This window comes from Dama dama, chromosome 3 (assembly GCF_033118175.1).
Source record: "Dama dama isolate Ldn47 chromosome 3, ASM3311817v1, whole genome shotgun sequence".
Lineage (NCBI taxonomy): Eukaryota > Metazoa > Chordata > Mammalia > Artiodactyla > Cervidae > Dama > Dama dama.
Genome location: NC_083683.1, coordinates 44984811 through 45128989, shown reverse-complemented (window position 1 = coordinate 45128989; position 144179 = coordinate 44984811). Strand labels below are relative to the sequence as shown.

At 41.3% G+C, this 144179-nt stretch overlaps 4 protein-coding genes and 2 non-coding genes across 21 annotated transcripts in view; 1 reads left to right on the top strand and 5 right to left on the bottom strand.

Annotated features, from left to right (window-relative positions):
- SLC11A2 (solute carrier family 11 member 2) overlaps positions 1–32345 on the bottom strand; it is a 33257-nt gene extending 912 nt beyond the window's left edge. The window contains exons 1-18 of one of the 8 annotated variants that reach the window (XM_061127773.1): positions 30961–31028; positions 30397–30453; positions 20752–20823; positions 18860–19011; positions 18016–18141; positions 17087–17206; positions 16061–16167; positions 15454–15524; positions 15278–15345; positions 13868–14023; positions 13058–13216; positions 12145–12231; positions 11136–11255; positions 10850–10999; positions 10262–10335; positions 9285–9438; positions 7613–7666; positions 1–1196 (exon numbers count right to left, since the gene is read on the bottom strand). The exon at positions 1–1196 is cut by the window's left edge and continues 912 nt beyond it. In XM_061127773.1, coding sequence (XP_060983756.1) covers positions 1119–1196; positions 7613–7666; positions 9285–9438; positions 10262–10335; positions 10850–10999; positions 11136–11255; positions 12145–12231; positions 13058–13216; positions 13868–14023; positions 15278–15345; positions 15454–15524; positions 16061–16167; positions 17087–17206; positions 18016–18141; positions 18860–19011; positions 20752–20785 — 1710 coding nt within the window. In that variant the 5' untranslated portion in view covers positions 20786–20823; positions 30397–30453; positions 30961–31028 and the 3' untranslated portion in view covers positions 1–1118. Of the gene's footprint in view, positions 1197–7612; positions 7667–9284; positions 9439–10261; positions 10336–10849; positions 11000–11135; positions 11256–12144; positions 12232–13057; positions 13217–13867; positions 14024–15277; positions 15346–15453; positions 15525–16060; positions 16168–17086; positions 17207–18015; positions 18142–18859; positions 19012–20751; positions 20824–29778; positions 29802–30396; positions 30529–30960; positions 31106–32323 lie in introns of those variants that run through there. The other 7 variants (XM_061127764.1, XM_061127770.1, XM_061127784.1 and 4 more) reach the window with 7 other exon arrangements.
- Positions 32346–47420: 15075 nt separating this feature from the next.
- On the bottom strand, positions 47421–47492 carry TRNAG-GCC (transfer RNA glycine (anticodon GCC)). The gene has a single exon. It is a non-coding gene; the product is annotated as a tRNA-Gly (tRNA).
- A 728-nt stretch (positions 47493–48220) lies between these two features.
- TRNAE-UUC (transfer RNA glutamic acid (anticodon UUC)) lies at positions 48221–48292 on the bottom strand. Its single transcript has one exon. It is a non-coding gene; the product is annotated as a tRNA-Glu (tRNA).
- A 9864-nt stretch (positions 48293–58156) lies between these two features.
- Positions 58157–65865, top strand: LETMD1 (LETM1 domain containing 1). Of its 6 annotated transcripts, XM_061127702.1 has the most exons (9): positions 58157–58313; positions 58864–59015; positions 60614–60729; positions 61347–61429; positions 62749–62935; positions 63059–63160; positions 63261–63413; positions 63852–63948; positions 64854–65865. In XM_061127702.1, exons 1-9 carry the CDS (start codon positions 58192–58194, stop codon positions 64922–64924), a joined length of 1083 nt encoding a protein of 360 aa, XP_060983685.1. In that variant the 5' UTR covers positions 58157–58191; the 3' UTR covers positions 64925–65865. The 6 variants fall into 6 exon arrangements, with proteins under 6 accessions (XP_060983685.1, XP_060983722.1, XP_060983702.1 ...); XM_061127708.1 differs by lacking the exon at positions 58157–58313 and having other exon boundaries at positions 58884–59015; positions 60610–60729; XM_061127739.1 differs by lacking the exons at positions 60614–60729; positions 62749–62935.
- A 492-nt stretch (positions 65866–66357) lies between these two features.
- CSRNP2 (cysteine and serine rich nuclear protein 2) lies at positions 66358–82312 on the bottom strand. Of its 2 annotated transcripts, XM_061127688.1 has the most exons (6): positions 82074–82312; positions 81252–81424; positions 76404–76641; positions 74865–75124; positions 71596–71892; positions 66358–69830 (listed from the first exon to the last, which is right to left on the bottom strand). In XM_061127688.1, the coding sequence occupies exons 3-6, from the start codon at positions 76552–76554 to the stop codon at positions 68907–68909; spliced, it is 1632 nt and encodes a 543-aa protein (XP_060983671.1). In that variant the 5' UTR covers positions 76555–76641; positions 81252–81424; positions 82074–82312; the 3' UTR covers positions 66358–68906. The 2 variants fall into 2 exon arrangements, with proteins under 2 accessions (XP_060983671.1, XP_060983662.1); XM_061127679.1 differs by lacking the exon at positions 81252–81424.
- Positions 82313–88975: 6663 nt separating this feature from the next.
- On the bottom strand, positions 88976–139754 carry TFCP2 (transcription factor CP2). 3 transcript variants are annotated; one of them, XM_061127669.1, is made up of 15 exons: positions 138946–139754; positions 105442–105593; positions 104776–104852; positions 103787–103892; positions 101404–101510; positions 100253–100405; positions 99431–99541; positions 97794–97882; positions 96080–96128; positions 95628–95721; positions 94657–94747; positions 93054–93163; positions 92475–92617; positions 90754–90805; positions 88976–90345 (listed from the first exon to the last, which is right to left on the bottom strand). In XM_061127669.1, exons 1-15 carry the CDS (start codon positions 139065–139067, stop codon positions 90308–90310), a joined length of 1494 nt encoding a protein of 497 aa, XP_060983652.1. In that variant the 5' UTR covers positions 139068–139754; the 3' UTR covers positions 88976–90307. The 3 variants fall into 3 exon arrangements, with proteins under 3 accessions (XP_060983652.1, XP_060983643.1, XP_060983634.1); XM_061127660.1 differs by having other exon boundaries at positions 88976–90342; positions 93042–93163; positions 138946–139753; XM_061127651.1 differs by having other exon boundaries at positions 93042–93163; positions 138946–139752.
- Between the last annotated feature and the right edge of the window lie 4425 nt (positions 139755–144179).

Here is a 144179-nt window from a genome sequence, read left to right as displayed (position 1 = left end):
TCTGGTTAGGAAGAAGAGTCAAAAAAAATTTATAACCCATACGTGGGCAGGCAGTGTATGACACGTGGACCAATCTTCCAAGTCCCAGTGTAGGTCTAATCTCATACTACTTGGTATAAATAAACTTAAAATGCTTAGCATTCCCTAGGAGAGTCAGCGGTAGAAACATCAGCCACTCCAGGAAATAAGACTTTGGCCTAGATATGGTGTCTGGAGTATTAATGGGAAAAGCGGGAAGACAAGACATGGTAGGACTATACACACATTAGAAAGAAAACTAATACCTCCATTATCTTATGTTGGGCTTTATAAAGTTCAATGTTAGAATTCTTTTTATACCTACACTGCTAGAATGGGCTGAGTTACAATGCAGCATGGAAAACTGATTATTGATTAAAGTATGATTTCTGGATATTGTTACTAGGTAGTAAGCTCTTTGGAAAATACCATCATATCTCTAAAAAAAATTCAAGAAAAACAACAATAGAGAAAAATAATAATCACAGAGCACACCAACAACCAGGATGAAATAAGACATAAAAGAAATGTCTTCTTTTGGAAATGATGTGCTAGTACCAGCAGTTACCAAGGGTTGGTTGATTGAATCCAAGTCAAGTTTAACTGGCCACAGTCAAGTATCACTTTAAAAGTCAGTCTATTTGACCAGTTCATTCTGAAAAAGAGCAGTGCTCTTCTTCCTTTGTTACATGTGATTTAGACAAAATAAATATGATTTATCTGAACAAATTTGTTTAAAAAATACAAAATATCATTTTTATATAAAACTCTACCCAAACCAGTAAGTTCAGGTTTACATAAAAATACACACAGATATATTTTTAAAATTCCAAAAGTCCAGACACAAGCCCATAGGGGTGTGTGGCCATCATAGGCTAATCATTTAACTCTGGCAGTTGCAGGACTATTGTGAGGTGGGTGGGTCTCTGACCTACACTTAACAGCTGTCAGCTTTAATACCCTTCCCATGAGGAAATTTTTACCTTTTGTTCAAAATGTTTGAACAAAACTCACCACTGAACAAACAGATATGTTAACAGGACACTTGGCACAAAAGGGCTAAGAGAAAGTGGGTCTTATATAGTCCCTCAGGCTGTCAGTCATCTAGACACAAGTGAGTCAGCATCCATGGTGTTCAGAAGGTAGAGTTCAGGTTGAACTGTCAATCCCAGATGGTACTGAGGACAAAAAGATGGAAAAGGGTTAGACTGATTTATAAGTATTTAAAATTGACATTTAAATATATATAATCAGTATATAAAAGTAGCTTTTATTTCAGTTCTGCTATACTGATTTTCTTTCAGAAAATAAATGGCTTATAGATATATGAATGGTTTACTATATATAAAGTAATTGATAGGTGCTGAAATAGTTAAGGATTTGTTAATGCCAAATACAAAATTTGCACTTTAACTATTCTTGTGACATATTCTACCTCAGCATGGTTGTTTCTGATCAGGATATTAAGAGCAAATGTACTGCGAGTTTTTATACCTTAATACTAAGTGTGTTAGAACTCAAATTTCAGGGAATTCCCTGGCGGTCCAGTGGTTAGAACTCTGGACCTTAGTGCTTTCCCTGCAGACAGTTCAGGTTCAATTCCTGGTTAGGGAACTAAGATCCCACAAGCTGCACAGAACGGCCGAAAAAGAGAAAAGAAATCAAAGTTCAAATGGTCTAAATTCTGAGCCCTATTGTCTGGGCTCTAATTATCCTTTGGCACCTGAGCAGAGAAAAGCCTTTCATTAAACGAAAGAAAGAAACATAAAATGGCATGTGCTAAGAGAAAAGGAGACAGTCTACGGATCCCAGACATTTATCAGACTTTATAAGAATTACTTTAGCTGCCTTTAAAACACATTGCCAGGAACTTCCCTGGTGGTCCAGTGGTTAAGAATCAGCCTTGGCAGGCAGAAGGTTTGACCCCTGGTTAGGGAACTGTGATTGCACATTCCTGGAGGCAACTAAGCAAGCTCTGGCTCTGGAGCCCACAAGCAGCAACTAGAGAGAAGTCTGTGCACAGCAATGAAAGATCCTGCGAGATGCAACCAAGACCCAAGGTGGACAAAAAATAAATATGAAAACAAAGCAAAAAAATATATTGTCAGACTCACTCCAGGAGGCCTAATCCAGATGATTTGTATTGGCATTTGTGAAGTTGTAGCTTACTCTTTTTCTCTCCTTTGCATTCACTGTGGGACAATCACTGAGTCTCCTTTTAGCCCTACTGGTATCACCAGGGGTTTGAGGAATGTTGCTGCCCCTTGCTACCTACAGCCTTTTTTGGGCCCTTCAGTCATCTCATCTGAATAGAGACTGAACCTTCTGTTGTAAGAATCAAATGAGATCACATGAGTGCTCAGGATGCCAAATGCACACTACAAATTGATAGAAATATTTCTAGCAGAATATAGTGCAAAAGGCACTGGGGCTAGGATCAAGCTTCAACTCTGCCATTTCCTATGACCTTGAGCAAGTTATGTATCCTTCTTGGGCCTTATCCAACTCATTTGTAAAACAGAAATAAATGGTGTACTTTAAAATGCCAAGGACATTAACAAACTATCTCATTGTGTATGTGTGGTGGTGGGTGTGATGTCGTGTACGACTCTGTGATCCCATGGACTACAGCCCGCTAGGCTCTTCTGTCCATGGAATTTTCCAGGCAATAATACTGGAATGGGTTGCCATTTTGTAGTCCAGGGAATTTTCATGATCCAGGGAGTGCCCCACGTCTCTTGCGTCTCCTGCACTGGCAGGCCGATTCTTGACCACTACACCACCTGGGAAACCTATCTCATTTTAGTCTTCAATAATTTTTTAGACATTAAAAATGCCTATCAGAGGTTTATGATGACTGTGTGAAGATGAGACAAAATGGGGCCCATGATAAAACTATTCTCAACTAGAAGGCTAGCTAGGAACTAGAGTCACACTGGAATTAGGGCAGAATCACAGCACTTCAGATTTCAGCCTTTATACTTACTTCAGGGTTTTACGACACAGGTTTTAGTAACCAAGAGCAATTGTCAGATACACTGACAATCCACTGCAGCCTTTTCTTAAGTGAACTAAGGTGGTGGGGTGGGTGTGTAGTAAGCAAGGGCTGCATTTTTAGCCCCATGACCTCCAGGTTGTATCACTTGATGGCTTAGTAGAGAAAACTCCTTCACTGGAAAAGTTTATTGTATTGCTCAGGGATACTGGGAAATGGAACTAAATAGCTGAGGAACTGGCTAAATCTTTCAAGGGCAGAGAGGTACACAAATGAATATCAGTTCTTACTTGTTGCTGGCCCTGCCTATTTTCCACACCCACCAGAAAAAGCATTCAGGTACTTTTGAAAATTCAGCACAGACCAAACAAAATTAGTCTATTAATTGGCAACTTTTGACCTAAAACATATTCTAGCACTCATCAGACTATTAAGAGAAGTATCTTTGATACTGTTCTTAGTGCAGCTAAACACCAAAGCTTGGTGTCTAAAGTGCACTATTAAGTGTATACTACGTATTGTATAGCATGATTAGTAAAAATAACACGGGTTCTGGAATTAAGCTAGTCAGGCACAAATGCCAAATGCCTACTGATTAGTGATGTGTTATTTTAGTTTCTGGCCCTTCAGTTGCCATATATATACATATATATATTAATATATATATATATATATATATATCCTTTTGCTGTAAGAATTATATGAGATCATATGAGTGCTGACGGCTTCCCAGGGGGCTCAGAGGTAACAAATCTGCCTGTCGATGCAGGAGATCCAAGAGATGCGGGTCCAATTCCTGGGTTGGGAAGATCTCCTGGAGTAGGAAATGGCAACCCACTTCCATATTCTTGCCTGTAAAATCTTATGGACATAGGAGCCTGGTGGGATATAGTTTATAGGGTTGAAAAGAGTCAGACACGACTAAACCTGCATGCACACACACACACACACACACACACACAGAGTGCTTAGAACCCAACTACCATAATAATGTGTTATTTTTAATGTTCCAAAGCTAAGGTGTCAAAAGAAGGTAACACATCTGGATTCACTGGTCCTGTCCAAGGAAGGAACACAAAGTACTGCAGAGAGCAGCGCTAAAGAAAGTCTCAAATCAGGATCTTCAAAGTGTGATGCACCCTATTTTAGCTATGAAATTACACCCAAATAAAGAGTTGCCTGGTATCTTAGTGGTTGGAATTCTAAGCTTTTATGCCATGAGCCCAATCCCTGCCATAGGTTCAATCCCTGGGTAGAAGCTAAGATCCCAGAAGGCATATGGCAGAGCCAAAAAAAGATTTAAAAAACAAAACAAAAGCAAGGTAAGAAGGGTGAGTTAAATAAGGAAGGACAACACGGAAAATAAAATTCTCAGATAACTTCTATGGTGTTATTTACAGGATTTAGTTCCTATAAAACTTGCGACAGAGAAAGGGAAAATGAAGTTCTAGTGACAATCTTGGACAAAATAAGGGTTGACTTAGTTTTTCATGCCATGTGTTTGGTGACAAGCCTAGTAATTTACTGTGTCTGAGTTTTGTATTTATATCCGGTCTTTGTATTTATATGCTTTCCTTTCTAAGTTAAACAATTTTCCTTTCATCTTCCAAACACTCATACTTTTTACTGGCAGCATATACAGAATATAAACGCCTACCTCAATGGTGAAACAAGACTACAGACAGAAAAATGTTCAGTTTAGAGCAGAAAAAGGCAGAATGACAATTTTTTTCTCAATTTTAAATATTGTAATGATGTAACCTTTAGCAATGGCAAAACTAATTAAATTGGTGATAAAAATTAGTGCTTGGTGTCTATAATTCATCAAGTCTTCTGGGAACTAAACCTATATTAAGCGTTGAACAAATTGAATTTGAACCTCAAGAGTCTCCTCATATACATTTTTTTTCAAAGGTAAATACAACAGAAATACATGATCCCAGGCAGGATCAATCTGAGAACATGAAACCACACGTTCGGAGGAACACTGGACATGAAAGGCTGAATATAAACATGAAGAGCTGACTATAAATTACACGCAGAATTTTTATTCCGTGGAGGCTCAGCACCCCTAACACCTAGGTGTCCAGGGAAGTCAACTGTATTCCTCTATCCCTTCTAAAGAGAAAAATCACGAACAGTGTGAATCCAGTATGTCAATCCAGGTGGTAATTGATGTTTCAGTATTTCAAAGTTGTTGAGATCCCACTCATAGAGTACTTTCAAGGTTTAAAAAAAATATTCAGGAAACCAAATTGGAAAAAGGAAAAAAAACCTTTTTAATTACAAACCAAGTTTACATACTGTTAAATGGTCACTAAAAGCTCACTGTAACCACTCCTAAAACCACTAGCAGGACCGCAGAGGAGCCAAATTGCAGTTCTTCCCCATTGTTGATAATTCCCAGTACGCTATAGCAGCAGTTATTTCATGCCACATTTATAAAGAATAAGGACCAATTTACATAAAGTACAATTATACATCCTTCAACATTTCACACAAACAAAATGCACATGCTGGCACTGGAAGATGTCAGGTTCTAAACACTGTTTACTGTACCCAAAGTAGTGGCTGAACAGAAAGTACACTTTCTACCTGAAAGCATGGGAATACAGTATGGGAGTGTTTTTAACACTGTAAAGTAATACACACATAGTGACATAAACTGACATTTAACTGGGAAAAAAGTTTTCATCATTGCAAGACATATATATAACTTTGAAAAGAAAACTAGCAGCTTTTACCTGGGCTTCTAAATATTTGTGAATCTGAGACTGACTGAACCCAGCCAAACTCCAGGTAAAGGTAAATGATGTTAGTATACCATCTTTTACAAAGAATTCTGTCAACATGGCCCTCACCTACTGAGGCCAGATGAGAGCTTAAGATGTCAGTCCCCAAAATCTACAGAGTGCCCTTGTCAACAGTTTAGGGGATGATGGTAGGGGAAAGGGAGGAACGGTTGGGGAATTTGTCTCTCATGATTCTATGGTGTGTCACTGGAGGGGCTGAGGTAAAGGTATGGTCAGTGCAACACAGAAGTTTACCCTTAAAGCCATGTAAAAGACAGTCCGTTCAGTCTGTGCTTTTGACTGTGTACAAAGTATTGGAAACAATGCCTTTAGGGGCTCAGGTGAACAGAGAACATCAATCAATAGGCACTCCAGAAGGAAGACACCAAAAATGCAGTCCTTCAATTGCATTCCCATTACTGTTCTCTCCAAGTCAGTGGCTATAAAAGACCTGATTATTTATCTTCACTGGACAATGTGACTTGGTTTGAGATAATCACATGGTGTCAGGCTCCACATGTCAAAATGTCAGAAGTGGCTGAAGAGCAGCAGCTCCATGCTGAAGAGACCCATTTCCTCTGACTCCAGAGCTCCACCATCTGGTCTCTGAGTTTTTCCCTCTGAGGGAATGGCTGAAGAGAGGTAGCTCAGTGCAACCCTGCAGAGAGGACTTGGCAACCATAGTGACACCAAAGGACTCGCTGAGAGGGAGCGAGCTTTGCAACGCTCACATCCAGAGCTCCTCAGATTGCCTTGCAAGTCATCTTGGGCATGCTTCAGAAAAACATGATGATTCTGGTAGAAGGTCTTTTTTAGGAATAAAACAGATGGCTCCTCTTCTTTCAAGTTTTTTCACCTCTCCCCAAAGTCTCTTGAGAACATCAGTTCATAAATGCTACCATCTTTTTCTATCGCTACCCTCCTAGAGGAGGAAGGGGAAGGTTTCCCAACTCTAAGTGCTCAAGAAGAAACACCATATAAGAACTCTGTACTAACATGAGAGTTATTAAAATCGGGACTCCCAAGAACACTTCAGTAAGCTCTCAATCTCTGAGGGAAATCATCAGAGTGCTTTTCGGAAGAGATTAGTATTAGTCACCATGACCACAAGTGAGTTTTACCATCTGTCCATTTATCATCTTCTTTAATGCTTTCTCACCCCTCTTAACTTTCAATGAAATTAAAGTGAAAATAAGTTAAAAGAATCCTAACCTGATGGAGGTAGATTATCTCATAAATTTTATACTTAATATGAATCAAACCACCCTAATTGAGATTCTATTTTTTATAATTAATTCAAAGGGTATGCATAAGGAAAGTATTTCTCAGATTTTTAAATCCATTATTTTTTGATAAATAAAACTTGCATACCTATTCTGTAATTTGTATTACGAAAAATGTATTGCATTTTCCAAGTACATTTTTTTAACATATAGTCAGTCTTGTTAAGAATCATGCACTGAGAACTATCTCACATAAAGATAAAACAAGCTGACCCTGGGACAGTGAAAGAGTTCAGTGCCGTTTGAGAGCAGATGTCAAGCTGTCAAAGATCCTAGCTAATCCAGTTACCAGGTTAGGAATTCAAGAGAAAAAATAATGCTATCTTTCAAACAAATACGCAACAATGTCTTTCCCAACCAACAGCTGAGTCCTAAATGCAGTCTGTGCACCAGCACATACCTTTGGCTATGTTCACACAGTAAACCATAGAAACACACTGGCTCTGATGGCTACCTGTGAGCAGTGTTTACTTAGCATAGCCAGTGGTGGCTTCTTCGGTCAGCAGGACTTTAGAGATGCTTACCGTGTGCCCACAGTCCAGGAAGGACATGCCCAGTGCTATCAAACATTGCCAACCCTAGAAGAGAAAATATGGTCATGGTTTGCTGAGCCCTCTGGAGAGCCCACTTACGCCCCTCACCGCCCACAATGCACTGCTCAGATGCAAACCTCTTTGCTGTACTAATTTCAATACTCAGTTCCCTCTGCTCCTACTGCTTTGGATTTGTGGTGTTTCTTTTATCCGACTCTCTGGCGGAATTCCTTGAAAACCACTAGCCCATTTCAGTCCTACTCCACTCCTCACAATGCAGGGCAATGACTGACTGGCTAATACAACTGCCATAGTCTCCTGAACTAAACAGTAGTAATTCATCTAGAACCAGTCCTCAGCCTGGAAAACGGGTCTTCAACATGTTCTATAGCCTCAGGGTGACTAAGAATGACTCGTAACTGATCTGCATGAAGGAAGGATCCCCTTAAGTTCTACAGCACGTTTTTTTGGGGGGTGGGGGGAGGCGTTCAGGTAGGGGGCGTGCTTGCTGAGCTCAGTTCCCTGACCAGGACTGAACCTGGGATTTTGAAGTGAAAGTCAGAAATGTGAACCACTACCCCACCAAGGGTCACCCTACAGCAAATTGTTAAAACAATTTCTGTCAAGGCCATACTGAGTTACTTGGGTTTCCTGGAGGTAAGTCCTTTTATTTTAGGGTCAGCATAATCTTAGTGTGCCCATGGTTTACTGGGAAGGAAAAAAGCAGAGCTATATCTATCTAAGACATAATTTCTCAACATTCATTAAAATGATTTTCCCAATCAAGTATCTACCCTCTGGCAGACACTGACACAGGGACTAGGTAAGTGTTATGAGATGAGCAAGGGGTTTCTATCATCCAGTCTTCCCATTCTCTGTAGCAGACACGGTATAAATTCGGCTGTCCCTAATCCTCAGCACCTGTGATTTTTAGAGAAACCTGTGTAGACTAATGAGGGAGATGTGTTGTTGGCATAGCTGCTTTTCACTGATATAAGTAATGTTACAGAAGTTGAAAACAAAGAAACGAATATATCCACAATCCCACCATCCAAAGGGAACTATTATTACCATTTTACATAATTTACTCTAGACTCTTGACAATTTTTTTTATTATCTAGGTATTTATAATTCTGCATTCCTTTTCTTATTATTTATTTATTTTGCATTCCTTTTCTATGTAGCTTGTTTTATAACCATCATTCTTTAATAATTCTAGAATAATTCAATAAGAGATCATCACTATTTATTTGAGTCATCATTGGACAGCTATTAAGTAGCAGAGCTGGGCAGGGCTGTGAACTCACATGTGCTGCCCTCCAAAGATTTGAAATCACAAGACACAGCTACATTCTCCAACCCCATCTCATACCACTCTACTTTCTACATGGCTGATCTTCTTCGAGTTCTTCAAACATACTACACTCTCTTGTTAGGAATTATTAGGAATGGAAATCAGACAGAGTGACAGATTTAGAAAAATGATAGCTCTTAGGAACCAAGGGAAAATTTATGGTTAAAAATAATCTTTAGTCACAGTTGGTTTAACGATTTCACGTAAATTGTGTCAACGGCCTGAAGACAGATAACCATGTGCTCTTTTGGGTCCTTTCTGAGTGTCAGCCCCCCTTGACCACCCCTGCCCCCTCCCAACTGGACTTACCAAGTAAAACACAAAGCTCAGATAAGCTACGCTGACCACTGCAGCCACCACATACAATGCCACATGCCCTAGATCCTGCACATAAACCACGACGAAGTACATGTTGATGGAACAGACGATAAAGACCAAGATACCGCCTGCAATCCTCCAGCCTCTGTCAAAAGAATCAGCACAGTTATTGGTAGAATACTCCAACCTGTCCACAAACAGAAAAGGACACTGTGTCTTTTGGGGTCACAGGACAGGAATACGTGACATTTCAAAATATACCAAAAAGTGCTTATGTCCCAGATTAGGTTAAATGGGCCAAAGTTACAAAATGATAAGGAGAAAGAGGAAGAAGAAGAAAAAACACTATCAAGTAATCCCTATTACTTAAGCCCCTAAAAATGCAACAAGCCTTACAAGTGAAAAAGTCATGAGTCCCTGGAGATGCAACAAGTCTTTTAAATACCCCATGTACTTTAGAGATGTACACAATAGGTATTAGCTTATGCCTCCCTCATTAAGATCATTTAACATGGATTTAAGATGCTTTAACCTTCAGTGGCTGAAGTTGAAGAGTTAAAGCCCTAAAAACTAAAAAATTTCCCCCCAGAAACAAAAAATGTGCTTGCCCTCCATTGTTAAATTCATGGTCTCCATTCTCTTTAATTTTTTCTAAACTGAAGTATAGTTGATTCACAATGTTGTGTTTATTTATTTTTATTTTTGGTCACATCCTGTGGCATGTGGGACCTTAGTTCCCTGACCTGGGATTGAACCGGCACCCCCTGCACTGGAAGGCAGAGTCTCAACCACTGGACCACCAGGGAGTCCCCAACAGTCTCTATTTTCTAAGTCAGAGATTGAGGGGGCAGCTCTAACAATCGTGTCTTAAAGCACACAGTTCCCCTATGACTTAATTTCTGACTGGTCAGTTTGAGGAAGATACCCATCCCCCCCACATCTTGGGGAACTAACAGGAGTACACTCACAATCCATTGGCAAATTCACTCATCACAGGCCGCAAGCTCGTAAACGTGAGGATGGGTATGAGAGCAAAGGGAAGCTGCAAAAGAGAAAAATAAGATCAGACGGGGCTACAGGGGTTCCTATAACACCCCAGAGAGCAGCACTGTTAGCAAAAGGGAACCAGAGACCCTGCCTCACCTACTCTGTGAGAAATTATTCCTGTCACTGCAACATGCTGGAGGGTTATGTGGAAATCTGTAGCATGAACCTAGCATCAGTTATGCTCATAGGGTCTACAAAATTTGTATCTGCCTTGTCTTCTTAATCTCCATAATACTCAACAGTCTCCTTTACATTATTTAATGTTTGCTTGGGTTAATGAATAATTTTGTGTTCTATGTGTAATTACAACTTATAATTCCCATTCAACAGACTTAGAAAAAAACAAGCCACTTCTAAAAACCGTTTAGATTCAATATTTCATATGCATTCACCATAGACCAAGACTGTGCCTCTTTCTTCCCCACGCCCACACAGGGCTTGTTACCTAAGGGCAATACAGAATGCCTCCTGACTCAATGGGATGTGAGTTTCCCCAGCTCCCTCCTCACTTGTAAGCTCTGAAGAACATTCAGGAAGTCATTCATCCCTGTTAGATGCTCCACGTCCTGGAAGACAGCCACAAGCAGAGTGGGGATGATGGCAATAGAGCGGGTCAGAATCACTCGGGCAAAGCGTGACCATTTTAGGTTCAGGAATCCCTGGAAGAAAACACAGGAGGATGAATGTCTGGAAGAGGAAACAGAAAAAGGTCTGGGGAGGTTCAGGAAGGCACGGGATTAAGAAGGGACAAAAGGGCAAGGTCCTCTAGTCTACCCCGGCCACAGCAGCATGTACCTCCATGACAAACTGGCCAGAATAGGTCCCTGTCATGGTGGAGCTCTGCCCCGCAGCCAGGATCCCCACTGCCCAGATGTAGAGAGCGGCAGGCCCGAAGTAACACCCCAGCACAACACCCTGGAGAGGCAAGGGAGAAAGATCACCTGAGACAACACCCCAAACATATTCCTTCGTGTCACTCCTCCCTATTCCTGGCTACTTACCCACCTCTACCAAGCACTGTGCTGGCACTGTCCCAGAAGCTAGACTCAGGTCCTGACCTCATTCTAGAGGCTTTCAACATAAATTCTGCTGGATGGGCCCCCATTCCTCTTCAGCCTAGTCCCTTCTCTTCTCTAGGCTCCTAAAGCCGTTATCCTCAACTCACATGTTAAGTATCAAAAGGAAATATGTCTATAACACACTTCCCAAATTATATTCCTGAACACACTATTCTGGAAGATGGTAATAGGAATGGAGAGAAACCTCCAATAAATTTCGGAAATGTTAAATACTATGTACTGTGTACTGCTGGAGGTTCACAATGTAATCAGCATAAAAGGGACAGCAAGGCCCCATTAAAGACCACTTTACTGCAACTTCCCTGGCAGTCCAGTAGTTAAGACTCTGTGATCCCATGCAGGGGGCAGAAATTTCACCCCTGGTCCAGGAACTAAGATCCCGCATGCCACACAGCACAACCTAAATAAATACATAGTCTTCAGCCACACACATGCAAAAGGCCACTTTACCAGGGATACTTCTTTAGTCTCCCCAATTAACACCTAGAGAACAATATGCTATCAACATTAAGTTTGGGAATTGCTGATACAATTAAATGATCTTGTCAGCTGATCTCCTATTCCTTTCCACATAATCCAAAAAGCTTGTCCGGCATCTGGACCTCTGAAAAAAACACACTCCACAGAAGATATGCTGAGCTCTGAAGTGAACCCACTCAAAAGACCAGACACTATGCTGAGAATCTTGATTCAGGAGCAGAGATCAGAAATCCGAACACGTTTACCCCTTTGTAGATGTCCACAGCCAGTGTTGAGTTATCCTCTGGGAAAAGGTGAGTGTGGGGACTGCTGCTGTTTTTACAGACTGCAACCTGGAACCAAAGTAATTTAGGAACAACTTTTAATTTTGAGTCCAGAACTCAGATAAGAATACCTCTCCAACAGCTCACACACAGATGGATCATCTAAGAAACGAATCCTGAAGGCGAGACACTGGACACAGATTGATGACAGAAGAGACTGGTGGCAAGGTCCTTGAGGTCTTCCTCCTCACTTTTTCTACACCCCCAGGTCATCAAAAACTTTTCCTTGAGTTAGAGTGTGCATGGTAATACATGAATGCTGGGTCATTTTAAATGATAATTGGAGGTGAGGGCCCTTAAGTAGACTTCAAATATGAGATGACCCCCAGAACAGGGTGGCCTTATTCAAAGCAGAGCCAGGAGTCTGAGGTCATATAGATGGGAAACAAAGGAGTGATCAAAACTAGATTGGCAAAAAAAAAAAAAACTAGATTAGCAATCAGGAGTCAAGAGGACAGAGAATTCAGTGTGATAAAGTAGCCTATCTAGCCACAGCTTCTATTTTCTGTTGGTTGACTCCTCCCGCCTGTAATCACCAAATGGCAGGACTGGCAAGCAGCCAGTAGTTGATAAACAGGAAGCAAAAGGGGATGAAAAAGAGCAGACAAACATGAAGCCACCAACAGCAGCACGCGGCAACCTTGGTCTAAGGCTAAGAAGGAGGGTCTGGGCTTGGTCACAGCCCCAGACTGTAAACCTGAGTAGTGCCATGACTTAGGGGCAACACTGAGATCTATTTCCCCTGAGCTCGAAGTCACGGTCACGCTTTCCTGCCCCAACGCGGCCTCCTCTTTACCCTCCCATTCACTGCTACTCAGGACCCGGGCTTACTTACCACCTGCTCGTTGGTTTTCCCAAAAAAGGCTTCGGCAAACACAGAGACGACAAAGACGTTGATGATAAAGGAAACAAAGAGCGCAATGCAGGACTCAATGAAGAAGTACTTATTCGCTTCTCGAACTTCCTGCTTATTGGCTCGGTCTACCTGTCTGGACTAGAGAGACAACAGCAACAGTCACTTCTTGATTAGCTGGAACAAGTTTCCTTGTGATATTTCGTAAGTCTGCAGTCAGCTGAAAGGCCTAGCGGGCAAACAACTGCCCATATGAAATGTGAGACTCCACTTACATCCTGGTTCACTGAGTAAGAAGTCATGACCCCTTGATGACATCACACATCCCAAAGTGGAAAAAGTGAACGAGTGACTACTGAGCCCTCAGTTATGTGGCTGGAAGAACTGCTGACCTACGAGAACAATCTGATTTCAGACCTAACAGGAACACCACCTTAATCACAAAGGTCTCTGATATCTTCCAACCAATGATTGTAATGGATTAACCGGTAAAAGCCAGATTAGGCTCCTTCCTCCTGACCTCCATGAGGCCATTCAGGCTTCTGAGATTTAAACACAAGAGACATGGTGCCCCTTCAAATCTTTTAAGAAGGGCTCTAGTCCCTTCTCTATGTCATCCTGGTCCCATCTCTGGTCACCTTGGTGATGCAAGACTGTGGTGTCCAACTGTGGAAAAATGCTGTACTCCTTCAGGGCCCCAACAGTTGTGAACTAAGTGTGTGTCCCTTGCAACAAAAGGAAAAGATGCCATGAAACTACACAGGCCACTGAGATAAGAAAGGTCTTGCTCACCTTAACTAAGGCAGAATGCAGGTACATGTTGTGTGGCATGATAACAGCACCCACGATGCCTACAGCCTGCTCAATCTGTGGGGTACGACAGCCTGAACAGGATGGTAGGAACATGCCTTTGAGGACCTGGGTCTGGCTGGGTTTCACTGTAACATACTACATACAAACAGAACAGCTATTAGTCTTTTCTGAAACATGAGACTAGGGAGTAACATGGTACTAGAAAACACTGCATCTTTACTCCTTAAACTCCTTCATCAAAAACCACATAGGAAATGAGGAACATAGAACCATCCAAAAAAACCAAGCAGCACAAGGTCAGAGAATTTAGGAATGGGGTATCCAGACACTTCACACTGTATTTTAGATATACGAAATTGATGTGTAGTGCTGTTCTCAGTCATGTCCGACTCTTTGCAATCCCATGGACTGCAGCCTGCCAGGCTCCTCTGCCCATGGAATTTCACGGGCAAGAATACTGGAGAGGGATGCCATTTCCTCCTCCAAGGGATCTTCCCTACCCAAACACAGAATCGAAGTCTCCCTCTTGCATTGGCAGGCCGATTCTTTACCACCAGCACCAACTGGGAAGTCTGGATGTGTTGAGAATCTAATTAATATTCTAAAGAAATAAAACAGCTGCTAAGGGCTTTATTGATATTATTGTCACAATAACTCCTGTGAGACACACCTTAGAATAGTCAATTCTTGATTACCCACACTAATCATGTTTCCATGTTCACCTATGTATAGAAAAATCACTAATGCTTGCCCCTAGCATCTGCTGAGACTCACCCAGAAACACTTTTTCCTGGTTCAGCATTTCTCTTGGAAGCCTTGGACCAAGCTCTATCATCTACTCATAGAGTAGACACATTTTCAAAAGCTTAGCTAGGCCAATAAGCAGAAATTAGTTTATAATAACTGAACACAGACAGGGGCATTACTGAATAAAATGGTAGGGTTAGGGTTACTTTTAACCCAATGGAATGTCCGGACTGGGGCACAAACTGGGAAACATGTACTGTATCCCCTACAGTTCATTAATTGTTACAATACAGAGACAGTCCAAGCTGCAACTACTGTCAACTAGGATGAGCAAAAACAAAACCCCTCTAACGTTAACAGCCAAGAATAACCCTGTAACCCCTTTCCTAACCCTCTCCAATGCTGTTCTGTTGCTGAGAATAACTTGGGACCAGAAATTCTAGTACAGTTTAAAACTAGGAGTCCCTGCAGGTCTTCCTGGACACTAGTCTCTGCCATGTCCTTATTCCTTTAAAATTGGCCAGTGCTGAATTCAGCTTTTTGTTAGCATATACTGTCTTTCATAATAAAAGGACAAAAGCCTTGTTTTAAAAAGCTAAGAAGAAGAATAATAAAGCTAATGAATAAGCCTGTAATACTTGCCTCATAGCCAAATGTGAGGGCCATAATAGTGATGAGAAAACCAAAAAATGCTTCCAGCTTCCTCAAGCCTAAAGGAGAAAAATGCAGTAGTGAGTTCATAGAAGGCAGATTACCCCGTAAGCCACATGATGGAATGCAGTTCCTTTGAGTGACACCTCCATTCCCACTGTCCTTACCATATTTGTCCAAAAAGAGAAATACGAAAGTATCTGCAATGGTGATGAGAACTCCACCCCATAGAGGAACCCTACGTCAGAGATTAAAAATGGAGATTAAAGGAAAGAAACATTGAGAAAGACCCGTTTCCCAGCTTCCCAACAGCTCTCCAGATACATGACACTTGGAGGACTAAGGACTTGGGAAAAGCGAACAGCAGCAAGGAGGCCAGACCTTGGGTAGTTTAGGATCTCAGTACTAAGTGAAGTAATACATTCATTCAAACTTTGACTACAATTTCAGACATTCAGGACACAAACCTGAAAAGTATGGGTCTTACCTCTCGTGGGACTCACTTATAAGTGGGATAAACTGAGATACAAATTAGTTATAACACATACTGCCACACACTGGATAACAACAGGTTTGTAGAACCTGACATGAGAACATGGAAGACAGAGCGCCTACCTCTGGCAGGAGAGAAGAAGGTGGTTCCAGAAAGGTTCCACAGAAAAAATAATACTTGAGCTGAATCTTGAAAATTGAAAATGACTTGGGATTCTCTTTTTACACTTGCTTTGAAATCTGGCAAAACAAGGATTATTTGCTAGAGGAAAAACCGCTCACCTTCCTAAAGACAGGAGATTGATGGCAATAGCTGAGCCAATAACTTCCTGCATGTCTGAGCCAATGATAGCCAGTTCCACCATCAGCCACAGGATGATTCGCGGAACCTAAACATCAAACAGCAGAAAAATGTGGTTCTAATTAATCATTTCTAAGAACTTCCTCCATAGTTTGGAATTCATATTTTGGCAGTGATCCAATAACAGTCCTTTATTAAGCCTTAGGTCTAGAGATGAAGGACCAAAACTCAAGCTTTACTCGGTCCCTTCCTGGAGAGGGCCAGGTTGCTCTTTGTGGCAGAGCCTGAGTAAAGGTTAGGGCAGCAGCTGATGCCAATTTCTTTTCCTTCCATTTTACTTGACAGAAGAATGGAGTTTCCGTTCATTATTTCCACTTAATTTTTTGCCTAAAAACAATCCTGAAAGTGTTAGGGGGAAATGAGGATGCTAAGATGGTCAAAATACTGTTCAGGAGAGAATAAAATACTATAGAGGAAAATATCTATTCTGACCACAGCTGAAGAGACAAAACAAACATGAAAAGTTTGGAGTCATCCTTAATATAATAATGCACAAACAAGTAAAAAAAAGATAGATATACAAAGGGCCTTGGAGCAAAGTGTTGGAATTGGGTATTCTATAATAAAATCTGGAAACTAATCTGGTAAAATAATCAAACAGAAAGAAATTCAGTAGTGCTAGCTCACTGAGGCCAGGAAAAAAAAACCACTAAGAAACATGAAGTGTAAGAAATGTAAAGAGAAGCTAAAACAAACTACAAGTTATTAATTTTTTTTTTTGAGAGGCATATAAGAAAAAAAAGCAGGTAAGGATACTCTCTCACAGCCAGGACAGGAAATTAAACATTTAGGATGAACCAGAGATAGATGAGTACTTATCTAAAAATGAAGTCAGTTTAAAGCTATCCTCCAGACACTAGGTCTACCCATTCCTGCCTTAGGCAGCAACAAGGCCCAAATGTCTAAACACACAGTTACCTATGATATGAGTAACAAACACTGCTTACCCTGGGATACTGGCGGTGACATACTTCAGCCAGATGCAGCCCAGTGACCACTCCCAGTCTAGCTGCAAGGCGCTGGAGCAGGAGCCCCACGATGGTGGCCAACAGAAGAACCCAGAGCAACTGGAGAAGAACAAAACCCCACCATTACACTCATGAGATAACTGGTGATTTAAGTTTGGTTGTTTGGCAATGTCAATGGGAAACAGTACACTCAGGAAAGAGCTCCACTCAGGAATCCAGTGACCTGAGTTCTGTATCACATTCTGCACAGAACTTGCTAGGTCACCTTACACCTTTCTGAGCCTTAGTTTTTCCCATCTGCAGTTGCGCTTTTGTTCAAGGAAACTACCTGGGTAAAACAAAACTAAAAACCACCTACATGATAAAGTTTAAAAAACAGATGGAAAGGGCTTCCCTGGTGGCTCAGTGGTAAAAAATTCATCTGCTGATGCAGGAGAATGGGTTCAGTCTCTCGTCCAGGAAAACCCCACACGTCACGGAGCAAACTAAGCCTGTATGCCACAGCTCCTTGGCCGTCCTCTGGAGCTTGGGAAACACAGCTAATGAAGTCTGCACATCTAGAGCCTCTGCTCTGTGACAAGAGAAGCCACTGCAATGAGAAGTCCCAACTACAGTGCGTCCCAACTACAGTGCACCCCAACTAGAGAGTAGCCCCCACTCTTGCTCCAACTAGAGAAAAGCCTGAGCAAAGCAACAAAGACCCAGCACAGCCAGGGATAAATAAATAAATAAATTCTCCTTCCTAGTTGGGATTAAAAAAAAAAAGATGGAAAAGCACTTTTCATCTGAGTGTCAGAGCCAATACAGAATCAACACATAGCCCCCAAGGTTGATATCCAACAGGCAGAGCAGAGGAGAAGTATGTTGTGAATGTTTAAAAGGGAAAGGGGGGAAGACTCCATGTTCACCTTAAATCCAGCCACTGCTCCAGACTGCAAATCAGACTCAATGTTTCCTGGATCCAGGTAAGCAATGCTCATAAGAAATCCTGGTCCCGTGAAGGCCCAGAGTTTACGAAAGCTAAAACAAGAGTACTGTACAAGAGAGGAATACAGAACAAAATGATTATCACCTCCAGGGGAAGAATGGACACATGCATATGTATGGCTGACTCCCTTCACTATCCACTTGAAACTAGCACAATATTGTTAACTGGCTATACTCCAATACAGAATAAAAAATTTAAGAAATAATAATTAAAAAAATAAAATGTATCTTGGAGAAAAAAAATGATTACCACCTCCAAACTGCTTGTCTAACTTATGTTTTATTTTGTCACATAAAAAGCAACAATATCAGCTTCATAAGAACAAAGGATTTCAGAAGTTGGACATGGGTGTCTCCAAGTTTCTTTTCCATCTTATCCATTCCTTATCAGCAACCTGGTTAGCTCTCTGTCCAAATAAGAGCCCTTCTCTTACCTGCCCTTCCAACAGCCTTTCATTCTAAAACCCCAGCAATAATAACAGTACCTCTGTGCTCAAACACTACCCAAACGGGACAAAAGGCACTGTAAAAAAGGGAACATGAAAATCATGCTTTCTGGATCAAAAAACGCTCACCAGTAAAACTTGGCAATGGTTTTTCAAGGACCTTAGTTTCCTTAACAGTTTCTCTGACTACAAAAATTCAGTCTTCAGAGATTGCCTGTCAGAATTGACTCTGAGATTGCTGATCTTCAGTTGCCTAGCAGACATTGTACATAGGTTCTCCCTAGGTAATAATATTTTCCTCCAAGGACCTGTCACTAACCTCCTCCTCAGGAATGGCAATCTTCTCATCAAAGTAGGTGGTGAAGGGGTCCGCTGAGCCCGCCCCGGGGGACTGCGGAAATGAGGAGTTACTGTAGGCAGGGTTGATGGCACCAAGACTGGCAGAGTCTCCATGGTCTCCAGAAGCATCTTCTGAGTTAAAAGAATTGAGAAGAAATGAATTAAAATGAACAAAACACACTAATATTAAGGTACTCGGTCATGTCTGACTCTTTGCAACCCCATGGACTGTAGTCTGCCAGGCTCCTCTGTCCATGGAATTTTCCAGGCAAGAATACTGGAGCAGGTTGCCATTTCCTACTCCAGGTGATCTTCCTGACCCAGGGATTGAACCCACAGCTCCTGTGTCTCCTGCATTGGCAGGAAGATTCTTTAGCACTGCACCACCTGGGAAGCCCAATGCAGTTGGTAATATCAATGATCATCTTTAGAAGTACTAAAATTAAATCTTTTTAATACCTAAATAAATGCACAAGATCTACCTAACTCCATCTCAATTTCCAGTACTATATTTTTAAATTAATTTTTGAATAGGCAATACACTCAATGGCTGAAAATTTGAGAAACATAAAAATGCTTACAGTAAAAAAGCTCCCTCTCAACCCTCTTCTCTAGTCATTAAGCTCTATATCGGTTTTCAACACTAATTTCACAAATTGTCTCCCCCTAGTTTCACACTTCTATTGTCACTTGCCAATTTTTAGAATCATTTCATTTTCTTCCAAAATCACCGATGTCTTCTAGGGCTCAATATGTAACATCCCCAGACTAGCCTCACTGATAACCTAAATCTTAACTTTTAGAAGGAAATAGGCTAACGGGACACTCCTCTCTCCACCTCCCACCCATTATTTGGTAGGATTTACTCAAAGGATCATCCTTGGACATTGTATCTCCATCAGGCTTCCCCAGAAATGGCTAACTTACAAAACACTATCATATTTCAGGTTAAGATCTGTAGCTGCAAGGAAACAACCAAACAGGAACCCTTTGCCACCTGACTAAGGCCTGCAGTGTAGAGCCTGGGGAGGGGGAGGTGTCACCCTTGTGACAGGAGCGCTCACCGCAGAGCAGACTAATCACCAGTGTGATTAGTCTTCCTGCTGCATTTTGCTGCTAATTTTAAATCTGGCTGGCGGGGGGGGGGGGGCGGGGGGGGGGGGTGGTGTCCACTGAGGGTCATACAGAAAAGGGCTAACTCACCAGCAAGTTAGGAAGCCCAGTCTGCTGAGACCATCAAATGGCTCTTTTTAACCATAAAGCTCTAATCTCAGGGTTTCCAAGAACCCCTTGCAACCGCCAATTAGAAAAACAAAAGCTTTCTTTTTATAGGGAACTGACCCACTTCATCTTAAGTGACACTGAATTGAGGAGTAAACTTACAGAAAAGAAATGGAAATTCTAAAGGAGAAACTTAGAATCAGGCAGGATTAGTCAAAGCATAAAGTCCATGAAATACTCTCTAAGGTGCTAGCTCAGTATTTTCGTGTTCCACTCTTACCCGAAGTGCCTTCAGCAGTCAAAGCGCCCCAGAGGTTTTTATACCAGGTCTGCAAGTTAGACTGCCTTTACAAGCACTACTGCTATAGAAACCAGACTTGCAGCTCATCTTGGCTCATCTCAGAACTGGAAATAAAATTGAGGCAGGTCTCTGTGGTTATAAATCCATTTTCATTTACAGCCTAAGTCACCAGGTCACCTAAGTCACCTCTGAATGGAGCAGGTCTCTGTGACATTGATGGTTGAGGGACAGGAGATGGCGACAATTTTTGATGGAACAGAGGACAAGAAGCACAATATGGTAAATCTCTGTTACTGGCTTAAGCCTAATTCCAAACAAAAATGAGTCAATGACACAAAGCTGTGAATTACCATCTGGTATCTTCTGTTCAGGACCCAACACCATGGTGGATACCTGAGTGCCTGAGTTCTTAGAAAAGGATTCTGGAAAAGAGAGAAGAGAAGGAGAGGAATTAGCAAGAACAAATTAAAACAAGTTCACAACCAGTATTCTGTGACACTGTATGACTAAACCCTTACTACGCAAAAAGAATAATTGTTCTACCGAATTAGATAACCTTGAAAATAATCACAGTTTTCAGAATATGATTAAGAGATATTTAAGGGGAAAAAATGAAATACTGGCAACACTTCGAAACCAAAGTGAAACAAAAGGTATTTCAGGCAAGTGGGCAAGTAGTTTTTAATAAGTATCCACGGGAGACAGTGAAGGATAGGGAAACCTGCCATGCTGCAGTCCAAGGGGTCGCAAAGAATCGGACACGACTTAGCGTCTGAACAACACAAAAAAAGCATCCATACAGAGGCTTCCAAGCAATCATTCACCCAGTCTCCCACCCTTTACCTCCAATTAACCCAAATATTGAAAAGACTGACTTCCCACCATTTTGATGAGCTTTTAAGGACAAAGATCTATAACTCTCTCTGATCTAACTAACAATTTAAGCTCATGTTTCAAGTTTCTGGAGGGTGGGCAGGAAGGGGGAAAGACCTCACCAGCACACTGGTAGGAGAGGGCCACTATTTCCCAGTCTCACCTTTCGCTGAGAGAGACTTCAGCTTTAAGGTTTCAGGTCTCATTCCACAACACTTCAACAACTGAGAGAAGAATGAATGACCATGCTTTCCTCAAGGAGAGCTGAGGCACCAGGAGAAAAAGGCACAGACAGCAGCCTGCCTGCATCTCTCTCCATCAGCAATAAGTAACCTACGAGGAGGGGTGAGGAGTGAGGGATATCGGGGGGTGAGAGGGGGTGTGGTAGTGAGGGGGTATCCCAGATGTCCAGCCTCCTACTGGGTTAAGTTCAACTGGGGTAGAGGGCTTACGTTCAACTGGGCTAAGTTTAACAGGTGGTAGAGGGAATATTAGTAAGCCCACTGGGCCACAGATCTATGGCATATTCTCCAGTCAACTCCACCAATAAGGCCAATTGTTTAAAAATTCTGATCTACTGATTAAGGAATCTACTTCTTAGTTAATTCTAAACTTAGAAATGATGGGAAAGGTAAATAATGTTGTTAACCACTTCCCCCTGAATCCCAATAACAACTATCCTACTGAAAAACTGAGGAAGCCTCCGCTTGTCTATCCTTTACTAGTCTTTTTCTACTCTTGTACCATTATTGCTCTTATGTGAACAGTGCTCTACATTCTTTTTTAGATAATCTATCGACATATTCTAGGGCTTCCCTGGTAGCTCAGCAGTAAAAAATCCTCATGCCAATGCAGGGAACTTGGGTTTAAGCCCTAGTAGGGAAGATCCCCTGGACAGGGAAATGGCAACCCACTCCAGTATTCTTGACTAGGAAACCCCATGGACAGAGGCGCTTGATAGGCTACAGTCCACGGGGGTCACAAGAGCTGGACATGACTTAGCAACTACAACAACAACAAATCGACATATTCTTTACCTGTTTTGCCAAATTACAGAATCAAGACCTGAAAGGGGTATTAGATTTCATCTATTTTCTGGAGTATAAAACATAGCAACATCTAAATCTTGCTAATTTAGAAAATATAAACTTTCAACTCTATAGTCACCAATAAGGAGACTCTGGTTATAATCAACAGTAGCCATGTCCTTCCTATCAGTTTGAGCTACGAGATGGTTTCGCCAGCAGACCTCAATACTGCTGACTAAATCCCACCCCTCTTTCAGCCAGCACCTCAACTAAATGGGACTTACACATCTGACCGACCACTCAGCAGCGGTACCACTTGGATTCCAATCACAACACAGCTCCTAGACCCCACTCAGAGCCTTTTTACTTTTACTTAATTCTAAGAAGCCAGGATAACACACAATAAATTAGAAACCACAAATCTGATCTGGGACTACAGCTCTTACACAGGAAATCATGGGCTATTTACATGAGACAACTTCCTTATACTTCAGTCAGCTCTGAGAACATTATTATTAAAATTATTGGAAATTTCCTGGTGGTCCAGTGGTTAGGACTCCACGCTTCCCCTGCAAAGGGCAAGTTTAATCACTGGTCAGGGAACCAAGACCCCACAAGCCACACAGCACAGGTCCCTCACCCTACTCCCCCAAAAACAGTGTTATTGAGAGTTCCCTGGTGGCACAGTGGTGAGGATTCTAGCCTTTCATTGTTGTGGCCTGGGATTCAGTTCAATCCCTGGATGGGGAACTGAGATCCTGCAAGCCACAGAGCACAGCCAAAAAATAAATAAATAAAATGGAAAGAAGTGCCAAAAAGTGTTGAGTGGTTATTTTTTGAAGAATATTATTAATATTATATTACTATTATTAAGAATAACTCAAGTTTCTAATTGCTGCCCTACTTATGAAGATTCAATAAAATTCGATTAATTTTGTATGATAACTGATACTCGCTTTCAGAAGGCACAGAAGTGTTCAGTACATTTGAGGAAGATTCCTATCCAAAAGAGGCCTTTAAACCTTATGTCTTTATAAAGCACACAGTTGAGATAGTAGTGTTTTTTTTCCAAATATGAAGTGTGAAAAGGTGACAGCTAAATAATTTTAAACAGAAATATCTCAAGATAAAAAATTTTGATAATTACTATTAGTATTCTAGGTGATTACTCCCATAATTACTTACAGAACTTGTAAAACACAAGAAGTCTAATCTTCTCTGTGAAATCTCTTGCCAAGAAAGAAAATGGATTCTAGATTCCAACCTGTTTGCTGGGTTTTTTTTTTTTGCTGCACCATGCAGCTTACAGATCTTAGTTCTGGACCAGGGATCAAACCGGGCCCCAGCCGTGAAAGCACTGAGTCCTAACCAGTGGACCATCAGGAATTTCCTATTCCAAATTTCTCATCAAAACAGTCAACAAACTATAAGCGCCATTGCTTGCAGTGTCTGGAGAACATAACGAGGGCAAGGAATGGAGAGTCAGTATGCTTGGTGTGCTGCACAGAGTTTAGGTCTCCATGGAAATCCAACACCCAGAAAGAAAAAGTAAGTTAATAATAAGACCACTCTGCTCTCCAGGACCAAACCACCAGGTCATTTCAGTCATTAAATTACGTTAAGAAAAAGATCAAGTGGAGACACAAGCGACAAGAACCAACCCTGCAGGACTCTGATATTTATGATTAACAGCATGCCTTGACATTCTAGCTCACCCCAACCATTAAGTGTCACCTTTTCTTAAAGCCAGTAAGTTTCCTCCTATCAAACAACCATCAACAGCAGGGGAAAAAAAGGCACTCATGGGTCAATGTATTATAACTATTTTATCCCATTCCTTATCAAAAAAGTTGAAAGACTGTTTTATAAGATAAGAATGCTAATTACATTTTCTGTCTAAATGTCAAAAGTCTACATATCCTTTGACCCAGCAATTCCATTTCTAAAAATGCATACTAAAGAAATATTTGTACAGGAAGTATCAGTATATGCAAGAATATTTCCCACAGCACTGTAGTGTCAAAAGACTAAAACAACCTAGGACAGTCATAGAATGTAATACCATAAATAAGGCAGATCTAAACGGATTGATAGGAAACAATCTCCAAGATATACTGTGAAGTTAAAGATATAATTTATAGAACAGTATGCTATCATTTATGTAACAAAAGAGAGAGACTGAGAAAATACATGTACAGAGGAAATTCAAAGGACATGCCAAAAACTAGTAACATGGACTCCAAGAGGAAGGAGTGGAGGAGCAGAAACGAGGTCAGGCAAAAGGACCCCTCATGAATATACACTGTATGCAGTTTTGCAATTAAAAAAAGAAAAATTGGCAAGTAAATGTATCGCTTATTTTTTAAAAACATAAAGATCATGCAGATTTACTGTTTCCCAACAAACACCTCAAGGCACCTTCCGTTTCTCAATGAACACTTCAGGGGTCAATTCTCTCTGATAGAGCTTCTGCAGTGGATAACCAGAGATCTTGGACTTAGTGCACAAACAGCCATGCTCTGAAATTGAGATTTGGAAGTTTCTCCTGAATCCAAAGAAATAAAAAAATCCTCCTCAGCAAATCCTCCTCTTCACTCCCTAATATGGGTTAAATGGCCCTCTTTCATGTTCCCCAAGGTATCTGCTGCTTACTACTATCATTATCATGTTATTCCCTGATACTACTCTTGCAACTTATTCCCTGATACTACTCTTGCAACTTCTCTGCAAGTTTGAAATTACATCAAAATAAAAAGTTATATCCTCCAACACTTACTAGTTCTAATAACTTATGAAAATTTAATTCACAGTAATTCCAGGTGTTCTCTTGGCATTTACAAGAACTCTAGAAGAACAATGTGAATAGCCCAAAACTGGTTTAAAAATTGCCACCAAGGATGTATGAAATACTGAGTATTAAATACATACAACTTCAACTTTTCCCTCCATGGCTAAAAAAATGCTTGAATTTAAACTAATATTTTTCTTAGAAAACTCTCTTATAGAGAGCAAGGGTACCTAAAACCATTTCACTGATCTTAGGAGCTGTTGCAAAGGTCTCCCTAAAATTAATTTTAAGTTTTGGAGAGGAATGTTTTTTGAACAGTCCTCTAATTCTTCTCCCCTACTTTCCCCCATTATATAAATAAAATCAGAGACAGCATTAAGTAGGAAAAGAAGTTTCATAGAGGCAACCAGAAAAGTGTGCATGGAATCAGTTGATTAGATAAATATGAACAGGAATGTTTAAAGCTGACTGGTAAAGCCACCTCTTCTCCCTCTTGATGTTTCCTCAGCCAATGTTCAGTGTTCAACATGTTGGTGACAAAGTGGAAACTGCCAGAAACAGGCCTTAAAAGTCATACCCAAGTTGTTTATCAGAGAATAAAAAGGAGTTGTGATTTTTAAAAAAATTTAAAAAAGAATTCCATTTGCTTGAAGAAAACATAAAGATTTCTAGATCCTTCTAAAATTCCCTTTTCTCTAAAGGTCTACTTTAAGGCTGAAGTACTTGATAATCTTACTAAACCATTATTAATCTAATTAAAATCTAACATTTTATATAAGATGTTCTTCAGTGGTGACCCACTCCAGTACTCTTGCCTGGAAAATCCCATGGATGAAGGAGCGCGGTAGGTTACAGTCCACGGGGTCACAAAGAGTCGGACATGACTGAGCGACTTCACTTTCTTTCTTTCATGAAGGTGAGCTCCTGCCCCCGTATGACTGGGAGTCAACAAAACTAAAATATTCCATGGTTCAAACAGAGCTCACTGCTGTCTGAACCTATATATATATATTTTAAATATCTATTTATTCATTTGGCTGCTTTGAGTCTTAGTTGAGGTCAAGGGATCTTCAGTTGCGGCATGCGGCATCTAGTTCCCTGACCAGGGATCAAACCCTGCCCCCTGTATTGGGAGCAAAGAGCCTTTGCCACTGGACCACCAAGGAAGCCCCTGAACCCATGGATTTTAATAAGGAATACTACTGGTCATTTTTCAAAATGAGAAATGGTAACTTCCTCTGTTTTTCCACTCTCGGTCAATAAAACACCCATTTCTCAGTCTTTCCGTCAGGATATCCATCTAATTGATTCCAAAAATCTTCCCCCACAGTGAGTGATGGGAGAGAAAACAGCTTAGAAAAGTCATGTCAATTTCTAAATTACAATTAAGGATGTGAAGTTTGGAATTGCTTTTTAAATTTTGATAAAAAATAATCCTATTTTTCTCTCATAAAAATGAACTTGATATTAAATCGACATATTGAAAAAAAAGACAGGTTGGAAAGAGATTACATCTACTTCCTGACAGAATAATAAAGCGAAAAGCCCCTCTGGTGTTAGCTTAACAAAAAGGCCTTGAAACTCTAATCCTCTCTACCCTAGTGGGTAATATTTCAGTAAGCTGAAAGTCACAAAAGCACACCCAGTTCATAAAGTACAAACAGTGCTGCTACTGTACAAGGTACTTCACTTACATCAGAGCCTCTCTCTCTCTCTCTCTGGCACAAGGTCCACAGACTGTGTTACTTTTTTTTTTCCCATGTTACTGACTTTTTATGTCATAGTAATGATCTGAAAATTGGACACATCTCATTTAGTCTATCAGAGTACCACAATTTCAACTGACCAAGTTTGCTGTTGCCACCTGACTTAAGGCTTTTGAAAATTTGTTTTATGGTTGAAAGGAAAACCTAACATGGAGAACATCTAATGATTAAGAAAGAAGAGAAAGGTTAGGCAGCAAGAAGAGGAGAGGGGGGGTAAGATACGGGGAGGAAGAGTACAGTTGATAACAACAGCAGCTGCCTGGGTGTCAAAGACGATAACAGTGGGGAGAAATGTGGCCAGGCTAAGAAGTACGGAGCCTTTAGACAAAAATATCACTCATCAGCCAGAGACTTCAGAATTAGAAGGGCCCAATTAGTATCTGTTAAATAGCGCTCTTCACTTTCTCTGCTCAGCCCTCCGAGGCTTAGCCGGCTTCCAAACCTCCTTGCCTGCTCACACGTCAGGGCCACTAATATCTTCCTTCCAGAAACCACGGCTTGGTCTTTGCTCCTCCCAGTTCTCACTGGAAGCCTCCCCTGATTTCCTCCCCATCGACTGAAGTTTACAGCAGTATCTCCCTTTGACAGCCCAACCTGGCCTTCTGGGCCTGACACAACCATCTCAGAACACAACTCCAAGCACTGTAAAAATTTCAGAGACAGCTTTACCCTGAGGTAAGAAAGTCTGTTAAACTAATCTATACCCACTTCTTGTCTCAGGGGGAAAAAGAACGTTTTGCCCTTATACTTAAGGTAGCTTTTCTCTGGCAAATGTGAGGAATGATTACCATTAGATTACATTCAACTTATTTATTCCAATGAAAGATACAGGCTCCCTCAATGCAGACTGACCTTAACAATATTAAGTACATATTTTCCTCAAAGTTTCTTTGCTTAAAGCAAAGAAAAATTATCTGTAAAAACAGACAATGTATATAAGATTCTCCAGGCCTCCTTCTACTCTCTGGAACCTGCTGAAATTTCAATAGTTAACTTGCAACGCCCCTCCTTTCATTACCTAGGAATTTTATAGACACTCTATTATTAGTAATAAATGGAACCAAAGCAAACAAAAATACCCACACAGGATGACCTACTAGCAATAAGAACAAAGACAAGACTGAGAACCCTAATTTCCCAACCTAAGTTTTTCCTGGGAACTGATCCTTACATTAAAAAATGTAAGTTACTCTGATCTTAAATTAAAAGTGGAAGAGGAATTAGACAATAAATATATTTTTATCATTCCTGGCCAACTCTTTTACATTCCTTTCTGATATTACAGTTTATAGTTCATATTTATTATTTTACTACATCCATGATATTCCTGTTGATACCTGGAGGGCTCTTCCTGTGTCTCCAGGGGCCAAAAAAACATTAATTGTTCAATATACGTTTGTTAAACTATCAAAAGACTAAATGGCACTGGATGGCTGAGACAAGAAGGATCTCAGCCTCCTAACTCCTCATATTCTGCACATTCAAATGCTCCCTGTCCTCTTTTCCAAAATATTTATTCCAATCAGACTCACATGATAAAGATGACAACAATATTAAAGAAAAAGGCTTCCTTCTCTGCCTCAAGCACTCAACTCTTTAAAGATATCACTCCCTGTCCTCCTTACTAAAGCACAATGTTCTCTACTCGCACAAAGCCAACATCCAACTTTCAACACTATACAAATACTAAATTGTCTTAATACAAAGCTAGCATACAGGCCAGCATACTTTATGCAGTAGGCCGTGTTCTTTTTTTGTAAATCCAAAGTTTCTCATTTAGCCATTAGTTCCCAATTCGGCTACCTATGTAAACAGCAGTTTTCTTGGAAGGGGAGAACTGCAAGACAGAAATGTCTTCGATTAAAGCCTTCCAGATAGTATCAAGAGAACCTCAAAGAAACTTTTAAACTCACAGAAAGAACCTAAGTCTGTCAGCAGACATTTCTATCTACATACACAATAAGGAGACAGGGGCTAAAGATGTCTTTGATTTCACAGCACTCACCCAAGCTCTTAGAACTAAAAGTCAATTATTAATAGAAAAGATGCTGCTTTGTAAATACCGGTGTGGAACCTCTAACCACGACTTCATTGAGTCTAAACTGAACCAAGGACGTCCTGGCCCAAGGACGTCCAGTGGTTAAGAGTTCCCTCTCCAATGTAGGCAATGTGGGTTTGATCCTCGGGTTGGGTAACTAAGATCTCACGTGCAGCGGGGCAACTACTGAGCCCATGCCGCAGAGAGAACTCAGCGCATCTCAGCTGAGACCCGATGTAGCCAAATAAATAATAAACAAAATAAATAAGTGAATAAATAAATAAATAAAAGAACCAAAGCTGCTTAGTTAGCTCTGTGGCGTATTCCAAGGGATCACCGCTGATTTCCTAACAGCAGAGTTAAGACTTGCATCAAGCTTCCCCATTCACTAATAAGAAGTGCGGCCAAGCTGCCCAGAAATTCCCCACCCAAGTCCCATAGCCATCCCGGAAATTTGAGGAACCAAGTGTGCTGCAATCATGGCCTTTTTGGCACTGGGTCCAAAAAAAAAAAAAACAGTCTGGAGGCCAAGATTGTAAATGAAATATTACTCAATGAAAAACTAAACAGCCAACGTTTTCATTTACCCAACACAGCTATCATGGACAGACAGTACTGCATAGCTGGAGTTTCCAACCTTACTTAATGATAAACACCCAGCAGAGCCTATAGTCACAAGATGTGAATGGAAAACAGGCCTAAGGGTTCACTGGCAATAGGCTCAGCAGATTCTAGACAAAGAATAAGTGATAAGGTCAGAATTCTTTTAGTGTGAAATCTTTTAGGGAAAAGAAGGCACTAACAGGTAATATTAATAACAAAAGCTCCTACATGCTAGGAACTGTTCTAAGCACTTTATGTGTATTAATTCATTTAATACTCACCACCAACTCTTCAAGATACTATCAATTCCCATTTTAAGTATGTGGAAACAAAAGAAAAAAGAGCCTAAGAATCCTGCTCAAAGGTTTACAGAGCCAAGAAGTGCTGCAAACTAGTTGGGGTTCAGATTCCACAAGAGTCAAGGGAGAAACACAAAGTCCCCTAATTGCAGCAATATTCATTAGAACTACAGCCACAATAAGCTTCTGGAAACCTGTCTCCTCTTGCCTCGCATTCCATAGAATTTTTTGCTTTCGCTTTTTGCTTTAAAGAGGTGTCCCATTCCCTTAACTCCATTAACACTTCTTTTGAAAGCAGTGGACGGTATGAGAATATCTTCACTTTACACACAGGAAAACTCAAGTCCAGGTTACTCAACTTCTCCTTCAATTATGCTCTTTGAAATAGTCTGATATATGAAGAGAATTGGGGAAAACCAATTGAACAAAAAACAAAAACAGAACATCCAAAAGTAAACATAGCTGTAACAGCAGAAACCTATGAAACCGAACAGACGTCGAGCAGCCAGCCACCCTTCTCACACACGGAGCGCGACAACGCCCCTACAAAAGTTCCTGGGCCTGGAGGCTGCACAACAGCCCTGAAACCGATCTACACACCAGGACTCAGCGGTCTGTCCAGGCCCGTCACACGAAGAGGCGCTTCTTGGATGTCGCCTGGAGTAAAATGAATTCTTTAGCTTAAATGCGGCGGCGGGAGGCCCAGGGAGCGGACAGGACATCAGGGCTCCGAAGATAAGAAGGAGGCCGAGGGGACCTTGCCCCGCGTCCGTCGGCCTCTCCCGCGGCGTGAAGCGGGGTCAGCAGACCTTCGACCACGGGTCCCCGGAACGCGGCAGATCCGCCCAGGGATACAGCCATTTTCTCTTTAGGTCTCTTTAGGCCGCGGCGGGGAAGGGCCGAGGCCCCTGCGACCTCCGGCGTTCGCTTCCCGCCCCCCGCTCCCGGCGCCCTCCTCTCGCTCTTCCTTTGAAGAATGCGGCTCCATCTGGAACCCGCGTCCAGGCCCTCCCGGCCCGCGCCGCCCCTCGCAGACCCGCCCGGCGCCCCGCACGCCAAATACTGGCCGCGGCGCCTGCTCCCAGGCTGGCCCTCGAGCTGCCCGGAGCCCGGGGAAAGCGGGGCGCCCGCGTGACCCCTGACCTGGCCCGCTCCCCACCTTACCGGCTCCGCAACCACCTGACAATCGGTCCCCGCGCCAGCGGCTCCATATCCCTGGAGCCAGCGCCACGCCAGCCTACCCCCTACACGCCCCGCGATTGGCCGACAGGATCGCAGCTGCACGTTCCTATTGGCTGGATTCTCCTTGTTCGCCGTAGCGGCCAACGCGCGTGGCAGGCTGACTACGGATCCCGAGTCTCCGCCCACTCCAGGGCTGACTAGGGGCGGGGCCACGGAGGCCTGGGCGGGAGCTGTCTGCGGCTGAGCTAGTGCTGGAGCTGGTCCAACCCACACTGTGTTGTGGAGTCTCCCACCCCGCTAGCAACCTGCAGAAGAGTAAGTTTCCGGCTGTAGTTCGCCGTGACCTCACGTCCCTGGAAGACAAGATCATTTCTTCTGAGACACGGCTCTGAGAGAGTTCCAACTCCACCCTGCAAAGTATAGCCGCCTCTCGCCCCCAGAGCCACATCATAGTATCTGCGGCCCCACCAAGAGCGCCCCACACCTGGGAGGGACCGCGAAGCATCAGCTAGTGCAGCCAGTTCGGCGGCGTCAGGTGCCCTACTCCCAAGTCTCGCAATGAATTGTTTTCCTCTCTCCTACTCTGCTGCCTCGCTTCTTCTCCCAAACTTTATTTTCCACCTACCCAAAAGCAGTCCCGCTCCATTCCCAGTTTCAATCGCACATCCCAGAGTCTTTCTCTGAAGATGACGACCAGGCTAGTGGTGCTTCAGAAAGGAGAAAATAATCTGCCTAACCACCCTAATCTTCTACAATGTCGTTTACAGCTACCAGAAACATTCTTAGACTTCTCTCTCTCCCGGCCTCCACATCACCCCCATAACCGCTTTCCTTAAAGGTAACCAAGCTTATCTAACCAAGTCATAGACCTAGAGAAGAAAAGCATAAAACCCTCCAACATCTTTCTTCGTGTAAAAACTGCTAGGAGAAAGAAAAAAAAAAACTGCTAGGAGAAATTTTTATTAGTTGATAAAAGAGTCCAAGAGAAGAGGAAAGGAGAGTAAACTGCAAAAAGGAAAATCCAAATAAAGTACAAAGTACAGGCAAATTCAGGAACCCAAAAAACTGGTCTGAGAATCATCAATGATCTGATACAGGCTGGTTTCCATACAGAATTTCTCCTAGAGAGAAAAGAAAATGCACAAATTAATTTTGAGAATCTCTCTGCAACACATATGGGGTGTTTCAGAAAGGCTTGATGAAGTCCCTCCAGACCAGAACCTTTCCTTTAGGAACTTCTATTGCAACTAGAAAATAAAATGCCTGGAGCCTCCTTATCTCGTTCCAAGTCTGCTCTGGTGCGTAGACTCCCTGGACTGTTACATACTTATTGCTGGCTACTTACTTAGCTCACACTGCGGGGCTGCCTCCTTCTTACTCTGTTTCTTCATTGTGCAGGCTGGGTCTGACTTTCCCAGTGCGGCTTCTGTCTCTTGCCTCTATATATGCAGACAAGTGCGCCTCCCCTTGGTTACACAAGGCCCCTTACCCTGCTCTGGGCAACACATTGTTCAAGACACCGCAGGGAATTTCAAGAAGCAAACCACACCCTTCAAAGCATAATCAGATTTCATCTTTGACCTGCCATGAAAAGGAAAGCATTGTATATCTGCCACTCCTGGATATTAAGGAACGATTAATTGCATTTGAAAACTTCAATTCTAAGATTTCATCTCTGTCTTATTTCGCGGGGGCTCGAGGCAAGCCTGTGTGTGCCAATGGTGGAAAGGGGTGGAGTAAGAGGAATTGCTTTCCTTCCCAGATGCCACCCCCACTTGGCGTGAAGCTGGTTTGGGCACTTGAACCACGTTTGCATGTGCACTAGGACTCTGCACCCCTGAGACGTAAACTGAAACCACGTAACCCCAAGCCTGACAGTCCATGAGTGTTTTCCTCATAGGTACGTGCAGTGCCAGTGTAATTATAGGGCGTCTCAGAGTATGGGTGAAAACGCCACCCAGTCCATCCCTTGAGATCTGAAGAACCCGCTGGCATCAACCTGGTCAATCAGTGATAAACAGGTGGACAACAAAGCCGCACAAACCGGAGACTCAGTGTCTGATGTCAAAGAAAGACAAAACAAAAAACACCTGAGGTTGCTGTATGTGTGTGTGTGTGTGTGTGTGTGTGTGTGTGTGTGTGTGTGTACACATTCAGAGAATGCCAGGATTCCTCAATCTGGGGGGAAAAAAGGTGGAGGAACTTGCCTCGAGCAAATATAGATTAATCAGCCAGCCGGAGGCAAAGCTGGAAAGGAGAGGCATTGGAGGGGGGTGAGGAGAATAAGGGGGGTTACTGGAAGGAAGAACTGGCTGCCTTCAGGAAGTTTTCTGGCAGTTTTATGGGAAATCTGCTTAGTACCATAAAAAATGCAGTAAGCGTAAAAGATATAAACACCATAGAATGGAAAAGAAAGAAAAGAGCTATCAATTCATATCCATCTTACAGCAAGAAACTCTAGTTCCTACACAGAATAGCCGTAGCAACACAATATGAAGATCCCTTCATTCCAGGACTAGAAGTCATCTCATTACAATTGACCTATCTCTTTGTCCTTGTTCTACAGCAGACAAGTTTCCTAAGACAAAACTACCTTAGATTGGGTTGGGCTCAATTTATCCCCCTTCATGGGAAAATAGAAGAAAAAAAGGAGAAATATGAAATCACCCAAGAAGTAACCTGTTGTAGGAAAAGACCGTGTTTTGGTTTAAGACTTCCGAAATAGGAATGCATTTTACAAGGAGACTCTACCATAGTCCTCCTGTGGCTTTTACTCAGGAACTGCTCCCAATATACACGCTCCGGTCTTGCCTGCTAGGTCCCCAATGCACTTATAGTAACTGACAACATTATGGAATTCTTATGTCTCAAACAATATATTTGATATGCTATAAACAGGAATTAATCTTCACAATAAATTTGTGAGGCAAGAACTATATCTTTTATTTTGCATATTAGGAACCTGAGTCTGAGGGAGGTAGAGTAATTTGTTAGTTAAGGAGGTTAACTAATTAAAGTTAATTAAGCGATCAGGAGGTGGCAATAGAAGTAACACATTCCAAAACAAAGGCCAGAAGCAAAGTTTTAATAAAGGATTTGGACAGAAATTTGAAGTAGAGGATTTATTTGGCAAAAACAGAACTATGTTCAGCAACATGGAACTGAACATTATTTTTCATACAAAGTTAAAAGCACATTATATTTCCTTCCTGGCTATTTGCCAGTTCCCATCTCTTCGAGAGAGATAAGCTTCATCTAAATTATTTCATCTTATTGATGATTGTCATTTATAACTTTATTGCTACTTCTGTCTCCAGTATTCCTTTGGAAAAGGTATATGAATTCACTACATATTCTAATGTATTGTCTACAGATTATAAGATAAAGTCAAGTATGTATTTGCTGATACTTTTTAAGTTAAAGTGTCTTTATACTTAGAAATGTCTCTTAATGGTAGGCTTCCCTGGTGGCTCAGATGGTAAAGAATCTGCCTGCAATATAGGAGACCTGTGTTTGATCCCTGGGTACCAGGAAGATACCCTGGAGAAGGAAGTGGCAACCTACTCCAGTATTCTTACCTGGACAATTACATGGATAGAGGAGTGTGGCAGGCTATAGTCCATGGGGTCGCGAAGAGTCGGACACAACTGAGTGAATGTAACTCACTCAATTTAACTTTAACAGCAAGTTAGTTGGTAGAGCCAGGCTTTGAATAAAAATTTGTTAGATCCAAGAGCCAGCATCCCAACTACCATACCATAATACCTCCATCTTACACACCTAAAACAATTTCCTTCCATTCAAATCTCAAACTCAAAAATGACATCTTTTTGTAAAATCCTATTCATGTAAATTCACTGAACATTTCACATTACCACAACAGCCAACTGATTTCTGTGTAGATGTTAATCTGTATCCATATCATGTGTGCTTTTTATTTGAATAGGAGACTTTTCCTTCCATGTTCGCCTCCCATTCACTCTCCCACTATTCTTTTTCATGCTTTTGTAGTCCCTGAACAACTGCCTGATATTAACTCCTCCCGTGCATATTTGCTCAGTCGCTTAGTTGTGTCCAACTGTTTGGGACCTTATGGACTATAGCCTGCCAAACTTTTCTGTCCATGGAATTTTCCAGGCAAGAATACTGGAGTGGGTTGTCATTTCCTCCTCCAGGCGATCTTTCCGACCCAGGGATCGAACCCACATCTCCTGTGTATCCTGCATTGACAGGCAGGTTCTTTACCATTGAGCCACCAAGGAAGCCCCCTCCTAAGTGCCCCCACACCTCCCTTTTCACTGGAGGACAGAGGGAACAAAAAGCACCCATCAAACTGGGATGGCATCTTGAGACAGGAAAGCAAGACAGGGAACTCCATATAATCATGTTTCAGTTTATTATTAATATATGATACTTACTCACAGGGTGGGATTGGGTAAACAATGATCCAGAAGCCTTTAAAACTACATTCCACACCACAATGTCCATTGGGACAATTTTACTGTTAAACTAAAGTATGGGGGTAGGTGCTCAAAACAGGATTTGTATTCCTAAGGCAAGATTTATGAATGGGTAACTAGTCTCATGGGAATACCTCAGCAAAGGTTGCATTGTTTGAGGATCAACAGAGCATAGGGGCCCCCTGATCCTAACGATTATTAAAAGTACCTATTAACTACAAAACGCTTGACAACAGAGAAGTGATTCACAGCACAGTACAGTCCTGGGGGTTGGGTCAGTGAACGACAAAAGGAACTGACACCATCTTGGGCATGATGGCGTCAGTTACGTTAACAGTCATACACCTTCCTTACCTGGAAAACTCACTACTGCTGTTGTTGTTTTTATTGTTACTATTATTGTGTATGTGTTAGGTTGCTTCAGTTCTGTCCAACTCTTTGTGACCCTATAGAGTGTAGCTTGCCAGTCTCTTTTGTCCTTTTCCAGGCAAGAATACTGGAGTGGATTGCCATGCCCTCCTCCAAGGGATCTTCCTAATCCAGGGATGGAACCGATGTCTCTTTTGTCTCCTGCATTGGCAGGCAGGTTCTTTACCACTAGTGCCTCCTGGGAAGCCCATTACTATTATTCCATTAAGATAGACCCCTCTGTTGAAGCATTCCCTGGTGCCCTCCCCCAGGCAGCATTAGCCCTATAATCTGTCTGCTACCCAAACACTTCATTCTACTCTAGCACTAATTCATGCTGAATATATTTATTGAAAATCAACTATATATCAGGCAGAATATGGGTGGTACAGATACAGTACAAATAAGATAAGCACAGCTCCTTATGGATCAATGTTTTTGTGCTTTCTTCTCGCACTAAAATGTAAGCTTCTCAATAGGGGCAATTGTTTTATCTTGTACACCTGGTGCTAATAAAGGCCAGATATATAGGAGGTGTTCCATAAATGTATCATCCCATTGTTTTAATATGTTATGGCTGTCCGGCAATGAAGATGAATAATTATACTTTATCTGTTTATATTTTTGTATCTGTTTCCAAAACTGAGTTTTTGTGTGTGTGCTCAGTTGCTAAATCATGTCCAACTCTTTGAGATCCTATAGACTGTAGCCTGCCAGGTTCCTCTGTCCATGGGATTTTCCAAGCAAGAATACTAGAGCGAGTTGCCATTTCCTCCTCCAGGAGATCTTCCCAACCCAGGGATGGAGACATTGTCTCCTGCATTGGCTGGCAGATTCTTTACCACTGAGTCACCTGGGAAGAGAGATAAAATGAAGTCTTTATCCTAAAAATATTTCTCCTTGTGATGACACTGGAATGCACAGGAAGTGTCCCCTTTGAGAATGAAGGACTTAACACTTCTGTTTGGAATGAGAATGCTACTGGAGTCACATCTTACCCCTTCCTCAGGCAGCCCACATCAAATGACTGATCTGCGTGGGAAGGTGAAGATTCACCCCTCTCACCCCAACCAGGGACAGCTCTGATGATCTACTCAGCCTTCATCCTACATCACAGCTCAACTTCTCCTGTGCAGACTGCTTCGTTCCCTTCCCTTAGTGTTTATCCCAAGATCACTTCCTATTAACAGACTGCCTCTATCTCGAAGTTGGCTTCCCTTATTTTTATTTCTTTATTTTCTTCAATTAGTGATAATCGTGCCTCGGAGAGACCTCATTGATTACAATACTGCCACTGCAAAAAGCTTGGCTGTGCTTCTTAGTACTTCCTGTATCCAGAAATTAACGTATCTGCAAAAGTGGTCTGTACTCCTCTACTTCCTTAATGCTCATTTTTTTCCATCCTTTTGTAATTCCCCCCTAGAAATTACATTCTCATTAGCTAAATGAGATCATTGCCAAGTAGGGTGAGAAACCACTAACCCTACAACTCTCTCCATCTTTGAAATGTGATACCATTCCTCCTAAAACTCTTTCTTTGGCTTCCATCACACTGTGCTGTTTGTGTCGTTCTGTTTGAATTGTCTTTCTCTCCTACCTTCACTGGGACTTTTCTTCCTCCTACTTCTTACATGTAGGCATTCCTTAGGTTCACTCCTTCGTCCTCTTCTAATTCTAAGCAATCTGTCTGGAGTTTCAGTGTAATAATACTGGGGACCCACTCAGCATTAGAGACACTCATGGGACAGTGAGAGTAAGAACAGCCTCTTAAGGGTAAAACAGACCTGGATACCAGGTCAAGCCAACTGAGAAACTCTGGGTAAATCATTAAAACTTTGTTTCGTTTCTTTATCTGAACTGAGCACGATATCAGCCTCAGAAGGATGCTCCCTATATTTTTTGTTCCCCAAATGCACTGACGCTCTCTTTTACCTCCCTGCCTTTTCACATATTGTGCCTATGCTACAGCATTCTGGCTCTGCCCATGCTCTGGCTAACTCCTACTCACCATTCATGTCTCACTTTACTTTGTAAAAAAATATTTTTATTTTTCTATTTGTTTTATTTTTAGCTGTGCCGGGTCTTCATTGCTGCAGGGCCCTTTCTCTAGTTGTGGAGAGTGGGGGCTACCCTCTAGCTGTGATGCACAGGCTTATTGCTGTGGCTTCTCTTGTTGCAGAGACAGTCTCTAGGGTTTGCGGCTCCTGGGATCCAGAGCTCAATAGTTGTGGTACACGGCCTTAGTTTCTCCGTGGCATGTGGGATCATCCCAGACCAGGGATCAAACCCGTGCCTCCTGCATTGGCAGGCAGATTCTTTACCACTGAGCCACCAGGAAAGCCCATTTACTCTTTTCGTGCGTTTGTTTACATGGGTCTTCATTACTGTGTATGGGCTTTCTCTAGCTGCATTGAGCAGAGGCTACTCTTCATTGCAGTGCATGGGTTTCTCATTGTGGTAGCTTCTCTTGTTATGGAGCACAGACTCTAGGCCCGCAGTCTTCAGTAGTTACATCACATGGGCTCAGTAGTTGCGGCTCTCTGGCTCTAGAGCTCAGTCTCAGTAGTTGTGCTACATGGACTTAGTTGCTCAGCAGCATGTAGAATCTTCCTGGACCAGGGCTCAAACCTGTATCCCCTGCATTGGCAGGTGGATTATTATTCACTGCACCACTAGGGAAGTTCCTGATGTCCACTTTAGATATTCCTTCCTCCAGCGAGGATTTCCCTGGTGGTCCAGTGGCTGGGCCTCTGTGCTCCCAAGGCAGGGAACCCAGGTTCCATCTCTGGTCAGGGAACTAGTTTCCACATGCCACAGCTAAAGATCCCACATACTACAACTAAGACTTGGCACAGTCAAGTAAATAAATAGATGTTTCTTCCTCCAAAATGCCCTCTGTAATTCCAGTCTCTGTGTGAGGTGTGTCTTCTATGTCAACCTATACTGTATTCTTCCCTTTCCCATAGCATTAGCCCATGGAGTTGCTTTGGCTATTTCTTTATCTATAATCCTCTTTCAGGGCCAGGACTTTGTCCTGGGCACTCTCATTGCCTTAGGGAAACTCCAAGGCTGGCAGCATTGCTTCAAAGCCCCAGAGCATTTCACCTTCCTGAGGATGACTCCCGAGGGTTAGTCTCTGTAGCCTCCTCCCCCAAGCTACAGCCGCCTCTCTCTCTTTCCCTGGATATCCAGCTGGAAAGTCAATGTTGCTGCATACCAAGCTATCCTCCTCTCTCTTCACACTATCTTATTCCAACAATGTCCCTGTTTTTGCAGCTTCTGGAATTTTGCCAAGGAAAAGCTCTCTTGATTCCTCATCATCTCTCATCACACGATGCTCATGACTATAGCCTATCTGCCCAAGTCAGGTGTTCCTTTCTATTTCAGCTGTCACCTTCCTGCTTAGGCCTTCACTGCTCTGACCTCAACAACCTCATGTCCTCCTGGTCAATCTGATCATTTCTCTTCCCCACTTAGAAACTACCAAAGGCTCGCTACTGCCTACAGAGTAAAGGAGGAGGAAGGGGAAGGGAGCACAGACTGACTGAGTGCCATGTGGAAGACGTTTTGCCCACATTATCAAATTTAAATTCAGAATAGACTTTTCATCTGACATTCAAGGTTTCCCATGCCATGGTTCCAGCCTTCTTTCCACCCCATCTCTCACCTCTCCATTATGCAAACCTTTCATTCCAATTGAATATCATATTCTCTCCATCCCAAACACACCCTGAACTTGCCTGACCCGCCACCTTGACTCCTATTGTTACTTCCGCCTGTGCTTCTAGTACTGAAATCTTGTCCATTTTTCAAGATATAACTCAAATGCCACCCACCCTTTAAACCCTTTCCTGACTCTCATGGGATGTGAACTTTAGCTTGGATTTGACTTTACACGTATGTGACCTATAACAATGCTTTTCAAACTCAGTCTCCATACATTATTGGATTATGAAATCAATTTAGTGGGTCACAATTAGAATTTGTAAAAAAAAAAAAAATGGAATAGGAAATATCAGAGAATGTCACAAGCACTAAAGTAGGTATTATTTTGTGAAACTTTATTTTAATAATATGTGTGTGTGTACTGGGTTGATGTAAAATATTTTTCTTACTGTAGCAGTCAAAAAAGGTGGAAAAACACCACCGTGATCCATATGCATTATTTCAGTAGCCGATTACAAACTCCTTGATGAGAGAACAGACCTAACAAACTCTACCCTTGCATTCAGTGAGAGCGAACCCTCCACTCTGAGCCCCACTCATTCCAGGGAGCTACCCTAGGGATTAAAAGACTCAAGGTGAAGAGCAAGGTCCTATCTCTAAGAGAGCTTCTCTTCTGTTAAGAGAGACAAAAAAGGGGGGATGTTCCCTGGTGGTCCAGTGGTTAGGACCTGGGGCTTTCACTGCCAAAGGTGTGGGTTCAATCCTTGGTTGGGGAGCTAAGATCCCACAAGCCATGCAACGTGGTTAAAAAAAATTTTTTTTAATTTTTCAAAATAGAGAAACAAAAAAGAAATTCAGAAAGTCTACAGTTACTTAAGTAGCTGAGAAGCCATTGGATTTAGATTGGATTTAGAGCCAAAGACCTACTTAGAGTTCTTGCTCTGACATTTATTAGCTGTTTGTTATTAGGTAAATTGCTTGATTTCTCTGAGCTTCAGTCTAGCCAACCAAAAGAATAATCTATACCCAACCTCACATACTTGTGCTAAAATTAAGTGATACATATATACAAGATTATTTTGTAAGCTATAGAAATGTTCAAAAGTTTTAGGTAAAAACCTGCATGTGCCATTTAGTAAACAAGTGAAAATTGATGTCATATAAATTATACAGCTAAATGGGCATTAGATTTTAGGGGTGGGGGTGCTACACCTTGAGTTTTGCAGAAATCTCAGTGTCCTGACCAGGGATTGCACCCAGGCCTCAGTAGTGAGCACTGAGTCCTAACCATTGCACCACCAGGCAATTCCCTTGTTTTGGTTTCTGCTTACTCAAGATAGAAACCCAATTCAGACCATGCTCTAAGAGAAGTGAATCACACACATAACCCAATGGTACAGTGAGTTTGGACAGGGCTTCATCTGGGGACTCAGATAATATCAACCAAGCCACCATCCGCTAGTCTCTTTCTTTCTAACCCCCTCTCACTCTGGGCTCTGCTTCAGTCCCAGCATGGTTTATTCTCAGACAGGTTCTGCCTGCATGGTGGAAGGGCAGCCACCATCTGCTCTGGGCTGATGGAAGCCTCATCACTAGCAGATAGACTATCTTTTCCCTTATCGTTCCAGCAAAAATCTCAGGGAGGGCTCTGTCTCACACCTAACTTGGGTTATGAGCCACATCTCAAACCAAAAATAGTGGTCAGGGGTACCTAGGATATAAGCTGACCCTTGGAATTAGAGGGTGAGTCACCTGTACTAAAAAGAAGTTGGAGAGGAGTCTTCTCAAGAGGCAGGGTCAGAGGTTCAGAATGACCAAGTTTCCAAAGCTGAATAGGATTAGTTTAGAAAGACATCTCAGTCTATTTAATGTCACCAAACAACATTAGAATAAGAACACACAAACGCATGTTTGTTCCATTTCATTTCATTCATATAATACAGCATTGAGGATCTACTCTGTGCCAGATACTGTTCTGGACACTGGAAAATAGCAGTGGTTAAGACATAGAGGGACTTCCCTGGTGGTTCAGCAGTTGAGACTTCATCTTCCAATGCAGGCTGTGTGGGTTCATTCCCTGGTTGGAGAGCTAAGATCCCACATGCCGTATGGCCAAAAAACACAAAACATAAAACAGAAGCGGAAGGAAAAGAGGGCAGCAGGGGATGAAATGGTTAGATAGCATCACCGGACATGAACTTGAGCAAACTCTGGGAGATACTGGAGGACAGAGGAGCCTGGCGTGCTACCAGGCTCGCAAAGAGTGGGACAGGACTATAGCGACTGAACGACAACAACAACAAAAACAGAAGTCATACTGTAAAAAATTCAATAAAGACTTTAAAAATGGTCCACATCAAAAAAAATCTTTAAACAAACAAAAAAGACATACAAAATTCCTGCTCTGGGGGAACTTACATTCTGGGACATGGGTAAAGCTAATAAGTCAGTAAGTATATGTCAGGCAATGATAAATTCTATTTCAGAAATAAATTTAAAGAGCACGGTAAGAAGCAGTAAGAGCCAGAGGTGGGAGATAAGGACTATCTTAGAGGGACTGGCTAGGGAAGACCTCACTTTGAAGGATAAACCTGACTGAAGTGAAAAAGCAAGTCACAGGAATAACTATCTGGAGGAGAACTTCCAGGCAGAGGGAAAAAAGAGTGTGGGGACCCTGAGACAGAGTCAATGACTTCCACCTGAGCAATGCATGTACATTTAGTAACATATATATTTGCATGTATATGTGAACATATTAGTTCTTTATTTTCCTACATTAGAACATTTGACAGTGATATTATGAGAGTGATATTAAACTGTGAAATCCTTGGAGTCTTTCTAATATTGATTCAGTTACGTGAGACATTGACGAATCTTGCTGAATGTGCAGAGGTGCCTGCCCTGAGAGTACCTTGAAACAAGGGCTTCCATTTTCCCACAGAAACAAGGCAGGAGAACTCAGTGAATGGGGCAGGTGGAGTAATGAGCCATGTGCCTCAGTGAGTATCAAGGCCAATGGTAGAGATCCCGGGTGACCCTGCCAAAGCTGGGTGGGGAGTATGTCCCTCCAGGAGTGTCCTTACCTCTGTCCTTTTGCTCTAATTGCTGTGGACGTGCCAGGGAGCACAAAGTGGCTCCTGAGGGTGGTTCCTACTGATGCTGGGTAAAGGTCCCTAATTCAGAATCAAAGACTAACACAAAGTAAAACTTCCTCTGATCTTGAGCCTTGGCAAGGGTTATGTTGCCTAGAAGAGGAGAAGTTTGGGGTGGGGCATGTGTGTGATGGATAGAAGGGAGTGGAAGAAGTCAGAAGGCAAGAGACCTGCCCTCCCTAATTGTTCGGTAATAGTTTCCCTGAACATGAACCCCATCACCTACCAGGCTCTGCTCTTCTCACAGAAAGGCTCTTTCCCTTGAATTGCAGTGACTTCTGACATGCTTGATGTTAATGCTTTACTGTTCATTGGTCCACCTCTTCTTTATTGTCATATAGATATGTCCTTTGCTTATCTGCTTATATTAATTTTCATAGAGTGTGAATTCTTAGACTGTGTTCATGCACAATATGTTCTAAATTTATTTCAGTGTCTATCTTAATTGCTCCTTGCAAGGAGGCCCCAGTCAAGGCTTTTTGATGATTTTGACTGCCAAGATTACACTAGAAGTCAAAGGTTACTTCTTGTAATTTTGGGGTACTGCTCCTCTCTTACAAGCCTTCTCTCACAACTTGGTTTCAAGCTGGGCTTGCCTGAAACCTTCTAGTTTGATGATAGGAGACCTGGCTCTTCCTTAAATTCACCAAAAAGGTCTATGTGACTCTATATGCTTCACTTCACAGTCTTCTAGTCCAAGACAAAAAAATCGCACAGGGTTTGAAGGTAGAGGAGAGAGATAAAATAAGAAAGTGGATGTAGAAGGACTTCAGGACATAACTGGAGGAGAATGGATATATATAGCTGAGTCCCTTTGTTGCTCACCTAAAACTATCACAACACTGTTAATCAGCTATGTAAAAATCGCTCAATCCTGTCTGACTCTGCGACCCCATGGACTATACAGTCCATGGAATTCTCCAAGCCAGAATACTGGAGTGGGTAGCCTTTCCCTTCTCCAGGGGATCTTCCCAAACCAGAGAGGGTATCCAGGTCTCCGACATTGCAGGGAGATTCTTTACCAGCTGAGCCACAAGGAAAGCCTTAATTGGCTATATCCCAATACAAAACAAAAAGGTTTTTTAAAAAAATCATAGGACATAGGATCCTGTCTCAAGTCTACACATCCTTTCTTTCAGGGCCCTCTGAAACACTTCTTTCTCCCCACAAGCATAATTCTTCTTCCAGGAATCTTGGGTTCCTGGTCCTGGTGTGAAGGATGAAGAAGGTGTCACCCAGCGTAAGTCAGTGTATCATCTTTTGCAGAGATGTCTCTTGATGTCTCCTTTTACCTCAGCTTTGCCACTTCTTTACAGGCTTTCAAAGAGCTAGTTTTCTAAACCTGGATCCTCACTTATGTTCCAATTCTGTTGTTTCTAAGAGAAAGACTCAGAGGGAGGAGGTAAGATGCCTAGAGTGTCAGAGACTTCACACTAGAGAGAAATGTGGTGAAGAATGAAAGGGTGAGCGCTAATATTTCAGAAGACAGAAAAAGCACAGGCAAAATAAACTTTAGGTGAATGAAAGACCTAAAGTTGTAAAACAAAACCTTTAAAATTATCTGAAAAAAAAAAAAAGAATATCCTCATGATCTAATTTCTTAAATTATGAAAAATGGGCAATTTTTATAAAATTTATTATAACAATTTTAAAACCTCCTACATAAAAGACATCTTAAGGTTAAAATAGAAGTGACAGGGAAATGGGGAGAAGTTATCTGCAACATACAAGTATATTAGAAAAAGATGGATATATGTAAAGGATTCCTACAAACCAGCAACAACAATAATAAAGACAATAAACAACCCAATAGAAAAATAGTCAAAGGTATGAATAGATAATTTCCAGAAGAAGAATTCCAAATAACCAATAATATATAGAAAAACCTACTCTACCTCTCTAGTAATCGGGAAAATGCAAAATCAACAATGAGATTCATTGTTGATTCATTCTAATTTCACATCTATTGGATTCACAATAACCTAAAAGTCTGACCATTTTAAGTGTTGGTGATGATGTGAAGAAACTAGGAGTCTCATATCCTATAAAACAGACACAATCACTTTGGAGACCAACTTGACAGTACAGATTTACTGAAGTTGAAAATGCACGTATCTTTGGAACCAGAAAATCTACTGCCTTACAGCAGTATTTTTCAATCCATTAGTAGGTCATGAATAATGGATTGAAAAATACTGCTGTAAGGCAGATATATTCAGCATTTTACAAAAAAGGAATAGAACAGAAAATAGAGTGCATGTAGCAAAAGTAGGTATCATCTTATTAAACATTTATTTCATACATGAGCAGGGTCTTGATATAAAAGATGTTTCTCACTATGAGTTACAGTTAAATAGAAAAACATTCTGAAAACACTGTTTAAGAGAAACTCTCATTAATAAAAATAAGAAGACATGTTAGAGCCTGTTCCCTGTAATGTAGAGTTTGTAATAATGAAACATTGAAAATGAAGTACATGTCTATCAGCAGCAAATAAACAAATTGGAGTGTATTCATGTGATGGAACACCACACAACAGCTACAATTAATGAACTTGGTCTACGTGGATGAATTTTGAAAACAGAATCGAGGGAAACAAGACCAAAATGTCACACTAAATGAATTAAATGAATTTTACAAACATTTAAAAATACTATATAGTATATATCCACAAGTATATATATATATATATATATATATGCACATACACACACACCGCAAATAGTATATAGTACATGTATTTTTTTTAAAGCATGAGAAGTAGACTGATATAAAAGGGACACCTAAAGGGAGGAAAAGAAGTGGGAGTTGGGAGGAAAAAATAGATATGATACCATTTATTCATTTTGGGTGGTGGCTACATTGATGAATATTATAATATTCTTTGTTCTTTTCCTTCAAAAATTTTTAACACATAAGAAAAAATAAATAGAATTATGAAGTTTTTAATCTTGCTCTGAGTATCATAAAGTTCCATTAACCACTGGTTATTAAAATTCTTTCATCCTGTGATTCTTTTTCCCAGTGCCTGAAAATGAATAATCTGCCCCACATCAGCCTGTCAAACTCAATAAATTAGTATCTAGAGGCAGCAAATCACTATGTCTATTATCTGTACTAGTGTTGCCAAAATATTGTCTCCCTGTCCACTGATGCTGAATAGAAATACAGAGACAGAGTTTGGAGTTTGGAGACAGCACCCCCTTCTCTTGGTAATAGGGAGAGGTTTTTTATCCTCATGAAGGTCTTGCTTCTTTTTTTTTTTTTTTGGCAAAGTTTCAAAATGGCCACAGCTGGCATCCGGCAACTCAGCAGCTGGGGTCTGGTGTCACTAAAGCTACCAGCTCATGATCTTTTTTGAAATGTAGAATGCTACAAGAGAGTATAGGGGAGAGAAGAAAGCCAGGTGCAGAGTACAACTCATATGTAGTCAAGAGAGCAATTAGCTTTGTTCAGCTTTTTGAAGGACAAGTCCAGCTACAGCTGTTTGTTAGTAGCAATAGCTCAAAAATAACCAAGATTGTTTAACCCTTGCAGGCCTCTTGGGCTGGTATTACGGAGTCCCATACCAGAGTCACACAGGGCACAGAAGCGAAGCCCAGTACTAAAGTCCCTGGAACCGACTGAGCTCCATTGTAACCATTGCCAAAAGCCCCCTTGCTTCTTACAGGTCAGCTTCCTGATCCCAAATTAGGCAAAAATACCCACCCCTGTACTCACCCTATAGCACCCTAACCAATCACCTAATGCCACCATTCCAGCAGGAATTTTCTATCTTGAAACTATAAAAATTGGCTACTAACCCACGAAAAGCGTCGGCTCTCCCTTGAGCTGGCCTGCTGTTCTAACAGTGTCTTCCAGAAATGAACTCTGTTCTCGCTTGGGTCAGCTCTCCCTTGAGCTGACCCACTGTTTTAACAGCATGCCATCAGCTCTTCCTGGCCTGTCAGGAGGTCGGCATGCAGTGCTTGCAGCGCCCACATTATCTCTGCTCTTTGTTCTTAATAAACTCAGTCCTTTCTGCAATACTCTTTATGTCTGGAAATTCTTTTCCAACCCGAGTTTGGACTGCCACAACAGGTATGTGGTGCCAAAGGCCACTCACTCATTTCTGAGTGAGGCCACTCACTTACTCATTTTGCTGTAACACTAGCAAAAGAGATTTTTCTTTCCCTGAAGCTTCGGTCTTTGGTCTTCACATAATCTATTTCCTCTTCTCAGAAAGTCCTTCCTCCATTGTCTGCCAGTCAATCTCCAATTTATCCTCCACTATGTAGTTCAAATCTTACTCTCTTCATGGTGAGACCAGAGGACAAGACCTATCTTTGACTGTTGATGTCAGACCACACCACATACCTTCCCAGGCCTCTCCTGGAGAAGGAAATGGCAACCCATTCCAGCATTCCTCCCTGGGAAATCCCATGGACAGATGGACTCTCAGAGTCCTCCCTGCCCCCAATCCCCAATGCAGGAAAGTCTGAGTTGGGCACTGTATTGGATCTTTGTGCAACAGGAGTTAAGCACTTTGGGACATAGAGATTAACAACTAGAATGAAAGGGGTGGGTCAGAGGCTAATGGTATTCACTATATATAGTTTTCAAAACTATTCTATAAATATACATGGTGGTGGTTTAGTTGCTAAGTCATGTCTGATTCTTGTTACTCCATGGACTGTATCCTGCCAAGCTCATCTGTCCATGGGATTTCCCAGGGAGGAATGCTGGAATGGGTTGCCATTTCCTTCTCCAGGGGATCTTCCCAACCCAGGGATTGAACCTGGGTCTCCTGCTTGGCAGGCAAATTCTTTACCAACTGAGCCACCAGGGAAGTCCCATAAATACACATATACTTATAAAGTTTAGTAGATGCCCTTCTTTTCTCTCCTTCCCTTCATCAACCCCTGGGAATGAGCTACTCCTATCCCCCAAAAAAGATAGTCTTCATGGATGACCACCAGAATTTAGCAATTTACTACTCCTTCCTTTAACTTTCCTTGTACCTTGACGTTTCTCTGTTACAGCATCTATTACATGAGAACATAATTATTTTTGAATGTCAATCATCTCTACTAATCCTGAGCTTTATTAGAAAAATGTTACTTCTTCTTCTTTTTTTTTGGCTGGGTCTTTGTTGCTTTGCATGAATTTTCTCTAGTTTGCAGTGAGTGGGGGTTACTCTCTAGTTACAGTGCATGGGCTTCTCACTGAAGTGGCTTCTCTTATTGCAGAGCATGGGCTCTAGGGCACGTGGACTCAGTAGTTGTAGCTTGCAGGCTTGAGGGCTTAGTTTCCCCATGGCTTGTGGAATCTTCCCGGACCAGGGATTGGACGCATGTACTCTACATTGCCAGGCGGATTCTCAACCACTGGACCACAAGGGAAGTCCTGCTGCTTTTTATTTCTTTCTGTTGCTTTCAAAGACTTATTAGCAACAACATCTAAAACTTAAAACTGTGAGGTCCTAACCCCAGAATAATTCATTAAATCTGTGTTAAATTTTTTGGTCTTTTTTTTTTTTGGTCACACTGTCCCACTTGCAGTTTTCAGGAATCTCAGTTCCCTGATTAGGGACTGAACCTAGGCCACAGCAGTGAAAGTGCTAAGTCCTAACCACTGGACCACCAGGGAACTCCTGCTCCTATCTTTTTAAGTGATTCCACCCAATGACCTCTATAAGCTTGCAGAACTAGTACTGCCTGAGGTTGTATCAGGCTGCATCCTCCCAAGCAATATTTTGATTCAAAACAAAATATTATATATATATAAATTTGACATCATGGACCTATAATAGGACACTTTGGAAGAACAAAAAATAAAAGGAAACTTCCTTTCAGAGGAAGTATTATATTTTAAATTATTTATTTGTTTACATTTTTTACTACCCTGAGTCTGTGGACATGGAAAAACAGACTGGTTCCAAATAGGGAAAGGAGTATGTCAAGCCTGTGTATTGTCACCCTGCTTATTTAACTTTTATGCAGAGTACATCATGCAAAATGCCAAGCTGGATGAAGCACAAGCTGGAATCAAGATTGGTGGGAGAAATATCAATAACCTCAGATATGCAGATGACACCACCCTCATGGCAGAAAGTGAAGAGGAACTAAAGAGCCTCTTGATGAAAGTGAAAGAGGAGAGTGAAAAAGCTGGCCTAAAACTCAACAGTCAAAAAACGAAGATCATGGCATCTGGTCCCATCACTCCATGGAAAATAGATGGAGAAAACATGGAAACAGTGACAGATTTTATTTTCTCGTGCTCCAAAATCACTGCAGATGGTGACTGCAGCCATGAAATTAAAAGATGCTTACTCCTTGGAAGGAAAGTTATAACCAACCTAGACAGCATATTAAAAAGCAGAGACATTACTTTGCTGACAAATGTCCATCTAGTCAAAGCTATGGTTTTTCCAGTAGTCATGTGTGGATGTGCGAGTTGTACTTTAAAGAAAGCTGAGCTCCAAAGAATTGATGCTTTCAAACTGCAATGTTGGAGAAAACTCTTGAGAGTGCCTTGGACTGCAAGAAGATCCAACCAGTCCATCCTAAAGAAAGTCAGTCCTGAATATTCATTGGAAGGACTGATGCTCCAAGATTTTTCTATATGATGTGAAGAGCTGACTCATTGGAAAAGACCCTGATGCTGGGACAGACTGAAGGCAGGAGAAGGGGATGACAGAGAATGAGATGGTTGAATGGCATCATCGACTTGATGGACATGAGTTTGAGCAAGTTCTGAGACTGGTGATGGATAGGGAGGCCTGGGGTGCTGCAGTCCATGGGGTCACAGAGTTGGACATGACTGAGCGACTAAACTGATCTGGGTCTTCACTGCTTCTTGCATGTTTTCTTGAGTTGCCACAAGCGGGGGCTACTCTCTTGTTGCAGAGCATGGTCTCTAGGCATGTGGACTTCGGCAGCTGTTGCTCAAGGGCACTAGAGCGCAAGATCAGCAAGGGTTTAATTGCTCTGTGGCATGTGGGATCTGCCCAGACCAGGGATTGAACTGGTGTCCCTTGCCTTGCAAGGCAGACTCTTAACCATTGGAAGACCCCCTGAGGAATTATTCTGAGAGAAAAAATATTACTTTATACTCAGGTACTTGTTCAGTTGCTAAGTTGTATCCAGCTCTTTGCAACCCCATCGGCTGCAGCGTGCCAGGCTTCCCTGTCCTTTACTATCTCCCTGAGTTTGCTCAAACTCATGTACGTTGAATCAGTCATGTCATCCAGCCATCTCATCCTCTGTTGTCCCCTTCTCCTCTTGCCCTCAATCTTTCCCAGCATTGGGGTCATTTTCAATGAGTCAGCTCTTCCCATCAGATGGAAAAAGTATTAGAACTTCAGCTTCAGCATCAACCCTTGCAATGAATATTCAGGACTGATTTCCTTTAGGATTGACTGGTTTGATCTCCTTGCTGTCCAAGGGACTCTCAAGAGTCTTCTCCAACAGCACAGTTCAAAAGCAGCAGTTCTTCAGTGCTTTGTCTTCTTTATGATCCAACTCTCACATCCATACATGACTACTGGAAAAAACCATAGTTTTGACTACACAGCCCTTTGTTTGCAAAATAATGTCTCTGCTTTTGAATACGCTGTCTAGGTTTGTCATAGCTTTTCTTCCAAGGAGCAAACATCTTATAATTTCATGGCTTCAGTCACTGTCTGCAGTGATTTTGGATCCTAAGAAAATAAAATCTGTCACTGTTTCCACTTTTTTCTCATCTATTTCCCATGAAGTGGTAAGATAAGATGCCATGATCTTAGTTTTTTGAATGCTGAGTTTCAAGCCAGCTTTTTCACTATCCTCTTTCACCTTCATCAAGAGGCTCTTTAGTTAAGGTATCTATTCATTTAATATTTAATGAGCGCCGCTGGTGTGCAAGGCACTGTGCTAGGAGCTGGAAATATAGTGAGTTTAGAATCTCACAGGGAGGAGTCATTAAATGTATAATGCCACCACTAATTAATTATGATTATTTAAGTACTATGAAGGATAAGTTTAGTTAGCTACAAGATGAATAACTGGGGAACCTAAGTCTGTGGGGTTAAAAGTCTCCTATAATCATGCTGCTTATGTACAGAGCAGCAGTAATTCATGTGCCCAATTGGTCTGGGTTTAAATTTTAACTCAAACACTGAGTAGGTTATTTAACCTCTCTTTCCTCATTTATAAGGGGCTTCCCTGGTGGCTCAATGGTAAAGAATCTGCCTGCCAATGCAGGAGACAAGGGTTCTATCCCTGGGTTGGGAAGATCCTCCGGAGAAGGAAATGGCAACCCACTTCAGTATTCTTGCCTGGGAAATCCCACGGACAGAGGATCCTGGTGGGCTATATAGTTCATGGGGTGAGAAAAGAATCGGACACAAGTTAGCAACTAACAACAACAACAAGAGTATCTACCTTTTGAAGTTATAGTGAGGATTAAATGAGCTTATACACTAAGAACAATGATGACACACAGTACCTACCCAATAAATGATATCTATTGTTACCATTTCAGCTGAAACCTGAAAGACAAGCCAAGAGGAAAAAGGAAGGAAGAAATGTTAAGCAGAGAGCTACATTTGCAAATCCTAAATGAAATCAGTCCTGAATATTCATGGAAGGACTGATGCTGAAGCTCCAATACTTTGGCGACCTGAGGCAAAGAACTGACTCATTGGAAAAGACCCTGATGCTGGGAAAGACTGAAGGTGGTAGGAGAAGAGCATGACAGAGGATGAGATGATTGGATGGCATCACCGACTTGATGGACACAAGTTTGAGCAAGCTCCAGGAATTGGTGATGGTCAGGGAAGCCTGGCATGCTGCAGTCCTTGGGGTTGCAAAGAGTCGGACACCACTGAGGGACTGAACTGACTGAACTGACATGTGCAAAAGCCCAGAGGCATAAAGTTCGTCTGGCCTATTCTAGAACTGAAAGGTCAATGGTTCCTAGCATAGAAAGCTAAAGGGAAATAGATACCATGAGATATGAGATGAGGCCGAGAAGGTAGGCTGAGATCAGTAATGCAAGACCTTGTAGGCCAGGTTAAAGAGTCTGAACTTTATCCTTGGAGTCAGAGGAAACTTCAAAGGTTTTACAAAAGGGTGCAACAATTTTAGATTTGCAACTTCAAAAGCATTCTCTACAGCATGGAGAACTGATTGGAAGCAGACCAAAATAGATGAAAGGGAAACCAGTAAGGAGGCTACTCTGGCAATTTAGATTAGAGGCTTGTCACTTAGACTAGGGTAGTGGCACAGAAGAGAGAAGGAAGCTGGATGACTGAAGAAAGAGAAGACAGAGCTGACAAGACTTAGTGTGTGCATGTTAAGGGGAGGGGGCATGGAGGGAGAGGCACTATATAGTAAATAAATATTTGAGGAAGGAATGAATGAATTCCTGTGTGTGCCTGTCATATTGTTTTACCACATGAAATACCTTTTCTCTAGTCCATCCTTCCAGGCAAAATTCCTTCTCATTTCCTCCACAAACCTGTCTCTGACCTTAGCCCCATCTTTCTGAGATATTCTAGAATTTTAGAGCTGAACAATTTTTTTTTTTTTTTGGTCACAATAGACGGCATGCAGAACTTCTGCGATCAGGGATTGAATACATGGCCCCTGCATTGAAAGTGCAGAGTCTTAACCACTGGACCACCAGGGAAGTCCTAGAGCTGAACATTCTTGAGAAATACATTGAGGGCTGTTGAGAGGACTTAGGAATTGTCTGAAGATGGAAATCATGTGTTAGTCAACTTTCTGCCCCACCCATCCCCATCTTGCAGAAATACACTCATTTATAGAAATTTTCCTCGGATTACATGAGTGGTTCAAGCATAAACAACCTATGGGACTATAAAGCTCTGTGTCCCATAAAGCAATACATACTGTGGGAACATTCACAACAGTCTTCTTGGATCTTCAAAGAAGTTTTACAAAAATAGGTACCATTGTAGAGGAAATAAACTCATAACTAAAGTGATGTTCAAGGTCACACACACACTAAAGGAAACGGCAGGGCTCAGATTTAAACCTAGACCCCTGGTCCAAATGGGATGGACTTTGTACTACACTGCCTATCCTCCCATGGTAGGTGAATATTCATATGTACTCAGGGGGATTATTAACTCTTGGAAGCAACTGAATGCCACTGTTAGGGGAACCACTGACCAAAACAGCTCAGTCAATGGCCACTGTGGCCACTGACCTTCAACGCCCCCTGAAAGGAGTTCAGGGTGGAGACAAGGAATGATGCACTCTGTGCTGTGAGAAAAACTGGCAGAACAGACCTTGAGATAACTATTTTCAGAAGATTTTATGAGCCCAAGTTCTTGCATCTTCTATATCTAGAAAGGCACAGAGACTGTTAACAGTGACATCTGCTTTGGCCATTGAGGAGGGAAATGTTAATACATTCGAAAGTCAAAACAGAGTAACTGGTTCAGACATTCAAGGTAAAATTCGGTGACCATTGTGGATTTCAGACATGTTCCTGAATTGCTGAAAACTCAAATTTTCTGAGCTATGTCAGACCAGCTTAGAATGGCATTAGCCATTCTCAAATTAGTGTCCACTAGTAGCTGCAATCTTATGGTTTCAAGATATCTGTCAGGCAAGTGTAATCTCCTTGGTTCTGTCTCGTCTCAACAAAAATTTGAAACGACAGACATTAAGGCCCTCGGCGTGTCACAGCTCTTGGACAGACCATGTTATAGCTCTTAGACAGATCAGTGTTACAGCTCCGTGTTACAGCACAGTTTTATTTAGAAAATAGCAGGAAAATACATCCTCGAGGCATGAGGGAATGCTGACCCAAAGATGCGAAGAGCAGAGAGTCCCGGCCCTTTGGCTCCTCTTTTTATATGTTTTTTTCCTCCCCCCTGGGCCTGCCCTATTGGGCTAGCCAGGAGTGCTGTTTGTTCTACCTGAGGTCCTCACTCCGGTCCTCGGACCTTCCTTTGACTTTGCTTTGTTCTATTTTCGTGGACTTTTCCCTTCCTTGTCTTTTAGCTGCTGTCATTTTGGACTTCTGTTTCCTAGTCTAACTACCTAACAGTATCCTCTTATAACTATTAAATATTTTAAAGAATAAAGTTTTAGATCAGATGTTAATCAAAAAGGGGAGACATAAGTAATGGCCAATAGCTCCTGTTGTATATATGTTAATACTACATCAGGAGTTAAAACTTAGATAAAATTAGACAACTGGCAGGACTTCCCTGGTGGCATAGTGGATAGGAGTCCACCTGCCAATGCAGGGCACATGGGTTTGATCCCTGGTCCAGGAAGATTCCACATGCCTCAGAGCTACTGGGCCCGTGTGCCACAACTAGAGCCCATGCTCCACAAGAGAGGCCACTGTAATGAAAAGCCCGTGAACCACAACGAAGAGTGGCCCCCGCTTGCCGCAACTAGAGAGAGCACGCATGTGGCAACAAATACCCAGTGCAACCAAAAATAAATAAATAAAAATTAAAAAATAAACAACTGGCTATCTGGTTTCAAGTCTCCCTTGAAGTGCAAGTCCAGACTGAGTTTCAGGCTTATTCTTCTAAATTCCCAAGGGATTGAGATCTTAATCACACTAAACTCAGATCCAGGACTTAGAAATACTTCCAATTCAGGGTCTATTCTCCAAATTGAGGCAGGACTATACCTCATTTTAGCAGGAAATGGCCAGAGCCATCATCACCCAGTTTCCCAAATTAAAACTCAGCAGAATACTGATCCTTCTGTATACTGATCCAAAATACAAACCCTTTCTGTGTCCCCTGTTTCTTGTTTGTAGGATATAAACTTCATTCAGCCTCCTGGACCTTCCCTGAGCTTCAAAGGGCAAATTCACACAGTTGCTAATCAGGGAAGACAGGCAATGTAAAAACCAGGGAAGAATAGTCGAATAGAGTGGTACAGCCTTGGGGCAAGGTCCTGGCTTCTCCTCAAGGAACATGCCTAACACTACCTCTGAGTTCTTCTGCAGAACTGGAGCCCCTACCCAGGCAGAGGATGGTAATGTCAAGCTGAGCACAAGATTCCTGAAGCACTGCTTTGTTAACTGCACCATCAATAACCAGAGGAAAAGTCACACAACCTACAGCCATCACCCCAGATTTTGCCTTCCTTTGCTTGGCCCAGCGATGACCACCCTGTTAGACCTCATGCTTGGCCACTGTCTGCTTCAACTGTTTACACGGTTCATTTCTGACAGGGTCCAACAGTTTCAGGCTCAACTGTTATTATTAGGATGAATGCTAATTTCAGGCACAGAATACCTTGATTTAGATCAGGTGGCAAGAGATTTCTACCAGGCAGGGCTATGTCCACTCTCAGCAGGAAGTAGTTACAGAACAAAGAGACCCATGCCCTATTTCCCAAAGAATATCTTGAGAATGAAGTCTCAGCAGGTGGTTGTTAGGGGAACCACTGACCTGATCAGGCAAGATAGTAACCACTTGCATGAGTTATCTTACAACAGGAGGTCCTGGTAAGGAAGTGAAACTACAAGCTACTACCAACCAGAATAATTTGGGAAAGGTGAAAGAGAGGAGATGCCAGTCTGTATGATTTTGGCAAGGCAGCAGTGGGTGGTGGTGTAAAATGAGATCTTAATTCCTTGCCCAGGAATTGAACCTGAGTAGCCTGGATGAAAATCTGGAATCCTAGCCACCAGACCAGCAAGGGTTAGAGGTAGAGCTATTTTTCCCTGGAACTTTGCCCCCAATGAAAAAATGTATTTCTCACAGAGGCAAAAACTAAACTGCAGGTACAAAGTTTATTTTTAGAGATATAGCACAACCACAGGTGGGAGAACACACAGAGAAATAGTTTGTTAAGATAGAAGCAAGGAAGAGATGCACACCAGGAAAGAAAGGGTGTGGGGTGTCTCCCTGAATAAGGAGGAGTGTAGTGAAGAGGGGGTTAAGTCATTTATATAGGTCAGTTCTTCCAGGTCTTTGTTTCAGCTCAGTTCAGGTCAGTTCAGTTGCTCAGTCATGTCCGACTCTTTGCGACCCCATGAATCGCAGCACACCAGGCCTCCCTATCCATCACAAACTCCCGGAGTTTATTCAAACTCATGCCCATCGAGTCGGTGATGCCATCCAGCCATCTTATCCTCTGTCATCCCCTTCTCCTCCTGCCCCCAATCCCTTCCAGCATCAGGGTCTTTTCCAATGAGTCAACTCTGCATGAGGTGGCCAAAGTATTGGAGTGCCAGCTTCAGCATCAGTCCTTCCAATGAACACCCAGGACTGATCTCCTTCGGGATGGACTGGTTGGATCTCCTTGCAGTCCAAGGGACTCTCAAGAGTCTTCTCCAACACCTGTCTTTGTTTACCTTTAGCCAATTATCTGGTTTCTTTTTCCACATCTGACCTGCCTTAAGACCCTCCCCACTATGAGTGCACAGGTTTTTTTCCAAGATAGATTTCAGTCCAGGAACCTATGGGATCACGTATTAGCATCACATATTATGGAGTGGCGCCCCCCACCCCCCCACCTCACCCCCTTTTGACCCCCAAGGAGTCTTTCTGCACATGTGAAATGTGTCCTTTGCCCCAAGGATGGGAGGTGTGTGATTACCTCTTATAGTCTTTTAATAGGGTTTAGTCCCACTCTTGGAGACGGCAATGGCACCCCACTCCAGTACTTTTGCCTGGAAAGTCCCATGAACGGAGGAGCCTGGTGGGCTGCAGTCCATAGGGTCACTAAGAATCGGACACGACTCAATGACTTCACTTTCACTTTTCACTTTCATGCATTGGAGACGAACTGGCAACCGACTCCAGTGTTCTTGCCTGGAGAATCCCAGGGACGGGGGAGCCTGGTGGGCTGCCGTCTGTGGGGTCGCACAGAGTCGGACACGACTGAAGCGACTTAGCAGCAGCAGCAGTCCCACTCTGTCGCTGCCATAAAGATGCCTAATGTCTGGTTATTTACCCTATTGCTGTTGCTGAGATCTCAAAATATAGACAGGAGTCCGGTCATAAATATGTAGTCCTAGAGCTCATTTGTCTTTTGCTTCAGGAAATGTATTAGGTGGCTGGTGACCAACGGCGCTCATCCCAGGAAGCGTGAACAGGAGCCCAACTATAAATGCCTAGACTGAAGCCCATCCATTTCCTGCCTCACATATGTCCTACCAACCTCCCCAAATCCTTCTCACTGGAATCCATCTTGGCAGGGTGATGCACGCGCCACCAGAAAGGACCCTTAGAATAATTTGCCAGAGACAACCAGAAAACTAACTCCATCATCATAAAACCTGAGGCTGACCCAAGCGGCAGAGCAGCTCCGGGTTCTGTTACCCTGCTGCTCTCTGTCCAGACGCCCCTACCTAATAAGGTCTCTTACTTTGTCAGCATATGTATGTCCTCATACAATTCATTTCCAATTATTAGATGAAAACCCACTCTCTGGCCGTAGCTGGGGTTCCCCCTTCCTGCAACATCACTTCTGGCAATCCATCCCAGTTTCAGGTATTAATGAATGTAGTCAAACACGTTTATTGGGCAACTACTAATGCGGGAGACCCGGGTTCCATCCCTGGGCCGGGAAGATCCTCTGGTGAAGGAAATGGCAACCGACTCCAGTACTCTTCCCTGGAAAATCCCATGGACGGAGGAGACTGGTAGGCTACAGTCCAAGGGATCGCAAAGAGTCGGACACGACTGAGCGATTTCACTTCACTTCAGGCGACAGGCATGACACCTAGCGGTGGCGGTACAGTACAACAGTAACTAAGACAAGAAGGTGCTTGCCCTCAGGCTGGTTCAGGCAGCCGGTCAAAAGAAACAAACCTATAAACGATGTGGTTAAATGCTATAAAGAAAATACACGGTGGGTAACGGGAGAAAATGCATGTCCTTCTGGTCGGAGACAGCCTCTCACAAAAGTGACATTAAGGTTGAGACCCAAGCTTGGTGTTCAGGAGGCACTTAATGAAAGACATCATTCCCACAGACCTACTTTGATAAACGCCCACAAAAGGGAAGGGCGAAAGTGGTCCACGCAGGGGCCACTCCCAGACCGTCAACCTTCGCGGCCAGACCTTGACTGGCACCAGAGGGCGCCGGGGGTCCTCCCAGGACCAAGGAGGCGCCGTGCCCAGAGGCCCTGCCTAACTGATCGCTGGCACCTGCCGCGCTAAAGCCCCAAAGCCTGGCGGCACACGGACAGTAAACAAGGGCGGCGGTGCCAGGAAACCTGGAGGCCCTAGAGCTTCTCAAGGGGTCACCAGACCCTCAAAGAGCGAACTTCGCAGAACCGCAACCCAACCAACGGCAGATACTCCCTCGCTCCCTCTGGGATAGCCGGGTTCCGGCGCCTCTAAACCAGGAAGTGCTGGAGGCATCCAATCCTAGACCTCCTTCCGCTCTTAGGCTTCGCGTCCACTGCTCGCCGCTGGGGCACGCGAGGCGAGCGGTCTATGGTTACCAATGAGCGCTCAGGAAAGGCGCATGCGTTGTCGAAGGAACGCAACGTACGGGAACTTTGACCTGAAGACGACTTTCCTCTGTCTGCCCCTCCCTCGCTGCGAAGATGGCGCTCTCCAGAGTGTGTTGGGCTCGGGCTGCTTTGTGGGGTTCGGCGGTGCCCCCTGGACTCTATGTCGTCCGGAGGCTGCAGTTTGTTCGCTCTGGCCTGACCTGGGGGGCCCCTCGGTGAGGGACTTGGAGAGAGAAAAACATTTTTGACGTTCATGCCCTGCCAGTGTCTCAATATTGTTTGCATGCTGTCTTAATTCTCAGGGCTCCACGCCCTGGCCCCTGGATTTTTATTCTTCCGCTAAGAAGTCGCACCCGTATCCCTGCTAGAGACCTGGCTTTCTGACCCTCTCAATTCTCAGCGCAGCGTGTTGTTTGAATTCTCCACGTGTCCTGAGCCGCCCTTTTTCGGCTCAAGATTTTACTGCTGCTTACCTGGATCTCACCTCTTTGGCTTTAGCCTGCTGCTCAAATTGTCCCTCAGGCCTGCTTTCTCCAGGCTCGCCACTTCCCCGACATTCATTCTTGTCTGGCCTCTTATCTGCCTTATCTGTTTTTCTCAGTCTAATTGCTTATCTCTCCGTGATCTCAAGATCTTCCTTGGATTTCAGAAGTTTCAGGTCTTAGCATACATTCTCTGAAGCCTGTGTTTTACATTTACGGACCCCTGCGCCAGAAGCGGCTTCCAGGGCTGGTTCCCAGATAGTCTCTTTCATCTTCCTTGTAGGTCTTCAAAGCTTCATCTTTCTCCAAAGGCAGATGTGAAGAGCTTGATCTCTTATGTGGTGACCAAGACAAAAGTGATTAATGGGAAATACCATCGTTTCTTGGGTCGTCATTTCCCCCGCTTCTATGTCCTGTATACAATCTTCATGAAAGGTAAAGACAAAACTAAAAAATCCATTGGATCAGCTCTTGGGCATTGTCAGAGGGAATAAGTAAGATCATTTCCGGCTCTGCATGGGGAAGTGAGCTGGTGTGTCTTGTGTTTCATAAATGCTTGAGCATTAAACTACTTCTTATAAGTTAGATCTTGAGGATGTTTCTAGAAGTGTAATATGAGAAACAACCTTTCACAACACGTAGGAGGAATATAGGTATTTTTGCACTTTGCTTAACCACACATCTGCCTATAGTAGGAGTTATTTGTCATGCACAAGGCAGAGATCCATAGCTGCACAGACCTGCCCTGTGCTTTATCAGTTCACTTGGCTTGTAAGAAAATGTGGTTTAATGTTTGTCACAGATCTCTGTTTGGTGGCATGTTGTGAAAAGAGCACTGTATGTACTTGGTTTTGGAATGTTTCAGTTAAAATCAGAGCTCTGCTAGTTACTAAGAGATGGTATAATGTCAAGCATCCACTCTGAAGCCAGACTGCCTGGGTTCAAATCCCAGCTTGTCACTAGCAGGGTGACTGGACTTGTTACCTAAGCTCTCTGTTCTTGGTTTTCTCATCTGTAAAATGAGGGTAGTAATAGAACCTACCCATCAACTGCATGGTTATGAAGATGAAATAAATTCTTACATGTAAGCTCCTTAGGACCTGATTCATAGTAAGTACTCAGTAAGTGTAGCTATAACTATTATACTCTGTACTTCTATTGTAATACCAATTATAGTTAACTTGCACATTGTCAGCTCTGAATATTATAATTACTACTAGCCTCATGGACTTGTAAAGGCTGTACAGTGGAGATGAGAGTGGCTGCTTCGTCTGCTCCCCAGCTTATACTAGACTCAAACGGAAAGAAAGTCTGAAAACATTTTGGTTGTTTGCTTTTAAGCCTTATATTCTGAAAATTTTTAAACATACACAGGAGTAGAGTAATATAATGAACTTTCATATTCTCAACTTCACTTCCACAATTATTGACTCCTGTCCACCAGTCTTATTTCATTTATATATTGGCTTTCTCCTGTATTACTGTGAAGCTAACCTAGATATTATACCATTTCATTCGTAAATAGGAAAGCATTTTTAAAAACTGAAGTCCTAGATCAGTGTAAGGGTTATCTTGGAATGGAGAGAAAATGCAATCTTAGAAGTGTGTTGAATTCTAGTAATCATAAAAGTGTTCTAGAGAGGAAATAAGTTAATATCTGGTTGAGAAATACACAGGATAAATTGGGCAAGACTTACTGAGATTAAAGATCATTGAATTTTTATTTTAAAAAGGGAGTGAGTAATGAACCAGAAGAGGGAGACCATTCCCTGGTAGATCAGAGAACACCAGCTTGGCAGGAAGAGAGGTGATACTCTAGGGGCAGAGGTTGGTAGGAGGCAGAAGGGAGAAGGATAAGAAACGAAATATAGGTCAGCCTCACAAGAGTTTCAGGTGACCTAGTTTAAAGGTTTGATTTAGAGTACTGTTGGGGAGGGAGGGACTTGTGTGTCTTGTGGGTGAACATGGAGCATAAGTCTGTGGTAATCAAATTGGGATAACATCACACTCTGTCCTCTGCTTTAATGAGGCAGGATTACAGATGTTATGGGCCGATGCCAAAAAGGCTAGAAGAATAAAGACAAATATGTGGAAACATAATATAAAGTTTCATCAACTTCCATACCGGGAGATGGAGCATTTGAGACAGGTATGCACCAAGGACAGATATCCGCAAGCTCATGTTGAGATAATTAAAGTTAACCCAGATCTCAAGTTTTTTCTTTTCTGTTTCCTTCACTACTGACCAAGTTGTTGCCCCTTGCCAGAAGATCAGATCATTTGGCAGAATCAGTTCATTTGTGACCACCACCCTGCTGCACCCCCCACCCCCACCCCCACAAACACAGCTCCATAGTTTTTGGCACACTTTCTGGATAAAAGTTGTAAACAGTAAAATCCTGTTTGTTTCTGAACATACAAAAATCTGCACGGAAGGATCCAAAAGACAGCAGGAAAGTAGTATTTGATGATGACTTGTTGATAGATTTGAAGCTGAGAATAACAATCTAGGACCCATTCTATAGATCAGGAAGAATTTACTGAGGGATTTGGTCTAATGTCAGTCCTGTACTAGACAGTGTTTAGAATACAAAAGTGGACAGATCTGGACTCTGTCCTTAAGGAACTTACTAACCAGAGGCAGATAGAAATAACCTTGATCTTTATCTGGGCTAAAATAGACGTTTACTGCATAGTGGGGTGGAGGGATTGTCCATTGTATCAAACACTTGGGTTAAAATTGCATCTGTGTTTATTTCTGCTTAGTTTCGTCGAGACGTCACCAAGTGTCTTTTCCTAGGTATTCTTTCCATTCCACCCTTTGCCAACTACCTGGTCTTCTTGCTAATGTGAGTACAGAGTTCTGTCTCCCCAGCATGTTGAAGATATGTAGATTTTTTAAAAATTATAAATAAAGAGCTTTCCATTTCAGAATCTAGGCAAAGGTTACCAAACTTCTGCTCCAGTTTTCTCATTAGGCCAAAGTTCATAAAACCCACCTGGGTTACTGGAACGGCTGTAGGAGTAGATGTCCTGGCCTCTTAGCTGTTCCTCTGTGACGTGAAATAAGAGAATGATCTTTTCCATTATCCCTAGAGGCACAACCCACTCCCTGAGAGGCATAGCAACTTAGGACATTTTTTTTTTTCCCTTCTGGAGAAAAATTCATTTCTTATTCTGATAATATCAATCTTTATTACTTTACCTTATATCCAAAGATGACGGTTTTAAACTATGACCTTACATGCTAGGCTATCTATTGCTATATAACAACCTCAAAGCTTAAAAGCTTGAAACAGTCAGCATTTTCATGATTTTATGGGGCAGGAATTTGGGCAGGGCTCAGGTGGGTAAATGATTTTTCTCCTGCATGGTGTTGACAGAGGTCTCTCAGTAATACCTAACTGCTGAATGGACTAGTCAGGATGGTCTAAGATCACTCTTAGGCCTGGTGCTTTAGCAGAGATGGCTTTGGAAGACTGGGACTGTCAACTCAGGTGCCTACCTGTGGCTTCTGTAGTGGGTGGCTTCGGGATAGTGGGACTTCTGACATGGCAGCTCAGGGCTCCAAGAATGACTGTTTCAGCAAATAAGAATCTGCATGACCTTTTATAACCTAGCCTTGAAAGTTACAAAGACTGACTTCTGCTCTGTTCTCTTGGTTGATGCGGTCACTTGTCTTTTAAAAACCAGGGACATTAGACTTCACTTCTCAATGAGAAGAGTGCCAGGGAATTTGTGACCATGTTTTAAAACCACCACATTTGTAGAGAATTGAATTAAAGAAATTCCATTTTGTGTGCACATAGGGACAGTGAACAGTTTGAAGTTGTCAGCATCACAGTGATGTTCTCCAGCTCTGAAACTCAGTCCAAAATATGTTCTTCACATGCTTTGGCTCAAAAGGAGTCATTTGTCTGATTGCTATGTGCAAGGCTAGTCCCTTGCACTGTTTCCTTTTACATAAACCTCAGTAATATTGCTTGAAATCGGGCTTCAGTGTATCTTTTAAACCTTGATCTGACTCTCATTTTCAGGAAAGAACAGTAAGGTAGGGAAAAAGTGTTTCCATCTCTTCCTCCTAGCATTCGTGTCTGCTAAATGCTCTTAGCTCACTTTGAAAGATGCTAGTTTCAGCAAGTGATTTTGTGATTCCTTTTCTTTTCAGGTACCTGTTTCCTAGGCAACTGCTGATCCAACATTTCTGGACCCCAAAGCAACAAATTGATTTCTTAGATATCTATCATGCTCTCCGGAAGCAGTCCCACCCAGAAATCCTTTGTTATTTAGAAAAAGTTGTCCCTCTCATTTCTGATGCAGGACTCCAGTGGCATATGACAGAGTTGTGCGCCAAGGTATTCTGCCAGTTAACCCCTCCTGCAAACCAAGAATCTTGTTAGATGTAGTATGCACTAAAACTAGGTAAAAGGGCTAGTCAGGACCTTCCTAACATCTACCCATCTCTTACCTCTCCCAAGATGCAACGTGGTACCCACCCAGCAGTACATGATATCCTGGCTTTGAGAGAGTGTTTCACTAACCATCCTCTGGGCATGGACCAGCTCCGTGCTTTGCAGATGGTGAGCACTTTGAGGCTTTCTCTCTTCCACGGCCTCACCTCGCTCCAGGTCTTAAAGTAACACCAAGTTGACTTTCTCCCCCTATATTGTTGTGTCACAGAAAGCCTTGAGTCGAGCCATGCTTCTCACACCTTATCTGCCTTCTGTCTTATTGAGACACCGTTTAAAGACTCACACCACTGTAATCCACCAACTGGACAAGGCTTTGGCAAAGCTGGGAGTTGGCCAGCTGACTGCTCAGGAGGTAAAGTCGGTAAGTGCTTCATTGCAGTATCAACCCGCAGTCCTTGGTGGGCTCTCAGGGGCTGGGAGTTTCCAGGGAGCTCCTGTCTCTCTCATTACATCAGAGTTCAGGCTCTTCATTCTCTCATTTCATTTCTACATCTTTTTTCTTGCCTGAACTTAATTTGTGGGAAGGAACTCCCCACAGTAATTTTGGTTGATGTGTCTTTTCTTCTGGTCCTTCAAAAATCAAGAATGCTACATTTTAGATCTACTGATTTAGATTGTATAAGGCCTTTCCACTTCTCATCTTGTCCATCAGAGTTCACATTGCTATGGTGAAAAGTTTCTTGTAGGATTGAGGTTTTAACTTATTTAGAGGGGATTTGGGATTCTTTGTGGGTTCACACTTCCTTGACATACTCGCCCTGTGATAGTTAAGGATTGTTTTCTCTTCTGAGTGGTATAGGCTTGTTATCTTCGTGGCCTGAATTCCACCCATATTGCTGAAGAGAGGTGTCGAACTTGGCTGGGAGAATGGCTACAGATTTCCTGCAGCCTGAAAGGTAAGACAAATCCCTATGGTTAATGCAACAAAAAGCCAAGTCATTTTTGTATTCTAAGGTAATTTGGGAGTTAATTATCAGTGTGAGACCTTTATCTAACTTGTGTGTATAATTGAAAGGGCGCAGTCACTTGCCTACAGGCAGCTAATGCAGTAGACTGTGCGAGACCAGAGGGAGGACTGGGCATTGTGGGAGTCTGAGCACGAAGCAGGGTTTTCAACCCTGGCACTATTGATGGCTTTGCTGTGGGGGGCTGTGCTGTGCACTCCAGGACAACATAGCGATATCCCTGGCCTCTGTCCTGTAGATGCCAATAGCATCCCCCAACCCAGTGCTAACAACCAAAAATGTCTCCAGACATTGCCATGTAACTTGGAGAGGGAGTACAGAACAGAACAGAATTGTTCCAGGACAGAAGTACTAGTCCAAAGCCATTCAAATTCAAAACAAAGACACTCACCTAGCTAAATGAAAAGTACCCACAGATGGGTGTTAAGCCTGTGGGTCTCCTGTTTGGAACCTTGGCCTAGTTATTTTCTAAGCCTCTGAACGTCAGGGTAGCCTGACGTCAGGGTAGCCTCCTAATCTCCTTGTGGCTGAGAAATGTCCCTTGAGGACCAGCTTCTACCAGAAAAATCCCAAGGGTGACAGTGGTGTTAAGTACCATTACCATTAATGAATTTTCTTCTGCCATCACATGAGAATCAAGTAAATACAGATATGCTTGAAAGAAAGCAAACCTGCAGGGACTGGAACCAAGCAGTGGGACTTTGAGGACAATGGCCTCTTAGTGTCTCACCTCCTCGCACTTGGCTTCCCGCCTCTGGTGTCACACTCTGCACAACACGGTAGCTGGAAGGCAAGCTGTTCCCTGGCCAGACCATTAACGTTGATGGTGTTTTCAGAAACTGAGCTGTCCCTCTTGCTACACAACGTGGTCCTGCTTTCCATCAACTACGTTGGGTCAAGGCGCTGAGTGGACAGGCATGAAGTGGCTGGCATCATCCTGCAGTCACAGCCCAGCAGCGTGGGACCAAACAGCACTTGTCAGCGAAGTCTGTGTGCACTGTTAAGTGTGTGGGAGACAGAGGAACCTGTGCCATGGGCTTCACGGCGTGGTGCCCACGTGGGAGCTGGAACTGAAAGAAACCCTCTTAGTGGGGTGGCCCATGAGAGGTGCCATCCCAGCTTCCTCAGAATTCGCTGGAGCTGGCAGTAGCCTCTCTACTGGTCTTAACTGTGCTGTTTTATCAGATCCTGGGAGGCCGAGCTTTTGCCCCAGGAGGGAATCCTCACTTGGCCTGGGACTCACTCGCTGCTCTAATCTTCACAGCTGTTTTTGTTCAAGACAGGTCCTGGCTGGTGAGGGGAGGAGCACTGCTTATACTGGAGCCTTTACATCCACGCATGTACTTGGATGCCCCCAACACTTTGATATGACCAAAAATAGGGATTTGTTGCTTCTGTTGTTCCCCTCACTGGGGAACTGGAATAACCACTTCCTGTTTTTTCAAATCCTTTGAGCACTTTTTTTTTCTGTAAGTGAATAACTTACAGGAACATTCTAATGGAAAAGATAAAAGGAAATAACAAGCGCTTCTTGACTTTCTCCCCAAGTGTTTACAGCCTTCACTTCCCTTGTCTTAATTTCTGGGCTGTACTACAGCCCCTTTGGATCTTCAATTCTTTGCTACCTCCACTGTGTTGCAGCGATCCATCTGTAACTGATAGTGGCTGCCTTCTTTGGTCCATGGATCAGTCCTGTTAAGGTACTAATCACTGCCCAGCCCCAGAGGTCTACACTGAGATAGTTAAGTTGGGTTCAGCTTTTCTCTGTGTATATCAGTGACCTGTAGTAACTTATTGTAAATGCATGAAGTACTGTTTCTAAACTCAAGTAAAGACTGCCTGAAACCAGTTGCTGGAAATTATTTACGCATCCCCCAATTACTAAGGCTCCTTTTACAGGACTGATTGACATAACCTAACTAATGAAGAGATAATTGGTTGGAATAGAATCTTCTGATGGGATGTTAATAACAAAGAAGCTGATGTGAAGTTGATGCTTTTGCTGGATTTTAAGACAGTAAACAGGAATGTATATATATATACACACTGTATATAAAGTCATGGAATTGAGAAGTGGGCCCCAAGAGTAGGGACTGAGTCAGCAAAGCTCCAACAGGGCAGATCTAGACTTGCTTCAGCTGAAGAGGCGCCTAAGGGCACATGATGCAAGTGAAACTCTTGATGCTCCAGAGAATGTTCTATTTTTCCACAGTAAAACATCCCTATTGTTAACATTAATCCTTAACTGACCTAATTGGCTTTATATATAGTACTAGAGAAGCATCCTTTCTCTAACAAGTAACTGAATTGTGGTCTGCCAAGGTAAAGAAGAAAACACCATTCATTTGAATATTTCTTTAATATTACATTTAAATATTTTCTTTAAATACAGCATTATCACAATGTAAAGGACCTAAAAGGCAAAAAAAAAAAAAAAAAAATTTTTTTTTTTTCAGAGAACCAGACAAGCTTTGGATTCACATTGAAAATACTACCTGTGTACAGTGAGAAAGGAAATTGGAAAATATTAAGAGTTGTAATGAGTGATTTATCTAGATTTCTTTTATCCCACCTAGTCTAAGCAGGACTGAAGCTCTGCCTTTGTGGTCAGTAGCCTAGCCTTTCTAGCAACCATGGTCTGTAATTCTGTCTGTCCAGCTCAGGTAGCACCAGAAACGAGATGGACTAGGTTGTAGAAAAGGCCCTTTGCTTGACAAGATTGTTAATGTTAATATTTAGCATTTTAAAGGTTGGGACAGGTGAGTCAGAACCATAGTTAATGAAGGGAGGGATTTATTATCTTGGGGGTGGCAATGAGTTTAATTAGTTTGAGATTCTTGGTCTGATCCCAAATGTCTTATTAAACAGGTGAATCCACTTCCTAGCTTAGGCTGGAGCCCTTCTAAGAGGGAAGATATAACACTCACCCTCCCCTTCCAATACAAGCTTCTAGAAAGATTCATCTCCAGAGTCAAATTCCCAACTAAACTTCAGTCTTGTCTCTGAGGGGACCAGTCTAAGGTGGTGGAGTGTAGCTTAGTTGAGGATAGCACCTATTTCACAGGTGCTTAGGACTCTCGACTCCATTTTGTGCGCCTAGAGGAGAGAGATAAGGGTCTATGGCTTATTAATTCACCTCCAAATGTAGAACCAGCAAAAACAGGAATGAACAGGAGAGACAGGATAAGTTAAAAGGATGTATCCATGTTGAATATAAGGCCTTTCAGGCTCAGTTTAAGTTTGACAGGTGAAATACTACTGTGATATACATAGAGGTTGCTTTCAGACACTGGGGCCTTAAGATCCCACAAGAAAAGGCTTTATAAGCAAGGTAAGTAAGTACAGTTACCTTCTTCACCAAAAAAAAAAAAAAGGTTTGTACTTTGTTCTTTCCTGGTTAATAAACCATATCAGTAATGAAGCATGGTGTGAAGGATGCTAGAGTGTTTTGCTCCCTACTGCCTCCCTTTTCAAACACAGGCAAAGAGCCGTAAAAAAAAAGAATGAATTAAAACAGAGGCAGTGATAACTTTGCTAGTGAAAAGAATTCAGTGTTCAGTGGAGCACATCCTGGAACATAAGCTGGACATAAGAGAACAGAAACCATGTCCCCCCTAATAAAGTTACAAACCAAATCTGAGTTCCACTCTATAGACCTCAAAGGTTACAGTTAGAACTTGACTTCTTAGAACCTGGGAGCTGCAGGAAGCATTCATGAACTGGTTTGACTTCCAATCTTTATCTATCAAGATGGAGGGAGCCAATAAGCATTTGCAGTTCTGGGGAACAGTATGCAAATATAGTAATAAGAACTCTAACCCTGTATATCCAAGAGGGACCAGGAAGGTAGACCAAAAAAAGGGAAAAAACAAAAAAGGTAACACAAAAACACTAGTTGGTGAACTTGCCACATCCTACATTCCTTTAAAGCTTAATTTTTTTGGGGGGAAGGGGTGGGGAACAGGGCTAGGTGAAAAAGCAAGCATGGCACAAAGAAAGTCATCTTTCCAGACAGCAGCCTCTTCCTGCTGTCTCCTTTGGACATAGGTTAATGCTCCATATAGGTCTCCCACGGGATGTGTGAGCCCCAGATTAAAGCTGCCTGATGGAGCTGCGGTTAGACACATAGGGAAGATTGGCTCTTGATGCCACATCCCCAGCCAATCTAGCTCTTTCCCTTCAAAGGAAAAAAGACAAAGCAGGGGCGGGGCAAAGACAAGTTTAACTCTAGTACCTAAAAACTTGTGAAAGAAACACTTCAAGTTAAGACCAGGAATCCCCAGTGTGGGGAACAGGTCAGAGAACAAAAATGTCAAATATTAACTTATTTACCAAATAAGGGGGTCAGGGAAGGCAGGTTCAATTTTTATAGATGTTAGAGGTTTTGTACAGAAGCAGAGACACTTTCACCCCCTCCTCTCTAGACTCAACCAGCTGATGACTCCAAGTGTATTACTACAATACACCAAAGTGGGGTATCAGTAACTGCTGAGGAAGATGAGCTTAACCCTGCCTGGAACTCAGGAGAGAGGAAGGGGCTTTGTCATGCTGTTCAAATTGTTGTGTTCTGGTCCCTACGTGAACAGCTGCTTGAATTACCCAGCTCCTCCTGTGAGATCCTAGTTCTTTGTTCCGAAGGCCCAGAAAGCTCAGGATGCAGCCTCCTCTGCCCCAAGACTCTGTCTCCTGATTGAGCTGGGGCTGGTCTCCTTGGTTCTGTTGGCCCTTTAAAAAATACTTGTACAAACAATCCTTTCCCACCCTTTCCCCAAAGACCCCAATAAAATAACATGAGCAGCAGCTGCTTCTACAGTTTTGTTTTTGAAATGGTGTTAGATAAAATAAGGGAATAAATAGAGAACGGGTACGAGGCAGTCTCCGTCCCTGCGTCACACTGCCAGAGGGGGCTCCAGGGCAGGCTCCTCCGAAGGCCTGTCCTCACCCTGCGGCGCCATCTTCTCCACTGCACAGCCCTCTTCGCTGTCCGTGCACGTGGGGAGGTTTGAGGGGGACCAGGAGGGGCGAAAGTCTTCGCTCTCAGGCTCCTCAGGGTTACAATCTTCGGGCACTAGTGCTTCTAAAGTGGATGTTTTCCCCACCTCTGATTTACAGAGGGCAGCTGGGTCTGTGGGGCCACAAGCCACCAGTGAGGTAACAGGGAGAGAGAAGACATTCAGATCCTTCTCCTTGGGGAAGGAGGGTGCGACTTCTTCCGTCCCAGGCTCTCCTTTCACCCCCAGCACTGGCCTCTGCTCCACCTGGTAGTAGACCAGGGGCCCACTGTTCAAGTAGGATGGGTTGTTCACGGCCGAGGCGGTCGGGTGGTCCGAGTTCTCGGCAAAACACAACACGGAGGAGCCCGGGGGCAGCTGAGCCTGGATGAGGATGGGGGCAGTGAGGCCCGGGCACAGCTCCTCCGGGACAGCCAGGGGCTCCTCCAGGATGCACACGCCCAGGCTCTCGATGCCGGAGTCCAGGCTGGCGCCGGAGCCGCTGGAGTCCTCCTCCGCCTTGAGCCGCTCCAGCTCCTCCGCGCTCTGCAGGTGCATCACCGCCGTCTCGTTCTCGGCAATGAACTCCTGGAAGTCCTGCGTCTCCGCACCCTGTCCTGCTGCCAGGCTGCAGCTGGTGGTGGGCGAGGGCTCCTCGTCCGGGGCTGGCGGGCGGCTCACCTGCCGCTTGCTCTCCAGCTCCAGCTTCATGATGGTGTGGAGGTAATGAGTCCGGACCCGGATTGGATTGAATTCAATGCGCCCGGCCATGTTGCCACAGCCATCCCGGGAGCAGCCACACGGAAAGGACATGCGATCCACCTGAGGAGAAGACAAGGTGGTTGAGGCCAGATGAGATAGGAGACGTTAGCTGGCGGACACAGCGATTCGAAGTTTGAGGTCTTCTTAGAAGAGAAACAGCGGACTCAAAACATAACCTCTTGGGGGAGAATGAATACATGTATACAATGGATACATGTATATGTATGGCTGAGTTTCTTGGCTGTTAACCTGAAACTATCACAACATTGCTAACTGGCTATACCCCAACAGAAAATAAAAACTTTAAAAACACTAAAAAAAAAAAAAAAAAAAAAAATAACCTGCTCCGTGAGCTACCACACCACCTGCCTTTTAATTCCAGCCCAGCCACTGATTAGTAAGTGTGACCTCAAGAAAAGTCATCTCTCTCCTAGGGCTTTGTTTCTTCTGAACAAAAAATAGACAAAGATCACGTCAAAGAGCCCTTCCAGTTAGACGTCCAGAGAGAACTCTCTGAAAGCTGACAACTCTCAAGAGAAACGAAATGCAGGGACCCGAGACTCTTCCATAACTTAACCTACTTTATTAAGAAAGCAAAAAAAAAAAAAAGAGAAAGCAAAAGGCCAGGACCCAAGGCTGTTCTTTGACAACAGGGATCCGAAAGGACATAGAAGACCTAGCCAGTCTAAGGCAATACGCTCTTGGGAAACTAGGCCTTTGTTTGCTAAGATGCTAGAGTGATGGTTCAAATAAAATAATGACCAGTTTTCCCTCCTTGCTTCATTTTCCCCTGATGGTTGGCCAGCTTGGTTTGCAAGCAGTCATCAAGACAATTAACTTACACACCAGGGATATCTGGAAAAGATATGCTTTCTTTTTTTTGGAAAAGATATGCTTTCTACCTCCTCATCTCCTCTTGGAATTCTCCAGATGAAAAAACCCCACACATACCAAAAATAAAATTAAAAATGTGAACAGACAGTAAGTATGTACAAATACAGTGTCTTCCTATGATATCAACTTCTAGAACTCTCCATCCCAGGTTTGGGGAACAGTCAATTTCTTAGAACTATCCTCAGCTCTGTGTGTAACAGACCAATTCATCATGGCACTTAGTCTAAAAAGCATTATCTGGTCAGACCTGTTATAGTTATCTGATACCAACCTGAAAATAAGAAAAGGTTAGGATAAATTCTACCCCAAGGACTCAGGACTGATAGCCTCAGTATACAGGTTCCAGATAAATATTCTTTGCCATTTTCCAGTTGAGATTTGTCTTCCAAACTGTCTGTCGGAGGCTCTCTGGGAAACGATGCTTTCTATCTTTCAAGGATGCTGTGGATTTCAGCCCAAATCTGATCCTGAGTTACAGATTCTGAGGACTATTCTGATTTTTACAAAACTGGACTACAGGTACTATGAGGAAGTGTTTGTAGGATAAAATCTAAAGCCTACCTCAAGTTCTTTGCTTCTGTTTACCTCAAGGAATCAGTCAATATTTAAGGACAGCTACTAAATGTGAAACTTACTAACCCCATTCCTCCAGGTGCTGACAACTCCTTATCATCTCTGAGGTGAGAGACACAGAAAAAAAAGAAATCATCCCTACCTCCACAGCCTAAGAATCCTGCCATACTTGTTTTCTTTGTTGGTGGAGGAGGGCTGTAGAACGGGGAGTGCTCCCCCCTGCACAGGGACCCCCCACATTCACTGGCACCCACACCAGATAACACCCCTGACTCTAGGGTGCCATGGGCCACAGGTCACCTGTGGTCAGGTGACCACACTATGGTCACTATGCCACCTCAGGTCAGGGAGGACTGACCTGGCATTTAATCCCAGCCTGGCTGCAGGCACATGCTTCTGGGTCACAATACAGTCGACAGTCACAGCCACACTCTTCCCGTGACAGGCGGATGGCTCGAAGTTCTTGCTTCTCTTCAGCATCGATGCGGTGGACCCCAGAAGCCCGCAACAGGGCGCGTCGCCGCTTGGTGGGCAGAGGCTGCAGGAAGAAGTAATCATCCACCTCCACATTTTCCACGTCAATATCTTCATCTGAAACATCATCCAGCGTCAGGCCATCGGCCTCCACCGACTCCACCGTCCCGTTCTTGGTCAGCTGCCAAGAGACAGGAAGGAAGGTCAGGTGCCAGAGCAGTATCAGCAGGAGCCTCCTCACTGGCACAACTACAGCAGGTCAGGCCAAGTGAACCTGCTGCCACGGCTCAGACACCCACGCGGCCTGTCCCGGCGCACACGTGGCTCCTGAGCATGGTAAACGGGGCTAGTGCAACCGGCAAACTGAACTTTAACCTTTATCTCTTTTTAATTAAGTATAAATAGCCACTAGTATGGCAAGTGCCTACCATACTGGATAAGAGTCAGTCGAAAGAATCAATCTAGAGCAGAAGGACAGGAAGCCTATGTAGCACCAACGCCAGTCCATCAAACAAGGGACATCACCTTTCTGGCTCAAAGTTTCTCCAAATCTGTCTCACCTTCCCCCCCAAAGATAATTTCCCCCTACAGTTACACCCTCCATTTCCAGCCTTGTGCCCCTTAGCTTCAGCTAACCTGCCATCTAATACATGGACGAAGAGAAGGCACTTCAATGGGTGGATATTCCTTGGATGTAAACAGCCTTGCAAAACACCTGCTAGTTTGCACTCCGAAGGACCCAAAACCACAATTCTGCAAAGAAGAGTACGTTAAAGTGTAGTACAAGGCTACCTATCATGTCTTTGTCAATGAACCTGAATCCTCAGTCTGAGTAATCATCTGAGCATACGCAGAAGAGCCTCATTTTATGGGGAGGAGAAAAAAGTGAGCAATTTATCAATGGCTATCAAGAAAGCCCTCACTTCCCATGGCCTGAAAGAAATATATTCTTTCTCCTTTTTTTTTGGCCATGCTGCATGGCTTTAGGAATCTTAGTTCCTGGACCAGGGATTGAACCTGGGCCCTCAGCAGTGAAAGCACTGAGGCCCTAACCAGTGGACCACCAGGGGATTCCCTCTTTCTCCCTTCTAATCCTTTTTATTTGGTTTCAAAGGAAAGCTGCATGTGAGGTAGGGTGGCAAATATAATACTGCGTGTACTCTCTGCAGGCAGGAATCTGGGTTCTCTGGCTAAGAAGGACAAAGAGGCAGGAAGGGCAATCTGAGAGGAAGGACAGGCTGAAGACAGTTTGTGGCTGAATGAGCTCTGAAAACCCACTCGAGAGTTCAGGTAAAGAAAATGAGGCCTCACGATCCCCAGGGCTCTGGAAGCTACTGGCAGGATGAAAGCCAAGCTACTGGTGGGTTTGGCTCATTTCATCAGCCAGTCAGAAGAATGCTGGTAAAGGAATAACTCCTGGGAGAGATGTGATGCAACAGACACAGCTAATAAGCTACAAACCTGTTCTGTTTGTGGGGAGGTAAGAAGAGGAATGAGAGAAAAAGAGTGGTGCTTCTGGGGAACCCCACATTTTTTTCTGTTGCAGGCAGGCCAACTACAAGGGGCCTTCCTGCAGACCTGAGCATTGCTCCTGCCCATTTCACCACAGTTGGCCTCCTCCAAAGCACCTCCCTCCCCTCCTTGATATCCCATCAAAGGAAAGAGATGAGAAATGCAATAGAAAGAAACCATGTACAGAGATAGGAGAATTTAATATAGCCTAATAAAAGAACACTTCAAATCAGTGAGAAAGATTCTAGTCATTAAATGGTACTGGGACAACTATCTATTCTTTTGGGGGAAAAAAAAGTTAGATTCCCAATTCATAATATTTGTTAATAATGAATTCCGTATAGATAAAAGGCCAAAGAAAGTAATAAAAATGTTAGAAAAATTATAGGTACTAATACTGATGCAAAGCACCAGTGTTTTTTTTTTCTTGATGGAAGTCCAAAGGGAAAACAAATATTAGATGGCATATGGGAGATGCAAAATGTGTTATTTTTGAGAACTGCCTCTTCTATAAAGTGCTAAAGATAGGAAAGATTTCTAAGAAAAGAGTAAACTGGTCCAAAGTAAGGGTGTTCTCTTGATATAGAAGGAAAGGGTAGAAAGCCTTCATGGCAAATGATGACAAGTTTATTTGCTCAGCTGTTGCTATAGCAGCAGGAAGGTGATAGGTCAGTGATGGAATTCCTCAGACAGAAGACAGAGAAGCCTGAATGTCACTGTAGTTAGAAAAAACAGGTGTAAGGTTTGAGGCGTGGACTGCGGGCAGCAGACATAGAGCTCTCAAAGGGACAGAGCGCTGAGATCTAGTTCATTTACAACCTCTGTCACTGGTTCTCCAACCTTCCTGCATTGTGTATCTCATCAGGATTTCACCCATGACCCTGGAAATAATGCAGCCACCTGTTTTAACATGGGTCTGAATACTTTGAGCTCACAAGAAACTTGGCCAGGCCTGAAGCAGTGTTCTCCAAGCTCGGAACTAGGAATTCTGGGGGCAATATTTTGCAGACTGGTGGAAACCACAGCTGTGGAGTGCCAGGTGGTGCAAAGAGCAAATGTGGAGCTATTAAAGAGAAATCTGAGGTGGGTCTTCCAGCCCTGCTCTCCTCCTAAACTTGAGGAGCAGCATCAGACTGCAGGCCCAGTACTATACAAATCAAAGTAACTATTTGGTAACGCTATTTTTTATACCTGAAAACCTATCATCTAGAAGCAACGGGAGGCCCAGAATTGGCAGCATCCTTTCAAAGGATCCAAAAGCTCCAACATCTGTTCTGTGCATCAAGCCAATGGACAATCATTTGATGAGAAATGGAAACACTGTGCTTCCTAAGGGTCCAGGGGTGGCAGACCTGAATGTCTTCAGGGAGTCATTCAAACTTTAAACACTGATAGATGGGGGAAGGGTAGGAAAGTCTACGGAGTCTCTGCTAGACTCCCCACCAGAGACAAGAATAGTGTCTCAAACTGAGATTTGATTCCAAATCTGAGAGTCTTCATTAGAAAGACGTGGAATCTCTACATACCAAAGGCAACAGTCTGAAACCAAACCAAACCAACAAGAAAACCACAATAGACCTAGATGGTTTTCTGCTTTTTCTTGGCACAGGGGAAGTACCAGACCCCAGACCCCTTAGGCACCTTCATCTTCTTGGCATGGAGTTTCTCCTCCTTCAGGTGTTCACGAAGAATCTCCCGATGGTTCACCTCCTGCTCCTGAGCAAACTCACAGAGTGTGTAGCTGCGTACAGAGTTATGGCGCTGGGCCATGCCCAGAGAGCTACCACCCTGGCTGGGCACGCTGGTAAAACCCTGGCGTCGAGCAAAGTAGTACACAGTCACCTGGTCAAATCGCACATTTTTCCTCCGCAGCTGCTTCTGCCGCTTCAGGATGGATGTGGCTGAGAAGGGAGCACAGAAAGTTTAATTAACCCAGAGAGGGCCTGTTGGAGGACCTCATTCTTCCTCATCCATCTAGGCTCTCAACTCTTCTCCAGAGGTGCTCCTTGTACCTTGAGACCTTCCAAATCTTCAAACCTTAAATGCACAGTTGGAAAGGACCTTGACCATCACCAGGTCCATACCACTGCCTCCTGACCGACTTCTGCCAAATAGATGACCACAAAATCTATTTTTAGAGATCAGTTAGGAAGAGAACTGTAGGTAATCTTTTCGGGACTTAACAATCTACACAACTTCACTGTCCAATACAGCAGCTGCTAGCCACATGTGGCAACTTAATTAAAATGAAATAAAAACTTAAAATTCAGGTCCTCAGTCACACTAATCACACTTTAAGCACTCAATAGCCACATATGGCTAATGCCTACCATACTGGACAATACAGATACAGAACACTCTATCATAACAAAATTCTTTTGGACTGCATTTTTTTGTTTTTGGCCATACCACACAGGTTGTGTAGTGTGTTTGGCCTACACGGGTTGTAGGTCAGTTTCCTGACCAGGAATTGAGTCTGGGTCACAGGAGTCAAAGTGCCAAATCTAGTGCCACTAGATCAGCAGGGACGTCTCCCTGGTCAGTGCTGATCTATAACAGTAGATGGCAAACTTCTTCTGTAAAGGTCCAGATAGTATATATTTTAGGTTTTGCAGGCCACAAGGTCTCTGTTGCAACTACTTAACTCTGCTGTTGTAGCATGAAAGCCTCTGTAGACACTGGGTCTTGTGGCTGTGTTCCAATAAAACTTTATTTACAAAAATGACCAGTGGGCCAGATTTAGCAGAGAGATAACCCCTGATTTATGTAATCAGAAGTTCCTTCCAAGAAACTAACTGAGCTCTAAGAATTAAGAAGTGTTGAGATGCCCCAGTTGTCCAGGCAGTAAGCATTTACTTCTTGCTAGAGCTACAGTTTTGTGGAATTATATGGGATTCTGGTGGGAAAGGGTGAACTCCTGGACGACTCCTTCTTCAGTTTAATTCAACCCATTTTGGGGACCCAAAAACCACAGCCCAAGTAAAATCAGCTAGAATAAATCCCACTTAAGTCTATGATATTAGAACAATGAAGTCCTCCAAAGAGCACGATTGAGCTAAGAGTGGGCGAGATTACGACTAAGGACAAATCCCCAAACTGGACAGAAGCTGTCGTGAGAGCTGCAAAGGGCTCCAACGGCTGAGGGACTTGGGTGCAGCTGGGAGGGAGCGGCTCACTCACGTGTGAAGCTGGCGGTCGTAGGAGGATTGAGGCTGTCGCAGCTGTCCGCGCTGTCACTGCTGGAGATCTCATCATCGGAGTTGGAAACTGATGAGCCCACATCCACATCATCAAACTTCCTCTTGAGACCCGAGCCCGTGAATGCATCCATTGGTTTCAAAGGGGTTTCCTTGGGGGAGCCCACCACGTCGGCCCCAAAGCCCCTGCTCACCAGCAGGTAGCCAGGTGCATTAGGATTCTGCCCAGGGGAGAAGAGGAATCAGCACTCCAGTCCTGAGACAGACCACTCCCAAGCCTATACACACGGCTCTCCAAGCGCAGAAAGCAGGCCCCTGAGTCACTAGCATGGACTTCTGCTCTCTTGAGACGAGGTCATATCTTATTCCAGTCAGCAGCCTCCTACTTCTGCTGCTCCCTAGCCCCTCCATCCTCAGTCACTCTTAGAATAATGAGCTGAGTAACAGGAGCACCTTTCCCAGTGGAGTGAAGGCCTTTGGTTCCAAGCCAGCTGGGCTCAAGGCTTCATTAGCCCTGGGATAACAGCCCTGCTCTTCTGCTCGCCCAGGAGAGCTCTCCATGGGGCCCGCAGGAGGGACTGGGGATCAAAGGCAGAATTAGGCTATGCCTCAACCCATACTAGATCCAATTATTTTTCTGGAAATTTTTCTGGCATTTCCCAAAGTGTATCCACTAAATAAACTAGCTCCACAGATATTAATTAATAGAGGCCTCGGGTGTGTGTGGGGGGTGGGGGGTCGGCGTGTCAATGTCCCTCAGTTTCCTCAACAACAACTGAATTTTTATAGTATCTGAAAATTGGAGACAGCGTGTGTGTGTGTGTGTGTGTGTGTGTGTGTGTGGGCGGGGGGGGGGGGGTGTTTCCCTGGTGGCCCCAAGTGAAGAATTTCAGGAGGTAAAGAATTCGCTTGTAATGCCCAGGTTCAGTCCCTGGGTCGGAAAGATCGCCTGGAGAAGGGAATTGGCAACCTACTCCAGTACTCTTGCCGGGAGAATTCCACAGGCATAGAAGTCCCTGGTGGGCCACAGTCCATCACGACTGAGCCATTAATATACCCCCCCCCCACCAACACACACACACACACACACACACACACACACACACACACACACGATATTAATATATTAATAGCTTTTACATGGAAATAAGACTGCTGTGTCAAAATACTTAAGAAAACTGCTTTTACGAAGACATTTCAAAGACTTTTAATATGTTAAAGAACCTGGTGAAGGGTAAGAGGAAACAGAACGCAGGGCTTCTGTAAATCCTTTGTTTTGAGAGTATCCTACAGGGCAAAGGATTCGGAACACACTTTGGGAAATACTGCTGTAGGCTTTCAATTTCAAAGTACACTGAGTGTCAGGGAAATGCTTTACCCAGATCTTCACAAATGTAAAGTGTCTCACCAGGCTCCTGAAAAGGACAAATTAGATTCTAAAGAATGGACTGAAGGGGGGTTGGGGGGGTATGGGGGAAGGAATGGACTGAAGATTAGAAACTGCACTGGCTTCAAAACCCAGACTCTTTCCCAATTGCCTACTGCTCCATAAAACTGGGCTCAGTTGACCTCCCATCGTCCTCTCTCCAAGGAAGACTTCCCTTTACAATCCTTGCCCTCTATAAAGAAACTGGCAAGGGCATGACAAATAGCAAAGAAGTGACAATTTACTCTGGTTACATTATTACGGCAGGCAGTGTTTTCAAGGCGCTGCCACACAACCAAGGAGTCTGGGATAGTCCATTTCCCAGGGACAAATCTTTCTCCTCCATCTTTGCACTTGAGTTCCCGAGGATATGAATCTGCTCAGCAGAAACGCTGTCAGAGCCGGGGCCACATGTGATGATGCGAAAGCTCCCTGTTCTGCCTCAGTAATGCCAGAATCTCCCCAGACTATGATCTCACTAGTTGCTAATTATGCAGCAGGAATAACAATACTGCCCAGAAAGCCAGGGCTGCATGACTGCAGAGCAGCTCCCCAGAATATACTGTGGTGTCAAGAGGTGCCTGCTACAGTGCTGATTTTCTAGACTGTGTTTTGGAAGCAATTTGCCTGCTCTTGGTTCAGCTCCACAGTCAACCAGACCTAATAAGTACTTTAGGTATTTCTTAATTTACCTAGCCAGATTGCATAAAAATTCAAGTCACAAGATGCACCTAAGAAACCTGTCCTCACAGGTCTCAGACCAGCACATTCCTGAAATAAACTGGCCAGAAAGAAAAAAAAAAAAAAAAAAAAATCAACTACTAGATACAAATTGTAATTAAATTTAAAAATGAGCCCAAAGCATCAATTTTGTTCTTCAGGTTACTGATCTTAGAAGATCACATTCTTAGGATGTGGGTTAAGAAAGGAGAGAGCCATGGACTTTTATTTAAGGTTAAGATTTTTCAGCTGGGCTTAAAGATGCCTATTAACTAACAAATCTCATTTCATTCTATTAATGGAGGAGGTGAGACCCTTGCTATGGAGTACTTATGGGGGAGGAATAAAAAAAGAAAAACAATGTTGACCACTGAACACAATATTTCCTCCCCACCAAAAAATCTTATTGACCACATAAAAAAGCTGACTTGAGCTCAAAATCCTTCTTAGAAAGGACTGAAGTCCATCTTCAGTTTTAACTGAGAACCAGTTAATACTGCCACTAGGAAAGTACCTTGTTCCTAAGCCTGAAGGTACTTATCAGTTCAGTTCAGTCACTCAGCTGTGTCTGACTCTGCGACCCCATGGACTGCAGCACACCAGGCCTCCCTGTCTATCACCAACTCCCGGAGTTTACTCAAACTCAAGTCCATTGAGTAATAGATTTGTTTTTAAATAAAGTTTTTAAACAAGTCTTATTTACTTATTTTTATTTTTTTGGCGGCATCCTGTGGCATGTGGGATCTTAGTTCCCCAACCAGGGACTGAACCAATGCCCCCTGCGTTGGAATGCCGTCTTAGCCACTGGACCGCCAGGGAAGCAAATGTGCACTCCTGACCTCTGTTCTGATGTCCCTTTGCTGCCAGTAGTGTGGGTTTCTTCTAAATGTTTCTCCTTAAGCCCTGCATGTGATTGAGTCCGGTTGAAGATGGTGTTTTAATATAATCCTCCACTGTCTTAACCAAGGTGCCCCCAGGGTATCTTTTCTCTTTAGGCCACTTTTTGTGCACTCTGGGCAGCCAGGATTGCTGGCTGCTTTCTCTATTCTTTTTCTATGTCTTCCTCACTCCCATTTCTGGAAAAGAGGTTTCTGGGCAAAGATAGGAGGAGGCTAGTAAGAAAGAAGAAAAAAAGACGCAAAACCTGGGAGAAAAATATTTTCCTTAAAATGTCTGAGAATCATCTGAATGGCTATATATGTAAGTAATGTGCATATTGACTGAGCTCTCTTCACCCTACCCAGGAGGTTAGCATCACTTTTTCTGTCATTAACCCATTCTTACCAAAAAAGAAAAAAAAATCCAAAAATTCTGTCCTGAGAACCAATATAACTTAAAATTTCAACCCAGCTTTCCTTGTCCAGCTCTCTGGAGTGAACTTGTGAGATATAAGATGTCCACTGGGCACCAAGAAACCTCCCATCTACTTCCACTGTGGCCTGAAGAAATCCTTCTCTGAAATAGCAATAACAACAATGGGTTCCACTTTTCAATTTATCAATTCAACTTCCTTTCCAACCACAGTTAGAAATCAGTCATCTCCACCTCTCTCAACTATTTATTCTTTGGCAGAGGATCAATGCCTATGTTCAAGAAAAACAGTTATACTCCCAAGCACTTAACCCATACAGAAATAATCAAGATGAGACTGGAAATGCAGGTCATAACTGACAGTTAACTGTCAAAATGACCAACTCAAATAATAAATGCTTTTGGAGAAAATAATGCAAACTTCTATAAAAGCTTTTGTGCCATTAAAATGGAAGGTCAGCTGACACTTTCTAGCTGCATGCCTTACTGCCTTTTCTTAAGTATTTCTGCTAGTTGAACATTTCCCAAAGGTATACAAAATTCAGATCCATAGTATATAGAAGAGATTAGGCTAGCACCAAATAAAACAGATTTACAGCATATATGTATTTTAGTACTAAGCGTAAGCCTTTTCAGGCCTGTGAGAATTCCTAAAACCGCCATCAAACCCCAAAACCCAGCATATGTGAGACTAGCAAGAAAAGAACTGCCCCTCCCCTAATTCTGTGGATGCAGAATGTATTGACGGAGTTTAGGTAATGAAATCTCTCTCCTAAAGGAGTCCAAAATAAGACAAGGTACCTCTCACATCCCATTTCTACTGGACTGGAACCCAACCTTCTGCTAAAGGTCAAGGGCCGAAAATCTCTAGTAAGATGTCAGTGCTACCATGTGTAGCTGGATTAGAGGAAGGAAAGCTTGCTGCTAAGAGTTAGGATCAACCTAAATAAGATGACCAGTCCTGTTTCTCCTTTTACAAAATATTGTGAGCTGCTCCTCAAATACTATGAATTTTGTGGCTCCATGTGTCCTTGTGATAACCAGGATCATGAACTAACAAGGTGCTCAAGTGAAAACATTTTGTTTAAACTAGGTATTTCAAGGAAGCTTTTCCCCTACAACCTTCACACTCTGGTTTCATCCCTTCACTGACACAAGGTTAGAATCTGGCTTTCCATGTCTAAACTCCCATCCTATGAAGGACAAGAGATCTTTGTGGGAGAACTGGAATATGACGCTGCAGGACCCATGAACTCTCAAGAATATCCAGTCATTTATAACTCTGGCACACATCAACATCCTCCTGGCTCTGGACATTTGCAAAATGGAAAGTCGGTAAAAGAAAAGGAAAATCTGAATTAACTGTGGATTTACCTTGAACTGAAAACTGCAAGCCAAGGGGACACTGTGTCTCTTGGGGATAACTTCTAACGTTTCATACTGAAGAACGGTGTATGTGTCACATTGCCACTCTAGCTCCCTTTAAAAGGATGAATCAAGACCGTGGCACTAAAAGGAATGGATGGCAGTCGGCTGCGTGTTTGGGCCTGTGAAAAAATATCCAACTAGCAACTAGGGCAACTGATGCTTTCGTTTTCCCACACAACGCCACGAAAAAAATGGGAGACCTCAGGAACCTGGGTTTAAAGGACATGCAAGTCACCAGTTCCCCTTCATGGACACCCCCGCTGAACCCTTCAGCGCTGGGGCACCTTTTCACTCTGATTCCTGCTAACCTTCCTGCTCACTCCAAGCGTCTGCAGCCCCTACCCAGCTTCCCATCCTTTCCTGCCTGCTACCCACAAATTCCCAACCACTCCTCCCACATTTTCTTCTATTTCCCCCCTCCCCTTCCTTCACTTCCCTCCATCCTACATCATCTCCACTCCATTCCGAACTTAACCCTCAATCCGAATTCCTGCCGGCTTCTAAGCCGCCCGTCGGGCTCCCTTAAGCTGCCCCCGCAGTCCGGGCCCGCGTCCTCCGTGCCCCTCGCTCCCACGCCTCTCCCGACTCTTTCCCTTCCCGGCGGCGCTCTAGCTCCCCGCCCCCCGACCGCTGCCGTCCGTGCCTCCCTCATTTCTGACCCCTCCATCCGCGCGGCTCTGGGTTGACCACTCCTCCACAGTCGCCCGGGGGCCGATCCCGAGAAAGGACGAGGAGGCACCCTCCGATCCCCACCCCTAGGCCCATTACCGGCTCCGCCGCAGCTGCCTCCTCCCGCGATGGTCTCTGCCGCCCCCGCTGCCGCCGCCCTAGCCCAAGTAGGAAGACGGGAAGAGAGAGCGAGTCCCGGGGCCGCACAGACGGTCTGGGAGTTCCCAGGGCAGCAGGGCGGGGAGGGACGGTGGGTGGGCAGGTCGGCCGGCAGGCGGCAGAGGGCGGGCGGCTCCGACAACTCGGGCGCCCCCCGGCAGTAGCCGCCCAGAACCGCCCCGGCTCCGGCTAACAATAGGCTCCGGCCGCAGCGCTCTGGCTCTTATAGGCGCCGGCACGTCCGGACCGAGCCCCGGGGCAGGCTGGGAAATGGAGTCTACGTGCTAGCCCTACGCCCAGCGGCATGCCGGGAGTTGGAGGCGGCTACCTGCGCAGAGCCGAAATTCGCCGGCAAACAGACTCGGGAGGCGGCGATTCCGCTGCAGCCTGGGAAAGCGAGTTTGACGCCGCTGCAGCCTTTTGAGGAAGATGAGGGGAGACCCTCAGCTCCAGATCTTCGATGACTAAACAAATTCTCGCCTAAAACTCCCGTTTTCCTTTCATCAGGCCCACACTTCCAGGTCTAAGGAACGTAATCCCCCTTATCCTCGCTCAGGGGATCTAAGTCTTAAGCAGCGCGACGTGCTGCAGCCTGCCCAGGGTATGAAGAAAATAGAAGCAATGCAGAGTAATCTTCAGCGTGTATTGCTGGATTGTTTTCTTTCCAAATTTTCTTACGTGATTTCTGATCTTCACAATTTTGCAACTCATTTTTAAAACGGAGAACGAGGACTCAGAAATCGGAATGTTGTACGTCATTTGCCAAGGACACCCAGTCTTGGTTTTGTCTCGCTCAGAAAGGAAGAACAGGTCTCTCCTTTGACCTGTAAGGCCCTGTAAGTTATAGGTGAATCCTCTTGCCTCACCAGCCACCATCCTGTACGTCAGCTTGTCTCTTACATTTCCCCTCCCTCTCTCTGTTTTAACTGCCCTGGCCCACTAGATTCTTTGCAACAGGACAATCATGCTCTCATCTCAGGACCTTTTCCCTTGGAACACTCTTTCACCAGCTAGACCCATACTTAATATTTGGTCAAACATCTCCTTATCAGAGACACTTCCTTAACCATATTTCTAAAAGGGGGCTTCCCCTAAGTATCTATACCCTTGCCCTATATTTCTTAAGCATTTACCGTTTGACATATATTTGTCCTTCAGTCTTTTATCAATTGAGTAAATTCCATGAGAGTAAGAAGTTGTTTTGTTTACTGTATCCTCTGCACCAAGTACAAAGCATGGTATTTGGCATTTAGAAGCTTTTTATTTATCAAATGGATGGATGGCAGGATTTAAACTCTGGTTAGGCTGGTTCTAAAGCATGGTGCACTTACACTGCCACCAAGAACTATGAGCCAGATCTACTGGGTATCAAGCCATCTCAGTTTTAGAATTAAGAGGTTAAGTGACTTGGAAAAAATGACAAGAATTCCAGTTCTCTCCCCTAAGTGATATAAAAAACTCTGAGAGACCAAGAAACAATACTGCAAAATGGAAAAAAGCAGATCACAAAAAGGCAATCCTTAGAGTACTGATCATCCACCTATCTGCTAAAGTTAGGCATGATATAACATGTAACCAAGAGCATGAGATCTGGAGCCAGGTGCCCTTACTACAAGCCCCAACTCCTCTTACTAATGGTGTGAGCCTTGGCAAGGTAGGTAACTTCCCTGTTCCTTGGCTTCCTCATCTGGAAAATGGGGATAAAAGTATGTGTCTCACAGGATTTTGTGGAGGTCAAATAGTGGTATAAACTGTTGACAACACAGTATGATACAAATGTTCACATGATTCTGTTTTTCCTGGACACACAGGAATCAAAAAGGAAGAGAAGACCCCAGAATGTTTAGAGTTAGTGGGATGAGTAACAAAAAATAGCCCAAAGGCCCTGTTGGGTAGGCTAAAAGTGTTTCATATACCAACACATCTAGAATCTGAGCATCAGTCAGGGAAATTTGTCAGAGTACCATCAGCCTCAATACCCAAGCTTTCTTGGTTAATGACAACAAATTAGAAGACAGCCAAAGAAAAGTTAGCAAATCCTTTGAGAAGACAGCAGAATCCAGTTTGCCAGTAAGCTGTAGATCAGTCAAAACAATCATCTGGATTGTTAGAACAAATCACAACCACTTCTCACAGAGTCACTTATTAACCATATTTCATTGTCTTAATAGAATCACTAGGTAAGTTATTACAATGGTGCCTGTTCACTCATAATTGCGATTCTGCTTCCAGCCCAAGCAGGACCTGTGGAGGTCAAATGACCAGGAGTGCAGTAGAGTAAAAGTTATAAGTAAAAAAAAAAATGCTAATATTAATATGTAAATTATAACATTGGACACTATATCTAATTCTAAATGTGACTGTTAGACTCCAGACCATGCATAATTCATAGTTGGGTGGGTTTTAGGGGCGAAAAACGCAAGTAGGAAGGAAAGACAAGATGATCAAGAACAACAGACAAAGACAAAAACCAAAGGTCAAATTTTATATCCTGGTCAATGTTTATACGTCTCTCTTTTGGTCATATCTACATGTAGAGGTGATCTTGCCTTCAATAGTATCCTAAATTTATTAAGCAAGGGAATAAAATTGCAACAAGATATAACTGTTTTGTATTTATTATCCTTTGTAATCTCCTTAACAATCCTATGAATTAAGAATTATCTCCTTTTTAAGATGAGAAAGTTGGGGTTTAAGAGATTGTTTTGTCCAAAGTCACATCCAGGAAGAGCGAGATTTGAGATTTGAACAAGGGTTCATCTGACACCAAAGTGTACATTTTAACAACCACTCTTTACCAAACAAAAGATAAAAGAGTACACTCTCCTGGGAGGCTGAAAATGAATAGATCAGAGGATACTATGTGCTGAGATGCTTAGAGAAAAAGAGTTAAGATAAAAATCCAAGCCACTGTTATTTGTTTTTTGACAGGGAATCTGTAGATTTAGCCCTGAGGCTGTATGTTACTTTACTAATTTACATTTAATTAGAATCCAGATCTAGAGAGACAGGCACCTTTGTGACTAATTCCACACTAACCAAAAGAGATCAGTAGAGCAAATCTGGGAGAAAGACAGGGCCATAGCAGTTGAAAAGCACAAACAAGAAGCTGTATGTTTTATCGAGGAAGGTTTCAAAAAAGACATTCACAAATTGATCTACATAAGTGTATAATACACACAAAAACCTGTTAATAAAGCAAAATAACAACCATTTTTGAGGAGCTAGAGTGCAAGGATGAATTTAGAGAAGTCAAGCTTAATAAACCTAAAAAAGGTGAATGAAAGGCTGAAGCAAAGTTATACAGATGTCTAAGGAAAGATATTAATTAAACCCTTAAATGAAAAATTAGACATGAGAATTCAGAAAGAGGGAATTCTCTGGCAATTCAGTGATTTAAAAAAAAAAAAAGAACTCAAAGAAAACAGCAGTCTGCGGTGATTAAAATGAGGAATGTGTACCTCACCTTACGCAAATACATGAAAACACAGATTCACAGAATAGAATAAACCTAGGTTATTACTCATGTCCCCAGAGATCCCACATAATACAAAATGGTACTGCTTTGGTGAGGTACACATTCCTCATTTTCATCACTGCAGATTGCTGTTTACCTCCTGAGGGCCCCCCTGGTGGCTCAGACGGTATAGAATCTGCCTGCACTGTCGGAGACCTAGGTTCGATCCCTGGGTTGGGAAGATGCCCTGGAGGAGGGCATGGCAACCCACTCCGGTATTCTTGCCTGGAGAATCCCATGGACAGAGGAGCATGGCGGGCTTCAGCCCATGGGATTGCACAGAGTTGGACATGACTGAGCAACTAAGCATAGCATAGCACATAGTAAGTAATACATTAGTATTTTTTAAATACCAAGTTCTCTCATAATTGATACTAATCCAACTGAAAATTGTAATTCATATACAACTTTTTTTTTTTTTAAGTTGGCTGTGCTGGGTCTTCAGTGCTGCTCTAGCTTTTCTTTAATTGTGGTGAGGGGAGGTTACTCTCTAGTTGCAATGCATAGGCCTCTCATTGTGGCTTCTCGTGCTATGGAGGACAAACTCTAGGGCAAGTGGGCTCAGCAGTTGCATCTCCCCAGCTCTGGAACACAGGCTCTAGGTGTGGTGCAAGGGCTTAGTTGCTCCACAGCATGTGGGATCTTCCCAGATCAGGGATCGAACCCACATCTCCGACATTGGCAGGCAGATTCTATACCACTGGGCCACCAGGGAAGCCCATAAACAACTTTTACACCTCTGAATTTGAGAATGCAAATGCTAGATTTAGTTGCAATTTCCAAATTAATTTGTTGAACAGGCCAGTATTCATAAAGAAAAATATAGAAGAAATCTGGAAGTGAAGAGGAAAGATGAGGAAAAAGGGAGGAAGTAGAAATAGATGGGAGTTTAAGATCAAAGGTAAAATAAAAGGTCATTAAAAGAAGCAAGGAGAAAGAAAGTATTAATAAAACAGAAAACAAGTACTGATGCCATTGTCCTCATATCACATAGAGCATCTTTCTTCCTCATTTAAGTCTTGGAGTTTGTATAATGAAACAAAAATTTAATCACAAATAAAAATAAATATATTTTACCAGGAAAAACCTTAGCTCACAACTGAGAAAATATGAGCAGTTTTTAGGAGAAGCAGAAGAATGAAGGACTATTTTATATATCAGTAAAAAGATACAGCTAGATGGGAGCATTTGTGCCATTCCTGGTGAGGCTGGAGTTCTCATAACAGACCAGCAGAGGCCATAACAGATCAGATTGCCATAGAGGAACCATCCATAGCCAAGAAAGCCAACTAAAAATTCAGAAAAATGATACAAAGGCTGTTTGAGTCTTGGGTCCCAAGTTACCTGGAATTATTAGGTATTGGCCAGAGAAAAAAGCTTAAGTGGAGAAGGAAAAACTCAGTCCTGACTTCAAATATCTGCATCTGAAATTTGTGTTACTTCCAAAACTAAATGCTGAAGCTTCAGCCAATACGTCATGGAAGTTTGAAGATAGCCCAAATCTCTGCAGCAACCCCATACAAAAGACTTTCTCGGAACACTTGGGGGTACAAAGGGTTTTCAGAACACTCTTTCATTAGGCCTAAATGAGACATGGCTAGTTCCATTACGCCAAGCCTTCTCCACTTGCCAAGCTTCCCTCCCCTTGCTCCTCCAACTCAGTGGTCAGATCATGCTCTGCCCCTCACAGTGCATCCAGTGCCTGACGGTGCCAGACTTCCAGGAATCACGTCCACCCCCTCATGAGGACCTCTTTCTCAGGTCTCTCAGACTCTAGTTGTCTTGTATTTGTCATATTGTAATCTCTTTCCAGAAAGAATGACAACCTCCATTTCCGCTCCCTTTAAATGGCTTCTTAAATAAATCATTTATGTGGGCAAACATTCTTATCATTGGGGCATAATATGGAACCTCATTACTTAGTAGTCACATTTTAAGTCGTGACTGGTATTCAGTCCTTGAGTTCTGCAATGATCCAATGTCTTTCCAGTGTCTCCCTTTTAACTATCAAGTCTTTATACTATATATTCTTCTAGATGGGAACCTATTACACTTCAAGGGAACAGTACAGACAACGCTAAGTCAGATAGGATGCTACTACAGTTCTCAGGAGGGTCTAAAATCTAACCCTTCTCCTTCTCATATAGCCTCACTCTAATGGAAATATTAAACCATCTTCTTTATTTTAAATACCAATTGTCACGTGGTTAAAGAGGTAAAATCCAACCAACTTTATTTCTTGGAAGGTATCTTAGAAATAAATGCAAAAAATTATTAGAATGTATGCTTAAATGGACTTAGCCTAAATGCCATTCATAGGGAATGGCCATTTTTCAAAAGAATGATGTCAGACTATAAATTTTAATATAGAAAGATGTTCAAGACATGTTAAACACAAAAAAGAAAACTGCAGACCATTAATACTACATGAGCGCGTCTGCATATGTGTGTGTGTTTGAGAGAAACTTTTTGCAGTGACTACCTCTATAGAGTGGGACTAGGACTACAAGTAGAAAAAGCTATATTTTATTATGTTATAATAGTTATTATAAGTAGAAAAAGTTATTTATTGTTGAATTTATCACTTTGTGTATCACTTTCATTATGAAAAAGCTAGTTTAAATTTTTTCATTTAATTGAAAAGATCGATAGTGAAGAAATGAAATTTTTTAAAGGAAACTGAATAATTACAATGTTCTATCACTATACCAGTTCTTACCAATTATATAGCACTGGCACTATAAATATTTTTTTTGAGCTAAAGAAAGCCTAAGAGATGTTATAGTTAATTTGAGGATCTATGATTACAAACATATAAATTCATCTCTATATAAATCTGAGAACTACTCTTAAAAAATCCTCTAACTCCAAGTAAAAATTAGCAAGTATAAAATTTATAGTAAATATATTAATAGAATTCTGTGTATCATTTACAGTAAACAAGAGTCACAGATTCAGATTTAGAAAGGACCTTAAAAGTCCAACCCTCCCAGCCTAACATTCAGGAGGATTGGAATAAAAAAATAAATAAAAATAAAAATTAGCAGCCTGCTGGGGAGACAGCTGACTACTCCCTTGAGGCTGAGAACCAGTCTTAGGAACATAACACAATTAGAAATGTCCCCCCCACCAAAGAAAAATAGAGACATCCAGTAATCAATCACTAAAAAAGTATTTTGGCCTAATATGTCAAGCTGTCCAGGTCAATTTTAAAATAAAGTCATTTGACTTAATTTTCCAGTTTCAAAATTTTCAATTTCTTTCAAATCAAAAGAAATCAAGACTATTTGCAGGCTGATTTTAATGAATAACAACAACAAAAAAATCTCTGTATAAAAACATTTAAACTTTATCAAATGCTTAAAAATACACACACACACAGATCCAAATCCAATACAGAATCTTTTGAACATTATCATTTTTCACCTCAGCATAACATGTAGAGGGATTTCTGGGTAAAACTTTACATGTGAAAAAATGACCCATAGTCTTACACATGCACACACACAAGCGCACACAATTGCAATCAGAAGAACTAAAGCATATGGTAAGAATGTGAATGGGATGGGAATGAATTGTAAAGCTCATACAAAAGAATGCTACATGAGTAAAAGAACTTCCTATCCCAAGAGAAGATGCAGAGAGGGGAAAGAGAAAGCAGAGGTTAGTCTATCTCATTAATAAATAGTTTGAGGTCATTCAAGAATAGTGAATTTGGGGAATAACAGATAATCCCTGGTTTTCACTGCCTTAAATTCTGTGACTCTGACAACTAATGATGCTTTGAAAGTGTGTTTTCATTTTTTATAGCTCTTGATTGGTTTGTCCCTTTAGGTGTTAACTCGTCAGTTCTTGCTCACTTTTATGTGTGATTCACCAGAAGAGCCACAGTAAGAAATGACGGCATGCACAGAGTACTGTGAGGGGGGCCGTCATGGATGGCAGTGAATAAGAGCCAGCCTGCCTGGGTTTGCACTTCATGTCACTATCTTACTAGCTGCCTGTTACTCACCAAGCTCCTCAGCCACTCTGTGTCTCCATTTCCTTATCTTCAATTAGGGATCATTATTACCTACTTCATACAGGGTTATTAAGAGGATTTAAACAAGATAATCCATTTAAAGAATTTATCACACTGCCTGGCACAACTAAATGTGCAATAAGTGTTAGCCAAAATTACTATTCGTCATCGAATTATGGGGGAATTAAAAGAAGAATTTTGTTCTTTCTTCACATTTCTCTTCCTTGATGAAGTTTTCACAGGCAAAAAAGATCGAGGATCTAGTCTTATGAATATAGATGTTTGCTTTTATGTTAGAAAAAAAAATTACATGGGCTGCATACCACAGAATTTAACATCTTTCCATTAAACATCACACAATTCTCATCATCATTATGCCCTACACACACACCCTAAATGATGTGGAGTTTCTATTGATATTCAACAACAATAGAATCCAGAAATGTTAACTAAGAAACAGTTGCAGAAATGCATGTCAGGCAGAAATCTGTGTGTGCCCCAACATAGATGGCTGGGGTTCTGCCTCTGCCTCCCCCACACAGTCAGACAGGTCAGGTTCCTGCAGCCTTCAAATCTCCATTTGTGATCCCCTCCAAGAGGAGAATTTCACATAGGTGAAGGAAGCAGCAGCCACATCTACTTCAGTATGATATGATAGCTATCACTGGTTTCTGCTGTAAAAAAAAGAAAAAAGAATCATCTTTAGTCACCTCCAAAACACAGAAGGAGAAAAATATATGTGCTAGGTTCTTTAGAGAAAGAAAAAACAGGAGGACAAAGTGTAGTATATACTTATTAATTATCATAGAATACGTGTAATAAATATACACTAGAAAAACAACATTTTGCCTCAATTTCATCACTTGTCCATGGAAGGTAAAAGATGATGGCAGAAAGTCACACTTTGTCTACTCTGACAATGGCAAGAAGCCAATTCATACAGAGAAGCAATCTCTAATAATGTCACATTCTTTATCTCAAATATGGTGGTTAATATTTTCCCTCTCTCCTCAAAGAATTACTATTTAAAAAAAAAACCCTCAGACTCCTTCGAAAAAGGCATTTATCTTACTTTTTATTACCTTTCATTGTGTCCAGAATAAAACAGGCTTCTTCCTGAAAGTTCTGTATCATCTGAAAAAAGCAGGAAGTTTTGCTGTTCATTAAAAACCTTGGTTTGCTGTATTTATTTTGCCTATGTGGCTTTTTATTATATTAGATATAAATGAAAAACAATCCTTTGTTTTGTTTTCTCTCCTGTTTAGTTTTCAAAAGCTTTAAAAGCGAAACACTCTGAAACAGCTTTCTTAAAGTTCGAGAATGCATTTTCCTGGGTTAACCCCCGGACTTTCCAAAGGGCACATAGGTCCAGACAGGCCCATATGGGAGGAATTAAACATTTATATCTGTTCTCTCCTAAAACCGCTTGAGAACCTCTTGTTTTCCTTTCTCACTTCCCTTTTCAAACTCCTTTTCCCCATTTTATAAAGTAAAGGCAAGAGTTTCACCCTCCTGAAATCTTATGGAGATGCACTGCCCTAGACTATAAAACCCTACAGCATGCAAAAGTGTAATTGCAAATGAAAACTAGAATGACTGGGTGATATAGTCGTGGAGCCATGAAGTTTTCAGTTCTTTCCTTTCATCAGACTTGAGGAGTGACCTAACCACAAATTGTCAAATGACAGATGATTAAAAACTACGTTTGATACCATCACTATGTAATTTTTGGCACATAACCCAGAAGTTAAAAAAAAAAAATCCAGCAATGCTATTATAGCAAACTTCATCCATTCCTATCTATCAATTTATGTGAATCAGATTCCACAGTACTTCTTATCTAGGGGAAAAAAACAGGATGAAATTGATGTTGAACTCTATTTCATTCTAATGAATGAATAGGCAGTATTTATCTATGAATTAACTGTGTCTGGGAGAGAGAGTAAGGAATCAGGTAATCTCATCCATCACATTAATATATGCACTTTCACTGTATTGTGTTTATTTATTTATTTTTGGCCAAGTTACATGACTTGTGGTTCCTGGACCAGGGATTGAACCAGGCCTTGGCAGTGAAAGCCCGGAATCCTAACCATGAGGTCACCAGGGAACCTCTCAGATGTACTTTTAATAAATCTTTTCTTAATGTTTAACAATTACTTATCAAAATATCAAAATATATAATACATTTATGTTGTTTTAATCAATTGTATAATTATGGTGATAATTCTATCCAGAACAAATAATTTTAAATTTTTACTGAAACAAGTTTTTGTTTCAAAGAAATATGGTAGGAAAAACAAATAAAAGACATTCAAGCATAAAAGTAGACTAGGGTAAGATGAAATTCTATGGGGGAAGTGAATGAAAATATCAGCTTAAGAAAACAAAGAAAGAAAAAAAGAAAACAAAGAAATGATATAAATATTGTTAAAAAGTATATTCATGTATTTTTTTAAACAGATGACAGTGGTATTAAACTACTCTTGTATTCAGGTTACATGAAACATAGTTAGAAAAGTGAAGCAATCATTTCATTTTTATATGTCCTATAATATGCCCCAAAATGGGCACATTTTTTGCCACTATTTAAACTTAAAACAAAAACTTTTAAGTCAACCTAAAAATGTGCAAGGGGATACACAGTTTTAAAAAAATTATCTTAGGAGGTAAACAAACAAAAATGTTTGAAAACGTCTTGTCTTGGAAAACAGCATGCTGCCCCCATGGAACAGCTCCTGTTCCCGTCATATGCCCAGACAGATCACTGTCATCTGGTGATTCAGCTGTGCTAATAATCTACCTCATCGCTAATGAGCACATGGATGCCTGTTGGCCCCTGCTTGTAGATCTGGCTGATCTGGCAAGGGGAAATGCTGAAAAGCTGAGCAATTTTTTCTGTCAGTTCAACAGCTGTCAGTTCTTCTAGGTAGATGGCATGGTAAACTGCAAAAGGGAGAAAGCAAAGACAGTCAGCACAGAGTTTCTCTGCTCTTAAAGGCAATCTGATCACTTCAAATGCCCACTTTTTCTAAAGGACGCAGAAGCAGACTGCCTGAATGGAAATCCCAGCTCAATCACTTGCCAGCTGTGCGACCTGGGGCAAGTTACTTAACATCCCTAAGCCTCAATGTTCCTCATCTAAATGTTGGGGAAGAACAATAAAATCTATTGCAATAAGGAGACACCAGTTGTAAAAATGCTAAGAATAGTGCTTGGTGTATATTAGGAACTCAATAAACATTAGAGCAATTACCATTACTTTTAGCAAATCCTGACTCTGCTGCCTGATAAATTCCCATCACACATGCTCGTAAGTCATCTCTTCATTTTTCTTCACATCTGTCCTGGCCTGTCCAGAATGACCTACCGAAGAAAGTACCATTTGAGTCTCCATCCTCATGCTTCTGCTGGTTCTGTTGCTGTTGCTGCTGCTCCCTTAGCTGCAAGGATTCCTGACAAACATAAATGGTTAGCCTTGGGCGCACCATCCTGAGAAGGAGGAAAAAAAAAAACTGTTAGTCACATTTCTTATGGTGAGCACATTTTACGGAAGAACTTGTGTATCTACATTAATACCATAGAGCACAGGCTGAAAACTGGCAGCCCTTGGACCAGTGCGGCTCATTTGCTATGAATTATTACTCCTCACTGGGGTGTGTGTGTGTCTAACTGAATTCATTCCAACAGAAGGCATCATCAACCTCTGAATCTTTGGTTTTCCTTGAAAAATCCAAGGTCCTCATTCTACAAAGCAAAACCCAATCAGCTGTCCCACAGGCATGGTGCGCATGCATTCTTCAGCACACCCTAGACTTGACTGTCACTCATTTACACGTGGCCTCTGTAGTCACTGAGTTTGTAACCTTTGATGTAAAGGTTAGAAAGATTCACTATGTATGAGCCACTATTTTGTAAGGTGCAAAGATATACCTTTTACTTAAGAGCACCAATGCCACAGACTAGAAAATCTTATTTCCCTCGTTACTGTCACCTAGTCGCTTTAGTCTTTCTTCTGTTCTTTCTTCACAGACAACCATACTGAATTACCTCCTGCTCTGATCATCTTATTCCTTCCTACTTCTAAATGCTCTGTAGATCATACATTTAAAAATGAATGATCCATTCTTTCTCAGCTAGTAATCAACCCTTGAATTTCACCTCTTTGCTTAAAAGTTTCCAACTTGATTTAATATCTCTAATAATAAACAAAAATACTTCATAATCTTATTTCATTATTGAGTCACTGATTTGGTTCTATGGCACTGACCTGTATTTTTTTTTTTTTCCATCAATATTACCACTACCTACTTTAAATTGTAAATCCCAAACAGAGACTGGAAATTAAGCAGACATTAATTATTCTGCTTAATTACTCTCAGGCATTACTCTTACTCGGTATTAAGCAGACATTCCATGAATTCCTGCCAAAACCTAAGAATGAGCTCTTATCTAGTAAAACTGAGTCCAGGACCTTTGTACCTGTTGTTTCTTCTGCATAGAACCTTCTTCCCTCATGACTCCAAAGCTTCCATCCTTCTCATAACTCAATTTAAATATCCCCTCCGCAGAAAGGTCTTCCCTGGCTATATTCTGAGTACTCTACAAGCTACAATCTTGTTTTTGTTTGTTTTTCTTTAAAACACTTATTACTATTCAAAATACTTATTGTATATCATCTTCCTCTCTCTCTCTCAAGAAAGTTCATCAATGTATCACCAAAGCCTAATGGCTCATAATAGGGACAATGAATATTTAATTAAATGAAAAAAGCTACCTGGAAATGAAAAATGAAATATCATGAGGAATTTCTTGGATCAAGTACAGGAAAAGATAATTTTCATCTTTATTTGGCACACAGCTGGCATTCAAATAGAATGTTTTGACAAGATGTATTTAGCTGCACAAAGAGTATTCTGAAGAGCCCCTGAATCCAAATCCATTTGGAATCCAACCCCACTGATATTTTAACGCTAATTACATACCGGCCTTTTAATGCATTAAAAAGTCTGATTCCATCTGCAGGGCCACAGATTTGAATCACATCATCTCTAGTTAGTTTCAATAAATCTGCTCCTGGAATAAATATAAGCAAATGGGTGATAAAGGTAAAGATTTTCTTTGTTAATGACTTTTAAAATGGACTCTTACAAGGACACCTCATTACCAGTAAGCTATAGTCATAATCTTTTGCATGGGATATAAAGCCTTCCATGACCTGGCCTCTGTATCCTCTCCCTTCTCAATTCTGACCCAATTAACTTACTCATTCAACCCTATGCTTTCATCATACTGATCATGCCTAATAAGTAAGTTGTTCCTCCTGCCTAAAATATCCTTCCACTCTCTGACTAACAGACTCCTCCTCAGCCCTCAAGATTTACCTCATGCATCATGCATGTTCCCTAACTCCAGACCCTTCTCCAAATGCTTAACTTTGTCTACATTTATCTAATGCATCACAACTATTTGTTTTCCTTCTTTCAAGGTTTTATTTTGATTTGGATTTTCTTTGATGCTAGATGATAACTGAACAGGAGCTATGCCTTATCTATTTATATATTCCTACCATACATGGTATATAGAAGATGCTAAATAAAAGTGGAATGTGCAAAGAAAATATAATATAGTAATATCAGGGGGGAAATTTCAGACTATGTGCAATGCTCCTTGATAAAATACTGTATGGATAATATATTTTAAAGGTATTGTATAGAATAAATATTTTAAAATTAAAATGAGTTTAAGAGGTTTTCTTTTTGAGTATTTCACAGCACAGTTGCAACTGGTGAGAAAATCTGAAGAGTTCAATGAAATTCATTTAATCAGAAAAATGCATTAAGAGCCACCCCTCTCTCCCCCAATACACACACACAAAATAACACAGGAATATCAGGAGTTCCTAGAGTATAAAAGAAATCCCACAATGGCAAAACAAAGGATAAGCAAATTTAACCTGAGAAGTTTGTAAAAAGCCTCGTGAACGTGGAGAAACGGTTTCGATGCAACCACTGCTGAGCCTCCTGAGGTGTGGTTGTTGGCAAGAGGTTCTGAAAAAGGGAAAGTATTTTTTTTGGTAACTAAACAGACTCAACTTTAAAAAGGTAAACACTACAACAGCCAAATCCACCCACATTCAGACAGAGTTTGCTCGGAAGCTGTTTATACATCAGGTCTTCTTTCTCTAACCATGCAAGATATCCATGAAATTCCATCTTTATCCTTCCCACTAGACCGAAAGTTCCTTAAATACAGCATAGTATCTGGTTCTTAGTCAAAATTTAATAAATGTTTGCTTAGTGAAAGAATGAATAATACTCCCTAAAAGTTGAGAATTTCTACTGAATCACACAGTCACCAAAGTATTATTAGACATCGCCAGTAACTGACATTTAACTTTGGACTTACATCTGTGACTGGAGGGGGTGGCTCTGGCTGGTGGTTTGGTGAACCATTTCTAAAGAAACATTTAAAATGAGAGGATGAGTCCATGAAACGCAGTAGGGTTTGTCGTCTCACTCTGCATCATTCTAAGTCTTAAAGCTAGAGATTTAAAGGAATTTGTACTATCTCATAAAACATTCTTAACTCTTGGATCCAACATTTCTATTCTCTATTATTTTAGCATAAAGACTTTGGGGTGGGAGGCAGTAGAAACTATGTCATTTTTTATTATTGAAGAAATTGAAAAAAATATAAAAAATCCAGTAAGTTAGGACTGATTAAATTATGGCATAAACAATACTAACATGAGCTTATTAGACTATAAAAATATCAAAATATAAAAGTAATCAATATATTACTACTATGTGAAACATACAAATATATACAAATAGATACAAGAAAAATTAGAATAAAAAGTATATAATAAAATGTGATCACACTTTTATAATAAAAAACGCAATAATTATTTTTTAAAAAGCTTCAAAAATTAGTACTAATTTGTGATCCAAGGGCTATCTCCACACCCTTGAGTATTCCCTACAGTTCTTTTTGCTCAGTAGTTTGTCCCTCTTCTCTAACGCTTACTTCTTTTATGAGAGAAAAATTAGAGCCTAATATTGAACTACATGACAAAGAGAAAATTTTAGAACTCTCAAGTTTTGCATAATATTTTAAATTCTCTATAAGTAGACTGCATAATCCATAGGGTGGTAACAGATTTTTCTTTCAAAAAATATCTTTTTCTTTTTTAAAATTTTGGCCTTTGCTGCAAAATTCAAATTTAGTAATCAACTTATCTTAGGGCCTTAGTTATCTATCTACTCCTTCTGCAACTGCTATCTAGTTTTATTCTTAATTGTTAGTTACATTTTGAATGTTTTAGCTAACCACCCCTCTCCCTTTTTTTGGCTGTGGTGCATAGCCTGCAGGATCCTAGTTCCCTGCCAGGGACTGAACCCGTGCCCCCTGCAGTGGAAGTGTGGAGTCCCAACCACTGGACCACCAGGGAATTCTCTAAGCTACCTTAATTAAATACTTTCAAAAGCAGCATGAACATAGAGCCTAAATAAACTCAAAAGCAAACATAATCAAACTAGTCACACATTTCACAACCTATTTCAAATTTCAATATGGCCTATGTAGAAAATGTGTTGAATGCTGGGACTAGAATACAACTTTTTTTTAACTGGAGTAGGCATCTATGCCAACTTTCAAACAGATTCTAGTGTCTGTACAACTGTGTTTCAGTTCCCAATGACCATGCTATAATCAGGAAGTGAAAGAACCTCAAGATAAGCAGTAAGAAGCAGGGAAAAGTCCAGAAAATCAGTCTGCAAATCACTAAACACTGACCATGATGCTATTTTCTAAGAGTGGGGAGAAGGGAATTCCCTGGAGGTCCAGAGGACTGGGTTCAATCTCTCGTTGAGGAACTAAAATCCTGTAAGTCTTGTGGCATGACCAATAAATAAATAAATAAAATAACGGGGTGGGGTGGGGGAGGCTACATAAAACTTAAGTCTCTTTTGAAGATAATCCAAACCTCAGTTAATATATAAGTCCATCAAAGACTGACCAAGTAGAAATTCTTACTGACTTGTGAAGATTTTGCTTATGGAGACATAATGAAATAATATATTTTTAGGACAAACAAGCCAATTTCACTTTCTAGACTTACCCTTCACCAAGAGAAAAACTGCTATGGGAACTGTTGAAGCCAGGTGATGGGGAATTATTGACATATGTGATCTCAGGCCACGGAGAACACTAAAAACAAAGGACAATTTAGACGCAGAAAGTACATGACTCAAGAGTTCCACCAAAACACTGTTACTTAAATAGCCCATCTTTTTTTTTTTTTTTTTTTTATTTCCAGGTGGTGCAGTGGTAAAGAACCCACCTATCAATGCAGGAGACACAAGAGAGTGCAGGTTCAATTCCTGGGTTGGGAAGATACTCTGGAGGAGGACATGGCAACCCACTCCAGTATTCTTGCCTGGAAAATTCCATGGACAGAGGAGCCTGGTAGGCTACAGTCCATGGGTTGAAGAGAATTGGATGCAACTAGGCACGCGCGCGCAGACACACACACACACAGAGTTGGTTTACAATGTGGTAGTAGTTTCAGGTGTATAGCAAAGTGAATCAGTTATACATATACCATATACCTACTCTATTTTTTTTTTTAGATTCTTTTCCTATATAGGCCATTGAAGAGTATTGAGTTGAGTTCCCTGTGCTATACAGTAGGTCCTTATCAGTTATCTATTTTATATATAGTGGTATGTATATGTCTGGAGAAGGGCATGGCAACCCACTCTGGTATTCTTGCCTGGAGAATCCCCACGGACAGAGGACACTGGTGGGCTACAGTCCATGGGTCACAGAGAGTCAGACACGACTGAGCGACTAAGCGCAGCACTGCACGGAGTGTGTACGTCAATTCCAATCTCCCAATTGAGCCCGATCCCCTGGTAACCATAAGTGTGTTTTCCACATCTGTAACTCTATTTCTGTTTTGTAGATAAGTTCATTTGTCGAATAGCACACCTTTTTTTTTTGGCCATTCCGTGCAGCATGTAGGATCTTAGTTCTCTAATCAGGTACTGAACCTGTGACCCCTGAATTGGGAGCGTGGAGTCTTAACCACTGAACCAGCAGAGAAGTCCCTCAAAAAGCACATCTTGATTAGTAAATCTTAATTCCTCATAAGTCCTCACAAATAAGAGGACAAATAAGTTTTGATCAGACTAGAACTGATGTTTCTTCTATTTTTTTTTTAAATTGAAATATAACTGACAAATATTTATAGTATTAGTTTTAGGTATACAACATAATGATAATATGTATACAGTTGACCCTTGAGCAACATAGCTGTTAGGGGTACCATCTCCTTCTCTACCGTCAAAAATCTGGGTATAACCTGATAGTCAGTCCCCTGTATCTGCACCCCCTATATTCAACTGCAAACCATGTAGTACTGTAATCCACAGTTGTCTGCGTATTCAGTCATGTTTCACTCTTCACAACCTGATGGACTGTAGTCATTTCCTCCACCGGGGGAATCTTCCTGACCCAGAGATTGAACCCAAGTCTCTTGCATCAGCAGGCTGATTCTTTACTACTGTGTCACCAGGGAAGCCCTAGTATTAATACATATTTAGCAGGGAAAAAAAAAAAATCTATGTATAAATAGATCCATGACATTCAAACCTGTGATGTTCAAGGGTCAATACGGAATTACAAAATAACTGGATATTTCTTTTAAGAGTAAAAAGTTCTGATTGAAACTGTCACCCAAAGAAATACTGTTACCTCTGTGAGTATAGTCGTCTCATAGGAAGGCTGATATTTCTCCTTCTCATGAGGTGTTCGTTTCTCCATTTTCTCCCTATCTGTTTTTTGTTTTCTGTCTGCACCTTTGGGCTGAAAGGAGAAATATTCCATTTTAAACTCAAGTACTCACCCTTCGATTCAACATTACTTCTACAAACTTAGAATAATCACTTGTGAAACAAAAAGGTATATATACAATGAGGTAAAGACAAGATCCATCGTTAAATCTAAGTCTGAAAATGGGATATTTAAATGTGTAATGGAATTGAAGGTAAGAGATCTATAGCTTCAGACATGGAAAAATCTCTAAAGCACATAGTTATGCAAAAAGCAAGCTTCAAAACAATTCATACAATACAATTCTGTTTATGTTTCAAAGAAAGGAAAATACGTGTATATCTATGTACATGTGTACATAAGAGCACAGAAGTGAATTAAAATATATATGAAATTATTGACACTGGTTACCTCTGAGGAGAGGTTGGGGGCGTCAGGGTAAGAGTGGTAAAGGGGGACTTCATGTCATGCTCCAAATACTTTCATATTAATGAATCTTGCAATGAGAAGATATTTATCCATATGATATCCCTACAATCCCTTTTCCAAGTTCCCCTTCTCCCACCATCCCTATTTAAACTTCTTTACTGGGCAGCTCAGTAGTTATTTCACTAACTCTAATTAAGGTTGGGGGCTTTCATAGTTTTTGAAAAGAGACAAGCTGACTCTCTCACTTGGTGGCTAACGTTGCAAATGAAAGACAAGGAAAAAAAGTCCAAGGACCAGCACAAAGCCCAGGAATACCTTGAAGACTTTGATCTGGCAGCTGGCTGAGTGTAAGTGCTCAGTATACTCCCCGTTCTCATTCTCCTTGAAGGTATCAATTTGCACTCGAAATGGCACTCCCTTCTCACCACCATGTTTCCTCATGGTGAACTCTGTGCTAATACAATGCACCTGAAAAGAATACACCATCCAGCCAGGTTTCAGTACTATTAGGAGCCAAACCAGTCAGCAACATTTTAGGGCAACAGCAAAACCTTTAAACACCTACAAAAAAAAACATACTCTTTCTGATCATGAAGAATTTTTACTCTCATGAGGAAATGAGGAAAACGTCAATGATTTACAAATGCAAACAAAGTAAATGTACAGCTCTAATGTTAACAAAAAGCTTCTCTGAGGAATTCATTAATTATTTCAGAAAAGACAGAGTTAACATAAAAGAGAAATGGTTTCTGTTAATGAAACTCTCCTGAAATTTATGGTAGATTTTAGAAAACAAAGGCATCATCCATGCTGGGAGAATAGTAAATATGAAAGCTCATGAGCAATAGGAAGAAAACTGTTTGCTAGGCTACTGCATAAAGTCCAAGATCTTAATAAATCTTCACAGTGGAGCCCTGGTTGACCAAATACTAGCCTGGGTAAGTTATTAACTTATCTAAGACTCAAGGAATATTCTTACTCCACAGGATTCTTGTTGAAAGTCTTAAAATCATGGGTAAAAAGTGTTAACACAGTGACTATCTGATGAGAAGCACTCAATAAACTACTGGCTATCATTACAAATAAGAGTTTTCAGGCAGTCTACCCAAAGGACATAATCAGATATGCAAATCAAATTCTAACTATGAAGATGTTCAAAATAACTTCTTTGGTAGTACTGAAAAATGAGGACAGTCTCAATGCTAGACAACTGTTATGTAAGTTTATCTCAAGAATAAAATATTATGCAGGCATTAGCAAGTATTTTTGAGAGAAACAAATAAACTGGGAAGAGCAACTCAGAAACTCCTCTTTGCTTTTACATGTTGAGAAGTCTGCACTTGTTTAGAAGTTTACAGGTTGTAACCCTGGAAAGATTTCAAATTCAATACGTTTTTATCCTTTAAGGACCAAACTGGCGGTAAGGTATCCTTTTTAAAACTGGAGCCCTGTCCACAGTGTCTTACCTGAATAAACACAGACGTCCTTTTCGCAGGGTCCCACAGGAACTCCACTGTGTTTAGTTGGTTTGGGTTAGCCCTAGGATCGATTATACCCACAGACATTGGGATATCTGAGAAATAAATGGTGATCATTGAACAATTCTGGGTGCTACTGGGTTTAAATAAGAAAGCACCGATTCTTCTATCATTGGTCCCAAATTACCAAGATACCCTAATACCTCTTTTTTTTTTTTTTTTGCCAAAAAAGAGTTCAATTAGAGCTAAAATTGATCTAAGTACTTTCCTTCTGAGCATCTCTTTTCCACTTTAAAAAGACAATTTATGAATAGTTTCTTTTTAATTTGCCAGAATTCTACTTAAAGATAAATTTAGTCTATGCACTGGCTCTAGTGTCATGAAAAATTTAATTTACAGTCTGCTTCACTTACAGTTTTAAGGACAGTGTTACTGCTAGAGAAAAACTAAGAGGATTGTTATAGAAGGATAAAGCAGAGTGTCCTAATAAAGACAGAAATCACTGCATCACAAATATAAATGGGTAAATTTAACATAACAGTTGATGCTGACTCATGAAGTCATCAAAGAATCCTGTAATATAATGACACAACTTATACTCAAGAGGGGAGGAAAATGAATGGGCTTTAGAACTTTACTTTCTGTTCCATATGGCATATATTTAAATATTATTTCCTGACTGCTATTAATAATTCAAATTGAGGGATAAGGCCAGCTAATATTTGCTATTATAACTATGCTATAACTTCTCTACTGTTTTAATATCAATGATTCAAACAACAAAGCATTAAGTGGGTCCCACTCCACACTATTAGCTGTGTTGGACTTATCCTAAAGTCAGTTTATCAAACGGATATCAAGATATCTGTAGGAGAACCAGTGTTTTCTCAGATAAAATTAGTAATACTTAGGTCTGTTTAGCAACTATGTTTACCAATAGGAGATAATAACCAATAAGAGATCAAGAACAGATGCCAGAACTAAAAGTATATTCATGAAGAGAGGCTAACACTGTCGAGTTTGGATGTATGTGTGTGTGTGTACCACATCTTCTTTATCCATTTAACTGTTGATGGACACTTAGGTTGTACACACATCTTGGCAACTGTAAATAATGCTGCTAGCATATTAAAAAGCAGAGCCAACAAAGGTCCGTCTAGTCAAGGCTATGGTTTTTCCAGTGGTCATGTATAGATGGGAGAGTTGGACTGTGAAGAAATCTGAGTGCCAAAAAATTGATGCTTTTGAACTGTGGTGTTGGAGAAAAGACTCTTGAGAGTCCCTTGGACTGCAAGGAGATCCAACCAGTCCATCCTAAAGATCAGTCCTGGGTGTTCATTGGAAGGACTGATGCTGAAGCTGAAACTCCAGTACTGTGGCCACCTCATGTGAAGAGTTGACTCATTAGAAAAGACCCTGATGCTGGGAGGGATTGGGGGCAGGAGGAGAAGGGGACGACAGAGGATGAGATGGCTGGATGGCATCACCGCCTCGATAGACATGAGTCTGAGTAAACTCCGGGAGTTGGTGATGGACAGGGAGGCCTGGCGTGCTGCGTTTCATGGGGTCACAAAGAGTCCAACTTAAGGGAACTGATGAACAGTTGAGGTGCATGTATCTTTTTGAATTGGTGTTTTTGTTTCTTTTAGATACATACCCAGGAGTGGAAATGTTAGGTCATATGATAGTTCTATTTTTAGCTTTCTGAGAAACCTCCATACTGTTTTCCACAGTGGCTATACCAACTTAATTTCCACAACAGTGTATAAGGGTTCCCAAAGAGAAGGAAACTGTAACACATGCTACTATATGTATGAATCTTGAGGGTTATGTTAACTGAAATAACCCAGTCACAAAAAGACAAATACTGAATGATTTCATTTATATGAAGCACCTATAGCAGTTAAATTCATACAGATAAAAAGTGGAATGGTGGTTACCAGGGGCTGGGGAGAGGAAGGAATGAGAAATTGTTGTTTCACGGATATAGAGTTTCAGTTTCGCGAGATGAAAAAAATTATAGAGATGGATGGTAGTGATGGTTTCTGCAACAATGTGCATGTACTTAATGCAACTGAATTATATCCTTAAGAATGGTTAAAATGGCAAATCTTATATATATTTTACCACAACTAAATTAAAAAACAAAAACAAAAATCACTCTTTAGTAATGGATGCAGTTGTTACAGAACTGAAGTGTCGACACTTTCAACTTGAATTTTGGAACCATTATACCAGTAATATTTTATGCTTAGTTCATGTTAATTAAGCCCCTGGAGCATTCTGAGTCAAGGCAAATGTCAAGTAAAGAAAACCAATTCACAGACCATAGGTAAAGGCATTTCCTAAGCAATGGATTCTCTTAACTTACCTATGTCAAGAATTCTATCTCCAGGTCGGTTCCACCTCCAGCCCTCCAGCTGCTGATGTTCTGTGTACTGTAGACGTCTGTCATGGAACACAACACGGAATATACTCTAAAAGGAAACGACAAAATCAAATGATAACAGGATCCCTTAAAAATCAGTACTGACAAAGAAAACTAGCAGGAGTCACCCCCAGTTGGCTTCTAGACACAACCTAAAATTATTTTTCTTGAGACCTGTTTTACTTTAAAACCTATACCATTCTATATTTCCAGGCAAACTTTATAATTGCTCAGATATAATCTTCATAGTTAACTAGTACCATAATTAAAACGGCTTACATTAGCTCTGACTGGTAACTAGGCATAAAGAACTCCCACCGGAAGCATTACTACATGTGTCTACTGCTACCATGTGATGTCTGGCTCAGTTCTTTAGATGTATATGAAATTCTTACCAAGTCCCTTGCTTGCTAACCCACCATACAACCTGTAAACGAGGGTAGTTAAGGGCTACTTCCATCAACTTTCCTTTTGTTACTCTTACATTGTGGAGATGCGTGTTAACATCTCTCTCATCATCTTCTACAGCAGCTGACCAAACTCCTCCATCTCAATTATACTGTGAATTCATTACTATCAGTCCAGACTAAGAAAACTGCTATTCATCAACAGTAGCTCCTGGTTTCCTTGCTACTAGACCAAGTATCCAAAGACACACTGGAACTTCTCTAAAGACCTCAAGGAGGCTACTTTATTCCACCCAAAAAGAACTTCACTGAGTCATGAGACTTTCCAGGCCTGGTATGGTAAGTTTTCTCTTTTGACAGCTCTGAAAAATCCAGGTGAATAGGTGGGTTCATTCTGCCCCCTAAGAAATAACACAGCAGTTTACCACTCTGCCAACACACTATAGTAGGTGAGACATTACCACCAAGCCCCTCAGAAAAGAAAAAATATTAATCCAAAAAGGGTCAGTTCTTGTTTTCTTTTACCTTCACCAACTTGCCATTAATTTCTGGAAGTTCTCCAAGTTTCCTATTGTCTAGCATTCGGATTTCATAAGACTGTCCTAGAAGAAAAAAGTAACTATATATTATATTTATCATAGGTTAACTTCTCAAGATTCAAAAAGAATAAAATTCAGTTGTCTGAATACACATGAGTGTAACAGTATTAGTATTAGTAACAACTATAATCCTTTACTATATGCCAGGCACAATGCTAAATGTTTGTCATAAATTATATCATTTAATTGATACAACTCTCTAAGGTATTAACAATTTCAGTTTCACATATAAGGAAACTGAAATGCAGAGTTTAATCAACTTGTCCAAGGTCACACAACTAGTAAATGAAAGAGCTGGATCCAGTAATACTTCTCAGACAGTAACAAACAGGGATGTTCAGGGAACAGGGATTAGAAAAAGGGAGATTGGAACTAAAAATGGGCAGGCAGAGGAAAGAAACTGGTAATGTTTATCAAATACAACACTGAAACTCAAATTTCTAAAGTAAGTTTTTATTTTTTTTTTAAGTAAGTTTTTGACTTTAACAGGTCACACTAGAAAGGTATAGTTTTTACACGTAAGTGTACCCAATTAAATATCACAAACCCAGTAGGTCCATAAACTATACCAATGAGTAAGACCACATCTCACCTTGATTGAGATATGTCAGAGTCTCATCATGGAGTTTCACTGCTGGGGAGGTGGCAGCACACAACACGTATTGAAAAGGGAGGATTTTATTTTCATTATCTGGAGGCAGACTTGATTCTTCTTGCTTAAAGATGGGCAGTGCAAGGACATCACTAAAATAAAACAAATGCCTGACTTTAACATCTGACAATGGTGTAAGAGCAGATTTAATACTGAAACCTTTAACTGCAGTTTGCTTTCAGAAACCATAAACATTACTCACCGTGAAGTTTCTTCCTAACCATCCAGTTCAGGTTACCTGCTGGGATATCCCTCTGACCCCAACAATGTGGGCAGTGACAGACATTCACTGCTAAAAATCACTTAAGTGTCCAAAGAGCGTTTCTAGGAATCACAGACAGGGGTTCCTAAAACGGCTCTGAAAATTGTATGCAGGGTTCCAAAATGTCAATTTAGGACACTCGGTGATGTGTTTGTTCTCAGAAAGGCACCAACTGCAGTATTTTTATAACCACATCAGCTCATCTACTGTAAAGATTTAAACAAGAATCAAAATTCCAAGAAACCAAATGAAAAGCACAAATCAATGACCAGTATTATTTCAAGGTCAACTCACTTTCTATGGAATACAACTAACATGGAGATATCCCTACCAGCAATCTCTTCCAAGAAAAAGCTTCTTATATTTCCATCAGTTTATCTAAACTTGCAAACCAAACACACATATCTGATGAATTCTAGTATGTTACTCCTTCTGGTGTCCTAGTTAAACAGTAGGGGACCAAGTTAGAAGTCCTGGGTTTCAGTCTCTAAAACCCTTGGGCAAATCTTAGGCAAGTTCTTTTGAGTGTTCATCGCTTCATCTATAAAATGGGAACCACATCTGCTGTCAAGAATAAGTATATGGGAAAGTATTTAGAAAATAATAAGGGGCTAAAATGGATGTAAAAGATAAGCAATAATTTCCTGTCAGAACCTCTAGCCATGGTTAGTGAGAAAGAATATCCTGGGCCCTGGAGACCAACTGTTATGATCAGCATTCAGCACAGATCAAACTTTAAAAGGATTTTAAGAGCTGTGTCAAATTAAAGAGCATTTCCTATTATCTCAAGACATGCCACAAAATTCTCAAAATAAAATGTATTTTAATTTAAAGACTATGTATACATACTCACTAGGGCAGCTAAAATGAAGAGGAAGGAGAACCCAAGTGTTGGCAAGGATGTGGAGCAACTAGAACTCTCATCCTTAGCCAGTAGGAATGTAAAATGATGCAACCACTTTAGAAAAATGGTAGGCAGTCTCTTACAAGAGTAAACATGCATTGGCCCCTTAATCCAGCAATTCTATTCATAGATATTTATCCAAGAGAAATGAAAGTATAAGACCAGCCAAAGACTTACACATACATATCCATAGCATACAAGCAAAAACTGGAAAGAGTCCAAATGTTCATAACTAAGAAAATGGATATATTTAATATAAACTGCAGCATACTCATACAATGGACTACTACTCAGCAAAACAAGGAACTCAACAAAATGGTTGAATCTCACAGATGTGATATTGAACCAAAGAAATCAGAAAAATGAATATATTAATATAATGCATGATATATGATGTTCTAAAACAAGCAAAATTAAAAAGGACAGTGACTTCCTACCAGGGCAGGGGTCAACCGTGAAGGTATACAAGGGAATTTTCTAGAATATAAAAGTGTTCTATATTATGTTAGGTATATGGATTACACAGTTGTAAAGTACAGCTGAAATTCACGTTAACATATATAAATTTTACTAAAAAAAAAAAAAAATTAGTAAGTGGAGGATGAGAAATGGTAGGGGCTTCCCAGGTGGTGCTGGTAGTAAAGAATCTATAAAAGAGTCGTAATACATAATATTTAAAGCTGGGGGATACGTACAAGAGGATGTGTACAAAATCATTATTTTCTTAATATATGTTTGAAATTTTCTATAATAAAGTGTTTTTTTAAATAGAAAAAATATGCATAGGACACAGCGTACTTGCACATATAAAAGAAAGGTAAAAGATACACGACATAAACAGTTGACACTAAAAGGTTAGAGGTCAGGGATGCAGTGACTCATCAACATTCTCCACATTCAAAATGAAATACACTCAAACTTTTACCTATAATTTAAATATTATGCTTATATTATAAACAAGAGATCAACATCAACTTTACTAAGCACAGGTGGAAAGGCAATTCCTTATGTGTACCTATATCCCTCAGCAGTCTCCCAAACATTAGATTATAAAATTATTACATTCAGGCAAAAACAATCATTTATAGAAAAATGACTATAACCATGCAAATCACAAAAACATCGTAAGTCTTACTGGAATATAAAACAAGCAACAAATGTTCTGATTACTGATCTAAGAATACACATAATAAAAATTTAATGGTATAAATGCTAAAGGAAAAAAAAGGAGGGTCAGAAAAGAAAGAAATTTCTCTTTCAACTGACATCTAATGTTTAGCAAGGCTATATGCATTATGAGTTGAATCCGGGAAGCCGAGATGCAAACCAGTATTCATGAAACACAGGTTTCTTACAGCCAAAAAGAATTTCAAAAGCAAGAAAAACAAAGCGTGCTTTCCTTTTCCTCAGGTCTGGAGGCGTGTGTCCTTTGTTCACACCGTGGTGTTAAGGGTGGAGAAGGCAGGGAATCCTTTCTATCCACATTAATTTGTCAGGGGAGATGTACTATGGTACCTTTGAGATAACAGTATAAAACGTAGAAGCACTGGGGTTTCTAGAAAAGTACTCTGTCCCAGTTCTTCTTCTCAGGAAAATGAGGAAGCTACCACTGCTTCCATAGCAAACAGTGTGGAAAGTAAAGCAAAATTAAGAAACATGATATCAGTCTTCAGGAGTCTTAGCTGCCTTATCATTCCCAAATGCATCATACCTGATGGTTCCTTGAAAGATTCCTGATGACTACCAAGAATCAAGGCCAATCAGATTTTGCAACATAGCAACAGCTGAAACACTATAAATGTAGGGTGGTTGTGTTGTTTTGTTCTCAAGTTATCAGTGCCTAGTGAGGTTAATATATAACAACAGTTTCTAGTCTTCTCAATATAATGTGGCATTATACCTAGCCCCTCGTGACTAAGCAAAGGGCTGTCAATTGAGGCTAGAAATCTAAAACTGATTCTACAAGCTACCCCTAAAATCAACTCAGAACAGTACAGCCAACCCAAGTACTCCCTCATTAGAGATTTTAAAATCTAAAATCCTTGATTATAATCACTCGTGTTCTTGCCACATGAGCTGCTTTTACTCTGCTGTGGGAGCAAGAATCCATTCAGCTCCACATTCTTAGAAGTGAAGGCTAAAGGTCACTGATAAACACAGCTCTAGGGCCCTGCTTATCCCACAACAATAACAGTTCAGCAGGAAACAATTTTGAAATATGGAAGTCTGTTCCTTCTCTGACGTAAACTGAGTGCCGCTTTGGAAAACCAACTCTCGTGAACTCTAAGTGGTTCTTACCAATTTAGCATTTTATTGTATTCTCTGCCTCATATACTTAATTCATTCCAGTGAAACATGAGCTGTTTAAAGGGAATAACTACTCCTTGGTGTGCTGAAATACTTGTTGACATGATTTATATTTTTGTTTATTTGCCTGCATTCTCCAGAATATTCAGTCCTAATATATTCTGATCATTTATGAATTCTCAACATTTCACAGTATCTCTGGTTAAATGTAAGGATACAGAAACCTTACCTGTTAAAGTTGACTGCATGTTAAAAATCTGTGCCACTAAGTAGAAAACCACCCCTGAGTGTAGAGGGCTAGCAGAAAGCATCTGACTGGAAGTCATTGAGGAAAAGGAACAGTATCAGGTACGCGCTTTCCTGTTCGTAACTGGGATTCCATGAGGAGCCGCTTCATGGCCCCCCGACGTATAAATTACCCTTTTGAGATAAGGCAGCCTCTGAATGGTCTCTACTAGTGCACACCTACAATTTAACCTTCTCCCTCAGGCCTGCCAGTTCCCGAACCCTCTTCTAGAGAGCCTGCAGCAAAGAGAGGAAGAGGTTTGATGAGCTTTACCTTGAGTTAAGAGAGGTAAACAGAAAGGTGTCCATAGCAACTAAGGAAATTAGAAACTAACTTGGGACAAGAAGATGCCATGAACGTCTAACTTCCCTATTTATAATACTTTAGACTCCATCACGATGAAAAGAAAACATGTCAATATTCCTATGTTAGTTACAGCATGAAAGGACAAGAACGGAAAAGACTATACATCCTACTCTGAGGTCAGCCTCAAAAGAAAAAAAGTAAAAATAAATAAATAAAAAGAAAAAAAGTATCCAGTAAATAACTGGCTATGACACTTTTAAAGAGGAGACGACAGCAGAATGATTTCCTGGGATTTGTGGGAAGGATGGAAGGGCAGATAAGGGAGGACACCTGGCAAGAAGAGATGCCCTGAAAGTTTTACTATGAAGCCAGTGAGATGCCCTAACTACTGAGTAATGGTGAAATCAGCTAACTTTCTTGGTAAGCGTCCTCTGTCACAAGTGATAAAAGATGTTTGCTACCTGATCAACTGGTGAAGATTTTTCAACTAAAAAGCAGCATATATGGTTAAAAAAAAAAAAAAAAAAAGTCTGCCTGGCTAGTTGTTTATTATCCAGAAAACAGAAGAGACAAGAATTATAATTCTGAATCTAAGTTGACCAAGAAAGAGAAACTGATTGCAAAAGAGGAAGTGCTGGGAGCCTCAAATGAAAGCAACCAAGCCAGGTAAGCTGGGAGAAGAATAAGGAACACAGTAAGAGCAGGGTTCAAACAGTGAAGAAGACAGGACCCAAGCTCACGGTCTGAGATGAAAAAAAAGTCCTCAAAAATGAAATCTGCCAATCCCAAGTTATCTGAGATAAAGGGGAAAAAGAAGGTAGGTATCCACACAGAGTGGATGGAAAGCTCACCAATCAACACAGAATTGGACATGCACAAGAAAAATATACATATATAAAAGGGGAAAACTATATTTTAAAAAGTGGCAACAATATATAAAAGGAACAAGCTTGAGTTGAAGCCCAGACTGTGCTGAGACCTGCAAAAAAAGGTAAGGGAAAGCACAGGTCCACCTTTTGTTGTATATGACACATAATTAATATAAAAAAGAGACAGGAGAACATCTCAATTCCTGGTTTTTCTTCTATCTTTTCTGTAAAGAAACACCATCTTAAGAATAGAAAAAGAAGACCAAATATGGGATTAATGGATCACAATACATAAGGAGACTATCAAAAAGTGCCAGGAATGAAATTACATACTTGGATGAAACTGTACACCAGGAAAATTAGGGAATGAGAAGATGAGATCTATAGGTGACACTCAGTATGTAAACTCAGACAAATCTCATGGTTCTGATAATGCCAAACATCACTAGCTTTTTATGTCTGTAGTAGCAATTTTCAACATGAAAAGAGAGTATATTCTTCACACCTTACACCACAGTGATCTGATATGAAATCCAAGGCAAGACTGCAGAAACAGCTATTAAAAGAATGCCCCCCCCAAAAAAGAATGCCCAACTGTTCAGTCGTGTCTGATTTTTTGAGACCCCAGGGACAGCAGCCTGCCAGGCTCCTCTGTCCATGAGATTTTCCTGGCAAGAACATTGGAGTGGGTTGCCATTTCCTCGTCCAGGAGATCTTTCAAACCCAAGGATCGAACCTGCGTCTTCTGCACTGCAAGTAGGATTCTTTGCCGCTAAGCCACCAGGGAAGCCCATTAAAAGAACAGATTGTGAGTATTCACGCAGGGCATCAAGGATCGCTAGAAACCATAACCAAAGTACCTCATTTTCCTTTTTAAATGTGGTTGGACAAAGGAATGTTATGAACATAAATATTTCTGGATTTCAGCAATGTATAAAATAGTCTCTCTTGAGATCTTTGTTGAAGGTGAAACATATGTATTCTGTCAAGTGGTTAAGATAACTACTATATGCAAACTGCACCTACAGTGAGGGTAAGTCTGGAAGAAGGTTTAGTGAAACTCCACAGGACCTCAGGGAAACCTGTCCTCTGCAACATTTCTTATAAATAAATGACTTGGATGAGGACACTTAACAGGATGATGATCAAATATGCAAATGACAGGAATCTGGGATGGGAAAGCAATATCATATATTATAAAATCAACTTTTAAAGTAATCCTAAGTGGCTGGAATAGAAGGCTAAATCTAACAGGATAAACTTTAATAAGGATAAATATAAAGTCATGCACTTAGAATTAACATCAACAAAATGGCCCGATATATGTGAGAAAGACTAGGACTTAAAAAAAAAAAAATCTATTTCTGTGAGACAAAATGTGATATGGCTGGCTGCCCAAAATGCTGATAATCAGGTTTCATTAAAAGTAATGTCTGAGGACGGAAATGACATTCTTCTCTATGCAAACTAGCCTACTTGAGAACTGTGCTTAGCTCTGAATGTGGAACTTTAAAAAGACTTTAAAAATCTAAGGAAATAGATGAGAATAAATGAGGGGATCTAACATCATGTTGTTTGAAGAGTAAGTGAAGGCAATGATGTTTCAGGCAAAGAAGTCTTGTTAGGTCTACTAAGAGATTCAACGATCAGTTTAGGACTGACCAGTTCAGAGTTGGCCTCATTTTAATCATTAAATTAAGCCAATCAAAAATAAATCACAAAATCAATTAAATGGTTTTATTATTCTAAAAAGATGAAATGTCTTGAGCCTGCTCCAGTTTTACAAGATCACTGGGATAGGCCTAGAAAGCCTATGTGTTATCAGAAAAGACTATACGGCATATAGTGCCCTCCAGAAGAAATATCACAAGCTCACTGCTACTAGAGTCCAAAGCGTATTACTCTGTATCATCTGCTACAGAAAGCAATGACCAAATAATAACTATAAAGCCTGTATACTGGCTAGACCAACTGGCTTATAAACCTTCCTACATATTTTTACAATTCTTCATTTTTACCTTTGTGTATTTGCCATGACAAAACAAGTACTACACAAATCATAATAAAGGCACAGATAACATCAAGGCACGCTAAATCTTCTTTATAACAAATCCAGAGACTCGTCAGTATAGTTTTTCCTAACACAGATGATTCCTAAAAATTGTATTCTTGATAAAAGACATAAAAAGGGTTTCAATTCTTAAACAAAATCTACACTTTCTTTTGGCCAAAGATAATTCTAATGAATTCTACTTGGATCACACTCTCCTCTGGCTAAACTATGTATGAACTAGCTGGCAAGTAGAACATGTTTCCTGAAGTATTGATAACTCCCTCTTTAAAAAGAAAACTTCAATAATTCATTCAAATATTTATTAAGTATCTAATACACAGAGTTGGACGACTGACATGACTTAGCAGCAGCAGCAGCAGTGTCAGACAGACTATTTTAAGTACTAAAAACTACATATCAACTTTAAAAATAAAATTATTTTTCTTTCCTATTTTTTTCTTTCTTTTGGCCTTTTATATTTCAGTGCTCAGTCGCTTCAGTCTGACTCTGCAACCCTGTGGACTGTAGCCCGCCAGACTCCTCTGTCCATGGGATTCTCCAGGCAAGCAAATGGAGTGGGTTGCCATGCCCTCCTCTGGGGGACCTTCCCGACCCAGGGATCGAACATACATCTCTTTTGTCTCTTGCATTGGCAGGTGGGCTCTTTACTACTAGTGCCACCTGGGAAGCCCAATAGCAGTCAATAAATGGTATCTCTTTTGTTGTTGTACAGACGTTAAGTCGTGTCCCACTCTTTGCCACCCCATGAACTACAGCATGCCAGGCTTCCTTGTCCTTCACTATCTCCCTGAGTTTGCACAAACTTAGGTCCATGCCATCCAACCACCTCAACCTCTGTTGGCCACCTCTCTCCTCCTGCCCTTAATCTTTCCCAGCATTAGGGTCTTTTCCAATGAGCTGGTTCTTCACATCAGGTGGCCAAAGTATTGGAGCTTCAGCTTTAGCATCAGTCCTTCCAATGAATATTCAAGACTGATTTCCTTTAGGATTGACTGGTTTGATCTCCTTGCAGTCCAAGGGACTCTCAACTCTCCTCCAGCACCACAGTTTGAAAGCAGCAATTCTTCAGCACTCAGCCTTCTTCATGGTACAACTCTGTATGTATGTACATCCATACATCACTAATGGAAAAACTAGTTTTGACTACATGGACCTTTGTTGATAAAGGGATACCTCTGTTTTTTAATATGCTATCTAGGTTTGTCATCACTTTTCTTCCAAGGAGGAAAGAGAAAACGAAAGAGTTAGTTGCTCAGTCATGTCCAATTCTTTGTGACCCTGTGGACTGTAGCCTGCCAAGCTCATCTGTCCATGGGATTTTCCAGGCAAGCATACTGGAGTGGGCTGCCATTCCCTTCTCCAGGGGATCTTCCTGACCCAGGGATCGAACCTGGATCTCCCACACTGCAGGCAGATTCTTTACCATCTGAGCCACTAGGGAAGCTTAGGAACAAGGGGCTTTTAATTTCCCTGGCTGCAGTCACCATCCGCAGTGATTCTGGAGCCCAGGAAAATGAAATTTGAGTTTCCACTTTTCCCCATCTCTTTGCCATGAAGTGACAGGACAGGATGCCATGATCTTAGTTTTTTCAATGTTGAGTTTTAAGCCAGCGTTTTCACTCCCCTCTTTCACCTTCATCAAGAGGCTCTTTAGTTCCTCTGCACTTTCTGCCATTAAAGTGGTATCTGCTTATCTGAGGTTGTTGATATTTCCCCTGGCAATCTTGATTCCAGCTTGTGAGTCATCCAGCCCAGCATTTTGTATGATATACTCTGCAAATAAGTTAAATACACAGGATGACAATATACAGCCTTAACGAGTAATATTCCTTTCCCAATTTTGAACCAGTCTGTTGTTCCATGTTCAGTTCTAACTATTGCTTCTAGTCCTGCATACAGGTTTCTCAGGAGGCAGGTAAGGTGCTGTGGTATTCCCATCTCTTCAAGAATATTCCACAGTTTGTTGTGATCCACACAGTCAAAATCTTCAGCGTAGTCAATGAAGCAGAAGTAGATTTTTTTTGGAATTGCTTTGCTTTTTTTATGATCCAGTAGATGTTGGCAATTCGATCTCTGGTTCCTCTACCTTTTCTAAATCCAGCTTGTACATCTGGAAGTTCTCAGTTCAAGTACTGCTGAAGCCTAGCTTGAAGGATTTTGAGCATAATCTTGCTAGCATGTGAAATGAGTGCAATTGTACAGTAATTTGAACTTTCTTTGGCATTGCCTTTCTTTGGGATTGGAATGAAAACTGACCTTTTCCAGTCCCATGGCCACTGCTGAGTTTTCCAAATTTGCTGGAAAACTAATTATTAATTTTTCTAACATAAAATTTATGACATTATTCCCCATTCTGTACTCACTTTTCCCTAATCAGTCTACAACTTACTAAGTTCTTTTCATTTATATCTCACTTTTAGCTTAACAGTGGCTAGACAGTTCCTATCTAACTGTAACATGGCAATTGCTGAAACAGAGTTTGGTTAAAAAAATGAAAATAAGTAAAATCTAAATAACGCAAGTGTAGCCTTAAGTTTTATAAACCAGTAAAATTGCATGAGATGTCATAATTAGGCTGCTAAATGTCCCTTTGGTAACTAATCTCCCAAAATGGTCTCTGATGATGAGTATCTCCTGGTATCCACACCCTTCAGTAGCTTCCTTACACCTTGAATCTGGGCTAGTAATTTGCTCTAACATAGGCAATGTATAGGAAATAGCTGTGTGCCAGCTCTAGCTTAGGAGCCAATCTTTAAGAAAGACTGTCAGCTTTTATTTTTGTGCTTTGGGGAACCCTGAATTGCCAGGTAGGAAGTCTACCAGATTTCCCTGGTGGTATAGCGGGTAAGAATCTGCCTGCCAATGGAGGAGACACAGGTTCAATCCCTGGTCCAGAAGACTCCACATGCCATGGAACAGCTATTAATAAGCCCATGTGCCACAACTACTGAGCCCGCGCTCTAGAGCCCTGGAGCCTCAACTACTGAGCACACCTGCCCGAGAGCCCGCGCTCTGCCACAAGAGACAATGACAATGACAATGAAGAGTAGCCCCCATTCACCACAACTAGAGAAAGCCCGCAGCAATGTAGACCTAGTACAACCAATAAATAAATAAGAAGTCTGCCTTCCTTGCTTTTATTTATTTATTTACTGGTTATACGAGGTCTACACAAGAAGTCTGCCCACTCTGCTGGACCTCCCTTGTAGCTCAGTCAGTAAAGAATCTACCTCCAATGCAGGAGAGCCAGGTTCAATTCCTGGGTCGGGAAGATCCATTGAAGGAGGAAATGGCAACCCACTCCAGTATTCTTGCCTGGAGAATGCCACGGACAGAGGTACCTGGCTGGCTACAGTCCACTGGGTCGCAAGAGTCGGACACAACTTAGTGACTAAACCATTACCCCCATCCTGCTGGAGAGATCACAGGGAGTGGCTAGTGGAGAGAGAGGCCCTGAGGCTATGGGGCAGGGTGCAGGCGCAGGGATGTAGGATGTGGTAGTGGGGGTGGTAATGCAGCCATCCCAGGGTCCCACAGAACCTAGCATTAGACGGTGATGTTCTAGCTCAGGCCCCTAGATGACCACAGAACCTCAGCTGACACCACACGAGGCAGATCTGCACAATCAATCCTCAGATCCATGAGAAGTCATAAATTGTTGTTTCAAATCACTACATTTGGGGAGTGGTTTGTTAAGCAATAAGATAGAGAAGGGAACAGGCCCTTGTTCCAATGTTTCTAAAGAATTCTTTGCAATAAAACTTAATAGTAGTGGTGGTTATATACAGGAAGATATTAAGTCAACCTTTCTTAGAATAGCTCTATTTAAAAAGCAACTCTCATCTAACTGCTTGGGATTAAACCAAAAAAACTATATTATCTACTTTAATAAATCAACTAAATTTAATTTGTTTAGTTAAACAAATACCCACAGAGAGTAAACAGATCGTACTCAACAGAAAAATCATTCTTCTTTCAACTCATCCTTATTAGATCACTTTTGGCTCTCTCACACGCTCTCATTTTTTAACTCATATAGTACGTAACTCTCCAATGTAAAGCAATGAAGGATGCTGCTAAATCTAACAGCCAATATATTCACACTGAAGATATCTTAAAAACTATAATCCAAAGAAGAATGGAACTGGAGGAATCAACCTGCCTGACTTCAGACTCTACTACAAAGCCACAGTCATCAAGACAGTGTGGTACTGGCACAAAGACAGAAATATAGATCAGTGGAACAGAATAGAAAGCCCAGAGATAAATCCACGAACCTACAGACACCTTATCTTTGACAAAGGAGGCAAGGATATACAATGGAAAAAAGACAACCTCTTCAACAAGTGTTGCTGGGAAAACTGGTCAACCACTTGTAAAAGAATGAAACTAGAACACTTTCTAACACCATACACAAAAATAAACTCAAAATGGATTAAAGATCTAAATGTAAGACCAGAAACTATAAAACTCCTAGAGGAGAACATAGGCAAAACACTCTCTGACATAAATCACAGCAGGATCCTCTATGACCCACCTCCCAGAATATTGGAAATAAAAGCAAAAATAAACAAATGGGACCTAATGAAACTTAAAAGCTTTTGCACAACTAAGGAAACTATAAGTAAGGTGAAAAGACAGCCCTCAGATTGGGAGAAAATAATAGCAAATGAAGCAACAGACAAAGGATTAATCTCAAAAATATACAAGCAACTCCTGAAGCTCAATTCCAGAAAAATAAATGACCCAATCAAAAAATGGGCCAAAGAACTAAACAGACATTTCTCCAAAGAAGACATACAGATGGCTAACAAACACAGGAAAAGATGCTCAACATCACTCAGTATCAGAGAAATGCAAATCAAAACCACAATGAGGTACCATTACACGCCAGTCAGGATGGCTGCTATCCAAAAGTCTACAAGCAATAAATGCTGGAGAGGGTGTGGAGAAAAGGGAACCCTCTTACACTGTTGGTGGGAATGCAAACTAGTACAGCCACTATGGAAAACAGTGTGGAGATTTCTTAAAAATCTGTAAATAGAACTGCCATATGACCCAGCAATCCCACTTCTGGGCATACACACTGAGGAAACCACATCTGAAAGAGACATGTGCACCCCAATGTTCATTGCAGCACTGTTTATAATAGCCAGGACATGGAAGCAACCTAGATGCCCATCAGCAGACGAATGGAAAAGGAAGCTGTGGTACATATACACCATGGAATACTACTCAGCTGTTAAAAAGAATTCATTTGAATCAGTTCTAACGAGATGGATGAAACTGGAGCCCATTATACAGAGTGAAGTAAGCCAGAAAGATAAAGATCATTACAGCATACTAACACATATATATGGAATTTAGAAAGATGGTAATGATAACCCTATATGCAAAACAGAAAAAGAGACACAGAAATACAGAACAGACTTTTGGACTCTGTGGGAGAAGGCGAGGGTGGGATGTTTCGAGAGAACAGCATGTGTATTATCTATGGTGAAACAGACCACCGGCCCAGGTGGGATGCATGAGACAGGTGCTCAGGCCAGGTGCACTGGGAGGACCCAGGGGAATCGGGTGGGGGGGGGAGGGATAGGTGGGAGGGGGGATCGGGATGGGGAATACATGTAACTCCATGGCTGATTCATGTCAATGTATGACAAAACCCACTGCAATGTTGCAAAGTAATTAGCCTCCAACTAATAAAAATAATTGAAAAGAAAAAAAGATTTCTCAAAAGTCAGTAAAGAGATAAATTAAGATAGGAAGAAAAAATCAAATGTGAAATCTACTGTGGGATCTTAGTATCAAGGTGCAAAGGAGTAAAACTACTGTTTTTAATTTTGACTGTGAGTTTTATAATATATAGATGAAAGGAAATGGGTGAATCTATAAGGCAGTGAAATAGAGATAACAATCGTTTTCCTTAGGATATTTTCCCCAAGAAAATAAATGCAAAACTCATTGACAAGTAAAAAAAAAACAAAAACAAAAACAAAACTATAGTCCAAATCTTGCTTTGTTAAGTTAGAAAAAAATATTTGGAAATATAAGATAGTTTTCAAGTCATCTTCTGTCACATTTTTAGACTGCATTACTAAATTAAAGGTCCGTACAGAAGGCATATGAGCATCACTAGCTCTCAACCTTAGCTGAATTTTAAGAATCTCCTGGGAAGCTTTTAAAACTCCCTTCCAGGCCATAGCCCATGCCAGCTAAAGCCAAACTGGTGGGGGAGAGTTTGGTGAGTTTAACTACTTAGTGCCGAGTCTAAGCCAAAGTAAAGGGTTTGATCTCAGTGTCATCTAGGATGACCACCTTTCTGCACCAAGACCCCTACAGAGGACCCCAGGCAAGCCATCTTGAAACATCACCACTGAGGGTAAGGGAGTTTGTTCAGACTTGTGCAAATCCATCACCACTACTGGAGAGAAAGCACTCACCTTGACACTGAATTAGTAAATTTCTTTAATTTTTTTTTTCCTTCACTTATTCAGCCAATAGTCTTTGACTCAACTGGTAAAGAATCTGCCTGCAATGCAGGAGACCTGGGTTCGATCCCTAGGTTGAGAAGATCCCCTGGAGAAGGGAAGGGCTACTCACTCCAGTATTCTGGCCTGGAGAATCCCACGGACTGTATAGTCCATGAGGTCACAAAGAGTCGGACACGACTGAGTGACTTTCACCAGTCTTTGAGCACCTACTATGTTCTGGGCTCTCTTTTAGGTGGAAGAGATACAGTAATAAACATGGTTTAGATAAGATCCTCTTACAGAGCAAAAAGCATCATTATCACCTAAATTTCTCTTTCTGCACATCAACAAATCTTACTATTCTACAAACACCTACTGTTTTTCTACTTTCCAGTTCATTGCCCTTAAAGTATGACTAATACTTGAGGAAGCATAAATGAATTATTTAAAAATAAAGATTATGTAACTCAAAAGGGTCTAATGTTTACAGTAAGTGTTTTATATACAACTCTGCCCTCAGTAGCTTAACTCTACGCCTCTGGAACTTCAAATTTGAACTTCAAACCTGGAACAGGGACTGTTCGGTGTGACCTCAAAACACAAGTGAGCTAGATAAAACCACCACATGTGGATTTTCTGCTGATGCTGTCTGTGAAAGAGATATTGATCATCCAACAGTCTTTCTTTAGGAATAGTGTTTCTAGAACTTTTTTCCCAGATCTCAGTACTGAGCTTAAGGTTCTTTAAGCACTTTAAGAATTGCTACTGGGAATAAACCATTCTTCAGCACAGTTAGGAGAGATCAGAGGTTTGAATTGTTGTCATTTATCAAATACATCTCAAAGTCTCCCCCCAAATGAAGCGAATTTCTTTTCACCCTCCAACCCTTTGAGTTTCCCTCATTTCTCCTTAGCTGAATAATTTGCCAATTACCACTTATTTCCTTCTATAAGCAATGTGTTATCTTCCTTTAACTTAGAAAGTCACTAAAAACTTCTCATTTCAAATCTGTCTAGAAGCTTTACTTATTTTTGGAAGCTGAAAAGAATCTGACCAATATCAGAATAAAATTTACTTCCACAGAGCTTGTAAGATATTAAAAGTTTAATCAAAGAAATCAGAATCAGCAAAGCCCTACCTCAGGAGATTTGCCAGATATAGGCCTGCTTTCTCAGTTTTTTTCCTACATTACAGGATTAGCTCTTACAGCCTACAAATCTCATTAAAACACTGCTAATTGAAAACATCACCTGTGGCATCATTATACCAGGCTCTTTTATTAAATTTCTGAAATCACTGACTCTTCCCATTTAGGTGATGAATGACAACCGTGGGTTATATATTCCAGAGAATCTGGCAGTTTTGACATAAAAAATAGAGCTCCACTCTCAGTACTCAAAGATCTGATATCTAGCATTACATTATGATCTATCCATGAAAACAACAATTTTTGTTTGTTTTCCTGTGACTAAGGGAAACCACACTTAGCCCCTTATATTGCTAAACTTCAAAGCTTCTTTTCAGGTCCCAAATGTCTCCCAGTTCTTTTGATTTTCTTTGCTTGCAGTTAGACTTCCCTCCCTTTTCATTAGCAAGCATCACTCACCACTTCTGGGGTTCTTATTCCTTGCCCATTCCATTCCCACTGCCAAGCCTAGCTAGTCCCCCATTCCTCTCTGCAGTGAAAGACAGACATTTTCCTGTTTGTTAACGTTTTAACCACTAATAATTTTGGGGGAAATTCTAAAAGTATCAGAATACTTATCCTATGAAATGGTCAAAAGACTTTAGCTACCTCTCCCCTCTTTATGCTTACAGTGGCAGGGCTTATGAAAAGTTCTCTGCCTTCTCCTTCAGACCACACCTTTGATGAAGGTCTTTTCTTCTAAAAGGGCCAAAATTCCCTGGAAATGTCCCAAGTTAGGCCTGATGATGCAATCAAGACAGAACTGCTTTTGCTCCCTTTCTTTTATGGATAGACAGCAGATAGGTAGGTATGTAGATAGATGGATACACACATGATAGATAGAGAATTAAATTGCAGTTCTAAGGATATGCGGAACGGAAGACACCCAGTTCACTAAGCCTCAATCCTTTTCAGGAATGATACCTAGGTTTTTATCATTATCCCCCAATTTACAGTCAAGAGTAACCTTTAAAAATGTAAATCTAAAATATCACTACTCTGTTTACAATGCTTCAGAGGCTTCCCAATGAAATGTTGATAAAACACTAGCTCCTCAACAGGGCACTCAAGGCCCTTCCAAACTGGATCCAGTTAACTTGTTCAGTTTCATCTATCATCATACTTCTCATCTCTCTTTTCCCTCTTCTAACAGTTCCAGCTGACAAAATATAACTCCTTTCCCTTGCTCTAACTCAACTAACACCACTAATTTTTTACATGTCAATTAGCATTTAATCCACACAAGGAGCAACTGTGTCCCTCTCCTTATTTGCCAGTTGAAGAAACTGATCAAGTAATTTGAAGTGTTAAAAAATTTGCCCATGGTTAAATGGCTAGAAAACAGCAAATATAAATCTAAGTCTATTCATCCATTCATTCAATATTTTGTGAGCATTTTAGGCCTGGCACCATTTCAGGCAGCAAAGAAATAGTAAACAAATTTTGTCCAAGTTTTATACTTCTTTATTATTACTCAATGCCTGGCATAACGTTGCATTTGTTTAAAACATTATTAAGGAAAATGTAATCAAGAGTTCCTATTCAGTGCTCCAAAGATATTTCTTAAGATGATGCACACCAGCACTCTACACATGGTTATTTGTGCAAGTCATGCTAATAGAATGATAGTATCAGTGAACTGATTTCACTAAAAGGACTCAAAGCTTTTGCAACAGTTGATTCCTCCGTCCACAAACTAAACTTCCAGATTGTTTTGCATCATTCAGGTCTCTGCTATACTGTGACGTCTACAGAGAAACATTCCTGGTCACTCTACCTAAATAGATTCTATGCATTTTCATCAGGGCACTTCCTTGTCTATCTATCTATCTATTTACCTACTATCTACCTACCTATTTATTACTCCTCCCGTAAAAAAAGGATGGAAGCTCCCAGGGTGCAAAGACCTCATTTGTTTTGTCACTCTAGTATTAACAAGGCCTGGACATAGTAGGTACTCAATAAATATTTTAAATGAGTACCACAATAATAATAGGAATAGTAATAATCCCATTAGAAAATCCAGGTCTTTATAATTTAGGCTACTCAGCAGACATGACTGGGTTATACTTGTGGATGAATAGTCCAGAAAATGGTTCTTTCATTTATTATCAAATCTCTATTGACAGGCTTCCCTGGTGGCTCAGCAGTAAGAATCCACCTGCCAATGCAGCAGACACAGGTTTGATCCCAGGTCCAGGAAGATCCCTCATGCTGCAGAGTAAACTAAACTACAACTACTGAGTCTGTGCTCTAGAGCTCTGGAACCGCAACTACTGAAGCCCATGTGTCCCAGAGCCTGTGCTCAGCAACAAGAGAAGCAGCCATGGTAATGAGAAGCCTGTGCACTGCAACTACAGAAAAGCCCGCATAGCAACAAAGACCCAGCATAGCCAATAAATACATACAAAAAAAAAAAAAAAAAAAAAATCTATTGAGCACTCCATGTTACTCACAATTGCCTCTCCACACACAATTTTACTAATTAAATCTCTCATACAATATTTCTAAGCATCTTTAACAACCAAACCTACAAACCTACTTACTCTTGAAACCATCTTCTCTTTTGCTCCTGATACAATGAAGGCAAAATTCTTTCTGCTGGGAAAGGCTAATCCTTACCCATGGAGTTAGACTCCATGTGTTCTTAATTCCTAAGAACTTTATTCCCTTGAATGTCCCCATGCATGTACCATCAATCTCCTTTTATTGGATTATACTCATTAGCATATATTCATGTTTGACTATCTCTCATTCATAAAAAACATTTTCCCACATCTCCCTTCAACTACTACTACACTTCTCTGTACCTTTCACAACTAAAATTATCTATATACATTCAGTGTCCATTTTCTCATCTCTGATTCTTTCCTCCAACCGTGACAGTTAGGCTTTCACTCCTCATAAAAAGTGACTGTCGTGGTCACCGAGGACTTCCATGTAGCCAAACTCAACTGTCACTCCCCTGGGCTCACTTTACTTCAACTTTCAGCAGCACTCAACAGAGCTCTAACTCCTACGGTGGCTACTCCCCTGTCCAGCCTCCTAAATCCTCTCCTAATTTCCTTCCTGCCTCACCAGCAATGCCCCCTCAACAGCCTTGTAGCAACCCCTCTTCCTCCATAAAACCTCAGGATGTGATTTTGGCTCTTCTCTTTCTACACTCCCAGATGATCTCATTAATTCCCATATATCTAAATATCACCGTTAATCTGACGACTCCCAAACACACCTAGGTCCAGACTTCTGTTTTCAACTCCAGATCCCATATTTAAATACCTACCTAATATTGCCTCTTTGATGTCTCTCTGGGATATCAAATGAACCAGGTCCAAATGCGAACTTTTGATCTTCCTCCAAACCTTCCCAGCCTACCACTCCACCCCCTATTCCTCCTTGTACCAGATGGCAAATGATTCATCAAAATGCTCAAACTAGAACTCTTGAAGGCATCCTAGATTGATACTTTTTCCATTATCTTCATGCCCATTAACATGTCCTATGAATTTTTCCCTTTAAAACATATCTTACATTCATCTTCTCTTCAGTAGAGTACAAGAATTAAGTAGATAGGCTCTGAAGTTAGACACTAGAATTTAAATCAAAGCAATAATAACAGCATTTACTGAGCATTTACTGCTTGCCTAACATAGTCTAATTATTTTACATGTATTAATTCTTTCAATGTTCATAAGAACCTCATGAGGTAGGTACTATTATTATTTTTATTATTTCTATTTTAAATTATAGCAACGGAGGTTAAGTAACTTGTCCAATCCCGAGAGACCCAGAATTCAAACTCCTAAATCTAGTTCCAGATTTCACTGTGGTAGACTGTCTCTTGGTAAAAAGAGACTAGAGATAAGGAGATCAGCAGGAGGACTTCCCTGAAGGTCCAGTGGTTAAGACCCTGAGCTTCTACAAGTGGCTTAGGTTTGATCCCTGGTTGGGTAACTAAGATCCTGCATGCCACACAGCATGGCCAAAAAAAAAAAAAGATAGGGAGATCAGGTCAAAGCTAAGCAACAGTCTGGGTAAATAATAAAGTCTAAACCAGTAATGAAAGTAGAAACATTTCAAATTTATGAAATGTTCAAGTAAGACCTAAATAGAGAGTTATAGCATGTTCAAGGACTGAAAGACTGAATATTTTAGAGATGTCAATTTTTCCCAAACTGATCTACAAATTCAATCCCATTCAATATCCCAACAGATTCAACTTGACAAATTGATTCTAAAATTTGTATCAATTAGCAAAACCAAGAATAGCCAAGATACTCCTTAAGAAGAAAAAAACATAAAAAGATTTACCCTGTCAGATATCAAATATTATTTCAAAGCTTTAGTAATTAAGATAGCATGGTATTGATTCAGATGGACAAATTAACCTAACTAACAGAATACAAAACCCATTAACTGACTCCACATATACAAAAATCTACTTTATGACAGAGGTGGTGTCACTGATCAGTGAAGAAAAGATGAACTTTTTAATAAACAATGTTGGAAAAATTGGATATCTACATGGAAAAAAATGAAATTGGATCAACACCCAATACAAAATTCAATTTTTAAAAAACCAATTCTGGGAGTTCCCTGGCAGTGCAGTGGTTAGGACTTGGCATTTTCACTGTTATGGCCTGCATTCAATCCCTGGTTGGGGAACTAAGATCCTGCAAGCCACATGATGTGGCCAAAAAAAAAAAATTATCTAAATGGGTTAAAGATTTAAGTATAAAAAGCAAAAATGTAAAACGTTTAGAAAACAATAAAAAAGAATAATTTTATGGGTTTCCCTGGTGGCTCCGTGGTAGAGAATCTGCCTGCCAATTCAGAAGACATGGGTTTGATTCCTGGTCCAGGAAGACCCCACATGCCTTGGAGCAACTAAGCTCATGTGCCACAACTACTGAGCCTGTGCTTTCAAGCCATGGAACCGCAACTACTAAAGCCTGCATGCCCAAGAGACTGTGCTCCACAATAAGAAAAGCCTGGGCAATGAGAAGCCCATGCACTGCAACTAGAGAGTATCCACTGCTCTCTAAACCCAGAGAAAAGTTCAGGTAGCAACGAAGACCCAGCACAACAACAGAAAAAAAAAAAAAGAATAACTCCATGGCCTTAAGACTAGGGAAGAATTTCTTAGACATTAAAATCTTATACCATAAAGGAAAGGACTGATAAACTATAATACACCAAATTAAAAACTTTGGAACCAGTGACACAGAAAATGAAATTACAAACCATAAACTGGGAGAAGATACCAGCTATACAAATAAAGACAAAAGATGATAATCAAAATATATTTTAAATTACCATAAAGACCAGTGATGAGAGGAAAATCAGAACACCAAAGTCCCAAATGAGGATTTCCCTGGTGGTCCAGTCGTTAAGAATCCCTGCCAACGCAGGGGACACGGGTTCGACCCCTGGTCTGGGAAGATTACACACGCTGCGGGGTAACTGTGCCCATGTGCTGCAACTACCGAAGCCCACTCACCTAGAGTCTGTGCTCCACAGCCAAAGAAGCTACCACAAGGAGAAGTCAGTGCACCGCAAAGCAGAGTAGCCACTGCTCGCTACAGCTAGAGAAAGCCGGGAGGCAGCAATGAAGACCCAAAGCAGCCAAAATTAAAATTAAATAAATAAAATTATTTTAAAAAATAACTTTAAAAATAAATAAATAAAACTAACTTTTAAAAAGTCCCAAAAGGGGACTTCCCTGGTAGTCAGTGGTTAAGACTTCGCCTTCCACTACAAAGGGTGCAGGTTCATCTCTGGTCAGGGCATTGAGATCCCACATATCTCAACGTCAGAAAACCAATATTGTAACAAATTCAATAAAGACTCAAAAAAAAAAAAAAAAACCAGTCCCAAATGAATTTTTCTCCCAGATTCTAGCCTGATGATGCATGCATAGTAGGAGTCAACCTCTGGTTACAATTGGAAACTACTGCCAACAAGTTAGATAAAGGCACAAAATAAGAGGAAGTGGAAAAAAGAAAAGGAATGTAACAAATGGGATAAGTAAGGAATGGCAACATTATTGGACTGTAGGTCAACTTCCATTAGAATTATAAGAGGGCAAGAAAACTAACAAACAAACATCTATAGACCTTTAGGAACAAAACCAACAAATGAGAAAGGACAATTTTAAAAGATGTGGGAAGTTAGCAAGCAACAGATTATGCTGCAGTAGAGACTTTTCCCCCCAAATTATGCAGTACTTCAGACATATAAAAATGTTAAAAAAAAAAAAAAAGTACAACAAACACCTGTGTATACGCCACTTAGCTTCAGAAATAGAGTATTTATAGCTAAAGCCCTCTGTTCATTCCTCAGTTATATCCGTCTGTCAACTCCCAGAGGCAAAAGTATCCTGAACTAGAAGATAAACATGCTTAGTAATTTCTTTACACTTTTACAGTGAGGTCATTTTTTAAAAAGTAGTGGGTAAATTTTGTGACAAATTGAGAGATTTCGTCTAAATACACTGTCCACCATAAGAGACTCAGAATGAAGGGGAAAGGAGTGGGATCAACACTTAAGACAAAGAGATGAAGATTTAGAAGACAGCTAAAGGGGAAAAAAGTGAAAATAAACAGTACTGGAAAAGCAGCACAACAAAAAAGAACAAAAATTAGTGTCAATGGAGAGAAACAGTGGCCTCACATAGTATCAATAACCTCAGATATGCAGATGACACCACCCTTATGGCAGAAAGTGAAGAACTAAAGAGCCTCTTGATGAAAGTGAAAGAGAAGAGTGAAAAAGTTGGCTTAAAGCTAAACATTCAGAAAACTAAGATCATGGCATCTGGTCCCATCACTTCATGGCAAACAGATGGGGCAACAGTGGCTGACTTTATTTTTGGGGGCTCCAAAATCACTGCAGATGGTGACTGCAGTCATGAAATTTGAAGACGCTTGCTCCTTGGAAGGAAAGTTATGACCAAAAGGAAAGTTATGATCAACCTAGACAGCATATTAAAAAGCAGACATTACTTTGCCAACAAAGGTCCATCTAGTCAAGGCTATGGTTTTTCCAGTAGTCATGTATGGATGTGAGAATTGGACTATAAAGAAAGCTGAGTGCCGAAGAATTGATGCTTTTGAACCGTGGTGTTGGAGAAGACTGTTGAGAGTCCCTTAGACTGCAAGGAGATCCAACCAGTCCATCCTATAAGAGATCAGTCCTGGGTGTTCATGGGAAGGACTGATGTTGAAGCTAAAGCTCCAGTGCTTTGGCCACCTGATGCGAAGAGCTGACTCATTTGAAAAGACCCTGATGCTGGAAGGGATTGCAGGCAGGAGGAGAAGGGGCCAACAGAGGATGAGATGGTTGGATGGCATCACCGACTCAATGGACATGAGTTTGGGTAAACTCTGGGGGTTGGTGATGGACAGGGAGGCCTGGCGTGCTGCAGTCCATGGGGTCTCAAAGAGTCGGACACAACTGAGCAACTGAACTGAACTGAACTTGCCTTTGAAACGAAAAAGAGTGTGTTCAGTACATTCACTCAACAGATCAGCAGCTATTTTTTTAGACACTCTTCTAAGGTAGTAGGCATACAGTAGAAATCAGAAGACAGTCTGCTTTCAAGGAGCATTTATTCTAGTTGGGGAAAGAGGTAAGCAAATGAATAACTCATCAGACTGGGGAAAAGACAAAGACGACTAGTGAAGGCAGAGTGCTGGTGAGAGGAAAGAGGTGCCTGCTATGTTCTTTGAAGGTAGTGAGAGATGGCCTCTCTGATAAAGTGACATTTAGGCAGAAACCTAAAGGAAGTGAGGAATGTAGAAGTCTTAGGAGGAGTTACAGCAGATACAAAAGGCCCTGAGGTGGGAGTGTGCATAGCATTTGAGGGACTGTGCATTTGAGGGACTGTAAGAAGGCTAGATGTGGCTGGGGTCAGCAGCAAGGGGAAGAGTTGATATGGACAAGATACAGAGGCATCACATGTGGAACAGTGCCAGAACTGAACCTTCTATTCAAAGTGGGATGCAAAATCACTGGAGAGTTTTTAGGAGAAAAGTAGCACAATCTGATCTACATTTCAAGTAAGACAATCATATAATTTGTCATTCAAACAGGGACACTTGGGTGAGTGAAGGAGGGTGCTATCAATAGTTACGTTAGGACAAAAGGCATTAACAAGACTTTCACTTTAAAAGGCTGCTATGTGGAGCCAACTTGAAGGGGTTCCTCCAGCCAAATCTGGAACTGACCAAAATATATAGTGATAGTATTAATAAACGATTACAATCTATTAAGTAATGAGGCTACATTGATAAAAATAAGAAGTAAAAGTTCGTTCTTTAAAAAAGTGATTCAGATATATATATATATATATATTTTCATATTCTTTTCTATTATGGTTTATCACAGGATATTGACGACAGTTCCCTGTGCTATATATACTGTAGGACCTTGTTGCTTATCCATCATATGTAATAGTTTGCATCTGCTAACCCCAAACTCCTAGCACTCCCCTCCCCCTGCCTCTTCCCCCTTGGCAACCACAAGTTTGCTCTCTGTGCATCTGCCTCTGTTTTGTAGATATGTTCATCTGTGTCATATTTTGGATTCTATATATAAATGGTATCATGTGGTATTTTTCTCTTTCTGACTTATTTTGCTTAGTATGATAATCTCTAGGTCCATCCATGTTGCTGCAAATGACATTATTTCATTTTTTTATGGCTCAGTAATATTTCATTGTGCACATACATACTACATCTTCTTTATCCATTCACCTGTCAGACATTTAAGTTGTGTCCATGTCTTGGCTATTGTAAATAGTGCTTCTATGAACACAAGGGTACGTGTATGTGGAAAAGCTCTTTCATACAGTGCAAAGCCAATGAACAAATTTAGAAGAAAAGGCACAGTTAGAAAATCATCTATTAGCAACCATCATAACAATAGCTGATTAAGGCAAGAATAAACACTAAAATTGATAGGTAAAAGTTTGAAAAATAACAGGATATTTACATAGTCTCAATGTATCTTCCCACAAGATATTTATCAATTACAAAAGACAATAAATATCCAAAAAAGAAAAGAGGTATACATCACCTTCACGAGATGGCCGAAGTTGACACTTCCAGTAATAGAATCAATCAAGCATGTGCTATGTAATATGATGGGACTTCCCAGGTGGGGCTCGGTGGTAAAGAATCTGCCTGCCAATGCAGGAGACACGGATTGATCCCTGGGAAGATCCCCTGGAGAAGAAAATGACAACCCAGTCTAGTGTTCTTGCCTGGGAAATTCCATGGACAGAGAGGAGCCTGGTGGGCTATTGTCCATGGGGTCATGAAAGAGTCAAACACAACTTAGCAACTAAAAAACAACAATGTAACGTGATGCACAGAGAACTCAGCATCACTTCTTATGTATTACTACCCAATGGTGCATAAACTGAGGGCTTCCCTGGTGGCTCAGTGGTAAAGAATCTGTTTGCCAATGCAGGAGACTCAGGTTCGAACCCTGAATCGGGAAGATCCCCTAGAGGAGGAAACGGCAACTCACTCCAGTATTCTTGCCTGCAAAATCCGATGGACAGAGTAGCCTGGCGGTATGGGGTTACAAAAGAGTCAGACATGATTCAGCAACTAAACAACAAAGTGTATAAACTTAATTTAATCATAAGGAAACAACAAACATAAATTGAGGAATATTCTACAAAATAACTGGCTTGTATTCATCAAATTGTCAGTGCCATGAAAATACAAAGAAAGACTGGAGCCATTCTAGATTAAATGAGCAACTGAATCAACACATAATCTTGGATATTTCTCTGTTATAAAGGACATTACTGAGACAACTGGCAACATGTGAAAACGTTTCATAGGTAGATAATAGCATTGTGTCAGAGTCAGGTTCCTGATTTTGATCATTGTACTGTGGTTATGTAAGAGAATTTCTTGTTTCAAAAGATGACACATTGAAGTATTTAGGTGTTAAAGGGCATCATATCTGCAACTTGAACAGTTCAGAAAAAAATAACTGTAGGTGTGTGAAGAAAGATGGAGAAAGATAAAGCAAATTTAGTAAATTTTAACATTTAAGAAATCTGGGTGAAGGGTATGCACAAATTCTTGGGACTGTTTTTGCAAATCTTTCACAAGTCTGAAATTACTTTTTATTTAAATGAACAAAATACCCGCACACAAAGGTTTCAGTGTAGAGAACAGATTAGGTGGGGGGATGGTGGTGAGTGCAGAGTCAGAAACAGAGTTGAACCAATTAAAAGGCTATTGTAGATTAAGGACAGGGGTCATGGAAGATAGCAGAGTAGGAAGCTCTAGGAATTGGTCTTTCACCAAAAGAACTATTGAGCAGGCAAGAAATGCCTGAAGCAATTATTTTGAAACTTTGGAATCTAGTCAACACTTTCAGCATCCAAGGGAGTGCTTGATAAAGAAAGAGGCTGGTAAATTTTAGTTAATTTCAGCATTTGGCATGGCACCTATCATTTTTCAGCACCCAGTCCCAGGGCAGGAAGCAGTGGGAACAATAAATAGCCCAAGATCCTACTGTAGCTTGCTGGTGCTAGAATATGCAATACAGATCTTGTCTCCAAAAATCAAAGTTATGTGTCTTTTATTTTTCCTTTTTGCCACACTGCTCAGCTTGCAAGATCTTATTTCATCAGTCAGGGATTGAACCTGGGCCATGGCAGAGAAACCTCAGAATCTTAACTACTAGGCCACGAAAGAACTCCCAGAGTTTTGTGTCTTGATCACTGTTTTTGATTGCTGAGGAGCTGGCAAAGAGGCTCACCACTGTTTCAGCCCCCATGGCTGAAGTGGCTTCCCAAGCAAAATGAGACAAAGAGATTTAAAGAAAGAGAACACTCTTTTTCCCCCCTTTTCTCTTCTTATTGGATCCAGGCATTTAAGGAAATCTTTGTCAAGTCACTGACAGGGTGGACATAATGACATAACAGAAGAGACTTCAGTGACTATAATAGCAATGAATATACTCTCTACAAAAAAAGTTTAGAAAAGTCACTAAACAAATAGACAATTGCAGCTTTCATTCAGTAACAACAGTAATCTCTAGGGAGGGAGCAGAATCTGATTTCCAGAGTTACCACATTATAATATTCAAAATGTCCAGTTCTCAACAAAAAATTACAAAGCATATAGGCACATGAAAAAATGCTCAACATTGCTAGTTATGAGAAGTATGAAAATCAAAACCACAATGAGGTATCACCACTCACCAGTCAGAATGGCTGTCATCAAAAAGTCTATAAACAATAAATGCTGGAGATGGTGTGGAGGAAAAGGAACCCTCCTACACTGTCGGTGGGAATGCAAACTGGTGCTGCCACTACGAAAAAGAGCATGGAGTTTTCTCAAAAAACTAAAAATAGAACTATCATAAGATCCAGCAATCCCACTCCTGGACATATATCCAGAAAAGAAAAAAACTTTAATTCAAAAAAGCACACGTACCTCAATTTTCATAGCAGCACTGTTTACAAAAGCCAAGATATGGTAAGAACTCAAGTACCAACCAACAGATGGTTGATTGGTTTGAGAGGATGTGATATATATATAGCACATATATATATATATATAAAATATATTAAAAACAATGGAATATTATATATATATATACACACATATATATAGTAATGGAATATTCAGTTCAGTCTCTCAGTTGTGTCTGACTCTGCGACCCCATGAATCGCAGCATGCCAGGCCTCCCTGTCCATCACCAACTCCCGGAGTTTACTCAAACTCATGCCCATCGAGTCGGTGATGTCATCCAGCCAACTCATCCTTTGTCGTCCCCTTCTCCTCCTGCCCCAGATATTGCATAGGAACCTGGAATGTTAGGTCCATGAATCAAGGCAAATTGGAAGTGGTCAAACAGGAGACGGCAAGAGTGAATGTCGACATTCTAGGAATCAGTGAACTAAAATGGACTGGAATGGGTGAATTTAACTCAGATGACCATTATATCTACTACTGTGGGCAGGAATCCCTTACAAGAAATGGGGTAGCCATCATAGTCAACAAGAGTCCAAAATGCAGTACTTGGATGCAATCTCAAAAACGACAGAATGATCTCTGTTCGTTTCCAAGGCAAACCATTCAATATCACGGTAATCTAAGCCTATGCCCCAACCAGTAACACTGAAGAAGCCGAAGTTGAACGTTTCTATGAAGACCTACAAGACTTTTTAGAACTAACACCCAAAAAAGATGTCCTTCTCATGATAGGAGACTGGAATGCAAAAGTAGGAAGTCAAGAAACACCTGGAGTAACAGGCAAATTTGGTCTTGGAGTACGAAATGAAGCAGGGCAAAGGCTAATAGAGTTTTGCCAAGAGAACGCACTGGTCATAGCAAGCACCCTCTTCCAACAACACCAGAGAAGATTCTACACATGGACATCACCAGATGGTCAACACCGAAATCAGATTGATTATATTCTTTGCAGCCAAAGATGGAGAAGCTCTATACAGTCAGTCAGCAAAAACAAAACCGGGAGCTGACTGTGGCTCAGATCATGAACTCCTTATTGCCAAATTCAGACTTAAACTGAAGAAGGTAGGGATAACCACTAGACCATTCAGGTATGACCTAAATCAAATCCCTTATGAATGGAATATTACCCAGACATAAAAAAGAATGAAATACCGCCATTTGCAGCAACATGGATGAACCTGTAGAATATTATACTAAGTGAAATAAGCCAAAGACAAATATTATATGCTATCACTTATATGTGGAATCTAAAAAATAATACAAATAAATCTGTATACAAAATAGACTCACTAAGAAAACAAACTTTAGGTACCAAAGGGGAAAGGGAGGAAGGAGGGATAAAAAAGGAGCATGCAATTAACAGATACAAACTATACATAAAATAGATAAACAACAAAGATTTACTGTATTACACAGGGAACGATATTCAATACATTATAATAACCTATAATAGAAAATAATCTAAAATATATATATATAAATAACTGAATCATTTTGATGCACATCAGAAACAAACACAATATTATAAATCAACTGCATTTCCATTGTTTTAAATTACAAAGTATACAAAGACACAGTTGCAGTGAGTAGGGGCTACTCTTTCTAGAGATGAATAGGCTTCTCACTGCAGTGTCTTCTCTTGTTGTGGAGCAGACTCTAGGTGTGCAGGCTTCAGTATTGACAGTTGCAACTTGTGAGCTCTAGAACATGGGCTCAGTACATGTGGCACATGGACTTAGTTGCTCCATGGCTTGTGAAACCTTCCCAGACCAGGGATCGAACCCATGTCCCCTGCACTGGCAAGCGATTTTTATCCACAGTACCAACAGGAAAGTCCCTAACACCATTCTAACTCAAATTCTTCCCCAAAAAAGGGGAGGAACACTTCCTAACATTCTGTGATACCAAAAGCCAGAAAATGATACAGAACAGTACAGACCAATATCCCTTATGAATAAAGACACAAAAATCCCCAACAAAATACTACCAAACTGAATCCAATAGTACATTAAAATGATTCTAAACTATGACCAAGTGAGATGTATCTCAGAAGTGTAAGGATAGCTCAGACAAGGAAATCACAATGTAATACCCCGTATGATCATTTTGATAGAAAAGGCAGAGGACCAAAATTCAACATCCTTTCATGAAACATGGGAAAAAACCTTGAAGTCACTGTGCTAAGTGAAAAAAAAGCAGTCCCAATAACCTCCAGGGCTTCCCAGGTGGTGCTAGTGGTAAAGAATCTGCCTGCCAGTGTAGGAGATGCAAGGGATGTGGGTTCAAGTCCCTGAGTCAGGAAGATCCCCTGGAGTAGGAAATGCTCCAGTGTTCTTGCCTGGAAAATTCCATGGACAGAGGAGTCTGGTGGGCTACAGTCCATAGGGCCACAAAGAATCACACATAGCTGAGCAACTGAGCACATAACAACCTCTAAAAGAATAAAATCTGTAGGAATAAATTTAACCAAGCATGTGAAATACTTGTACATTGAAAACTACAAAATACTGCTTAAAGAAATTAAAGATGACTCAAATAAATGGAAAGACACCCCATGTTCCTGAACTGATACACTTGGTATTATTAAGATGGCAATACTCCCAAAGTTATCTACAGATTTAATGAAATCCCTATCAAAATTCCAATGGCCTGTTTTGCAGAAACAGAAAGGCTTACCTTCAAATTTGTATGGAACTACAAAGGGCCCTGAATAGCAAAAAACAATAATGGAAAAGAAAAAATAAGAGGAATCACATTTCCCAATTTCAGAGCTTTTTTTACAAAGCTACAGTAATCAAAATAGTGTGGTACTGGCAAAAAGATATGTCAACCAATGGAACAGAATCGAGTTCACAAATCCTTACAAGTATGGCCACTTGATTTTCAATGGGACTACAAAGAACATTCAATGGAAACGAACAAATAGCTGGGACAACTGGCTATCTAAATACAAACAAATGAAGCTGGACCCCTATCTCGCTTTAAATTAAAAGATTAACTCAAAATAGATAAACAACCTAACATAAGAGCTTAAACTATAAACTCTTAGAAGAAACCACAGTGTAAATGGCCACAACTTGAATTTAGCAACAGATTCTTAAGAGCTGACATCAAAAGCACAAAGGAACAAAAAGAATAAATTGGACTTCATAAAAATTAAACACTGTTGGGGACTCCCCTGATGGTCCAATGACTAAGAATCTGGATCCCCAATGCAGGGGTCCAGGTTCAATCCCTGGTCAGGGAACTAGATCCCACTTCCTACAACTAAGAGTTTGCATACTGCAAGTAAGACCCAGCACAGCCAAATAAAATAACAAATAAATATTTTTTTAAAAAATTACACACTTTTGTGAATCAAAGGACATTGTCAAGAATGTGAAAGACAACATGCAGAACTGGAGAAAGTATCTACAAACCACATTATGTAATTATGATCTTGTTGTTGCTGCTGTTTAGTCCCTAAGTCATGCCTGACTCTCCTGTGACCCCATCGACAGTAGCCTGCCAGGTTCTTCTGCCCATGGGATTTTCCAGACAAGAATACTGGAGTGGGTTGCCATTTCCTTCTCCGGGGCATCTTTCCCACCCAGGGATCGAATCCACATCTCCTGCAATAGGAGGTGGATTCCTTACTACTGAGCCACCTGGGAAGCCTAATGATCTAGTAACCAGAATACATAAAGAACATAAAGACTCAACAATTGAAAACAACCCAATTTAAAACTGGGCAAAGGACTCAAATGGGCTTCCCTTGTGGCTCAGCTGGTAAGAACCCGCCTGCAATGCGGGAGACCTGGATTTGATCCCTGGGTTGAGACAATCCTCTACAGAAGGGAAAAGCTACCCACTCCAGTATTCTGGCCTGGAGAATTCCATAGACTGTATAGCGCATAGGGCTGCAAAGAGTCAGACACGACTGAGCGACTTTCACTTTCACAAAGGACTCAAATAGACCCTTTTCCAAAGAAGACACATGAATGGCCAACAAAACGCATGAAAAGTGTTCAGCATCATGGTCATCAAGGGAACGTAGAACAAATAATATCAGATCCTAGTTCACACTCACTGGGATGACTTTAAAACACAGAAAACAGGTATTGATGAGGATGCAGAGAAATATGACCCCTTGTACATTGTTGGTGAGAATATAAAATGGTTCAGCTGTTGTGTAAAACAGCTTGGCAGATCTTAAAAAAGTTAAGTATACACTATACACCTTTTAGGATGGCCAAAATCCAGAACAATGACACCACCAAATTCTGACAAGATGTGGAGTAATACCAGAACTCTCTCATTTCTGATAGGAATCAAAATGGTACAGCCACTATGGAGGATAGTTTGGCAGCTTTTTACGAAACTAAACATACTCATACCATATGATCTAGCAATGGCATTCCTTGGTATCTGCCCAAAGAAGATAAAAACCATCTGCACACAGATACTTATAACAGCTTTATTCATAATGCCTAAGCTTGGAAGCAACCAAGATGCCCTTCAGTAGGTGAATGGATAAGTAAACTGATACAAAGATATATTATTCAGTGTGACCCCCAGGCTTCCCTGTCCTTCACTATCTAGTCAACCACTAATCTACTTTCTGTCCCTAGAGATTTGCCAATTCTAGACATTCCTAAGTAATAGGATCATACGTAGTCTTTTGTGACTGGCTTCTTTTATTCAGCATGTTTTCGGGGAATTTGAATTATAAAGTGTGTGCCATGTATTAAGACGTAAGGAAAAAATATAGAGACTATTAAAAGACCACTTATGAAAATAATACAGTTAATAAATGCAATGGCAGATGAAGAAACAAAACATCCAACTAAGGTAAATCATTTATAAAATATAAACCAACAGAGGTATAAATGAAACCATTTTAAGATGCAGTAAAAATAAGCAAATCAGGGTAAAACAAATACGTTAGGAAAATATTTTACAAAACAAACTGCTGTTGGGACTTCCCTGGCAGTCCAGTGGTTGACAGGCCACCCGGCACTGCAGGGGACACAGATTCAATTCCTGGTCCAGGGGAATCCCACGTGCCCTGGGATAGCCGGGACCATGGGCCACAACTACCAGGCCTGCCCTCTAAACTACTGAGGCCTGCAATGCCCTAGGGCCCAAGTTCTGCATCAAGAGAAGCCACTGTCAACAGATGCCAGCACACTGCTACTAGAGAGTAGGCCCCGCTCACCCCAACTATAATACAAAAAACCCTCACACGGCAACAAAGACCCAGAGCAGCCAAAATAAACAAACACATAAAAATTGTTTTAAAAATTGCTGTGAGAGAGAACATTTCCCTAACAAAGGTTTAGAAAAAGCAATCACAGGTTTAGTTAAAACAATAAAAAGGGAGAGCAAAGAATCATTGTCTTTGAGTATAAAATCTCCTCCAATTAGTGTTTCTCAAAATGTGGTCCATGGACTATTTGCATCAAAATCACCGAAGAACTTGCTTTTAAAAAATCAGCTTTTTAGTCTGTGCCCCAGTCAATCACCAAAGATGGGATGCTGGAAACTATTTTTTATGTTTCCAGATGACTCTCATAAATACTATAGTTTGAGAACTAATATCTATTTAACACAAAATTAATGCAAATGATTAAATGTGTGTAAGAGACAAGAGAATCATGACAATAGCAAAGTGCATGAAAAGGAGGAAGGTGAAAGAGGACAAAGAAAAAAATACTTGAAAAAAATTTTTACGCATTATGCTATTGAGAAAAAACAAAGTGATGTTTGAAAACCATTGTGGATTTAATGTTGGAAAAAAATTCCAAACATGTAAATATACAAGGCATTCTACTAATACATGTGAGGACCACTCAGGATATGAATAGGAAAGCATTCATAAATGTAAGGTAAGGTCACATGGTAGAGAGAGCACACAGTTGATACCCAAATGTTTGCTAATGATGTTAAACTATTTTTATACCAAGTACAGCTATATTCAATTATCTCCATCCATAACTGTGATAACCTAGACACAACTTAACTTTTTGTGGTCATAATCTTTATATGAACACCACCATAAATTGTCAAATATTATGTCAGTACTGATGCTCAGGGTCAGGACATTTACTAGCAGACCAGGTTAATCTCTATTTTAATGGTAAGACTTATTTAAATAAGAACTGACAAAATTAAAGTTAAATTTCTCAAGGCTAAGAGCACTGCATGACAGAACTCAAATTTCCCTGAAAATTACTAAAATACGCATTAAAGGATGGCTTTTACTATTCTAACTATAAGCAAAGATTCCTGAAAATGAAGTATTAAATTCTAACTCATAATTTTACTCCAGTGAGGAAAGTTCACTTTGGCTTAGCAGGGTTAAAGAAAGGAAGTTCACTTTTATAAGTCTCAAAGACACTCACTAACAGAATACAAAATTTGCCCACTTTCACCATAAAAGGCAAAATCCCATTATAAACTCATAAACCTAATTAAAAATGCTAAATTCTAAAGTCTCTTTGACTCACTTACTGAGATTAAGCCTTATTATGCATTTGGAAACCCAGTAATATTCCATCAAACATTAAGAAGCAGATGTTTCAACATTTCCAGACATGGCTCTTGCACATCTTTTAAATGAAACAAACTATATTGGGGGAATGAAGTAGCTAAGGCATGCAAATAAATTACATGGCAGGTTATGTTGCTTTCACAGGAGATTTTTATTTATTATCAATATTTGGCTTGATACATGAAGGTCTAGAAGCATCTAAAAGTTCTTGTTGACACTTTTTCATTTCACGGCTTGTGTTTCAAAAGTCAGAAACCCCAGAATTGAGTAAAGCCTGAAAGCTGGTTAAGATATAGATGTGTGGACTTAGGACCTCAGATTTCTTCCCCCAAAGCAGTCAACCAATATTCATCATTAAGTCCCAACTCCCTGAACATCTCACATGTTCAATGTGGCCTCTTACTCACACAAGTCCAGTGCAACCTACCCACATATACGTACACACACACACACACACACACAAACACACACACAACAGTGTCCAAATCACCCACACTGGCACAACAGCCTCTCAACATTCACTTGGTTGCTAATCAAGAGCCATTCTTCTTGATACTGTCCATAATCTCTTTTTCCATTTCTACCACAATACTCACCCACTCAAAAAAGAAACAAGTTCCTTTTCTCTAACCGCGGAGAGCTTCTCTAACTCAACACACCTCTTTTCCTCCCCCGTTATTCTCTATCCTGCCTTTGTTACTCAGAAGGTGCAGGGTCTGGGAAAATCTCACTCACCTCATGCTATAGGCACCAGCACCCAGTTCCTGGCCGATCCCGGATAGACTAGCATCAAAGTCCTGCACCAGCCCGGATTCAATCACCTCATCGGCCAGAGGCAGCTTCAGAGCCCAGGCCATTCTGGCTCCTTCCTCGCCCCAGGAGACAGTTTCTTGTACAAAGGCGAGTAGCGTGATTCTACCCAACCGGGGCAAGACTGCAAGACTGTAGAAAACTCCAAACCAAGATCTCCCACGCAGCACCCACCAAGCCACCCCCAAGCCCCACCCACACTTCCCACACAACTAATCTCCCGTACCCTTGGCTCCTCACTCTCGGCTACCCCGACTTCCAAAATCCCTCCCCCGCACCCAGGTCTCTGGAGCCGCGCGAGGGCCCTTTGGTTTAACTCTTCCAGACTGTCCAGAGGCAACCCTGGACTCCTCGCCCTCTCTTTGGGATCTCCCCTTGAGCTCGCGGTGGTCACTCGCTATTTTCCAAACAGACCCGCAGCAGCGATCCGCTGCCTAGCCGGCACTCCCACGCCGCTTTCGCACCTTTCCCCCGCCCCTTTCCGCTGGAAATCCCCTCCCTCCCGGGAACCACTCTCCCTTTCCCCTCCAGGCCTCGCTTCCGGTCAGTCCCAAGATCACTTCCGGTCACTTCTTCTCAATTCCACGGCTCTTAGAACCAAATCCAGGTTTCCACTGAGCCGACTCCCCGCCCTCCGCTGCCCCCCACGGCCTCAAAACATGGATGGAGAAAGCCCAGCACCGGTTTGAAACCCAGACTAGCCAGGCTCCTCCACCGCCCGCCGTCCCGGCGCCAACCAATCATGGCGTCCTCTTCCTTCGCCGGAGCGGCAAGTGTGACGTCACCCTAACATTAGCCAATTAAGAATCGACTCCGCTGACCTTGGCAATGATGATAGGCTAGCGACGCCACGGCTCTCCGCCTCCTGAGATGGACTGGGCGATCTGGGAGAGGAGTGGGCGTGCGTCAGGTGGCCGGGTTTAAACGTCTTTCCTAGTTGTTCCCGGGCTTCTGGCGTCCGCTAAGTAGCTAGTCAAAACCATAAGGCGTGGGTGGAGCTCTAACTCTGTTCTTATTGGACCTACACCCACCCCTGGCTGACTCTTGTTTGTTACCCAAACACTCCTAACAAGTGCTTGTATGCTTCTAAATACTCTCTCCTTACACTCACCTCTCCTGGGGTCAAGAACCTACTTAAGTTCCACTTACCCGGATAGTCTTTTTGTCTTCCGAATTCTCCTTTAATGCCTTTCAACAGGAAAGCATGAGATGGGTGAAAGTATTGTGGTTTTTAAAAGGTGGTGATCTGAAAATGAGGATTTGTGCTGGCGTCTTCATTTACTGGCTTGGTGACCATAATAGTCAGTCGTTTGATCTTACCGAGATATAGCTTTTTTATGTTTGAAAAATGGGGAAAAAACCATACGTGCTCCATCTTCTTCGACGTGCTCCATCTTCCTCCTTTGAGGTTTAAATAATAATGTCCATTGTTTCTTGAGTATCAACTATATACAAGGAACTTTTTTACATTATCAATAATCCTGAAAGCAGTTGTAACTAGATTTACAATTCTAAATGTAAGTATTAATGACCTTCATTTTTCCAATAAGGAGAGGAGGCTGAAGCCTTAAATTCGCCAGAACTAAATTGGGGTGCCAATCTCAGAGTGGATTGTAAAATTATGTGTTAATGTTATCATAAAGTTATAATTTTCACTACAAGACATTGCCTGTATGAAAGTGTTGGTTCATTACTGTATTCAAGTATTTAATTTGTACAATGTCTTGAGATAGATAGATACAAGTAGATAGATGCCTTTATCACTAGTGAAGTGAAGTGAAGTCGCTCAGTCGTGTCCGACTCTTTGCGACCCCATGGACTGTAGCCTACCGGGCTCCTCTGTCCATGGGATTTTCCAGGCAAGAATACTGGAGTGGGTTGCCATTTCCTTCTCCAGAGGATCTTCCCAACCCAGGGATCAAACCCAGGTCTCCCACATTGTAGGCAGACGCTTTACCATCTGAGCCACCAGGGAAGCCCCTTTATCACTAGTATGACCTTAAGAAAAGAGAATATATATTTTTCAGGTTTGTGTTCTAAATATCTCCTAGTATATTTCCTATATTCAATAGGGCTTTTTTTTTTAATGCTTATTGAATTTAAAAAAGGAAAGAGAAAAGAGGTTGAGATGAAGTTGACAGCGTGCTTCCAGTTTCAACTAGAGTCTTCTATCTTTGAGGGCTCTGTGTTATCCATCTTCTTATTTTAGTAAGCCTAGCATCCAAGTCTTTGTTCATTCTCAAGACATTTAATATCTCTTCAAGACATTTTTTTCTTTCCTTGAGCCAGTTGTATCTCAAAATATGTGTTTGTGTGTAAAGGAAGGGGTCTTGAACTCAGAGAGGTGTCATAATCAAAATCCTTTATAAACAGGGCTTTATAATTTTGGGGGGCACATGGCATGTGGGATCTTAGTTTCCCCACCAGGGATGGAAACTGTGTTCTCTGCAGACCTCTTTAGAAATTGTCCTGAAAATTATTCTGTGATTCAGCAACTCCACTCTTCATATATACACTAGAGAACGCTTACACACACCAGGAAATTTATATGAGAATGTTCATGGCAGCACTATTTATAGCAACAAAACAGAACAAATGTCTGCCAGTAAGAGAAAGGATGAGTTGGAGTGTAATAGATTATTATACAGCAGTGAACATGAATACAGCTATATGCAAATACATGAATAAATTAGTCTTAGAATTGTGGGAGAAAGGCAGAAATGCTCATACAGTATAACATCACTTTATAAAGCTCAAAACCCAGCAAAATTAAATGATATATCATTTAGGGGATTATACATACATAGGTGTTCCTTTTAAAAGGAGTGAAATGATAAACACAACTCTATTAATCAGTTCAGTTGTTCAGTCGTGTCTGACTCTTTGCCACCCCATGGACTGCAGCACACCAGGCTTCCCCGTCCATTACCAACTGCCAGAGCCTACTCAAATTCATGTCCATTGCGTCAGTGATGCCATCCAACCATCTCATCCTCTGTTGTCCCCTTCTCCTCCAGCCTTCAATCTTTCCCTGCGTCAGAGTCTTTTCCAATGAGTCAGTTCTTCACATCAGGTGGCCAAAGTATTGGAGTTTCAGCTTCACCATCAGTCCTTCCAGTGAATATTTAGGACTGATCTCCTTTAGGATGGACTGGTTGGATCTCCTTGCAGTCCAAGGGACTCTCAAGAGTCTTCTCCAACACCACAGTTCAAAAGCATCAATTCTTCAGTGCTCAGCTTTCTTTCTACTAATAGATGATCACATCTAAGATGGAGAAGGAAATGACAACCCACCCCAGCATTCTTGCCTGGAAAATCCCATGGACGGAGGAGCCTGGTCGGCCACAGTCCATGGGGTCTCAAAGAGTCGGACACGACTGAGCGACTTCACTTCACTCACTTCCTACTTTATCACAGGAGATGGAAATGGCAACCCACCCCAGCATTCTTGCCTGGAGAATCCCATGGACAGAGAAGCTTGGCGGGCTGTGGTCCATGGGGTCACAGAGAGTTGGACAGGACTGAAATGACTGAGCAGGAGCACATCTGAGAAAAGGCAATGAGGTGGGCCAGGGGAGGAACTCAAAAGTAGCTTTAACCCATGGTAGTAGTTTACACAAGTTGAATGGTAGCTCCATGGGTTATTGTTTCATCATTATTTTTCATAACTTACCAAAAAATGTATTCCTGAATATATAACAAATATTACATAAATTAGCATCTGAGCCGGGAACTACAGTCCGAGTCCCTAATTCTCACAGCTGGCCTTTGCCTACAGTGATGCCTCCCTGCTGGTGGTACAGTCCTGGGAACTGTACAGATAGAGAGCAAATAATAGCTAATAATAATGACAGGCTATTGTTTACTGAGCCTTTGCTAGGTACCAAGCCCTGACTAGATGCTTTGTGTAGGTTATCTCATTTCATCCTCCCAACATCACCCCTGTAAGGAAGGTACTACTTTTAGATTCATTTCATAGATAAGGAAACTGAAGCTTAGAAAAACTAATTGACTTGTCCAGGATCACCCAGTGGTAAAGTCTGACTGACTAACCTTACACTCGGGGCATCTAACCATGGTGCCACACCCCTATGGATAGTTATAACCTTTAAAAAAAAATAAACTTTCCATCCTTTCTTCCTTTCAGAGATGAAGTTTGAATCTGTGGAGAGGAGAATATCGAATTTTCAAAAACTTGTTTCCAGGAAGGAACGTTGGATGAAGTATGATTTATCAACAGTAAAATAGCTCAAAGGGAACAGATTGAAAAATAAAACAAAGAGGGACCTCCCTGGTGGTTCAGTGGATGAGAATCCGCCTGCCTATGCAGGGGACATGGGTTCAATCCCTGGTCTGGGAAGATTCCACGTGACATGGAGCAACTAAGCCTGTGCTCCACAACTACCGAGCCAGGCGCTCATGGGCCCTCGAGCTCCAACTACTGAAGCCTGTATGCCTAGATCCTATGCTCCAGAACAAGAGAAGCCACTATAATTCGAAGCCTGTGCACTGCAATGAAAAGTAGCCCCCACTCTCCATAACTAGGGAAAACCTGGCACAGCAACGAAGACCCAGTGCAGCCAAATAAATAAATAAAAATCCCGCATGCCTAAATAAATAAACATTAAAATAAAACAAGAGAGATTTATATTACTATTTGGAAGAAAACCATATTAGATATTTGGAAGACATAGCCATATCCAGAAATCCCATGGAGCCCTGTCCTCTGGGAAATACTTAGAAAAAAGAAATACATATATTTCTTGGAAAGGTTTGAGGTTAAGTTTTAATTCTGAACCAAAACAAAGACTTCACAAAGGTCCTCCTTGCCATTCTAAAACAAACAGAGGTGAAATGAAGAGTGAGTCCTAAAGCTTGGCACCCCCCCCCCCATTCCTAGCTGGAGTACAGATTAGCATTGAGCTAATTGGTCCTTGAGCCCAGGTCCACCTGAGGGGAGAAGACATCAGACAATGTTTACCCCTGGAATTCTGTGACCTTCAGAAAGTGAAATAAATTGAAAGTCTCTCATTCGTGTCCAGCTCTCAGTCCATGGAATTCTCCAGGCCAGAAAACTGGAGTGGGTAAGCCTTTCCTTTCTCCAGGGGGTCTTCCCAACCCAGGGATCAAACCCAGGTCTCCTGCATTGCAGGTGGATT

What these genes read in the sequence shown, in the direction of transcription:
- LETMD1 (XM_061127702.1), top strand. Translation starts at nt 58,192, where the DNA reads ATGGCGCTCTCCAGAGTGTGTTGGGCTCGGGCTGCTTTGTGGGGTTCG. An exon ending in AGATGGAGCATTTGAGACAG is followed by an intron (nt 60,730 to 61,346) that starts GTATGCACCAAG and finishes ATTTCTGCTTAG; the next exon opens with TTTCGTCGAGACGTCACCAA. An exon ending in TGACAGAGTTGTGCGCCAAG is followed by an intron (nt 62,936 to 63,058) that starts GTATTCTGCCAG and finishes ACCTCTCCCAAG; the next exon opens with ATGCAACGTGGTACCCACCC.
- CSRNP2 (XM_061127688.1), bottom strand. Translation starts at nt 76,554, where the DNA reads ATGGATGCATTCACGGGCTCGGGTCTCAAGAGGAAGTTTGATGATGTG. An exon ending in TACGACCGCCAGCTTCACAC is followed by an intron (nt 75,125 to 76,403) that starts GTGAGTGAGCCG and finishes CTCCCTTCTCAG; the next exon opens with CCACATCCATCCTGAAGCGG. An exon ending in TCCATGCCAAGAAGATGAAG is followed by an intron (nt 71,893 to 74,864) that starts GTGCCTAAGGGG and finishes GTCTCTTGGCAG; the next exon opens with CTGACCAAGAACGGGACGGT.
- TFCP2 (XM_061127651.1), bottom strand. Translation starts at nt 139,067, where the DNA reads ATGGCCTGGGCTCTGAAGCTGCCTCTGGCCGATGAGGTGATTGAATCC. An exon ending in TTAATGGCAAGTTGGTGAAG is followed by an intron (nt 103,893 to 104,775) that starts GTAAAAGAAAAC and finishes GTTTCCTTTTAG; the next exon opens with AGTATATTCCGTGTTGTGTT. An exon ending in AGACGACTATACTCACAGAG is followed by an intron (nt 97,883 to 99,430) that starts GTAACAGTATTT and finishes CTTTGTTTTTAG; the next exon opens with TGTTCTCCGTGGCCTGAGAT.